Source organism: Xenopus laevis, chromosome 2L (genome assembly GCF_017654675.1).
Source record: "Xenopus laevis strain J_2021 chromosome 2L, Xenopus_laevis_v10.1, whole genome shotgun sequence".
In the NCBI taxonomy this organism is placed as follows: Eukaryota; Metazoa; Chordata; class Amphibia; order Anura; family Pipidae; genus Xenopus; species Xenopus laevis.
This window is the reverse complement of record NC_054373.1, coordinates 152042125-152154392: the sequence shown is the minus strand read 5'-3', so window position 1 is coordinate 152154392 and position 112268 is coordinate 152042125. Positions and strand designations below refer to the sequence as shown.

The 112268-nt window shown below is 39.1% G+C and overlaps 2 protein-coding genes across 2 annotated transcripts in view; both read right to left on the bottom strand.

Moving 5' to 3' along the window:
- Positions 1-9655, bottom strand: part of slc48a1.L (solute carrier family 48 (heme transporter), member 1 L homeolog) — a 16913-nt gene extending 7258 nt beyond the window's left edge. The window contains 1 exon segment of the mRNA NM_001094648.1: positions 9499-9655. Within this exon segment, the coding sequence (NP_001088117.1) occupies positions 9499-9631 (133 nt within the window). The 5' untranslated portion in view covers positions 9632-9655.
- Positions 9656-44569: 34914 nt separating this feature from the next.
- On the bottom strand, positions 44570-97350 carry LOC108708625 (twist-related protein 2). The gene is made up of 2 exons (XM_018247532.2): positions 96189-97350; positions 44570-46293 (listed from the first exon to the last, which is right to left on the bottom strand). Exon 1 carries the CDS (start codon positions 96714-96716, stop codon positions 96228-96230), a length of 489 nt encoding a protein of 162 aa, XP_018103021.1. The 5' UTR covers positions 96717-97350; the 3' UTR covers positions 44570-46293; positions 96189-96227.
- Between the last annotated feature and the right edge of the window lie 14918 nt (positions 97351-112268).

Below are 112268 nucleotides of genomic sequence, written 5' to 3'. Positions count from 1 at the left end.
CAAGGTATGTCCTCTCCCGCAGACGTTACCCCTGAGGCTAGGGAGGGCCCTTCCACGCCTGGCACCCCAACTCAGCTTGCCTCTCCTACAGACCCCACCCTAGCAGAGGTGCTGCAAATTATAACCAGCAATCACTCCACGTTGATAACAAAAGTGGATGAAATTCACACTGACTTTGCCATATTAAAGCATGACCTGCAAAAAGTGAGAGAAAGAACCAGTGAAGCGGAAAGGAGAATAGGAGATTTGGAGGATTTAACCTCTCCCATACCAAACCGCATGGATTCTCTCTCCAAACAATTAAATTTTCTTGAGACTAAAGCAGACGATTTGGAGAACCATCTCAGGAGAAATAACATACGCATATTGGGCATACCCGAGCGGGCAGAAGGAAATACCACGGAGGCATTCGTGGAAAATTGGCTTCGGTCGAAGTTTGGCGAGCGCATTTTCTCCCCAGCCTTTGCAGTGGAACGGGCCCACAGGATACCAGGTCGCCCTCCTGCACCGGGCGCCCCGCCCCGACCACTCATAGCACGATTGCTTAATTATAAAGACCGAGATGCAGCCTTAAATGCAGCACGTCTGGCAGGTGAAATACTACACGACAACAATAAGATTTCTCTGTACCCAGACTATTCTACAATTGTCAGGAAACAACGATCCCAATTTGCTGAAGCAAAACGACTGTTACGGCAGAGACAGATCCCGTATGCCATGCTTTTCCCATCGAGACTTAGGGTGTCAGACAGAGGGAAAACCCATTTCTTCAACACTCCGGAGGATACGATCGCATGGATGGAAGGAAGGCCCAGATCGCCTCCACCTCAACATCAGCATCAACCAGAAGCATGAGTATTTGCTGAGCAGCTAACTCAAGATTCAGGACGGTACCGGTAACTCCTATCCTGTCAATATCGGTGAAAAATACCTCTTTTTTTTTTTTTATTATTTTTTTTTTTTTTTTTGGGCCTCTCATGGACAATGAGCCTTCACAACGTAATGTAACTTTGAGCACAAGCGCCGTCCAATCTCGGACAGGCTGAGTAGATACTAACCTCCTTTTCTTCCTTACAGGTTGTAGTTATGGGCGTAAACTCACACAAAATTGCAGTTATATTGGGGATTGTGTGGGTAGGGTGGGTGTGCGAAGGGTTGTTGGGGAACTATTTTGTTCTTAGTTTGGAATTTTTCTTGACATGGCAGCGATATGTGTATGTAATGTGTAGGGGGGTTCTACGGAACGATATCACTATGTTTACAAAATGTCTAGGGTTAAGGTAATGTAGTGGAATGTCCGGGGGTTGGGATCTGCTATCAAACGTAAGCTGGTTTTTGATTTTGTTAGGAAGGAAAAACCCCAAATCATAATACTTTTAGAAACGCATCTTGTTGGAATGAAAACCTTAAGTCTTAAAAAACCGTGGTTAAGTCACTCCTATCACTCTACATATTCCACTTATTCGAGAGGAGTTTCCATACTTGTTTCCAGATCCTGTCCGTTTACTGCTAATTCAGTACTGACTGATCACTTTTGTAGGTTTGTGATTCTGCATGGGCTATTATATGGTCGCCTATATACTATAGCGGGAGTATATGTCCCTCCTCCCTTTGACATCGCACTCCTACAGGAGATTATGCGTAAGATTCTTACACTTCCACTGGCACCGGTACTAATAATGGGGGATTTCAATGTTGCGCCAAACCCGGAGCTTGACAGATTGACTACTTCGAAGGCCCGTCATCCCAATTTCGCCAAATGGGTTTCTACCTATGGCCTCAGTGACATTTGGCGTACCAGACACCCAGTGGCCAGACAATTCACCTGTTATTCCCCCGGGTATCAGTGTTTATCTAGAATTGACCTTGCAATGGGTACATCAGATATGACCAAATTAGTCACTTCTGCTGAGATCCTTACAAGGGGCATATCGGATCATTCTCCTCTCATTGTCAATATTATGGGGTCCTTTGACCCAAGTGATAGAGTCTGGCGCTTAAGCCCCTTCTGGGTGAAGCACACAGCTTTGAAAGAACCCATCCGAGACAGTATTGCCTCCTATCTTTCGATCAATCAGGATTCTGCGTCCACGGATGTGGTCTGGGATGCCCTGAAGGCTTATGTTAGGGGAGAATACATTAGAAACATTAAAGCTATCAATGCAACTGTAGGTGCTGAGATAAATACACTTACTCAGGAAGTACAGGCATTAGAGTCTGAATATGTAGCGAACCCCACGGACCTGACTAGGCAGTCATGGTTAGATGCACAGTTAGCTCTTAATCTTGCCCAGGCTGAGTTGACCAAAAAACATATCCTTTATCAACAAGCCAATATATTCGAGCATGGGGATAAGAATGGCAAACTCTTATCCTACCTGTCTAGGAATGAGCAAGTCTCATCTACCATCCCAGCTGTAAAAGTATCTCCGACAGAATACACCTCAGACCCTAACAGGATTAATGATGCTTTCTGTGCCTTTTATAGGGACTTATATTGCTCAAAAATTCAAAAGGGGACCCTGGAAATAGATGCATACCTACGAAACACAGAGATCCCGGTATTGGAGAACCAATACTCCCAGTCCCTAGCTGAAGATATAACGATAGATGAGGTTAAGAAAGCTATTACTTCTTTCCCAGCGAGTAAAACCCCAGGGCTAGATGGGATACCCATGGATTGGTATAAACTATATAAAGATCAAGTGGCCCCCCTTCTCACTAACTTATATAATGCTGTTCTTTTGGGCTCCCCCCTCCCACGATCCATGCAAACAACTCTAATAGTTTTGATTTTGAAGCCAGGCAAGGCTGCGCATGACTGTGCGGCATATCGGCCCATATCTCTGATAAATTCAGATGCGAAAATTTTGGCCAAGGTATTGGCTTCCCGTCTAGCTCCGTTGCTGGGTTTGATAATTTCACCTGATCAGACCGGTTTTATGCAGGGGAGGTCAACGGATGCTAATATTAGGCGTCTATACACCAATCTGGCTATTACTCATGATAATTCGGGGGAAAGGGTGATCGCTTCACTTGATAACAAGAAGGCCTTCGATTCAGTGGAGTGGCCTTATCTATGGTCCACGATGAGAAGAGTGGGCATCCCTGCAGCTTACATGCGATGGGTTCAAGCTCTATATGATAACCCCATAGCTAGAGTCAGAACGAATTTTACGATTTCACAACCTTTTTCCATTCTGAGAGGTACCCGTCAGGGTTGTCCTCTCTCCCCTTTGCTTTTCTCCCTAGCCATGGAACCTATGGCCTGTCGAATTAGAAATAATCCAAGGGTGGTTGGACTTCAACTGGGTCGAGTCACTGAAACAGTGTCCATGTATGCGGATGACACGTTGTTATATTTAGCTAACCCCGGCAGGGCGCTTGGCGCTGCACTAGACATTATTAATGGCCACACGGCTTACTCTGGCCTGAGAATAAATTGGGCGAAATCCCTTCTTTTTGCCGTTGACCCTAAACACCAAGATGTACCCGCTTTCCCTCATGGTCTGTCTTGGGCAGACTCTTTTAAATATCTAGGGATCTGGATCCACAGGGATTTAACCAAATTTGTAGACCTTAATCTGTCCCCGATTCTGCGTTACAGAGTCCAAAGTTGAAACATGGTCATCCTTACCATTATCCTTGTACGGCAGAATCTGCCTCTTCAAGATGGTTATCCTTCCAAAGTTAACTTACATATTTCGACAATCTCCCCTGAAAATCAATAAGGATGTGTTCCGTGTCTTAAGGAGCCTCGAAATCTCAATGCTATGGAACAAATCGCAACCTAGGATTGCCCTTGCTACTCTCCAACTCCCTGTTAAAAGTGGAGGGTTGGCAGCACCTAACTTATTCCTGTACTATCTGGCTGCTCAATTGGTCAACGCCTGGCGTTGGGCCTCCCCCTCCCCGCAAGATGCCACCACACAGCTGGAGGCGCAAGTAGTGGGCTCATTTGAGGACTTAAGAACCTCCTGTATAGGGGTATAACAGATGCTCCGCATATCACCTCTCTCATGAAGGCTACAGTGGGGGCTTGGCAAGTGGCTCTTAATTTTTCACCCTCCCTCCCTGCACACTGTTCTAAATTTACCCCCCTCTGGTGTAACCCTAAGCTGAAACACCTTGCTATGATCCCAGACCCCCAGTTATGGGCGAGATTTGGCATCAAGTATGTCATGGATATTCTTATTGATGGCAAATTACCCCCCCTTCCAAATTCTGAAAGATAAATTTACTTTGCCTAATGTGATGCTTTTTCGCTTTTTTCAAGTGAGACATGCCATAAGCTCGCAATTTCCGGGTGGGCAAGTGGACACCACTCCCAGGAGGCTGGAGACCTATATCCACAACCCTGAACTCCGAAAACCTTTATCAATATTCTATAATCATTTAATGTCAATAGGTAACTCTAATCTTAGAAAGATCCAACTGAAATGGCAACTAGATATACCCTCGCTAGATGATGAAAAATGGAAGGATGCTCTGGAGTCCTACTCAGATGGGATGATATGTAGTAGGGACAAACTAACCCAACTTAAATACCTCCATAGGACTTATATCACCCCTCAAAGGTTGCATAGGATGAATCCCACTTTAGCACCGGCCTGTCCCAGATGTTCTGAACTGGTGGCCAACTATTATCATATGGTGTGGACCTGTCCTGTGATACGCCTTTTTTGGCAGCAAGTGTTGCAGAACATTCACGGGAAAACGGGTTGGTTAATCCCTGTGGATCCACTAATAATCTTATTGAACAGGGTAGAGGAAGTGTCTGTTAGAAGTGCAGAATGTACTCTCCTTTCTATTTTACTAATGCTTGCAAAAAAAGCTATAGCCCTCAAATGGAAGGATTCCTCTGGCCCAACTGTCTCGTTTTGGTTGGACCTCATCAGGAAAGCAATGCCCATGTATAAACTGACGTACATGAGGAGGAACTGCCCGGAAAAATTTCATAAAATATGGGGGATCTGGCTGGATGAGGAGGAGGGATGATGATCACGGTCCTACACTAGTGCAGTTACATTGCCAGCTTAGTAGTAGTTTGGTGGCTCCTATAACCCCATCCCCCCGTACGCGGGTCTGTTACACCTGTATATCCAGCATATGTCTGTTCTTTATGTGTACCCTTCTGAAATAGGTCACGGTCTCATGTCCTGTTCATAGGTTGGACCTCACGACTACACTAGCAGTTATATGGTCTTAGATTCGCTGCTTGCAATAACAGAGATACAATTGTAGCAACAATTTTCAACATGTCAATTTTATTGTTCTTTTTGTTAACTGCTGTTGTTCCTGCATATTGATTGTAAACTCAGAAACGTATTTTAACTACCACTGTACATTCAAGCCTCTGTTATACTTTCAATAAAGCAGAATTGTTAAAAAAAAAAATACCCTGGGTTTGTGCTTTTGGCCAGAGGAAAAGAGCACCCAGCTAGTGAATTTTACTTCCCATGTTCTGAAATTATCAGGGAGTTCTTATTAACGTGATTGCCTGTAAATGAGGACTTTATCATTTTAAAAAGCTCAGTGGAAACCAATTTGATGCTTACTTAAAGGGGTCCTTCACCTTTAAAGAGACGGAAATCCCACGTCAATGGGGGGTGCCAATATACTAGGCACCCCACCAGTAAATCCAACTGCTACTTTTTTCCTTGGTCCAGTGTTCCTTTTAAGAAAAAACAAACACCAACCTGGGAAAAACAAATACATGGCCACCACCTTACCTTTCCCAAGTTTTACTCTACTGCACATGTGAGTCTAAGCCTGCCAAGGGGCAACGTGGCAGCACTGCATTACTTTTCCCCCCAAACTGATACAATTTTTTCCTAAATGGACTGGAGAAAAAACATAGGGATTGGATTCACCCAGTGAATGTGGCTTTAACTTTTTAAAATAGATGGACCTATGCTAAATAGGGATGCACCAAATCCACTATTTTGGATTCGGGTGAACCCCTGAATCCTTCGCGAAAGATTAGGCCGAATACCATAAATATGCAAATTAGGGATGGGAAGGGAAAACCATTTTTTGCTTCCTTGTTTTGTGACAAAAAGTCACACGGTTTCCCTCCCTGCCCCTAATTTGCATATGCAAATTAGGATTTGGTTCAGCCTGGCAGAAGGATTCGGCCGAATCCGATTCCTGCTGAAAAAGGCCGAATCCTAAACCGTATCCTGGATCCGGTGCATCCCTAATGCTAAATCAGCTAGGCTTCATTTATTTTCATTTTTCAATTTTATTTAGGTTCCTAAGGCCTTTAGCACACATTTGTCCACTGATCTTCTCAGATGAAGAGCACCTCAGTTGAACACACTCCTCTCCGTCTGCCGTTACTCCTTATACAAGCAAATGACAAGTGCAGTCAGAGTTTGGCTGCCACACAGTGTACGTTTCTCATTCAGTAGTAGAAGTTGTGGTGACAGGCCTTTAGTTCACCATTGTGTGCTTGTGTGTGAGGGGCCTAAACTGGCAAGTAATAATTGAATATGTTGGCAGTGATCACTTAATATTTCTATGAAATAAATACAATGGTAAAATAAAAATGAAGATAGGAGGCCTTTGCACAGCTGGACCATTACTATAGACACTTGACAACCCTGTGACAATAGAGATTGGCAATAGTGGGGAGTAGCCAAGTGACTATACAGCAATTCATGGAGCAGAACATCCTCCGTAACCTACAAAATATGAGAAAAATATGTTTGCCTGCAGCTGCTGCCGCTTGCATTAACAAACCTTGCATGCCTTGTTATAATTCTACCTCTGATGGAAAGTAAACTTAGCCGAGAGCAAGAATTGAGGTTTTTTTTTTTCCACACGACGACAAGGACTTCAAGCCTTTCATGTGCAACTGCATCTTCTGTTTGCCAATATCCTACTTCACCATTGTGACTTACGAAACAGCTCCGGCCCTGCTTTTTGTATTTATTCTGCTTGACTAATCTTTCTGTTCAAAAAAGATACCAACATCCACTCATGTCTAGTCACGAACTGATCTGTCCTCACACCTGACAGCACACACGGCCATAAACATCAAACCTGCATTTACTGTGATGGCTATTAAAGGGGCTGTTCTCCTTCCAACACCTTTTTTCAGTTCATTTGGTTTCAGATAGTTCACCAGAAATTAAGACTTTTTCCAATTACTTTCCATTTTTTATTGTTTTTCCAAAATCTAAATTTAATGTTCCTGTCTCTGGTGTTTCTCAGTAATTCAGATCGGTTACAATTTTGCAACATTTAGTTTGATACATTTCTCAGCAGCATCTGTGGAGTATCAGCAACTATTGTATCAATTCTAACAGCTGAAACCTAGGAATTCTGCTCACGTCTGCTCACGTAAAATGTATCAACTAAATGTACAGTTCAATAATAGAAAAACAGTCCCACACAGACAATAGAAAGTAATTTGAAGTCTATATTTCTGGTGAATGATCTGAAAGCAACTGAAGTGAAAAAAGTGTTGAAAGGGGTTGCTCAACTTTGAGTTAACTTTTAGTATGATGTAGACAGTGATATTCTGAGAATTTTTGCATTTGGTTTTAATTTTTTATTTGTGGTTTCATACTATTTATCATTTTATTCAGCAGCTCTCCATTTTGTAATTTTAGGGTCAGACCACACAGGGCATTTTGGGGAGATTTTGCCTCGTTTTTGCGGCGACCAATCTCTCCAAACGCCTTCCCTGACTCTGTGCCGGCTAAAATAAAAAAAAAACGCTGGTGCTAATCACACACGGTGTTTCGTTTTCCGAAGTTGCAACTTCCAGGCGACCAAATCTCCCCAAAAAGCCCAGTGTGGACTTAGCCTTAGCAGTCTGGTTGCTAGGGCCAAATTAACCTAGCAACCATGCTCTGATTTGATTAAGAGACTGGAATATAAATTGCAGAGGCCCTAAAAACATTTAAAGATTAAACCCAATGTTTGATTGTTTTTGCCACCAATAAAGATTTGTTGAACTTAGTTATCCTTTAGTACAAGGTACTGTTTTATTATTACAGAGAAAAAGTAAATGATTAACAGAACGTCTGCTTCTATAGAACATTATGGGAAATGGCAGTTCTTGTTTTGGAGCTTTCTAACACAGACATGGGATCCCTTATCCGGAAAGCTCCAAATTAAGGAAAGGCCATCTCCTAAAGATTTAATTTTATCGAAATAATCCAAATTTCTAGAAATTTTTCTCTGTAATAATAAAACAGTAGCTTGTACTGTATTTAAACTAAGATATAATTGATCCTAATTGGAAACAAAACCAGCCAACTGGGTTTAATTAATGTTTAAATGACTTACTATTAAAATTAAGATGTGAAAATCCAAATTATGGAAAGATCCCATACCTGTAATGGGTTTCCAGATAATAGATTGTATCCCTGTATTTCATACACACAACCCCTTTATTAGCCCTAACCCCATAAACGCAAAGATTTTTATTTGATGAACGACCGATTTTAGTGCCATTAAACCAATCCTTCAAATTATCTTGTGGTTAGTGGTAATCAAACAATTGTGCATCTAACGATTTTTCGCCTGACATTGGTCAGAAAATTGATCGGCCGGGTTTTTTCCATCGTCACAGTGAAATGTATCTATAGTCCAATTGTTTGCAGGGCCAAGCAGGCAGCTCCCCTAAGTTTTCCTGCCTTCAACTCGACAACATTGCTTGAAATGGATTTTTTAGTTGATGGACAAGTCGTACATTTAAAACATTGGTTTCAAGATAAGCTTGGTAACGAAAAGATCTTTTAAAAATCTATGGCCAGCTGCAGTTCACATACCAAGCACAAGGCAGAATCAGGACAACCAAGTAAAAATAACAGATAAAAAAACAAATACAAAAAGTATTGTAGAAGTGATACCTTTATTGGCTAACAATAAAAAAAAATACATTGCAAGCTTTTAGAGCACCAAGGCCCCTTCGGTCTTGGTGGTCCGAAAGCTTGCAATGTATTTTTTTTTATTGTTAGCCAATAAAGGTATCACTTCTACAATACTTTTTGTATTTGTTTGTTTTTGTATTTGTTATTTTTGCTACTGGCTAACACGGTACCACAGTTTTTGTTTTGTTGACAACCAAGTAAACAATGTCATATAGAAGAGCGGTCTTTGGAATTTTTGGGGTTCCAGTCCCCCTTTATGGTCCAACATTTGGACAGGGCCCCCAAAGTTAATGATAAAGGAAACATTGTCCCAATGGCTTATCCTACTATAGCTCCAACATGGGCAGTGGATTTGTTCCACCCTCACCTCCCCCATCCACTGCTTCAAGTCCCTACAGGGAGAGCAGCACCACAAACCTCTGTCCATTTACACCTGTAAATTAATCTTCAGCCTGTGGCTCCAGAGCTTTTTGGGCCTAAAATACCAGAATCCACTTGCAGACAGGGGGCTAATACAATGCCTTTCTTTTTTGACATAGGTAACCCAGCACGGAAATCCCCAAATATCACATAACAGAAGATACATGACATCACTACTTCGGCCCCTCACCTGATAGCCCTCCCATGGCCGCGGTCCAAGGCTGCACGAAGGCCACGTTCCATACCAGGAAGGCTGATAGGCCAAACAAGGTGCCCACCGCCGCGTAAATGATACGGATCCAAAGCTGCCTGGTGACCGCCATGAGTGAAACTTGCCAGCTGAGCCCAGACTGGAGCTGCCGACACAGCACTTACAGAGACCAACCGTAAGGGCTCATGAGATTGGTGGACTGTGCTGTCAGCTAAACTCTCAACAACCAATGGGAGCGTTGTTTACAGCGATTACCACCCAATAGGAGTAGCGTTCAGTGACAGGACGAGATCCGGTGAAATATGATTGCTGTAGAGAAGCGACAACAAGGAGAAGCACGTAGCGAGAGATATGGAATGGTAAGGTTAGGGTTTTCAGAGAAATAGCCCAGCTGTTATCATGGGCTTGCGCCAAAGAGAGGCTTGGAACACACAGAGGCTCTGACAGGACTTCAGCGTTCTGTAGCCCTAGAAACCAAAGTCACGTGATTACCCATGACCAAGAGCTATGCTCGAAACATGTAGTGGTTAATAAACAGCACAACTTTTGCAGCAGTTTTTGCGCTTAATTGAAGTTCATTACTATTTTCTTTATTCGTGATCAGCCTCGTGTTCTAGGTTACGGAAAGTGTTGCAATTAAGATGAAGCGGATGGTTAAAAGGAAGCTGAATCTATCCCAGAATTACTGTTGTTTAAGAACCAGTGGCTCCCTGGAATTCTTATAAAAGTGCATGAGAGTTCATTCAGCTTTGAATCACTTTGCTGCCACTATTGCTCAGAGAGAGATGCAGCAACAGTTAATATACCACTTGTCCTTAGTGAAATATATAGAAATATATATCATCCTTCATAAAGGCCCCAATGAGGGCCGAAACGTTGGTTACACGAGTGATGACTCAATAAACACATTTGTTTGAAGATTATTGGAGTGCTGGTCCATTTTGAATGTGCGGGTACATTTGGACTTTCTATATATATATATATATATATATAATCAAAACAACAAACAGTCCACACTCAGTGAAAAAACAAGGGTAGTTTTATTCAACGTTTCGGCTCAGCTACATGAGCTGTCTTCAGGACGTTTATATATATATATATATATATATATATATATATATATATATATATATACATACAGACAAACACACACACACAAAATACTGATATTCAAACACAAATATACAAACTCATACAAACTATAGACACAATGTACGCTTTTCCATACGCAAACATACAAAAATTTACACACAAGCAGATGTAGACACACACACACATATATATATATATTCCCAAATCCAAGGTGCACACCGTTGACTAGGTTTTTGCCCGGGTGCCAGCATTAAGGATATATATACCACAAAGCAGGATGTGGCACTCACAGGGACTTGATGCAAAAACAAAAATCTTTTTTGATTGGTGGGTTTTGTGGTTGTTTGCTGTTTTTCTCCTGACGAAGATCCCTTTGCTGTGAGTCCAATAAAGATTTTTTGTTTTGCATCAAATCCCTGTGAGTGGCCGCATCCTGCTTTGTGGTCTATATATATATATATATATATATATATATATATATATATATATATATATATATATTTTTTTTTTTACAAAGCTGGAGCACTCGTTCATGTAGAGTCAACTGCCTGGGTGCAGTAATCAAAGGTTATGTAGACCAAAAGTACTATACAAAAAACCGCACTCACAGGACTTTATACTGGTGCAAAAAAAATATTCTATTTATTTCTTACGACGTTTCGGCTTCTATTACTGAAGCCTTTCTCAAGTGGTGTGCACAGTGCAAACAACACACAATATTTAAACACAAAAATGGCGCCAAGACCTGTCCCGTGACGTCACAGCATCCTGTGGGCGTCACAGTGTGGAAGTGTATAAACATAGCATAATGAAAAACGCTTTCCTCCTATGCGGAGGTGCTGTAAGAAACTTTTCCCTGGCCATCCCCCGTCAGCATTAACTGACGGGTATCCCCTCCCACTGACAGATGTGTCCCCTAGCAGAGTTTAAAGCCCCACCTACCTACTTCCTCCCTGTCTTCTTTTTCTCTCTGCGGTGTCCTCTGCAGGAGGTATATTTTTTCTTTTGTGGCTCACCCGGTCCTTTTTAGGGCTGGAATCCAGGCGCAGTTGGCCTCTCTCCGCCTGAAGCTCCAGGTTAGCGTTCGCCTTAGCGCATTCGCTCTGGGGATCCCTCTTAGCGGCCGGGGATTACAGGTCTGTTGACTCTAACTCGCTTGGCGTTTGTTTGCCGGCGCGTACGCGCGTGCGCATGCGCGCGTTTTTCGCGCGTTTTTCGCGCGTGCGCGTTACTTCTGACGCCCGCGCCGGCGTCATCACGCTGCGCCTTTTGCCGGTTTTCGGCATCCTTGCCTTTGGCCTGGTAGTTTTTACTGTGCTTAGGCTCCTTAGGATTGCCGGCTGCCGAGAATTGTGCCGCCCCTCAGGTTATGGTGAGTCACTTTCAGGTAAGTGTTTACTTCGAAAAGAGGCATTATCTGTACTGAAAGTAAATTGTTTCTTACAGATGGAAGATTCATCTGGGAAAAAGAGGTTGGCTTCTGGATCTGAATCTGATGTTGTGATAGTCTGCAGAGTTTGCAAGAATCCCGCTGTTAAGGGGAAGAGGCTCTGCAAACAATGCATCCTCGAGTTGCTTGACAAGGACTTTGGTCAATCTGCTCCAGCTAGCAAAAAAGCAAGATCCGTAGAGCTGGATAGTCAAGCTTCCCCTTCGGGGGCTGAGTCTGCCTTATCTGATCCGTCTCCAGCGGATATCTTGTCATGGATTTCTCAAGCTGTGTCACAGGGCATTAAGGAAGCAACGGTGAATCCAGGCCCTTCAAATCCTAGACAACAAGTACCGTATGAAGAGTCTGAGGAAGAGGAAGATACGGAGGATGAATCCGATCCCTCTTTTGATGTCAAATTAATTCCAGCCTTGATCAGGGCTGTGAGGCATTCCCTTACTCTGCAGGATGAGGAGCAGACATCCACGCCCATTTTTGTCTCCAAAAAGGTGAGACAAACTTTTCCTATGCATAAGGAAGTTGAGGAGTTAGTATCAGCCGAGTGGCAGAAGGGACCAAGAAGAGTTCCGGTCGAACCTAGATTGGAGAAGTTCTACCCCTTTCCTGCTGGAGTCTCCAAGGTTTGGGACTCTCCCCCTACAGTAGATGCTCCTGTAGCACGTCTTTCTAAGAAGACGGCATTACCAATTGATGATCTCTCAACACTTAAGCATCCTATGGAGAAGAGGATGGAGACAGAGTTGAGGAAAACCTATTTGGTTGCTGGGGCAATGTTGAGGCCTTCAGTCTCGCTAATTTCAGTAATCAAGGCCATGTCTCTTTGGACAGAGTCAGTGGCTGTTGATACCAATGAGGAGACTTTAAGCGAGCAGTCTTTGCAGGTTCTGGAAGACATCAAGATGGCATGCAATTTTTGTCTCGAGGCTGCTGTGGATTTAACCAGATTGGCGGCTAGAAGTATGACTTTTTCGGTCGCAGCCCGTAGAGCCTTGTGGCTTAAAGCTTGGTTTGCGGATACTGCCTCTAAGAATGTTCTATGTAAACTTCCTTTTGAGGGGCAGATGCTCTTTGGAAAGGCTTTAGAGGAGATCATTAATAAGTCTTCAGGAGGGAAGAGCACTTTTCTCCCTCAAACTCCCAGACGTTTTAGGAACCCTCCTAGACGTCAGGATCGTTTCATGCCTAGACGTAGGGATGACTCAAGATTTTACAGACCAGGCAAGGAGTTTTTTCGTGCCAACACTTGGAGGACAGGGCAGTCCAATGTGTTCAAGGGGTTCAGACCCAAGGAAACTAGATCCCCCAAAAGGCAAGCCAAGCAACAATGATACGAGGCCTGTCCAGATTCCTGTGGGAGCAAGATTATTAAAATTTGCAGGGTCTGGGCAAAGGAGACGAAGGATGTTTGGGTAAAAGCTATTGCGACCCGAGGTTATATGATAGAGTTTCTTTGGAAACCCAGATACAATCATTTCATCCAGACTCCGGTCCCTCGGGAGGAAGACAAGAAGGTTTTTTTAAAGGAGTATATCCAGAAACGAATTCTGAAACAAGCAGTGATTCCAGTGCCCAAATCTCAACAGCGAAAAGGCTTTTATTCTCCCCTGTTCCTGGTCCAGAAAAAATCAGGCGATATGAGGCCAATCCTGGATCTCAGGAAACTAAACAAGTGCGTGAGGGTTCGCTCCTTCAAGATGGAGTCCATCTTAACCATCAAGAGGGCAGTAAGTCCTGGAGACTGGCTCATCTCAATCGATCTAAGAGACGCATATCTGCATGTGCCCGTCGCGGTAGAACATCAGTGTTTCCTCAGATTCTTTTTTCTAGGGCAGCATCTACAATTCACCTGCCTTCCGTTTGGCCTTTCCACGTCACCCAGAACATTCTCAAAGGTCTTAATAGTTGTCATTGCAAGGTTAAGGAAACAAAACATAGAGGTTTATCAATATTTGGACGACCTATTAGTTGTAGCCAGAAATCCAGAGATCCTAGAAAGACATCGAGACACAGTGATGTCAGAGCTACAGAGGTTCGGATGGTTGTTAAATCTGGAAAAGAGCCAACTTGTACCAACTCAGAGATTAGTCTATCTGGGAGCTCAGATAGATACATGTCTAGGGATGATTTCCTTGTCTCAGGAGAGGATCTTCAAGATAAAGCAAATGATGACAACGGTGGTGTTTTACACTGTCTTCCAGCAAGACAATTTATGCAGGTTTTAAGCAGTTTGACTTCAACAATTGGAGTAGTTCTTTGGGCCAGATGGAATATGAGGAAGATTCAAAGGCTATTTCTGATGCAGTGGGATCGACACAGGAAAGATTGGAACCAAATGATTTACTTTTCAGTGGAGGCAAGGAATCAGATGTTATGGTGGCTGAATGCCTCAAATCTTCGGAAAGGATTCCCTCTGCTAGATCAAAGGCCATTAAACATCTACACAGACGCATCGGGCTCCGGTTGGGGAGCACATTGCCAGCAGTGGTCAGTCCAAGGTCGTTGGGAGAAAGATCTATCTCATCTGCAGTCCAACATCCTGGAATTAAGGGCAGTCTGGAAAGCTCTACAGGCTTTCGAACCTCTACTTTGGGCAGAGGAAGTCTGCATAAGATCGGACAACGTCTCAGCAGTAGCTTATATCAGGGGTCAGGGAGGCACCAGGAGCAGGGCAATGATGAAAGAATTGAATCCCATTATGGAATTTGCCCAGTCATGTCTCTTGGGGATAACGGCAGTTCATATTCCCGGGAATCTGAATTGGAAGGCGGACTGGTTGAGCCGCAAGCAAGTAGATCCTGGAGAATGGAGCCTCAACAGCCAGGTTTTTCGGAAGATATTGGGAAGATGGGGGAGACCCGATCTGGATCTCATGGCCTCTGTGAACAATCACAAACTTCCAATCTTCTTCTCCAGAGTTCCATGCAGGGAAGCGTGGGCGACGGATGCATTTGCCCACAGTTGGAACAACCTTTGGGCTTACGTATTTCCCCCATTCGCAATGATCTTCAAGGTTTTGAAGAAGATTTTGAGGTCCCGGATCGAAGTTGTCGCAGTCCTACCGGATTGGCCGAGAAGGCCTTGGTATCCGTTGTTAAGGAGGTTGGCGGTGGACAAACCAATGAGACTCCCTTACAAACCAGACCTTCTGTTCCAGGGTCAATTTCTTCATCCTGCTCCTCAACAACTAAAGCTAGCGGCATGGAGACTCAGCTCAACAGGCTGAGGGAAGAGGGCTGTTCGGAATCCCTTATAAATACTTTGTCAAAATCTCGGAAGAATAGCACTTCTTTAAAATACGATAGGATTTGGAGTGTTTTTTTCTTCTTGGGCTACGAAGGAAGGATTCAATCCTGAAAACCCAGAGGTGATTCAAGTGTTGGAGTTCCTTCAGTTGGGTTTGGATAAGGGCCTCAGCACTAGTACCCTTAGAGTTCAGGTATCGGCACTTTCAGCAATTTTGGGAGTTCAGTTTGCCAGCAATCCTTTGATAGTTCGCTTTTTCAAGGCTGCAGTAAGAATTAGACCACCAGTTAAGGAGCTTGCTCCCTCTTGGGATTTGCCGCTTGTGCTGGAAGCTTTTTCAGTATCTCCTTTCATTCCTGAAGAGAACATATCCATGTGGGATTTAACTCTGAAGTCGGTATTTTTGGTGGCTATAGCTTCAGGTCGAAGGGTCTCCGAACTGCAAGCTCTGATGGCTAACCCTCCTTACACAGTTTTCAGTGGAGTGACACTCAGACCAAGTTTATCATTTCTGCCGAAGGTGGTGTCTGAATTTCACCTAAATGAACCGATATGTCTTCCAGCCATTGACAAAAATTCAGATCAGGAGAAGGATATTCCTGAAGTTCTGGATATAAAGAGATGTTTGGAGAGGTATCTGATCTCTACAAGACCCTTTAGGAAGTCTGAAAGCCTGTTCATTATCCCTTGTGGAGCTAACAAGGGTCAAGCGGCTTCGATTTCCACGATTCGTAGATGGATCATTACTATGATCAAGAAGGCTTACTCGCTAAAAGGGCAAGAAGTACCTGAGGGGGTCAGGCCCCATTCAACCAGAGGTATGGCGACGTCTTGGGCGGCAGAAGCAGGAGCACCTACAGATGCCATTTGCAGGGCAGCTACCTGGGCTAGTCCTAATACTTTTGTTAAACATTATCGTTTAGATGTCAGGCTAACCAAAAGAGCTGATTTTGGTCGTAAAGTTATTCAAGCAGTACTGAATTCTAAGTAAACTGTTTGATTCTCCCACCCCTTGTTTCATTGCTTGGGTATTACCCGTCAGTTAATGCTGACGGGGGATGGCCAGGGAAAGGAGGAATTCTATCATACTTACCGTGATTCCCCTTTCCTGGCCATCCCCCTAGTCAGCATTCCCTCCCGAATCTTAGAGCTTTTTACAGAGACAGGGAGGAAGTAGGTAGGTGGGGCTTTAAACTCTGCTAGGGGACACATCTGTCAGTGGGAGGGGATACCCGTCAGTTAATGCTGACTAGGGGGATGGCCAGGAAAGGGGAATCACGGTAAGTATGATAGAATTCCTCCTATTCAGTGCCTATACAATTGCCTCCAAATGTGTAAAGGAACGTGCTAATCATGGTGCTGAAAGGGACACTCTCAGTGATCCTAGTGCGCTAAAAGCCGGACATCACTTACCCCAGAGACTCGAGAGTAGCAGAGGAAAAACCGCTCGATGTCGCCTTACAGGCGAGGAGGCGCCATCCACAGACGCGGCCCGACACCCCATCCCGCCGTCAACCAGACCCGCCAGGTTTACTGCTGTGGGTATTCACCAAACTCCCGTACTGTCTCCATAATGGGATCCGCCTCCTATCCAAGGAGGAGGGTGGGGCCTTCACGCACATCTGTACGCCCTGCAGACACTGTGCAGGCTACGCCATATATTGTCTCTGCTCACCCTGCCTGTGTCGAATGGGTCAAAACTCGGGAGCCAAAGTAAAGTAGAGAATAAACCCCACTTCACCTACCCCCCATAGTATGAACGATCCTTTAGGCAGTCGGGCTCATTCGCAGTTTAGTGTTAAATTCGATACTGATCATCTGTGACCTGGGAGGGGAGCGATGGTGATGCACCCGGTCAATGGCTCTATGGGATTATTGGCTTTGTGGGGTGCCAAGCTGCTGGATGCGTCTTCCCTGCGCCAGGCCTGCTGGTCAAACTGCTACTCGTTTGATGTCTCTAGGGGGTCAAAACCTAGCAACGATGTCCTGAAGTACATGTGCTCAAAACTCTGTGAAAATAAAAACAAAGCAACATTGTAAAATCAGCTTCATTGGTCCAAATGTTACATTATGCTAATTCTTATCTCTACATATATCCACTTAGTGTGTAAAATCTCGGCAAAAATGTTTTACTAATACGCGGATCTGTTGTTAACCGTAACAGCCTCAAACCTGGGTGTTTCAAATGTGTGAACTGCTTGACTTGTGGAGGGATGTCACAGGGTACTTTTTTCACACACCCAAGAACGGGGGTAAAGTACAAAATTAAGCACAGAGTAACCTGCACGTCTGATCACATTGTATACATGGCTTGGTGCCCTTGTGGTCTGTACTATGTTGGTAAGGCCTCCACCACCTACAGGGAACGAATGAACAACCATCGCAGTGCGATTAGAAGCGCACTGTCCACTGGAAAAGCTGAACAACCTGTTCCCAGACATTGGCTTAGGATGAAACACACTGTTCCCCAGTTTAGACATATGATCATTGATCATGTGCCGGTCCCCAAAAGGGGAGGCAACAGGGATCTCCTGTTGCTACAGAGGGAGAGTATGTGGATTTTTACCTTGGACACTCTTGCCCCTAGAGGATTGAATGAGACTCTTCCCATTTCCCCCTTCTACTAGATGTGGGGAAATGGTTAATATGTTCTATAGAAACATCTCTCTGGACTTCTCAATTGCTTTGAATAGACTATGTATCAGATTTGTGGCTGTTACGGTTAACAACAGATCCGCGTATTAGTAAAACATTTTTGCCGAGATTTTACACACTAAGTGGATATATGTAGAGATAAGAATTAGCATAATGTAACATTTGGACCAATGAAGCTGATTTTACAATGTTGCTTTGTTTTTATTTTCACAGAGTTTTGAGCACATGTACTTCAGGACATCGTTGCTAGGTTTTGACCCCCTAGAGACATCAAACGAGTAGCAGTTTAACCAGCAGGCCTGGCGCAGGGAAGACGCATCCAGCAGCTTGGCACCCCACAGAGCCAATAATCCCATAGAGCCATTGACCGGGTGCATCACCATCGCTCCCCTCCCAGGTCACAGATGATCAGTATCGAATTTAACACTAAACTGCGAATGAGCCCGACTGCCTAAAGGATCGTTCATACTATGGGGGGTAGGTGAAGTGGGGTTTATTCTCTACTTTACTTTGGCTCCCGAGTTTTGACCCATTCGACACAGGCAGGGTGAGCAGAGACAATATATGGCGTAGCCTGCACAGTGTCTGCAGGGCGTACAGATGTGCGTGAAGGCGCCGCCCTCCTCCTTGGATAGGAGGCGGATCCCATTATGGAGACAGTACGGGAGTTTGGTGAATACCCACAGCAGTAAACCTGGCGGGTCTGGTTGACGGCGGGATGGGGTGTCGGGCCGCGTCTGTGGATGGCGCCTCCTCGCCTGTAAGGCGACATCGAGCGGTTTTCCTCTGCTACTCTCGAGTCTCTGGGGTAAGTGATGTCCGGCTTTTAGCGCACTAGGATCACTGAGAGTGTCCCTTTCAGCACCATGATTAGCACGTTCCTTTACACATTTGGAGGCAATTGTATAGGCACTGAATAAGTTTCTTACAGCACCTCCGCATAGGAGGAAAGCGTTTTTCATTATGCTATGTTTATACACTTCCACACTGTGACGCCCACAGGATGCTGTGACGTCACGGGACAGGTCTTGGCGCCATTTTTGTGTTTAAATATTGTGTGTTGTTTGCACTGTGCACACCACTTGAGAAAGGCTTCAGTAATAGAAGCCGAAACGTCGTAAGAAATAAATAGAATATTTTTTTTGCACCAGTATAAAGTCCTGTGAGTGCGGTTTTTTGTATAGTACTTTTGGTCTATATATATATATATATATATATATATATATATATACCTAGGGTGGTTGTTTACTCTTGTCATATTAACATTTCTTAACATAGATCCTACACGTGATGTCAAAAGCTCTTTAATACTCCCCATGGTCTTGGGCTTGGTAGAATAAGTGTGGTTTTAGGTGGATCAGGAGCTTTTTAGGGTGTAACTGGGAATGATCAGAGTGTATCAGGGCATGGCCTAATTTGTCCTGCTTTTGAGAAGTAAAAGCTAAGCAGGTATGTGCTCTTAGTGCCAGCATAAGCACTGCCAAGCTGCTACATCACCAATGTGTAAGTTTGGCATAGTTAGAAACAGTGGGCAGCATCAGTACATGCACAAAACTATACAGGCATACCTATACTAAATTAACTGTAAATCTTCAGATCATAGGTCATATATCATAGATAGGCTTTGATATTAGGTTTGTCCAAGAAATCATCCAAGTCTCTCTTAAAGGCATTGATAGCATCTGCCATCCAATGTATACATCATTCTTTGTTCTTTTGTACGAGAAGAAAAGACCCCTGCTTTCTGACTGTAATGTCCTCTAATGTACTTGTAAGGATTAATTATGTCCCCTCACAAGCACTTTTTCTTCAGAGAAAACAACACCAACCTTGACAGTCTTTCCTTATAGATGAATTGTTGCATTCCATTCTACTAGTTTAGTTGTACATCTAAGCACTCTATTCAGATCATTAATATCCTTCTTAAGGACTGGGGCCCATAGCATCATTTCTTTTTTTATCGGCAACTGCACTTTAGCAATATAGCACCTGGCAGCAGAATAAAGACCGTTGGAGAAAAATCCATATGAATGTATTAATCAACCAAATGTAGACATGTAGATTTTTCTGGTTTGGGGAGATGAAACAGTGGAGAAATTGATCCTAGGACTGATTGATTCATTTAGTAAACCCATTGCCTCGTAGCAGAGAGGAAGATGGTAAGTGCAGTTTAATTAATTAAAACTCTCCAAAACTTGGCAACAAACTGAGGTGTGCCATTGCAACTGAAAATGTCTTATCTTGGCAGTTTATTAAAAGTAACAAAGTGTGCCATCTTCAAGAATCTATCTACTTCCACAAGAATGGCTGGATTTGTGAGGGTTGATAAGTAAAATCCATGGAAATATCATAATGAGAAGTCTTCTGAAGGGCACAGACTGTACGGCAGCAAAAAAAACAACAATAGCACTGAAGCAGGTCTGTGGTTTCTTGACACCAGGGTTGCTGGTAATGGGCCAATAACAGAACTTGAGGAATCAGGCTTTTTTGAACAAATATTTTTCATGGAGGACATACAGTATTCTTTTTGCAGGACACTAGAAAACAAGCAGGAAGGATCAATTATGTATTCCAGGGGAATGATAGAGGTGGGCGAATGTCTAATTTCAGTGAAGCTAAGCCCCTGGGCAGAGAGGATGCTTTAATATGTTTGGAGCCAGGATGAATGGCATTTACAAAAGTGAACATAGAGAAGAAGAACAGTCAATGAGCCTGAAGAGTTTTCACTCTTTATACTCATCAAGAGTCATTTTGATGGTCAACAACTTTCTATTGCCAATGTCATTATTCCTCTTGGTAGGGGAGTGGAAAAATAGATATAGTTTGATCTGTGGAGAATATTCAAAAGGGGAGCCATTGTTACAGGATCCACTCTATAATAGTGCAGATGGCTGAACTCAAACAATTGGCTGACACATTTGAAATGTAAATGTTTCAGCAAAGTTAATGTGACAAAGCCCCATGGTCTTATGGACTACACCCTTAAGTACTTTAGGAGCTTAGTTTGGTATCCTGTTTTTTTCCTTTTCATCAGGTATGGTACCAATGAACTGGATGAAAGCTGATGTAATTCAATTATTTAAAATGGATAACAGTCTCAACCTGGCAATTGTGACATCTGCAGCTGGCAAGTTATTTGAAGGTTTGTTAAGGAATTACATTCAAACATATTTTTGCAGAATGACATTTTGGGGCAGATTTATTAAGGGTTGAATCGATTTTTATGGTCAAAATTGTCAAATTCAACTAGGGAATGATCCATACTCAATTCAAGTTTTTAAAAAAATTCTAATTTGATTTTCGAGATTTATCATATGCTGGCCCTTTAAAGGAGAACTAAACCCCCCACAATGTTAAGTCCACACAGCTCCCCCCTCCTTGCCTCCCCCTGCACAGAATTCTGTCCCCTCTTGAAATAGTGAGTGCACATGCAGAGTGAGCATAGCGGAGCTCATGGGTGCCATCTTCTTCTCTTCAGTAATCTTGGTGTCTTCTTCCTCCCCTTCGGCAATTTTCATCTCTTTCGGCGCATTCGCAGTTGTAGCAAACCGGAAGATTACTGCATATGCGCCATTACGCCGCTCACTTCACAAGGATTAACGAAAAGAAGATGGCGCCCATGAGCTCTGCTGTGCTCACTCTGCATATGCGGTCACTTTTTCAAAATGGGACAAAATTCTGAAAAAAATTAAATAAACACAATAGGATTAATTATATCTTAGTTTGGATAAAGTACAAGGTACTGTTTTATTATTACAGAGAAAAGGGAAATCATCTTTAAAAATGTAAATTATTTATATAAAATGAAGTCTATGGGAGACATGCTTTCCTTAATTTGGAGCTTTCTGGATAACGTGTTTCCGGATAACGGATCCCATACCTGTACTGGGATATACCCAAACCTTTACAATAGATATCTGGCCAGATGATCTAGATAAGCCAAGTCAGCAGCTAAAATCAGACTGTGTATGGACAGCTTCTTTCTTAGCCTTTTCTGCAGTGATATTACGCAATATAATACAAGATTACTGTCCCTTAATCTGTGATTGATTTTGTCTCTGTAATTGTTATTCCTAAAGTTCAGCTAAGCAGAGTCTACAACGTCCTGAGATACTGCATATGTGAATGATGTTCGAGACAATAGTAATTAATTTATATATTTTTATATTAATTTTTGAGTTTTAAAGTGCTGTGACAATTTATCTGAGCAATCTACATTTACTTAAACTACACGAGACTCTGGTTAGATAGACTAGACTGTCCCTCAGAATCTAGGCATGTAACTGCATGAGACATCATATAGGATGCTTCAACATCTTCTTTTTCTTAGGGGGGTTATTTATAAAAATCCTAATAACAAATTGCACAAGTCATGTCCTTTATCAATACATTTTGCCGAAATATTCCAGTTCGGGAAAAAAATTCAAATCTTATGAATTTTTTTGATTTTTGCCTAGAAACCATGAAATCTTCGGATTTTTGCACGAAACCCAGTGCAGATCAGGATATCTTTGGGACGTCTCCCATTGACTTCTATTCAACCTGTGAAGTTTTGAGATGCCGGATTTTCGGATTCTGACTTTTTCCATCCTTGGAGTATAATAAATCATGAAAAAAAATCAAGTTTTTTTTTTTGACTTACAAATTCGGATTTTATAGTAAAAAAAAATTGAATTCTTCGAGTTTTTGGTACTTGAACTTTAATAAATAAACCCCTTAATGTGTCATTTTATTAGATAAAATCAGGTGTTTTCTTCTTTCTATTTGTATACATTAGACAATATATTTGAGACTTATATACAACCTCGGCAGTTCTGAGATGTCAGATTTTCGCATTCAGACTTTTTCCATCCTCGGAGTATATTAAATCACGAGAAAATCAAATTTTTTTTCATTTACAAATTCAGATTTTATTAGATAAAATCATGTGTTTTCTTCTTTCTATTTGTATACATTAGACAGTGTATTTCAGAAACAGAAGTCTATCCATCTCTGTACTGTGAAGGCTGCATGCTGCATTCCCTTCCAATTGTTGTTTTGTCTTAGGTGGCAAAACTTTCATGCAGTTTTTAAAATCAGATTTTAATAAGTTGCATTATTAAATGCATTTAACTTGCAGGATTGGATGTGTCAGTGTGAGGATACTTATCAAACACTCCTTTGTAGTAGAACCACCTAAACAAATTGCTCGGAACTTGTATTTCATGGATAAATAACTAAAGTCTGAAGAGGGCAGCAGAGTCCTGCAAAATATTTTAAAAGATGCTTAAACAGGGAAGTGTGTTTAACCAAAGCAAAACTTTCTTTGAAAATAAGTAATAATTTTTAAATCAAACAGATTTATGCAACAGCACAGGTTGCATTTTTAGCATTTGGATCTCCAGGTGAACATGACCATAAATACCCATTTGACAATTAAGAATTCAAGAGAAATAGGGGCAGATTCCCTAAAGGGCGAAGTGACTAACGCTAGCGAAAATTCGCCAGTGTGAATTAATTCCGGAACTTCGCCGATTCCCTAATGGGCGCAGACGACACTTTGCTAGCGAAGGAGATAGACGCTAGGGTTGCTTCGCACTCTAACGCCAGGCGAATTTTCTCTCTGGCAAATAATTCCGCAAATTCAGTAAGATGCGGATTTTACTGAACGTTACCTCATTCATCAGACTTGCCTTCGCCAGCTCAGACCAGGCGAAGTGCATAGGACTTCCTCAATTTCTAGTGCAAAATTTTTATAAGTCCCAAAAAACGCTGACGTCTTTTCCTTTTTTGAGTGATAGCCTGCAAAGGTCCTTAAACTTTTTTTGGGTAACCGGGTTCCCACCTCCATTTTCTAACATATGGAACATAAACTATACAGTGGGCACATGTGTAGGACATTATAACAGCAACTCTATTTTATTTATTAAGGTTCCTTGGACTTGTGTAATGTAATGTATTTTCTGCAACATATACGGCCATGTAACTTTATTATTTCCCTCCGTATGCAAATTAGGCAACGCTATCGCATCTTCGATTTGATTGCCGAAGTAACGCTAGCAAAAATTTGTCAGTGTCCGGCGCCCTGGACGCAACTTCTCACTTAAGAGAATTGGCGTTGTCCTAGCGAATTTACGCCTGGCGAAGTGTTGTGATGGCTGCGAAACCGTCGATGGCGAATTTTCGCCAGTTAGGGAATTTGCCCCATATAGACAACCTGCAGCACTTTATCAGCTTTGAAAATGTGTCTCCCAGCATCCCTTTCCAGCTGCTTCAATATCTGGAGAGTTAGAGACTGAAAACCCATAATCTAAAATCAGTATTAAACTGCCGCTGTGGTTTAAAATGAAAACTAGGAACCTACTTTTTTTTTTTTATGAAAACCTCATAAAATAAACAAGCAAAATAGAGACTTCCCTCTAAATACACTGATGATGGATTTTCTTTAAATAAAAGACAAAAACGTAAACAGGAATAAATGGACCATATAAACAAATGTATCCTTTTCCTGCTCAGCTCCATGCTGTTTGTTTTCTAACATGGTCTGTAATGTAAGCGAGCAGTGAAAGTGTTAGAGTCTATTCTCTATCCCAGGATACCCGGAGCAGCAGGCTCTCAGCGTTATGAATGGGGCTATCATTTAGTTTTCAGGTTTTAACAAATGGGACAAGGCAAAATTAAGTAGGGCCCCAAGTTAGACATCCCTGCTTTATATACTGAACATAACCAAAAATATTAACTTAGTACAATATAACCAATATCCCCCCAAAAGGATGCACTATTATTGTGAATATCTATTATCTCCCATAGATACTCATGGGGTAAATTTATCAAAGAATGAATTTAGAGATCTCCACAGTCCGCAGAGTGAAATACCGCCTCTCTCCATTCATTTCTATGGGGTTTTTAAAGGCGTATTTTTCAAAGGGTGATAGTGATGTTCACCATTTGATAAATACGCCTTTAAAAATCCCATAGAAATAAATGGAGAGAGGCGGTATTCACTCTGCGGACTGTGAAGATCTCTAACTTCACTCTTTGATAAATCTACCCTTTAGAGTGAATAATATTTGCTGCCCTACATATTCATGGAACTATGGACCAAATAACAGATTTTTTTATATATATGTTTATAACTATGTTACAAGTAAGGGGACCCTGGGTAAAAGTTCACTTGAATCTGGCATAAGACTAGAACAGAGTGAGTATTAAATAGTTTATGGGTTATTTAGTAAACTCCGAAATGCAAAAATCACGAATTCGTGATTTTTTTATATAAAATCTGCCTTTTAAAAAATCACAAATTTTTCAGAATTTATTAAACCCCGAGGATGGAAAAGTCAGAATCATAAAATCTGGGATCTCAGACCTGTCGAGGTTGCATATAAGTCAATGTGAGAAGTTCCAATATTTTTTTGATGTGCGCTGGGTTTTTGGCAATACCCCAAAGTTTTCGGGTGAAATTCTGAGTTTTCGGGTGAAAAATCTGAAAAAATCCCAAAAATCTGATTTTTCACTATTTTTTTCAGATTTTTTCCCCCAAACAAAATTTTCAGGAAAGCTTAATAAATTAGCCCAAAAAACACGTGCTGAGTTTTTGTTTCAGAAAATATTGATATAAATTCGGACTTTGATAATTAACCTCCTTAGTATCATATATTATGTAAGGGCATTCCTAACATAATATATAATTTGTTCATTTTTTTAGTAAAGTAAAAATAGGAAAAAACAAACTGTCTATTAGGTTACAAGCCGCCATCAGATTTTGTTGTTTTCTGTCCTTTTCTGTTAGAGAGAATATAGAAACTGTCTGGATGATTATAATATTCGGTAACAATATATTTCCAAAATGCTGGCATGTAAATAAAGCAATATTTCTGTCATAGCACATCCCTTGTTTATGTATCATAAATGAAAACTAACTAAAAAAATGTATTTCATTCATGGGTATATGTGCATTGAGGTGAATCTCTCTGAAAATGATAATAATATATATATATATTCATGAAGTGATACTGACACTACTTTTTAAAATATGAATGTACTGTACATGTTTTTGTAAGTAATTGTTACTGATTGTTTTGCTGACTGTCCTTTCTCACTCTGTCAGAGTCTCTAATGCTATCATAGTATGTTTTGCCTTTAATTTCTCCATAATAATATAAGCTCCAGAGAAGGGCTTGCTAAATACAGAATGTTTTCTCTGTTTAAGGAATTTTGTTGTCAGGTGCTGGAACCTGGAGTGTTCTGAAAGGAGCTGGCAGACCAGCATATCTCCCAACTGTCCTATTTTTGCAGGACAGTCCCAATTTTTAATAGTTCAGCCCGCAGTCCCAGATTGTTACTGAAATGTCCCAAGTTTCTTTTTGATCTCCTGCACTGAACAGCCAGTAAAAGATACAAAGTTTCTAAAACGCAATTGGCTTTTGGTAGAGAACCCAGAATACGTGGCAGGTGCACTTAGATACTTTTGTAACCATTTAAGATCAGCAAAGAAACAATTGTAACAATTTAAGATAAGCAGGTCTCTTGGGGAAACTGTGACTTGCAGCTTAAATTCACCATCATTAGCAAAACTGTAATAACACATAAAAAACAGAAATAATAGACTTCCAAAATGAACATGGTAATTAGGATGTGTGGTCATAAAATGGGTGTGGTCAAAATGTTTGCACGTAATCTTTTACTCCCTCCTTCTATTTCCAAAATGTTACGAGGTATGCATTAGTCCAGCTCACATGTTGGAGATCGTGGTATTTGAAGTGGAAATCTTAGGAAGGTGTCTCTGAGCAGGACATAGGGTAGGAAAGCTGTCTGTCTGTGAATGGAACTGCCAGAGGGGCTGGGGGTACTGTCTGCCAGTGAAAGGGATACAGGGAGCAACTAAGATCCTGAGAGTAAAGCCAGAAGGTTAAAAAATCCTCCCAAATAATTGTCAGGTATTGTACAGAGGTGACCCCAAACCTTTGTGTGTTTTTGCTTGTAGTCCGCAAGGGGCACAGTCAGCGCCGATTCTGGGGCTGCTGCCGCTGAGTAGGCCCGGATTTGTGGAAAGGCCACCAAGGCCCGGTCCTAGGGCAGCAGGATTTTAGGGGGAAGGCATGCTGCCCAACCACACCCACATTGGTTCAAAAACACTGGGGATGTGCTGGAGATACTATCATTTTTTAAATCCACATTGCTCCAGTCCAGATGATGAAAATTTGTACCGATAAAGGGGAGGGGACAGGGGCGATGAACAGCAGTGGGCCTAGGGGCGCCCACTATGTAAATCCGGTCCTGCGCCTGAGGCAGCAGCCCAGATGCCACCCCCCTCCCCCTCCCACTCCGCACTTAAAAATCAGCATCGGAGCGGGTCAAAGGGGGGCAGCATCGCTAGTGCATTGAGCGCAATATCACTCTCTGCAATAGTGGAGCCGGATTTCCGTGTTAAAACCCAGAAGTTCGGCTCTTAAAGTAACAAGAGGCGGCTTTTTGCCACCCTTTGTAACTGGCCGATCGCTGCCGCCTGAGGCAAGGTTCTCAGGAGTGGCCCTGGGCCCAGTGTAGTGAGGGAACCCACCAGAAATGCAAAGGTAGCACCCAGAGAGGAGATTTTTTATGATTTATATTCTTATGCGGAGATAGGCCCTGTGTGTCATTAAGATGCCTTAAAACAGAAGAAAGTGTCTGTTGTGGATCACCCGATGTTACAATACATAGCACATGCAGGGGGCTGATTTTTTAAAATTAAAAATAATGTATTTTCAACGATTTTATAAAACGCCAGAAAAAAAATGCGAACTCTAATATATTCAAGCCTGATTTTTTCAAACTCAAATTTTTGAGATTTATCAAATAGAAGAAATTAAAACGGAGAGTTTCAGCTAAACACTACTGAGTTTCTGTAGAAGTCAAGGGTGTATGTGAAGCACTCAAGCCAAATTTGTATTTGTTATTTTTTTATGTTTATTAAAATAATAGAGATTATACAGGCTCATTTCATTGGAAATATCATTTTCAGTTGCAATCGACTTTATTTCCACAATAAATTGCAATCACGATTACTGTAGTCCATTCAAGTTTTTTTGATTGTAGCCATTATGTAAATCCACAGTTTAATTGCAATTTATTTTGTGAATAAATATCTGATTAGTAGTTCCATGGGACGACCAGATATTTCATGCATCCAATCAAGCAGCTCATTGCCTGATTGGTTGGATCACTCAGAGGAAGCGCTTAGAAGTGGAGCTTGTGTATTTCCAGGCCGGCCAATGACCCAGCTCCAAATCTTTTGGTCCTCTTTTCTGTTTACGGTTGATTGTTTTATGGCCCCACTCATCATAAATTTATCTGGAATTCAATTACACTGCATGAGTGGCCAGGTTTAGAATAAGAGTATTCTATTTTTTACCTAAATGGATCAAAAGAGTATAAATGCTTAGCATGCTGCCAAGAATTTCCAATCTCTTAAAGGACAAGTCAACCCAAAATAAAAACTTTGCCTAATACATAAAAACACCATTCTAAGCATCTTTGCAATATGCATTCATTACACATTTTCTATGGTTTTTGAGTTATTTGAATATTTATTGTTATTTAAAGCAGTGTTTGTCTTTCCCTTTCTATTCTCTGTCCTGATGGCTCAGACTGTTGATACAATGTAAGACAAGGCAGCTGATTAACAGACCTGTCTTTGCTGGGGAACTAAGACTTTTGCAACATTGTATAAAAAGTAACAGCCAGGCCTTAAGCAAATGCTGCTTTCAATGTTAATTGTTTTTACAAATAATTTGAAGAGCATTCAACATTTTTAACAAATGCATATTGGAAAGTTGCAGAGAATTATGTTTTCTATTATTATTATTATTATTATTATTATTATTATGCAAGATTTTATGTTGGTGTATACTTGCTCTTTAAATCTGGGGCTTATGGATATCAGCAAGATCCCCAAGTGCAAAACTGCCTTTTAATATGAGAAATCTATAAACTTGCAAGTCCTTCCTTCTAAACAAAGGAGTCTGTGTGCCTGTTATTGCCAAAGGCATCACTTCTTAACTACTCTCGGAAAAGAAGGTTATTTTAGTAAGTATAATGGTCAGTAAATAGTGTATAAATATTAGTGTGGGCCCTACTGATGCATTCTTGAAGCATTCTATGAGAGTGAGCTGCATTGATGGTTAATGTTGCTTTTATTTCCCCATATAGTTTGTAGTCCTATGGTACAGGTATGGGATCCCTTATCTGGAAACCCGTTATCCAGAAAGCACCAAAGTACAGAAAGGCTGTCTCCATTTAATCCAAATAATCCACATTTTTAAAAATGATTTCCTTTTTCTCTGTAATAATAAAACAGTACCTTGTACTTGATCCAAACTAAGATATAATTAATCCTTACTGGAAGCAAAACCAGCCTATTGGGTTTATTTAATGTTTACATGATTTTCAAGCAGACTTAAGGTATAGAGATCCAAATTATGGAAAGATCCATTATCTGGAAAATCCCAGACATTCTGGATAACAGGTGCCATACCTGTAAATGTTTGATGCAGCGGGAAATAGAAATAAATTCTAGAGTGCGTAATAACATGCACGCTGACAATATTTCTAACATTCTATGATTGTAGATTTGTCAAATCCTGGGTTTTCTTAGGGTATTATGTTTGCTTAGCACTAGGGTTAAGGGTTATGCATTCTGTAACTGGAATCTCACATTTTCCTGAATGACCAGAGTCAAAAGAAAAATATATAAATCGACAATCAATGTATATAAGTTAATATGCTCGTAGGGTCCCATTCATACTTGACTTCCACATTGTCTCCACTATAATAATTCCCTGAAAACCAATAAAGGATTCTTGTATTATCTGTCACATATTTGGACATGCTGGTATAATAAATAATAAGCATCTTTTTGACCAGATACTATAGAGAGCTTCCATTTTAATAGAATCATTCTGATTCTCATTTCAATATGGGATACCCTCTGAAATCCTCCAGTCCAAATGAGGTCATGAAACAGTAATAATAAGTAAGATCAATGTATAATTATATCAATGTAAGATAGGCATTTATGAAAAGAAGTGCAGTAAGCAAAGTGCAATTTCAAGAGCAATTGCCATGTTTTTTTTAACCACAGTGCAATGTTTTTCTTCTACACTAAACAAAAAATAAAGCTCAATTCCAACTTCCAATTTTTATGAGGCATATGTATAGATATAGAAATGTTTTCTAGGGAATATCTCAATGCCACTCTTGAAGTCCATATATTTATAAACAACAAATAGCCTCTTTAAAGCCACAAACGTGCTCACCCTTTTATCCCGATGACCTGGGTGTACATACCTCAGGTCCCACGCTTCTGGGCTCGCACACACTTTTTCAGTGCATAAAGATTTAGGGAAAAATCGCACTCACCAAAGTAGACGAGCGGCCCGAGGTCATTGCCGAAACCCGTAGCTGTAGGTGATGTTTTTCTTCCCATGGTTCTAGTATCGTTGTGGTCACCAAGGGGGAAATTAATGCAGTTGCACTTGTACTTTCCAACAAATAGTTGAAATGGTACACCATTGGGCTGAAAGTCTGGTTTGCTATGAGAGTTTGCATCCTATTCTGGGCTGTAGTCATGGCCACAGCTTGCTGTAGAAACCCTGGAGCTACAGAAAGGTTTGTAGGTGACAGTAGCTCTAGAGTTTCCCTGCATCAGTAGGTTCAACAACGATCAGTTCAGAACAGGAGGCTAGAAGAACAAGTATACGGATGTGTCTTTATTAAATAGGATTTTCCGCACAAAAGACTGTGGTGAAATTTGCCGCCACACACCTTCGCCAGAAGCTGTAAATGACCCCTACCATGTGCCACCAAAGCCTTTATATCTCAGACAAAGGTGTAGTTTGAACAATTACGCTAAATTAAATTCCTTTTTTTTTTTTAATTTAATCAAACATATTTTTGAGGTCATCACTTTTACCTTCGCCGATTTTCGATTTTACTTTTGTCCATGTCTTCTGTTGAGAATGGAAGCTATTACATAACAAGACATATTTGTGTTTGTAATAGTCTATTGTTATATTGTTGAAAGCTCTAAGGAACAGGGATTACTTGGAAATAATTCTTTCAGTGCCGTGACATGCATCTGCTTCTTTTCAGGGATAATTTCAGTGCCTTTCGAGTTCCATGACATAACACCCCACACATGTAAGTTCTCTCCCATGTCCTACCCTGCCATTATCAGTCGCAATTATACAAAACTCAACTTCTTTCGCAAGGCAGGCCCTTCCCTCTTAAGCTATGCAGTTATTGCCCCCCCATGATGTGTGCTTCATTTACTTGGCTCTGTACATGGTGACATTTAATCAGTTTCTTGCTTTTCCTCCTGTTTCCTTGCATCCAAATTTCCTCAGCAGAGCAAAATATTCATGTTGGGTTATATCAGATCACTATAGGCAGATGTAATAAAATCTAGTAACGTAATTAGCTACATTTTCATGGTATAAGCCTGACGAGTTTCAAAACCGTTTCCAAAAATCTCAAGCAGAAAGAATCTTTAAACAGCGGATTAATTCATGGAGCTCAAATGATTATGCCTGTAGTAAATCTCTATTCAAAATCATGTTTATTTTATTGTAGATGCAATATCATTAAACCTTACTACTATGCAATATTCCAGCCAATAAATGTCCTAACTGTATATTGTTGCTTACCTGAATATTGTTTGTCGAATTTTTGGGGAAACCGTTACCATACCATCTAAACAGAAAACTTGCTTATCACCCAAATGTTCAAGTCTGACACCTCTACGAATATATGTTGATGTACCAATGAGACTACAGCATTCTTTTATAGATAATTACAGTATGTGGGGGCGGTACAGTAATAAAGTAACGAAAGATAAACAAAGTGCACTTAAAATCCATCTTGAAACTTTTAAGGAAGGAAGCACTGATTACAGAGAGGCTAATTAGGACTTTAACCCTTTCTGTGTGCCACCTTCCTGCCGTAAGCGTGTGTAACATGATGTAAGATTTTAGAAGTGACTTAATTAAAAAGAGGTTTTTAATAGTGATAAATTATTCTGTCCCAGAAAAAATTCTTGAAGCGCATTGAAGTTAACGGGCCTTTTTGTTTTTACGGTGACTTTTTCAGTAACAACTGTATCCTCTGCGACTTTTTCTATCTTTTCCCACCATCTATGGGCGGTTTGTTTGTGGTGGAAATATTTGTGGCGATGGAGAAATGTGAAATTTTGCAGCAAATCCATGGCTGCCGAAAACTTTTGCTCGACTTTTGCTAGGTTAAGTTATTTCTAAGGGGGCTTTTACATTACATGGTGCAAGAGATTCGCAGGATGTTCGGGGCCTGGCGTTTTCTGTATAAGTGATCTTTCTGTAATTTGCTTTTTAAAAATCATATAAAAAATAAATAAACTCAGTAGGATTGTTTTGCCACCAATAAGGATTAATGATATTATTATTATTATTATTATTAACATGTATTTTTAAAGCGACAACATATTGTGCAGCGCTGGTATCTAAATTAGTATCAAGGTACTGTTTTATTACTACAGAGAATAAGGAAAAAATTTAATTATTTCATCACAATGGAGTCTGTGGGAGATGGTCATTGTGTAATTTGGAGCTTTCTGGATAACGGGTTACCCCATTCTTCATAATGTAGAATGAAACGTATACTGGATTAGTTTAGGAGTTTTATTTTTTGTCAACCCACTCTAGTATTCCCCCTATACTATTTCTTATTTTTGGCCAGCTAGAGGAACGCAGGCCAAATGTAAATATATATATATTTTTAAAGCTCCCAGACTATTCAGGGGATCCATATACCCATATATATGTACGGCAACATTATATCAACATAATCCAGCCCATGCACAACATAACGGCATGCTGAATAATTGCACAACACAGAATTTCATACTCACATTGGTATACACAATTATCACATTAGGAGTGTATTTTTTGGTAGGCAAACATGGCACTTCAGTAATCCTTACATTTGAAAAGCCCTAGGCCATAGCAATGCTTCTAGTATTAGACCACACCAAAGCAACTAAAAACTCAATTCTCCTTTTCTTTATAAGAGTCCAGCCCAGGCCACCAAACTCATGGCCATAATCCTTTAAAAACTAGACCACGGATTCCCAACCTATTTTACTCATGAGCCACAAAAAAAAAGATGGGGAGCAGCACAAGCATGCAAAAAGTTCCCGGGGGTGCCAATTATGGCCTGTGATTGGCTATTGGTTGTCCCTAGGTGGACTGTCAGCCTATGGGAGGCTCTGTTTGGCAGTACATCTGGTTTTCTGCAACCAAAACTTGCCTCCAAGCCTGGAATTCAAAAATAAGCTCCGCTTTGAGGTCACTGGGAGCAACATCCAAGGGGTCGGTGAGCAACATGTCCCTGAGCCACTGGTTGGGGATCACTGAACTAGACACTTAAAACCCAAATGCAGTGAAGCCATTATTTAGCCACGCAGATTGTTATAAAAGTTGCTGGTATAGAAGGAGGAAGAAGAAATGCAATGTGTACAGACTGACCTTATTACTGGGCAGGTAATTGTTCCCTTTGGAATTTGCACCGCCGGTTCATTTAAAAGCCAAGGAAAGTATGCTGATGTCTCAGGGCATAATTGTAGGGTTAAAAAATGGAAAATTCTCAGTTTTACTTGTCAGTTTGTTATGTCTTATAAATTATGACCTATTGACCAAGCATGTTTTTTTGCATCTCATAATTATGAATGAGCAGTGAGGGTTAACAGCATGGTATTCCCACCCGCAACGCCCGACTTTCTTCTTTTCCTCGACTCATTCCCTACAGGAGGGGCCTGCAAATTGTGCAACCAAAGTAACAGCAAACCAACCGGCAATTACTTCCTTCCTGAGATGAAACGCAGAGCAGCCCCTATTATTAACTTTTGCTGTGTTCAAGCCTGGTTTTGTTTATTCACAAGGGCTTGAAAAGCCTGCAGCCATCAAGACAAATCAAATGGGGGTTGAACTAAAGTTTTTCTGTCTGTAACACAGGGAAAACTCATGAAACTGCCATGGTGCTTTTCATTGTACAGAAAGCCAGTGTCTAAGGGCAAGGTTTTTATGATTCCCAGTGCTTGGAGGCACCATTGTCTGAGCAGCATGACTGGTATATATGGAAACTTAAATACACTGATCAGGTTTATTCGTGTCTAATATTTATTTGCTGTGAAATAACAATTAGATTACATCCAGCGTTGCTGAAATTACACTTTTTTAAATCTGAATTCATAAAAAGGTGTGTTATAGAGATATGCATTCTAAAACCATTCTAACCAATATTATACCAATTTTCACAGAACACTAGGAACTTGTACTGAGTAAAAATGTTATTTATCATGTTAAAAACAAAAATGTTAAACTAAAATGTTAGTCCCATCAACATCTTGAGAACGTTGGCTTGTTTTCTATTCAACCTGAAAAATTCAAGTTCGGTTTTTCACGCAGTAAAAGTTCTCAGAGTTCATCTGCTCTGCGGCTCGCCTATAGGGGTTGCTTGGTTCAATGCCTTGGGGTTGGAATTATGGGTAAAAACATGATTTGCATAAATTACTAATTGCTCTTGTAGCGCTATAATAATTTGAGTGCACCTTACTCTACTATAAGCTTCACTCCCAGTACATATGCTCCGGATGAGACCTTAAAACCTTAGGGAGTGAGCCTTCGCAGCTATGTGGAAGCAGGGTGTTGTGCAACTGTAACTGTATTCAGGGTGCAAATAATTGGGCGCCAGTGGTTCTTATCACTTAACCATTGAACAGATTTATTGAGCACAGTATACAATCCTCATTGGAGTGTACATAAATCAGAACATTTGCAGGATCATACAGTATATTGAATAGGCAATACTCACAGCACCTTTGGTCAGTATGATTTTCCTCAGAGATAGGAACAATACATGCAGCTTTGAGGAGGTACACCCAGTAGAACCTGAGGGGAATCTATCTACCCTAGGTCTGTACACTTAGTCCCTACTTCTGGGCAATTAGTACCCTGGGATCTTAATCCCACTACAATCCTCGTAGGAGCCTCAAGCTGCTCAGCTAAATAATACTGACTGTCTGTCACTCCTAGAGTGACCTATAAATGTGAGTAGCCTATTCTTACTAGACCTGACCTGTCTAGGTTCCACTCGAGCTCTGCCTCCTGCACAGGCTAGAGCCAGCACAAGATGGACACTGAAAGCATGGCTTCAGTGGCTTTTATGCTGAGCACAGTGCCATCTGCTGGTCACTGTGAGAAACAACAAGGGGCATAGCTTAGAGCAGGAAGAGCAAAAAGTACCCCTCCCAACTGTAATTTAGGACCCAGTTAGGCGTCTATAACACTGAGGGACTGCCTGCCAATAAAACTAGGGGTGGCTATTTTACACATCCCTACACTCTTATGTTTGTTAATTACCACTACAGACTTCTGCATGTGGCTTATTGGTGCTCTGTTGAAAGACCACAAGGTTCTTGACCTAACCTCATGACAGAAACCTCCTGCCTACATTGGAATGAATCTGAGGCACATACATTGCATAGAAATAGTAGTCTATAGAACATAACTCATTAAACATATGTCTAGAAACTGCAGTGCAAAGTGGTTAGCCCATTCTTTAAAGCTGATTTGGGGAATGCAACATTTCGGGGTGATCTTTCAATTTCTCTTAGCAAGAAATGCCTGATAATGCACATTATAACAAAAAGTGGACACCCCTTCTAACTGGACATTTAAGCCACCCCCATAATCCCCAACACCAGTGCCACTACATCAGTGGTCTCCAACCAGTGACTTGTAACCAATATGTTGGCATCAAAGCAAGTGCTTATTTTTCAATTCCAGCCTTGGAGGCAAGTTTTGGTTGCATAAAAACCAGGTTTACAGTCAAGCAGAGTCTCCTGTAGGCTGCCAGTCTGTATAGGGGCTACAAAATAGCCTTATTTGACACCCCCAGGAAATTTTCACATTTTAATGTGGCTCAAGGGTAAAAAAGAGTGGAGACCCCTGCACTATTTATTTTATACAAAGATATTTGTGACAACTCTATGCTTCCTTGACCTCAACTCAAGTGAACAACCTGTGGGATGAATCAGACCAACGAATCATGCCACACCTGATCCCCAATATCAGTGCTCAACCTCCTTGGTATGAATGGAAGCAAATCCCACAGGCAATGTTCCAACATCCAGTGCAGGGGTCCCCAACCTTTTTTACCTGTGAGCCACATTCAAATGTAAAAAGAGTTGGGGAGCAACACAAGCATAAAAAAGTCCCTTGGGGTGCAAAATAAGGGCTGTGATTGGCTATTTGGTAGCCCCTATGTGGACTGGTAGCCTACAGGAGTCTCTACTTTGCACTATACTCAGTTTTTATGCAATTAAAACTTGCTTCCAAGCCTGGAATTCAAAAATAAGCACCTGCTTTAAGGACCCTGAGAGCAACATCCAAGGGGTTGGAGAGCAACATGTTGCTCGCGAGCTACTGGTTGGGGACCACTGATCCAGTGAAAAGCCTTCCCAGGAGATTAGAGGGTATGATGCATTTTATCATGAACATCTGAATGTCTAAGCAAATACTTAGTGATGTTTCAGAAACTCTGTTTAGTGTTTTGGTTGCTGATCTGCCATTTTGTTTATTACAAATGAAATATATTCTAAAATTAGGACACTGTTTGATTTGGATGATGAAACAAAAGATGTGGATGTTTATTGTTACTGAATTGCTTTTCCTTCTCATCTTTGAATTATAGTGGTAAATATTATAACAGAGATTAAAAAGCCGATGGAGAGATGGTGTCAGTGCCAGGCCACCGGGATTGTTCTGGGGTAACACAGTGGAGTCTTAGCCAATGTGCCTGATGGAAAAGTACAGGTCTTCACTGATTCCCAAACTACATGATGAGTCACACTGGTTACTGCAGCCAGACAGAGCGTTCCACTCTCTTTTGTCTAATTATCATCTAAAGCAGGGGTGTTCAGCCTAAAGCTCCCAGCTTTGGAACTACATCTTCTAGGCTGAGTCATAGTCATAGACTGTATTACACTGATCTACAGTGTTGTTTCAAAGCTGATATTTTCATTTACTTTAGAATTCTCTGTAATAGTAACTGGCAAGATGAAGTTCAATTTGTATTTAGTATCATATGCTATTTTTGTCTTTTATGTATGCCTTCCCAGGAAAATCATACTTCTTCTTTTCTCCTTTCAGCTCCCCTTTGCTTACCCCTGCAAGTTCTCCCTTCTCTGTCCCCACTCGCATGACACTATAGGGTTTTTTTTTATCAAAATTCTTAGTTGTGTCATTTTAGAGTTTTTTTTTCAACCTCAACTAAACTCACATTTTTAAAAAGCTCAAATGTTTCCCTTTTTATTAAAAAATCCAAATATAAAAAGCACAGACAAAAACATGGAACAAATGTAAATACAAAAGCCTAGAAATCCTTGTTTCCATAAGAATTTACATGTAATTACAAGAAAAACAAATCCCGAAAAACTCTACATAATAAATATTTCACAACTTGCTAAGGACACCTCCCATTGACTTCTACATGACCTTGCCAGCTTTTAGATGCCAACATTTTGTATTAGACTATTGTGGTTCTTACACTTAATAAATACAGACATTTTTGTGCCTAAGAGTAATTATTTATATACATGATTTTTAGAGCTAAAAAGTTTGATTTGCGGAAAGAAAAACAATGCAAACATGAATAAATTGGCCCCTCTATGTTAACAATGTACATTTGCTATCCTCTATTTAGTTCTATTTGCGGATCTCCTTGGTTCTCCCAGCTCATGAGCTTACCATCCCCTGTTTCCTTGACTCTGTGGCTTCATCTTCATACCTTTTCCTAGCTATACATTTTCTTGACACAAGTTGAAATTCTAAACGAAATTTGGTAAACTAAAACTTTAGCAGTGGGGAGGATTGGCTAATATGGAGAGGTACATTAGGTCTTGATATATATGATATAAAAGCTATAAATCACACATACAGTAATTTTGTAGAATTGGAGAGGCAATGGATTTTTTGCAAACCTCTGTGTTTAGCATTTGGATGGCAATGAAAGCGACACCATGCTGTTTATATCCATAAATGTGACTGGGTTATAGCATTATAAATACTTTGTCTTATTACAGGGAACAGGTTTACTCAGTGAATTTACTCTTAATCTTGCTTGCTAACAAGAAACTGACCCCCTGGACTACACAACTCTCAGATAAATACAGGTTGTATTGAGGAAAGCAGAGATGATTTAGAATTTCAGATGAATATTTCTTATTAACATATCTGTAGTCAGATTGGTTTGTTTTGTGCAAAAGAAAAGTATTATCAACATATATCATCCAAATATTTTTAGGTGATCCACAGCCAAATCATCCACAAATGGTTTGGCCAAACACCAAGCTGAATTGAAACCCAAGTTTAAGTAATAAAACAGTCTTCAATCATATCAGATAATCAAAGCATTAGTGGAAATAATACTCTTGATTTGGTATGATGCCTCAGCAAGTAAAAATGTACAGATTTAGGGTTTTGCTGAAGAGTGGGCATCTGTAAATGGGGGGAAAAAAGGAAACATTAGTATAACTACTCTTGATACAAAATAAATATGTTCCCTACCGTGTGAAGAGAAGAAAAGTAAACATAAAAATTCAAGATCATTAAGAACAACAAAGCAGCAGACAGAATCATTCATTTTACATGTTTAATAGCAGAGAATGACAATACAACTTACTGTATATACAAACAGTAGATTGAAAAGGCATCAGACATTTACATTTACAGAAAGGGGGATATGGAAGGCATCAGTCCCATAATGGGTAAAAAGGGCACAGCAGAAGTATTTGGGTCTTGCCAGGGCAAAATAGCACTCACAGTTATTTTTAGCTTTTTAATTATTCCGTGCAATTTACCCATGAGGCCTTTAGGCTGTATAAACACAGTAACAAAGAACCAGCCACACAAATAGACACAGTGTTAAACTGACCTGCCAGAGAATCAGATGATCTTCCAGTGGGCCCCAACCTAAGAACAATTTCTCGTTTCCATCAAAAGTCTTACATGATCCCTACTGCATTTAGCATTTAATAGTTGTGAAAGCAGTAAGACAAAACAGAGGCGCCAAAAAGGATAAAAATAGCTAAAAGCACTTAAAAACCCAATGGGTAATTCAGAGGAGGTAGTAATGAACTTACCTCCTCCAAGCAGACACCAACGAAAGTGGTAATTTTCAATAATAGTTTATTCACAAAACGCATTTCGCAGGCATTTCCTGCTTCATCAGGCAATATGGGACGGGAACAAAAACAACAGTGTCTTTGTATAAACACGCCAGGCGCCTCTGTTTTCTTCTTCTACAGAGAGCTACATTTTATTCCTGAGTGGGGTCAGGATAATCTCCCCACCTGCCTATACAGTGGTTGCCTATCGGTAACCCTGGTTTGTGAGTATTAACTTGTTTACTCTACCATTACTCCTTGTAAAAACATATTACACTATTGGGGCTCTTGGTGTTCCTTTTTGTCTCAAGTTGTGAAAGTAGTCTGTCAATGTCAGGCTCTCTGGTGAGGCCTAGGAGACCATTTCTGAAGTTGACTTGGGATGCACTAAGTCCAGGAGTCAATTAGAGATTATGACAAAAGCCATCATTTTTGCAAAACCCACATTCAATCGATCCATAGCGTTTAGCCAAAATAACTCAGATCCCTCTTGAAAAGTGACTATAAGATCTGAAGATGATTCCGTTGTGTTGTTGTGTATAAAAATTGGTGTATGGATTTGTATTTGTATTTATCAGAACGTTTTATGCAGGATCTAGAATTCAGTTATGGATCCCTCGTCTAAAAAAATGGTATGTAAAAAGGGGTACAATACATACCACCCGCCACACATTACATGGCAATAGACTTGCTTATTACATTTAAATTTCTTAAAACTTTCTTGAGTCCCCATTTAATATCCATGGCCTAGCACATTATTTGCTGTGATGCTGTGAATTTGTAGTCACAGTCATTCATAGTTGCATTGTAGTTTTTTTTTTGTGCAGTTGGCTAGTTTTAAATGCTGGTGCTTTTACTGGGGAAAACATTTCATTGGACAGTGTTAAATGTGGCCACTATCCCTGGAAATAAAGTAGGCAGCAAGTAAGAAAGTCTTTAGCTCTGCACCAGTCAGAAGATTTTCTTTAATCCCCAAAATGCCCTGCAGAGTTTTGCTGCAGTCAGTATCAGCTATAAGACCTACTGGGGAATGTTGGAGGTGGAATTCCTCATACTTGTTGCTGATGGAAATAGTGAAAATCAACTCTCAAATCTGGCGTATGGTCAAAAGTGGAAAGCAGATGACCACTGAATGAACAATTATATTATGTAGCCTCTCACCCTGAGCCTCCCTAAAACATGAATGGCATGGTGGCTCAACTAACATCACCTGAAGATAGGTACTGATATTGCTTTCTAAAGACACAGCTTTATTGAAACCATGATCTGGGACTCTAGGTGGTTCAGATGACTGTGTATCCGTAAGAGGGAAGAAAAAAAATCAAAAGGCAAACATAGAGAATGTAAGCTTGTATATACCAGTATTTCACAAAATGGATGTGATTCTTGTAGTCCTTACTAGGACAATCTATGCATATGACTGGAATTAGATATGCCCAACATGCAGGTTCTATATTTAGTCATATTGCCCCTCAAGAAGCAGAAGATAAACTGAAGCAAGAATACTGAAGCAGGGAAACTGAAGCAAGAATACAAACAAATACCTACTTTTATACAATCCCCAACAGATGTGAAACAGAAACCTATAAAGGGTAAATACAAGTATATACAAAAGTAATCTGGTGATATGCTAACTTCCCCCCACAGAACTTGAAATCTATTTTAGCCATCTTTGATGACTATATTCTACATAGTATGATACAAGTAAGGATCCAAGACTTTTAACCATGTCTAACACACACATGCATTGTGTCTTGTTATGACTGTAGCATATAGGCACCAAACCTTCATCGCTTTTCTCTTTTAGAAACTAGAGTTGAAAGTGCCTCTTGACTGTAAGGGAACCCTGGAGCCTTGTATTTTATACCTGTGGCCAGTTAAACAGGGAGCCAATAGCGTACTTTGGGTTAGAGGCTTTGTATCCCTACTCTTTTCCTTATAGCTGGAGGATTTATGCCAAGAAATCTCAAAGCGGTGTAATGTTGTTTCTTTTTAACTCTACGTAAGTATGCCACTCACTACCACAGTATGTACCCTAATGTCTTTTTAAGCTACATTCTATATGAAGTTTCCTCTTCTAAAGTTGGTGTCAAAATTAAAGGGTGCACCTACATGTAACAATGGTTGTGCAGAAATTTTACTGGATAGATGTGTACTTAACTTTTCATCACAACATATGCCCATCGGGATACATAGGGACTGTAGTCTGGTAGATATTCTCATTTTCAGAATAGGTTTAGGGCTATGTGGATGAGATTTAGAAGAGATTAAGCACTAGGATGATGCAAATTATATCAGTTTGGTGGAGACGATTGTTATCTTACCAAAGAATTCCCTGCACTTGTGCCTTCTGAGATCCTTTTTCATTCTACAGTCTATATCTAGGGGACAGTGATGAGGTTAGAGTAGAGCTGGGAACCTGTTTGGGCAAAGGCAGTCTATTGCTTCATATATAATACTGAACAGCTGGCAATATGGAGGTGCAACATCTCTTGTACTCAAAGCCAGTGTGAGCTTTATTACTAGAGCTTCCCTTTGGTGACACATTTTCTCAAGGCCAGGCATTCGCTCAGTTCCATCATACTTCTGTATATGAAGTTTTGCTCTACTTAATTTTTACTCCATTCCTCCATTAAAATAGATCTGCAGAAAGTGCTGTTTTACAAACCTATATTTTCTTCTAAAACTTCAGCACCCCTCCCTAGTGACCATGAAGATATGGTTTTGTTGCAGTTGATGGTCAATACATAGGCTGAGATCAGGCAAATAACTCATACTATAAAGGCAAACATGCACATGGTAATTGTAGAGGAGGTTGCACTTAGAATGGCAGCATGAATTTGCAAATCCAAGTTAAAATTCAGAATCCAAGAGTTGCTGCATTTGAAATTGAATTTACATTTATAGCTTGGAACCATTCATAACAACATGAACTTTTATGTATCAATTCACTTGCCAAGATCCCTCACTCTTCCTACCTAGAACTACTGTTCTGTGGGCCTCATTGTGAGTGGGATGCAAGGCAGTGAACCAACATAGAACCCCCTAAGGCTAAGGCCACACTAGGCGATAGCGCCGCGATTTGACTCGCGGCGACTTTTCGCCGCGACTTTTAAGCCGCAATCGCTGGGGAAACTTTTGCGCTGGCGTCTATGGGGAATCGCGAAAAATCGCCAGCGTAAAAACACACGCGGCGATCTTTTCTCTACTGTCGCTCGAAATTGCCTCGCTAGGCGATTTCGAGCGACAATAGAAAAAAGATCGCCGCGATCTTTTCTCTACTGTCGCTCGAAATTGCCTCGCTAGGCGATTTCGAGCGACAATAGAAAAAAGATCGCCGCGTGTGTTTTTACGCTGGCGATTTTTCGCGATTCCCCATAGACGCCAGCGCAAAAGTTTCCCCAGCGATTGCGGCTTAAAAGTCGCGGCGAAAAGTCGCCGCGAGTCAAATCGCGGCGCTATCGCCTAGTGTGGCCTTAGCCTAAAGGTGGATGCTTAATAGCTACTATGCACTGAGCCCTAGTTTGTCTTAAACAGCTTCTTTTTTTAAATAAGGCACTGTTATAATAGGTCCCTAAACTGATTGACTTTTCAAAGAAATACTAATAGTGATATTATCAAATCGTTACCCCCTTTTATTGCAATACAATGTATAATTTTTAATTGTATTATAGGCTCAGGTTTCATTTTTGTGTACTTTTAGCAAAGCCTTCTTAACAGTCATTGTTTAATCAGTCACGGGCATCCCAAGTAGCAGCACAGTACATGTTAATGAGCCATTTAGATAAACCGTTATTAATCCTGCTTTGTGGGACACTGCCTCTGGTGCTTCGCCTTTGCCAGAAAGTTAAAATCCCATGATTATCATGATAAATGGATACGCTACATTTGCACTTTGCACTACTATCACAAGTTGTTTTCAGGCATACTGTAAGCAAAAACCTTTTGGTCTGACAGCAATATCCCTTTAAAGGGATACCAACACTTTTTCAAAATCCTTGATAATGTCATTGAGTGTAACCAGTAAACATGTGGAAGAACATTTCTTTCCAACATGACCTATTTTGGCACAGCAGCCTGAACTTCTAGGTCCAAATAACTGTAGAATCCTGGAAATGAGTTTACTGCTTACTTTTACCTAGGAAAACACACAGTAACCCAACATTTTGGCTGACAAAATTTAAGCTGCTGTAGTGACAAAAATGTCATCCTCTGGATATCAGGTTCCATTGATGACAAACCAGCCATCCCAGTGTCAGTATCTCAATAAATATCCCTCAGACTTTGGAAAACCCTTGCTCTATTCTATAGTACAAAACATATTTAACATTCATTAAATCTTAAATGCCACAGAGTTCTCTCTCCTTGGATCACCCTTGGTAAATTCTGGAAATTGATTAGTTTGTTGTAAGCTTATGGGTTTATAGTGTGAAATGCTCTGCCCTTTCAACCCATTTTGCTTCCTTTGGAATGCACTACAAAATACTATACAAGAATTAATATTCAATTTACAAAGCAAAATTCATGTTACCCTTCCAGCAATGTAAGTGTGAGCATGATTGTGATTTCATTTCCACTCTTACATTAAAGAATAAAAAGGATTTAAATAGTAGCCCATTATTGCCTCATGTTAGTTAACAACTGGTCCTTTTGGGTAGGTTTATTTAATTGTTAGTGTTCCAACATATTATTATAAGGAACATATTAGGAGTTTCACAGAGCCCTTTGTGTGTCTCTCTTACATACAATGGTCATTAGAAGAACTTTTTCCAGTTCATGAATGTTACCATGAATGTGCAAGGGGTTGCACATTTAACATATCTCAATTTCTTAATCATTAATATCACTCAAGCCATCAAATAACATACAGTAACACTAAAACTTGATAGAGAGAATCCTGCTGAATCAAGTTTACAAGCTATAAGGATGGAGAGTCATACATAAGGAAATAATGAGGATGTGTCTTTGAAGTGGTTGCTTTTTAATGTTTAAAAACGGCAGAAAATAAGGTAAGCGGCGATTGTTATTCACAAGTATGCAGCATGAAGTCCTGAGTGAGTATTGTAATGATTTGTGAGTGATGAATCCTGTAGCAATATGCCATGTTTTCTGAACTTTGCAAACTTCCCTACATATTAAAAAATGTACGCAGATCAGAGCTGTGTTCATCCCATGAGTTTAGCATTGCTGAATTGATGAATAGGGCAGCACATAGTTGAGCAAGTTAGGGAGCATTGGCAGACAAAGGCCACCATGTCCGAATGTGGTGATCCATCGTTCCTTCCATTTAATTCCCTTCCATATTTCTCCTCCCTTCCATTTCCTTCCTTTTCCTTCCTTCCCTTTCCTTCCTTCCCTTTCATTCCCTTCCATTCCTTTCCACCATTCCCATTCCTTCCTTCTACTTCCTTCTTTTTCTTCCTTCCTTCCTTCCTTCTCCTTCTTTACCTTCCATCCCCTTCCCTTTCTTTCTTGTAACAATTTGCAGGTATGACCAATGTACAATACCAGATAAATTAAATAGGGGTGGAAACTCATCTGAATTCCGCTTGTCTCTCAGGCTCAGTTTCTGCCAAATGATTTCTTTTCATTATTAATAAGTCAAACACAGTTTTACTGAAGTCATTTCAGGGTCTGTCTTTAGCATACAATGGTCATTAGAAGAACTTTTTCCAGTTCATGGCCCAGTTACGATGGGTTTGCAAATTTATGGTAAAAAAATAAAATCTAGAGTTGAGGGGAAACCTACAGGGAATTCAATTTTTTTACATCCCCAAACAAGGTTTCTAATCTGACCAATGCAGAGACTTTTCTCAATGATGTGTTGTAGATCAGAGGCCCACAGACAAGAGTTTAACAGGTAAAAGGAACTGTTTGCACCATTCATTGAGTCTAATAAAGAAGCATTATTCATTCTACGGCATTGGCAAAGACCTATATTAGCGAAGGGAATACCGTTGCGGAATTGCCAGTATGTTCTCTAGAAGTTAATTGTAAGTGAGACACATAATAAAGGGTTATAAACCCAACCTCCATCCCTTCAACCAATAAAATACACTGCATGCAATGAGTCACACCTGACAGTACTAGTCATTAAGCTCAGAATATATATTTTTTTATATTTACATCTTCCAGAAACAGTACTTAAAAGATTTTCACAGCAGAACGCCCATTCCTCCCTGTTTATCTGGGTCCAGTCAAGCTTGTCACTTGATCCATAGTCCTTGTATTCTTCTTGTGCCATGGTGCACTAATTGGTTCCCCCTAGACGTTACATCTTTGGATTTTCAGCTACCGCCACACTAACCTAATGTATTTGTTTTGCAATCCCATAACACATCTTGTGAAGAGACCTGAATTATGGATAATTCTTATATGACTAATAATCTTATATGACTAATTACATATTGGTGAGCATGACTTTGATTTCATTTTAGAGTGTTACTAAGTTTGGTTCAAAAGAAATTACTCTGCTTGTGCCATATTTAAAAGTGATGCATGAAACAGCATACCAAGAAAACGTCTGTTCCCTATAGAAGAACGTGCCATTTCATCCTGGGGTCTGACCATGCATTTTGCACTTGGCTTTGGCAACCCACTTTATGGTACTGTGATATGAAAGCAATTATATCTGAGAAAGCTGCAAATTGAGAACACATTAAAAATTAGCAGGAGAAAATGGCCAATAGGTATGCCAGCTTGTCCTACAAACAAAGTGCCTTGATTTAGAAGTGCATAGCAAATTGGAAGGGATAAGGTCATGAGAGACCAAAAAATAAGAAACAAAAATCAATCATAATCTTCGTGGTCTTCATCTTTTCTTGAATAAATAATCTCCACAGGGCTTTAGACAAATTACAGGGCTAAATATCCATGCTCTTGATGAGACTCGCACAGCTGATAAAGTCAAGACATTATTTTTGCTAAAACTTAGTTTGTGTCTTAGGAATCTTCAACTGTTTTTGTTGTCTGGGCATGGGGTGTATTCCTTCTGACAATGGTTTTAGCTTCTTATCATTGAAATAAAAAATCTTGCTTCCAGTTGGGTTAGAACATCAGACTGTGGAGCCACAAAGTTAACCATTTCTAGCAGTCCTTTTGAAATCCACTCTTGAAAAGTCTGTGGAGAGAAAATGGCACAATGTTTAGAACCACTTTTGGTACATTTTATTGAATGATTGAACTTTTATCAGGAACCAAATAAAGCCATGAATATCTTGTAAATTATATCCTTATAAACGGTGAGTTCTTATGTCACTTCTGTCACGTGACTCACTGAAACTTGTGTATTATAATAAATAAAGTACCCCAAAATATGAGGATATTAGAAGTTACCTCGGAGTTCTATGACCTGTATAAAAACATGAAACTACTCAGTAACTTATAATATCCTTATATTTTACAAGAGGGGGTACTTTATTCACTATATAAAATGCCCCTCTCAGTCCCAAGATCCTATTCCAAATGAATGTGAAACTAAAACTATTCTGGTCCCTGACTATTACAATAGGTATAATTTTGAATATTGCCCATATCTCAATTTCTTAATCATTAATACCACTCAAGCCATCAAATAACATACAGTAATACTCTAAAATGTGATAGAGAGAATCCAGCTGAAGCAAGTATACAAGCTATAAGGATGGAGAACAAGTGGTACATAAGGAAATAATGAGGATGTGTCTTTGAAGTGGTTGCTCTTTCAAGAATGTTTAAAAACTGCAGAAAATCATTCAAGCAGACGATTGTTATTCACAAGTGAAGTGCAGCATGAAGTCCTGAGTGAGTATTTTGCAATAAATTTGTAAGTGAGAAATCCTGTTGCAATCTGCCATGTTTTCTGCACTTTGCACCCTTCCCTACATATTAATTAATGGACACAGATCAGACCTGCGTTTATCCCATGAATTTGGCAGTGCTGAATTAATGAAGGTGGCAGCACATAGCTGAGCAACTTAGGGAGCACTGGCAGACACAGGCCACCATATAAGAATATTGTGATGCATTCTTCCTTCTCTTTTCTTCCCTTCCATCCCTTCCCATCGTTCTCCTCCCTTCCTTCTCCTTCCTTCCTTCTCCTTCCTAACCTTCCATCCCATTCCATCATTCACCTTCCTTCCTTCTACTTTCTTCTTTTTCTTTCCTTCTCCTTCTTTACCTTTCCTCCCCTTCCCTTTCTTTCTTGTAACAATTTGCAGGTATGACCAATGTACAATACCAGATAAATGACAGTATATAGGATAGGTTATACATTGGGCCCGTGCTTCTTACCAATAGCCATTGGAATAAACAAGTGGAAACGCATCTGAATTCTGCTTGTCTCTCAGGCTCAGTTTTCAGGCCAAATCATTTCTTTTCATTAGGAATAAGGCAAACACATTTTTACTGTAGTCATTTCCAAGTTTATTTTGAAGTGATTGATCCAAATTGTTTTCTGACATCACAAATGGGAATATAATCCTGGAGATTAGTACACATATATTTAGTCATTGTAAATAGAACAAACATGAATAACATATGCAGGGGTGCTGGATAGTCAGTCATACCCTATTGGCCTCAAAACAGTTCAAATAGCAGATGCAGAATGGAGCACAGAGAAGTGCCTCTCACTATAGCATGTTGCCTGCTCCAGCACTTGTATCTGCACCCTTGCAGATACTCCTTCCTGTTCTATTAATTATTAGTTTTACTTAAAGGACCTTACATTTTCTATAGCTGAGTATTTCTACATACATAATTTTTGGACTGTAAGAGGAAACTCATACACACACATGGTCAATACTAAATCCATATAGTTGGTGCCCTCCTAACTGCTGTGCCTCCTCACTAATCTGCTCACTTTGACATGTCATTTACATGAACGCCAATATGGCATTTACTAACTCCTCTCTAAAGACAGGCAGCCTTTAAGTAGAAGTAGTATATATTTTTATTCTTGGTCATTACATATATGAACGTAAATATAAAATGTGCTTCTAATAACGGAGCTCTTAATGGATTTCTGCTGCTAAACATGTGAATACTGTATTTATATCTTCCATTAATATTTGCAGTTCTCCTGAGAAGAGAGAGTTAATTATCGGTTCAAAGCATAAACCGGTGGGAGCGTTGACTTGTAAACACAAAAGATTTAAAGAAAAGAAATGTCTGTTTATTGCTGAGTTCCCAAAGCTATGTTCCTGACCCTTTCAAGATTTGGCTAACATTTACAGTCTTGTAATACGGCTTTGAACCATATGCTCTGTGTGTATTTAGAGCTTGTATTCCAGTCTCAGGGGATGGTGCATACTGAATTTATAGATGAAATGTATCCTACACTATTAAAATTAATTGTATATACACAAATGTTCAGAATTTGTTCCCTTGGTATCAACAGGACTTTGTTCTTGACATTAACCAAATCAATCCTAGCATTCCATAATATTGTAGTGTTAATAGACCACTTCTTGGGACCATTGGGTTCTAAGTCTACAGTTTTATTCTATATAATGCAGGTCTTATTTCCCAATTCAGTGCCTTAACATGAAAAAGCAGAGCTTTTCCTTAGGGTCCAGAATATATAATAGGGCTCATTTACTAAAGATGGTGCAAAGTCCAAAAAAATGCATGCAACATGCCCCATGGTGATCTTGTAGCTGCACCTGTGGTTGAAGTAAATGCAAAGAAGCAACAGGCTCCTGTGGAGTGACCATAACATTCATGTGTGCAATTCTGAAGCATTTAGTAGCCGATCTGTCAAAGATCAAGGCAAAAGTAATGTTTCTCCTTTACAGAACGTTACCTCTTTTGCCAGAGTTTCCTTCGCCACCTCAGACCAGGTGAACTGATAAAACAAAGCTACATCTTCCTCAATCTTATGTCAGTGACATCATATCCTGTATGCCGGAAATTCATAAAAGTTGTAAGAAACGCTGGTGTCTTTTCATTTTTTAAAGTGGGATTGCCTTCAAAAGTCCTAACTATTAAAGATTTTTGTGTTAACAATTTTTTTAACCAAGTCGAGATGCATGCCACATTTGTTTTAGGCAGGGTTGCCACCCGGCCTGTATTTTATCGGCCTAGCCGGTAAAACACCTGCCAAGGCGGGGGCCGGTATTACAAATTTACTGGCAATGTAGCTGCCGGTAAATTTGTAATACCCTTAAAGAGACCCCCTCGGTCCGCCCCCAATTCCTCTGTAAAACGTAGCTTTTGTCCTTTCCACGCCCCCTTTTGGCATCACACAGCTCTGCACCGTGGCCCGCCTCTTTTTACATCATAGATCCGCCCCTTTTGCCATCACACCTGCCCCTTTTTGTTCCCGCCCCCACCAGCCGGTAACAAAATTAGAAAAAGGTGGCAACCCTAGTTTTAGGGTGGGCTCATGTCTAGGGCATTAGAGGACCTCTTTTGCCTTTATTTTGCTTCCTTGGATATGTGTAATAATAAGTGGCCACTTCAAGCATTTTAACCAACATTTCTAATAAAGTCATATATACGACCCTTATGTACCCACTCTATTCAAATTGGCCTTAGCGTAAGATCACTAACGAATTTTCGATGGGCGAAAGAGCGCCAACAAATGCTTGCGCTGATGAATTAATGATAACGAAACTTTGCCAGCGTTCGGTTCGGAGACACAACTTCGAATTTTAGTGAATTAGCCTAGTGGTAACGGATTTGCACCTGGCGAAGTGACACGAAGTGTGGCGAAGCGGTCGCTGTAGAAACTCGCCCTTTAGTGAATATGCTCCTAAGTCTACGGAATATCACTTAAACATTAAATTAAACCCAATAAGATTGTTTTGCTTCCATGAAGAATTATTAGTTGGGATCAAGTAGAAGGTACTGTTTTGCTGTTACAGCAGAAAATAAATATTTCAACATTTTGAATTATTTGGTATGGGAGATGGCCTTCTGCTTTCTGGATAATGGGTTTCTGGATAATGGTTCCCACGTACAAGGTATAAAATGCAGCCAGACCCTGGTGCACTAAGGGGCACACTTTTGCACTTCTGTAACTTCTATACTAGCACCACTGTGTATACTATATTATATGAATAAGATGAGCTTGCGTTTGATAACCATATATTACTCTGAAAGACAAAGACTAGTAGGATTATGTCCACGTATGTATTGTGGTCATGAGTTGGTTTAGCAGAAAGAATGTCTGGTGAGAGGAACAGGCAGAAGTATTGCAGATATGTGAGTCTGAGGCACTACAGTGAGGAGTTACAGTGGGAGAGGACCAGGAATATCATTACTATTACTACAAATATTTTTATTAAGGAATCGCCAATATCTGTTATAACATATTACAAAATAAGTATAAACCATAGATCGTGTTATACCAATTATATCATATAATCAAAGAGCCAGCACTTATATATAGAAGAACATTAAAATGCAAAGGCACAACTCTGAGAGAATGATAGAAGATCATTAGAGACACTGCAAGTTTGGCAGGAATATTGGTGCATGAACTAGTTCTTTACCCATAGTATTCTCTAATCTGGTATTAGAAACCGAGTTTCCTATTTCAAAAGGAGCTCAACTCTTTTTTGCCATAATGTATAGTTAAGATGTTGCACGTAACATGGATTGAGAGGTTCATTTAGGTACATGGGACCAATAAATGGCTTTGAGAAGTCTGAATAATATTCTCCTTCAACTGTGAGTTTGCTCTCACCTCTCCTTTGTAGGACTTGGCCAGCTGAATTTGCTTAAAATGTTATAGTTTTGATCACATTATATTTTAGTTCAAAACAGATGGCACAAAAAGGAATCCATCCAAGAGGACGGAGAAACAACCCCCCTTCCTCCTCCTCTTCTTCCTAAAAGGGATTCTGGTCATAAAGAAAAAGAAGTATGGAAGTAATTGAGGTCTGAGATTAGCTCCCCTTTCATCTTCCAAAACATCCTGTCCCCAGAGATGAAATAGTGAGTGAGGTTGATGGGAGCTTCACACGCTGGAAACTGCTGAAGGTTGCTTTGCTTCTCTTTAGTAAAAGCAATACCATAGCCGCGCAAGAAAGCTTTAAATTCTGACGAGCGTTCGTGATTAAACGGGACTTGAGTTTTAATTAAAAGTTATATAGCTTTTCATGAAAGTGGCAAAACCTGTCGGCCTTGTTAAGCCTCTGCAGGGCCAGAGTAGTAGAAGTCTTGACACTTTGTTAATGGTTTTAATTAGCAGGGGTTGAGTCAAAGCCAACAGATATTCCACCAACTCTATTCAAGCTCCCCAGTGATATACTGTAAAGAGTTTCTGATAAAACCTCAACTCCCCTCAACTGTAACGTTAATGGTACTGGCCTGGGAAGCCCATCTTTCTTCAGTCTGGTTATTAGGTGGATCTTAGGGGAGTGATAACAGTGTTCTACTGAAAATAATGTACCTCTTACAATTCTCAGGGTACAGAATTAGGGTAACAGTGTCAGAATGTGTTTCAAAATGATCCCGTCAGCTGTAGAGTATACTCATATATCTAGACACTGTTGTAGGTTTTTTTTCCTTTACAGTAGTGAATACTGATTCCAAAATAGGACCTCATCCATCATGTTCAGTAGATATAACTGTCCATGGGAAATCTCTGGGTTTTATACATAAAAGGTGTGTTTAATTTTGCTGTAAAATCACATATCTATTTGTAACGCTGCTGCATTTGTGTTTCACCTCTAGTAGTGTTCAGCTGACCATAGACACAAAGGGGTATATTTATCAAAGAGTGAAGTTAATAGTGAAGTTCCGCCACTAGACTGAAATGCCGCCACTCCCCATTAATTTCTATGGGATTTTTAAAGGTGTATTCATCAAAGGGTGAACTTTCATTTTCACCCATTGATAAATCCGCCTTTCAAAATCCCATAGAAATTAATTGAGAGCTGCAGAAATTCACTCTAGTGGCGGAACTTCACTCTTTGATAAATTTACCGTATTAAAAGAAGGTTTGTATGATTTTCAGACCGTATGTGGATCGTCCCGACATTTTTTTGTATCATGTCGATCGGTTGTTTACTTGACAGGACAGGTTAGAAGAATTCTGTCAGCTAACAATAATATTTTTGCGTGTATTGCCTATCTGTCAATTTCAGTGGGCGACAGTCTCTAGTATTTGTCAGTTATAACTTTCATATGATTGCTGTAATGGCCATAACATCGTCTGACTTGTTCTTTTACTACTGTAATTAATCTGAATGGTTAGTTGCAGGTCAGAAGATTGCATGATCGAAGTACGATCGTTCGTTGGATATGATGCTGAAATCTACACGTCTATGGGCAGCTTTAGTAATGGCATTAGGGTTCATTTCTTTTGCCATGAGTCAGTTATGGCTATTGACACAACCCACTAAGGGACTTCCCATCATGTGTGATAGTAATTCCTGGGTTAATATATGTGTAATTCATCAGATCATGCATCTTGCAAGTTGAAAAGGAATACAGTATGTATACCCACTGGGAGGCCTATTTATAAAAAAAAATTAATTTGTGAATTTTTGAGTTTTTGAATGAACTCGAATCTATTAAAAAATCAGAATGTAAAAAAACTTGTCCTAATAAAACCGTAAAAAAAAAAACTTCAACGCGTCGATTTCATATTCTATTCACCATTTGCAATGGGTCTACCAGGTCTAAAAATTAAAAAAAAAACCTCAAATTTAAAGATTAAAAAAAAAAAAAATGTTTTGCACATGAATACATCCATTGACTTCTATATGAACTCAGCAGGTTTTAGAAGGAAAGAAATGCAGTGTTTCTTTTGACAGGGGACTCAGAGCAGCACTACGTTGAGGGTTTACTGGTATATTTAGGTGCACCTTTCTGATAAGGCTTACTTTCCTTCTCCTTTTTTTTATAAATATAGCCCTCTGTGTTTCCCCAGAACTGTTATAGTAGAATAGAAAAAACATCTATTAATGTTGTATCCAGTCCATTTTAATCAACAAGATCTGTTTGGATGATGCCAGTGATATCAAGATGGCAGTTAGTCCAATGTTCATTGTAGTTCATGAGAGTGGCCTTGATTAGTGGTAGGTGAATAAATTCGCCAGACACAAATTTGCGGCAAATTCCCACGTTTCAAAAAAAAAAAAAAAAATAGTCGCGTGCATAAAAATTGTCGCATGTCAAAATTATTCGTAAGCCCATTGACTTTGATGCATTTGGACCAAATAGGCACGTCAATTTTGACGCCCATTGACTTCAATGCATTTTGCAGCTTTTTTGTCGTTTCGTGAATTTTGCTGTAAATTCGGCACAGATTCGCCCATCACTAGCCTTGATGTCCCAGGTCAGTGAATGCAGAAGAAAAATGAGACTTATCTGTGTCATCCAGACTAACACTGCACTGGAAACCCATTTCATTGGAACTCAATGAATAGATTTTCTGCAGTTTTTAAACATTCTTGAAAGGGTGACCACCTTGACTTGCTTCAGCTGGATTCTCTCTATCACATTTTAGAGTGTTGCTGTATGTTATTTGATGGCTTGAGTGGTATTAATGATTAAGAAATTGAGATATGGGCAATATTCCATTGATACCTATTGTAATAGTAAGGGGCCAGAATTCATGCAAACTACTGCCTGGTTGCTTGAAAGTGTACGGGGCCCATTGGGAGATATTGCTTGCGTCGTGTGCAGGGAATACCCATCAGAAATGGTTGAGCCATGACTTCAGTCTGCTTCCTTTGCATGATCTGTGTCTTATGGGAACTACAACAAGGAACAAGCTGCTGTAAAACGGGTCAGACAGTAGTGACAGCAAGATGTCAATAACATTAGTAGAGGACAGTGGGTTGTTCCACTGGTGGGGGTAGAGGGCAGGGGCCCCGTTTGCATGTTTGTGTAGCAAAAGATCAGAAAATTGCAGCTTGGAAAAGTAAAACAAGTAAAACAATTTGGAAAAGTGCAAAATGCTGTTTAATGACAACGTGATGTCCAAGGTGAAACCCTGAAATCTGAGCTTTGTGCAACCAACATGAGAAACAATATCACCTTTGTGTACTAATATTTAACACTTTGACATTGTAATTACTTTAATGAAAACACCAAGTAAGGCGACTATTTTATCTGGGAAAACAAGGGAGGAACAAACAATTACTGGATTCGTGTGAAAATGGATAAATTTGCGAACACAGATGAGCCTATTCACACTCTCAATGTGGAACATATTAATGAAAGGCAGAAGAGTATTTTCCCCACGAGGCTTTGTAAAAATTGAATTGCTGGCTTTGAATTTTTATGAAATGAGTAATTCTGCCTTTTTTTTCCCTATGAGAATGTGTTAAAAATGGAAAATGTGTTTTTTTTTAAAGAAAGTAAATTTAGTAGAAAAAGAAAAAAAACACTATATTAAATATATAAGTATACAACTCTGAGTTCTGAGATCTGAGTCCAAAAAGTCCAGTTTGGCTATATTAACATGAATTTATATTTTAGTATTATTAGCAGCTCTTTCTTGATGAAAATCTAGATGACCAGGTTTTCTTTGTTGGGCTAACTGTCAATGCTACAAACTAACATATGTTTTGCACAGTTTAAAAGAATAAAATACAGCTGTGTTTAACACCCAATAGAGCTTGTTGGAAAATTGTCTTATACCTACAGTTTTAATATATAAAAATTATATTTTTTATTTTATTATTTATACTAATGGAACATGGAGAACTAAAGCCTAACTTAAGAAGTAGCTGGAAATGTTATACATTATATTTTAGGCTTCTGTACCAGTCCAAGTCCACCACAGCCCTTTAACAGTAAAGATGTGTGTCTCCAAAGATGCCCCAGTAGCTCCCCATCTTCTTTTCTGCTGATTCACTGCACACGCTCTGTGCTGCTGTCACTTAGGGACCCACTCACAATATACAGTACACATAGAATAGAAATGTCACAATATAAGGCTGATTAGTAATTAATACAGATAATTACTACTTGGCAGCACAGAAACCAGTGTAACTAGCATCAGAATTTAATAATCAGCCCTGTAGCATCAGCTTATATTACAGGCCAACCTCATTTTCTGCTTGATAATTGAGACAACCCCTAAGCTCAGCTTCTCAACAGCTACTCAGAGCCCACTGAGCATGTGAGTCACAGTCACTTTCCAAGATGGTGACCCCCTGTGACAAGTTTGAAGTCCTGGATCATTTCTGCTATTGACAAGCTGAAACTTAAGGCTGGTGCAAAACGTTCTGTATATAAAATATGGCATTTTTAGCCTCATTCGTTTTTAGAATTTTAGTTCTCCTTTAAGTGGTCAGGCCAAGTTTAGCAACGGTGCAAAGAGGTTTTTATTAGTTTTCCCTCCTTGTTGAACTTCCTGTATAATATAATCCTTAGTTGTTCTGCAGAAGCTGGGGCATTGGTTAAAAGAGCCCATTATAGCGTTGTTTTCAAAAATGTTTGGATACTGTGTAAAATGTAAAATAAAAAAAATGGCGTTGAATTGAAATTAGACAAATTGTTGTTGTTTCCTGAAAAAGATATGCTTGTTTTAAATTTGATGCCAGCAATACATTTCAAAAAATTTGGTACAGAAGACTGAAAAAATTGTGTAAATGCAGAAAAGAGCGAATTCCAAAGAGTCTCTTAGATTGCTCAGGGAACACTGAACGGGTAAATATTGCAACAAATGAACAATAAGATTCCTAAATATAAAACTGCAAAGAATTTAGAGATTTCATCTTCTACAGGTATGATATCCGTTATCCGAAAACCCGTTACCAGAAAGCTCCAAATTAAGGGAAGTTTCTCACCCATAGACTACATTATAATTAAATAATCGTTTTCAATGTAATAATAAAACAGTACCTTGTAATTGATACAACTAAGATATAAGTCATCTTTATTGAAGGCAAAACCAGCCTATTGGGTTTATTTATGGTTTAAATAATTTTCTAGTAGACTTAAGGTATGAAGATCCAATTATGGAAATATCCATTATCCAGAAAACCCCAGGTCCCAAGCATTCTGGATAACAGGTCCTATACCGGTATCAATAAAAGATTCAGAGAATCCAGAGAAATTTCTGTACACAAGGCTTAATGGAGAACTAAACCCTAAAAATGAATATTACTGGAAATGTCATATTTTATATACTGAATTTATTTATCCAGCATTTAGGTTCAGTATCATTATAGTAACAATGATCCAGGCCTTTAAAGTTGTCACAGGTGTTTCCCATCTTGGATTTTATCAGGAGTCTCTGCGACATTCACATGCTCAGGGGGCTTTAAACAGCTGTTGAGAAGCTAAGCTTATGGGGTCATCGCAAATCATAAAATGAGAATTGCATGTCATATGATTTGATGCTACATGGCTGATTAATAGATTTTGATGCTCATTGCGCATGTTTCTGACCTGCCATGTACCAATAATCTGAATAATTTACTAATCAGCCTTATATTGTGATATTTAAATTCTATGTGTACTATATATTGTGAGTGGGTCCCTAAGCTCAGTAAGTGACAACAGCACAGAGCATGTGCAGTGAATCAGCAGAAAAGGAGATAGGGAGCTACTGGGGCATCTTTAGAGACACAGATCTTTACTGCTAAAGGGCTGTGGTTTACTTGGGCTAGTACAGAACCCTGAAACATAAATGACAACATTTCTGCCCTACTTCTTCAGTTAAGCTTTAGTTCTCCTTTAAAGCCAATACTGGATGCCTGTGATCTTCAGCCCTCCGGCAGCGCTGCATTAAAAACAAACACAATGCTGTAGTAGAAATCATGGCATGGGCTCAGGAATAATTTAGAAAACTGATGAACACAGTCCGCCGCTGCACCCAAAATTGTGAGTTAAAACTCAATGAAAAGAAGACACCACATATATAAACATGATCCAAAACACCACTTTAAGGATGAACTTAAGTGAAAAAGTGTCCAGTGCAGTGCAGTGTCGGACTGGCCCACTGGGATACCAGGAAAACTCCCGGTGGGCCCAGGTGTCAGTGGGCCCTTCTACTCACCCAACTATTTGCCTTGTATGCTTATAAAACAGCAGTTGCCCCATTTCTATTTAAGAATAAAGAGAAGAAATGGAGGTAGAGACTGATGATAATATTTGAGGATAAGTGATTAAAAGTATAAAGAAAGGGAATGACAAAAAAATGAAACATATTTTGAAGAGTGGGCCTGGGGCCAAAGGTTTTCTGGTTGGCCCCAGGCATCCCAGTCCGACACTGGTCCTGTGGGATGATGAATCAAAAAATCTGAAATTCCTAAATTCTTTTTGGAAATCATAGGCACTGCATATTACAGGCTAAAGAGCAGAAGAGCAACCATCTAGCTTGTTCTTTAGTTCTTTAGCACTTTCATCACAAATGACCCCTAATGTATTGACCTTGTAAATAGTGATGAACGAAAAAGTTTGCCACGGTCAATTCCACTGCAATTGGCGAAAAGTGTTTACTTTCATCCTTCAAAAAAACAAAAAGACAGACGTGTGTCAAAAAACAAAAAGACGAGAGTAAAAAAAAATTGCACATAAAAAAAACCCATAGACTCCAATGCATTTCACTACAAAAAGTTGCAGCACCAAAAAAGTCTCCACATCAAAAATGTTGCACGCGAAAAAACGTTTTGCAAAATTTTTTACTGTTTCATAAATTTTCATACATTTTTTGGTGAAGTGAAATGCAACAAATTCGTTCATCACTACTTGAAAATTATCAGTTCTCTGAGATGTTGCCAAAATATGTTGCATTAATAAATATGCCCCATGAGTTTGCCACTTGCAGACGACTCCAGCTAATTGCAGATTCCGGTCGTATACATGAATATCCATAGTGTGGATGAGCCCTAAGTCTGCTGCGTGTATGGTCTAATAACTGGTGTGGGGCTCAACTGCATTTTGTCGACATAATCGTCTGACATGCTTGTTCTATGTTTCATTTTATTGGAACATACTATTTAAATGAATCAGGACAATAGTCTATGGGGATAGTGTCAGCATATTTAATATAATACTTAGGCAAGTACAGTATCTCAGCATTTACCATGCAGTTTATATCGGTGACCTCAAACAGCATTGCTCTAGTAGTTTAACGTGAAGACTACTCAGTTGAGCTGATTTACTCAGTGTGATTTTCCAGATAGCAGCAATGTCATGCCTCATAACTAGCCAGCTGAGCATCATGCCCTATTGAGTCACTTGGACAGACACATGGGGGTCTATTTATCAACAGTCTCAATTTTGAGGTTTTAGTGGTTTTTTAAACTCACAAACTCTAAGGGGCCCGTTTTTTTAAAGCTCAGATTTTTTCTGGACGAGTTTTTAAAGGGGAAAACTCACATTTTTAGAGGAAAAGAAACCTCAATTTTTAAGAAATGTATTATATCAGAAAGCTGCTAAAAATCCATATCCGAAAATACTTGAAAACCTGTCAAGGTCATGCAGAAGTCAATGGCAGATTTCCCTGAAGATGTTTCTTGACATCGTGATCTGCACTGGTTTCCGTCTGATAATTCGATAAATTCGAGTTGCCACAGCAACAATTCGAGTGAGTCGACTTTTTTAAGAATCAATTCAAAAAAGTCGTACGATTTGAACTGACGCAGGAAATTGTCTCAATGTTTTTTCGCACCGACTTTTTCAAAAAGAACTTTTGATAAATTAGTTCAATTCATGGATGGGCGTTAGGTCGACTTTGTTTTAATAACAAAATTAGATAAATTCGAGTTTGAATAAAAATCCCTCTTAATGACTCTTGAATTTTTAGAGCTTTTTTTAAAAACAAATTAGAAAACCATACGTTTTTTGAGATTTGTGGAAAAATTTGAAATTTGATTGTTAAGGGGACCATACACTGAGAGATCCACTAGTTTGGCGATGTCGCCAAACGAGCGGATCTCTCCTAGATATGCCCACCTTGCGGTGGGCAATATCGGGGCTGATTTGATCATGGGCCCTAGGGCCCAACGATCAGATCATAAAGAAGGGAAAACGGGCGGTTGGATCAACAAACAGATTCGGTCATGATCCTACGGGATTTTTAACCCTTTCGGACAGATATCGATCGGGGAAGCCCGTCGGAAGGCCCCATACACAGGCCAATCTTAAGTCTGTTGCCAGCTTTTAACAGCCCATATATGGCCAGCTTTGGTAAACGACTCCCCAAGGGGTAAATTTATCAAAGAGTAAAGTTCCGCCACTAGAGTGAAATTCCGCAGCTCACAATTCATTTCTATGGGATTTTGAAAGGCATATTTATCAATGGGTGAAAGTGAAAGTTCGCCCTTTGATAAATACGCCTTTAAAAATCCCATAGAAATGAATGTAAAGTGGCGGAATTTCACTCTAGTGGTGGAACTTCACTATTAAAGTGGACCTGTCACCCAGACACAAAAATCTGTATAATAAAAGTCCTTTTCAAATTAAACATGAAATCCAATTTCTGTTTTTTATTAAAGCATTCATAGCTGCTGTAAGCTCATTTAAAAATCTCAGCTGTCAATCAAATATGGTCTGCCCCTCCTCTATGCCCGTGGCATAGAGGCGGGGCAGACAATTACTTTCACTTTCCATTCAGCACTTCCTACATGTCACTGCTCTCCCCACATTCCCCTGTTCTCTTTATCATTTAATTGTGTAGCCAGGGCATGGGGATGGACATCGGGCCCCCAATTTTGGTGCACAAACAAGATTCTGAGATGATACAAGACTTGTCTTAATAACAGTGTCCACAAAATGGCTGCTTCCTGCTTGTTATAATTATGAATTCCCAGACTAAAGGAAACAAGATTCAAATAATTTATATAGTGTAATTAAAGTTCATTTTGCTTGACTAATGTGATAAAATAGGATTTTGAATCATTTTTTTGGGTGACGGGTCCCCTTTAACTTCACTCTTTGATAAATATACCCCTTAGTATCTTGTAGAGTGCGGTACTTGCTTATATCTGTATTGGTTCTCCTATTTGTAATTTGTTGCACACTTAACACTAGTTTCAGACATTATCAGACCTCTCTTTTGTGGTCTGATCACCCCCCCCCCATAATAAAGTTACAAATATCTGAAACCTGGTTTATATAAATTCCTGGACGAATACGATTCGAGTTTTCAAGTCGGTAAAATGTTTATGAGTTTAAGATATTGTATTTTTTTCTTAAATAACCCCCCAGTCTAATTTTTAAATTGAGGGAGTTTAAAAAAACTCACATGAATACGAAATTCGACCCTTGATAAATGTGCCTCCGTGTGTCTTCTTGCCTTTCCTTTCACAATTCTAATTTTAAAGCCAGAAATAGCTTACTTATGCAGGGGTAATTTAGGTAATGGAAAAAAATAAAAACTTTATTTTTAGATTTCCCACAAAAAAATACCCATTGTCCAAAGCTAATGCTGCCATGTAAATAATCCTTTTGTTTCCCATTTTTAATCCAAATTCATTCAGTAAAGACATGCTGTAATCCTTCTGTAAAATGCATGTTTTTATTGTGGGTTTCTAAAAGCTGCTTTATGACCGATACATGATTACTGGAAGGAGAATGGCATTCCTCACTCACTTATAAGCCCATAACAAGACCCAAACCAGTGCCGGCTATTTTATATCCTTTAACACACTCGCTTGGACAAACATAAGAAGATAACCAAAATGCAGTAAATTAAATGGCAGTTTTCCAGAGCTATAATGTAGTGCACCTCAAAATTAAGTCTTAGTATGACTTAGATAAATATACCTGCTGTATAATAAGTAGGGATTGCACTCCTGATAAACAGAGGTATGGGATCCCTTATCTGGAAGCATCTCCATTAACCAGAAAGCTCTAAATTATAGGAGGGCCATCTCCCAAAAAGACCATTTTAAGCAAATAATTGCAAATGCTTTCCTTTTTATCTGTAAAAATAAAACAGTGCCTTTTACTTGATGGTAACTATTCTATTCTATGTTTCTTCTTTAAAGTGATACTGACACTAAAAAAATACTTTTTAAAATTACCTATAGGCCTATAGGTCATGTTGATCGTTTTTTGCTAAGAGTTTTGTTTTTGTAAGTACGGTAATTGTTAGTTGAAGTTTCAAAACTTGACTGTTTTGCCATCTCAGCCTGACAGTTATGGGGTTATTTATCAAAGTCCGAATTTATCTCAATATTTTCTGGAAAAAAAACAAATCTGCACAGTTTTTTTTTGGGGCTTATTTGTCAATACACTTTCCCAAAAATGTTGTTTGCGGGAAAAATCTGGAAAAAACTCTGAAAATCTAATTTTTTTAACTTGTTTTTTTCGAATTTTTCATCCGATTTCACAATTTTTTTTGGATTTTTCACCCGAAAACTGCGAATTTTGACTGAAAACTCTGAATCTTCAGGGTATTGGCAAAAAACCCAGCGCACATCAAAAAATCATTGGGACTTCTACCATTGACTTATATAAAACCTCGACAGGTCTGAGATGCCGGATTTTCAGATTCGGACTTTTCCATCCTCGGGGTTTAGTAAACTCTGAAAAATTTGTGATTTTTTTTAAAATTCCGATTTTATGAAAAAAAATCACAAATTTTTCGTGCTTTTTGCTTTCGGAGTTTAGTAAATAACCCCCTTAGAGTTTCTAATGCTAACGGACTCCTGCTGCAGAAATATGGCAGCCCCCTCATACAGGAACATGGGACATCAGACAGGTAATGTAAAAGCATCAGGCAAATACTTTATGGCAGAATTATAAGTAGCTTTCAAAGGCAATATTATGACAGATGTAAAAAAAAGTTTAATTTCTGGTGTCAGTATCTCTTTATGGTGGTGGCAAATTGGGTGCTTTGTTGTAAGCAGAAAATCTCCTTAAAGCACCTGAAAATACTTTCACCCTGTCATGAATGTAAATATTTACTGGAAAAACATATTATTATATATATTTAATTATTTGATATATTTAATTTTATACATAATCACACAAAGTTGCCTTCCAAGGCAAGGAAAAAACACTTCCTTCAAAACCAATGTGCCATCATCTTTATTGCCATTGAAACTGCAGCCTGATTGTTAGGATGTTAGGATCATTAGGGTCCTCACAACCAGATAACAGTTAAAAGTCCAAACTTGATAGATAATGTGCAAAAATAACAATTTTCTATTGTAGCTGCAATGGATAGGAGGAAGGTTCCTCCAGTTCTTTTAATAGTTATGTTTTGCACTGGTTTCACAAAATGAAAACAACCTTGCTAGCAGCAGTCAAGGGTTCCACTTCTGGCTGCTCACATGCCACTGTGTTTCTGGAGAAGGACCACCAGGTAGTAGCTCCAGGGCTGCCTCACAATAGGTGCAGCTAAAGAATCTGCAGAATGCGTCACTCAGAACACTGGACATGATGCCAACCGAACTTGAAAAACTTTCAATGCATTTGTGTCCGAATTACAGCGAATTATGATTGAAATTGCATTCATTTTCAATCAGCTAGATTTACGATAAATACACGTATATTATCAATAGCTGCATTAAATCCACATCCTTAGTGGTTAAAAAGCAAAAGCTTAGCTCAGCATTAGGGTAAAATGAAACTTAGGGGGTTATTTATCAAGGTCTGAATTTCTCAGTATTCTAATATCCAACTCCAAGCAACTCCGAATTCCCGAATGGACCTTATTTATGAAGAAAAAAGCCGGAAACAATAGGGTCGGGCAAAACTCTGAAAACTTCTGCGCTTTCCCCGAAAACACCGAATTGTTCGGAGTTTTCTGCAAAAACTAAGATTTTTCTGAGTTTTTTGCGCCGAAACCCCGAAATCATCGGATATCGATACGGACATCAGCGAGCACACTGGGACCTTCCCCATAGACTTATACAGGACCTCGAGAGCTTTTAGATGCCGCGGTTTCTAATTCTGATTTCTGATTCGGACTTTAATAAATCTCAAAAAAATTATATATTTTTTTTGCCCGGAAAACTACGAATTATTCGAGGTTCGGAAATTCGGAGCTTGATAAGTAACCCCCTTAAAGTAACTGGAACTCGAACCTGGATGACACACATATATTTGTATGACTTCTTTACTATTCCAGTTGTGCTTTTTGCACAATAACATTTTGTTCTGGCTATACAAAAAATAATTTACTATAAAACATGTCTAAAGTGTTTCTTTAGGTCTAATAATACAGTACTCTAAAAATACACTTACACAAACATATTCAAACCCTTGACCAATTCATGTCATTTACTGAATAACAAATCTTATTGTAAAATGTTGTCCTTTGTGATATTTTAATCTCAAAGTGCTCAAAATATATATATTTTTTAATTGTGATTTATTTTGTCAGAATAAATCCTAAGGAAGAATGGAAACATTGCAAGAGAACAATGAACCCAAACACAAGGTAAAAGTAAAATCCGAGTGGCTCAAGAGCTAAAAAGCTAAATTTACTACAATGACCAAATCAAAGCCCAGATCTCAATCCAACTGAGAACTGGTGCCAATATGTTAAAATTGAGTGTGGAAATACCTTTTTTTTCCCCCAAACATTAAACAATGTCACATTAGTGAATGATTTGTTATTTGGGGAAAACAAGAGAATTGATTAAGGATCTGAAAACTTTCTTTAGGAATATGTACAATATGGTGCAAGACTGAAAATAAAATGAAACATTTCTGGAGTATCCCAGTAGTAGGTTAGTGCTTAGGTTTGGTTCCCAATGTTAAGGTAGAACCTAGACACCTCTGTACCTTATTTAATCAATTTCCACTCCTCTCCTCTCGTTTCCCATGACCACCCAGTTTCTGTCCCATAAGAACAACTAGCTTGTGATGCTGTGGTTCAGTATGAAATGGTTACGTAACCATACCAAGAAACTCAAACCTCAAATTGTGGTGGATATAAACAGAATCATTTGAAGAATGAGTTTAGATCATTGATACAAATATATATCATTCACAATTATAGTAAATGTCTCACTCTGTAGAGTCCAATTCTTGCTGAACTGCCATTCTCATCATTTTATTCATTAGCTTGGTGCTTAAATCAGTCATTATTTAGATTCCATGAAAAACCCAAAGGAATAAATATGATACATACTAAAACGTTGGTCAGTATATTCCAGGTTGGGTTTGGGAGTGCAGAAGCTTTAGAAGCTTTACAAATATAGGAACCCTTTTAAGTCCTATTGATTGGTTTATGTATTATTATGTAATTACTACTGTCTATTGTAGGGTGCTGTTTCTGTGTATAAATGACATTCATGGAGAACCATCCGGGGGCCTGACACATGTTAAAAAATGGTTACCTAACAGATATAATACTTTAGGATATGGATGTCCAATACGAATCTAAAAATATAAGGTTTCTTTATATGACCTACAAATGGAAGAAGTGTTCTTCAAACAGTGATGAGGTTGTCCTCATCAAAGCTTCAAGGTGAGTTGCTAGTGGATGTAGGATTAACCAAATTTATTGGATCTTTTTGGAAGCCGTCTCTTGGTTTGGAATATCCACCCCAAAATGATGTACTGTATGTTCACCAAAGTTGGATGAAAGACAGAAGCTTAAGATAGAAGCTAAGAAAAGGTCACTGTTATTGTCACTTCTGGTTGGTTGGTACCTGAAATCAGATACTGAAAAAGCTGCCCAGTAATGTAAAATGATTTGTTAATAGCATAGTGACATGTGCTACCATGAAGAGCATTGGTGATTGGAGGTGAGGCATGTGGATCTGGGTATCCCTTATCCCCTGCTAGAGGCATGGTGCACTTTTCCTGCTCACTGCAATTTTTATGTTTTCTGTACCCATAGGGTTCCTTCAGGTCCCTAGGCGGCTAATTTTCTAGAATTCAGATTTCTATACAACCTCTTGTTACCCCATCAGCCTATATTTAATTATATAAACAGAACCTCTGTTTCTAAATGTGATGCTGCAGGTATGTTCATGCCCCATTCATTTATTCTAAGGTGCCCAGCTCTAGAGTAATTTTTGGCCCGAACAGGGACTTCCAACCATTCTCGAAATTGATACGAATAAAAGTAGATCCAGTTATTTATTATGGATTCTGCATTATGCTTTCTGCAAATGTCTGGTAGACCGGATACTTGGATCCAGTTCAGCTGTCAATTCAGAATTATATGGTATATTGAGAAAGAGACATGGTATGTAAAGAGAGCAGAATAAACTGGTAAATGTGACAAGAGAGGCCAGTGTGATTATATCATATTATTCATTGAGGAAAAATGGGAAAGAAAAGCTGTTTGTTTGTATGGCTGGCTTACCAGGGAGCTGCTGGCACTGCATGCAAAAATGAAATGCACATATTTTTTTATACTAGATCATCATTCTTTCAAAAAGCTTAGAAATTTGGGTAGACTGTGCTTGCAAACATGAAAATCATTACTCTTATAAACAGCAGTGTTTTTGATTGTCCCAACTCAACTCATAATTTGTGGCATTGTTGCCAATAGCTCAAGTCACAAGGCACAACAGACTGCAAAATGTATAACCTCTATTTTCTGCTTTAACCAGTCTGAGGCCAAGGGAAAGTAAAACACACAGTCTAAGCCGGTGCTATAAGTACCGCAGAGTCCCACCATAGTAGTTGATTAGGACTATATTGATCTCCTGTACAGGTGCTTTTATGTAGATGCCAAGGGCTCTACTGGGGTTAAGTAATAAAAGGGTTCAAGGTTTGCTATATGTCTAGAGCAACTAATCAGTGGGTATCATTTATGGGTCAACTGTAAAGCAGTTCTTGTGGTTTTTATTCTGCAGTGTCTTGGTGTCCAGTTGATGTAATGGTCATCCTTCTCTCAAGCTGGGACACAGTAGAGATATGGATGACTGCTGCAGAGATTGGAAAAGAAGGTTTTATATGCATGTATCAGTGCTACCTTAAAGGGGATCTAAGCCCAAATCTAGCAGGTTTAGACTGCTAATACCAGGCTTTCCTCTCAACAGCTACAGTATCTCTGTAAATCAGCAACCCCAGGATTAACAGACAATACAGAAAATGCATAGACAGGGTTGCTGACCTTCAAAGAGAGCTGTCGAGCCAATCAGCAGCTGTTAGCAGTCTAAAACTTCAAAAACGGTTAATATCTCCACTAAACCACTAAAAACAAAATAGATTTATTTATTTAACCACGACTTTTGCAGGTCAGGCTTTTTGACCCCAAAAATCAAGTTACGCGCGACTTTTCTGGGACTTATTATGAGTCAAAACTGCAACAACGGCGCCGGCATCTCGTTTTTGACGCTGGCGCCCGTTTTTGACGCCAGCGCCCGTTTTTGACGCCGGCGCCCGTTTTTTCTAAAAAAATTTTTGACGCCAGCGAATTTTTGTCGCGAATTTTCGCGGGCGTTTCGCGAATTTATTCGCTGGTGGCGAAATGCGCAAATTCGCCGCAAATTCGCGCCTGCCGAATAAATTCGCCCATCACTAATCCTTACCAAAACAGTTCCCCATTGAAACAAATGCACTATGGGGAACTTACAGTTTTTCAAAGGAACACACTGTCCTAGGAACAATATTATGTTGCAGGTTGTGACTTTTCATTCTTGTTTTGCAAATTTTCTTTCTGTTTATGACCTTTATAGCGTTCCCCCCTTAGCGCCTGAATACATTGTGAGCACAGTAATGGATACACTGGCAGATATTTCTAATAAAAGGGATATGAGTCAGAAGATAGTTGCTGGTTTCTGTTGCTGCCTCTTCAAAAAAACAACATAAATGATTTTCTCTGGCAAAGCAGAAACAACGGTGCATTGTTGTACAGTATGTTCCTTGGGACTAAAGGGATAACCCTTTCTTCTCTAGACGGGTTGGTTCAGGTTTGTATAGCAGAACATTTCGGACCATCCTGGCGGTGAGAGGGTCTGACCTTTTCCCCTCCTCATTATTTTATTTCCCACAATTCCTTTAGATGCCGTTTCTGTTATAATGGAAAATGCTGGGTTTAATTGACAAGACTTTCATAGAGTAAAAAAAAAATCCTGGCACAGCCTTGTAAGTGAAAATAACTGTGCTGAACTTCAAAAGAAAGTGCCCTGGGATTTTAAATGAATGTTGGAGGGGAGGGAGAGGGTAGCAGCGAGGGAGTTGGGAGTGCAAGGCCAACAACAATTTCACATACTTTTTATTTTGTGGGAGAGGGTCTGTTTGTTTGCGCTAAAAATGTTCACCTAAAAAAGCCATTTAGACCTGAGTTTAGGGAATTACTTTTATGGGGAGGGTGACCACCAACAGCTCCACAACCAACGTGTAGTCACTTAGGTTTAATTTGTTTGCTTTTCCATATGTATATAGCTATAACCAGTGTATTGATTTCCTTACAATCAATGTAGTTCCTGAGTTTTGGGAGGTTGTGGGATGGAGACTTTAGGTCAATGAAAGGGCAGGATTTTTATAAATAGAGACATTTTTGTCTAATATCTGTAGGTTCAAAGTGCTCAGATATGTTTTAAGGGAAGGGTATGTAATGTATTTAGGACACTCTTGGTCTAATACTGTCCACGGTAAGGGGGTTATTTACTAAAATCTGAATTTATCTCATTTTTTAAATGAAAAAAAATCACAACCAAACTCCCATACCCGATTTTACCTTATTTATTATTAAAAAAAGCTTGATTTAAACGGTTTGGGTAAAATCATATGATATTTTCATGGGTTTTTCCCGAATCGCTCAATTTTTTTTTGGTTGGCTTTTCGGGCTAATTCCAGTGCAGACCATTGAAACTTCAAAATAGCATAGGGACGTCTGCCATTGGCTTATACAAAACCTCGGCAGGTCTGAGATGACAGATTTTCGTATTCAGGCTTTTTTGCTGCATCAGGCTTTAATAAATCTTTAAGTTTCTAAAAAATGTTTTGCCCCAAAAACCCTGACCACAGTTTAGTAAATAACCTCCTATATATTCCCATATTGCCATATTTTGTATAAAGCTTAGCATCCCACTAACAGGCCAAAGCTATCAGTGGTCTTCTAGTGCACTGACAACTGCAGGGCAACAGTGAGGACATCCTAAAATACTGTATGAAATTTTACCCCAAGTTGATCAACCAGCCTTCAAGAAAATGTCCCCTGTTTTCACTAATACACATGTATGGGAGCTTCCATTCATACATAAATCAGAAAAGCATAGCAACATGAGTCATATTCCTATTTGACCTCCTGAAGAGACATCAAACTAGGGATGGCCCAGTTGTTTTGGACCATAGGCAATGCCTAGGTAGTAGCCTGTATCCAAACATAGCAGCCTGGTCTACTGTCTCCATCCACAGACTCCATAAGGTCTTCTAGTGGCTTTATGAAGGCAATCTGCTTCAAGGTATTGTGAGGGTAGGGGCAAGAATGCTGAGAAGGCTGGTCGAAATGATCAATCATTGATGGTGTAAGGAGATTTTGTTTGCTAAGCATTTTAGCAGGAAGATTTTTCTGTTCAATAGAACTAACTCTGGGAGGACCATATCAACATTCTCATTTTAGTGGATTTAGAGTTTTTTAAAAAATTATGATTAAACCCCATTTTTTTTAAAATCACGAATGCCATGTAATTTATTATTAGATCCAAATATAAAAGGCACAAACCAAAAAATAAGAGATCTGAATAAAAATACGAAGACTTCTTAAATTTTAATTTTTTTTAGTTTTGTGGCAATTACTTACTTGTGGCAATTACTTACTTTTAGTTTTGCGTGCAAAAAAAATCTGTAAAACTTTTAAAATTCCAAATGGCTAAAAAAATGTCCAATAAGATCAACACAGCTCCCATTGACTTCTATAGGACATGCTTCTACTTGCCAAAGTTTTGTATTAGCGTTTTCTTGGTTTTTTACACTTTATAAACATCAAATTTTTAATTATTTAAAAAAAACACAAATTTTTAGAGTATAAAATTCGATTCGTAAAAAAAATGAAAATTCTGTTAGTAAATAGGCCCCTAATTGTATAAAAATTTGGTTTATATAAAAAATTGATTATATAAATATATACAGGTATGGGATCCGTTATCCGGAACCCGTTACCTAGAAAGCTCAGAATTACGGAATGCCCATCTCCCGTAGACTCCATTTTATCCAAATAATTCACATTTTTAAAAATGATTACCTTTTTCTCTGTAATAATAAAACAATAACTTGTACGTGAGCCAAACTAAGATATAATTTATCCTTATTGGAAGCAAAACCAGCCTATTGGGTTTATTTAATGTTTACATTATTTTCTAGTAGACTTAGGGCTCCTACTGACGAGCGGTTGAAGCTGCGCTCCCCTGCTTTCCGTTTGCGTTCAGCCGCAGGGGAGCGCAGGAATAGAGGCATTAAGCTTTTTTCAATGGGGCTGTACTCACACAGGCGCATGTAGGCGCCGAACGCAGGAAAAATGCAGCATGTTGCGTCTCAACCTGCGTTCGGCGCCTACACGCGCCTGTGTGAGTACAGCCCCATTGGAAAAAATGTAATGCGTCTATTTCTGCGCTCCCCTGCGGCTGAACGCAGAAAAACGGAACGCAGGGGAGCGCAGGGGAGCGCAGGTAAAAACATTCGTCTGTAAGAGCCCTAAGACTTGTACTGAGTTGATCAATATTGATTATTCTGTGGTGGAACATTTATTACAGCCTTAAAAGTTGATTTTTGGCTAGTAAATAAAATTCAGTTTGGGTATTGTAATACAGAATTGACATATTGATTTAACATATTATCTTAAGATTCTTATAAACTGTTGGAAGATAAATTGTTGGACATTCATTTCTGTGCTGAATAAAGATAATTCAACTGAAGAGAGGGACCCATATATATATATATATATATATATATATATATATATATATATATAAATAATGAATATAGTAAATGCTCCCAGTTACTCAGGGGCTGCTGATTATTTATACAAAAAAAAATTCTCCTTAATTGTATTAGTAGTCAGACTAAAACAAGAAGAGGATACATATGCTCTATTTTTAAGGGTATTTTTGGCAGTGTGGGGCTACATAAGAGAGTTCAGTGTACCCTGCAGAGAACATTAAAATTGGTTTCCACTGTAATACAGCCTCCTTGTAATCAGGGGAACAGCCTGTGCGGCATCAAGTTAGTAGCTTGACTGATTAGGTGACTAGCCCCAGGCAGTGCTGCACTGCTAACAGCCCATAAAGTTCTGCATATTGTTCATTGAATTCAGCAGAGCCCAATTCTGACGACTCCCTCGGTGCAGCGATGGAAAGCCCTACGCAGGTCTGTAAGGGCTCACACAGACGCATGTATGTGCCGAACGCAGGAGAAATGCAACATGCTGCGTCCCACCTGCGTTTGCCGCTTACATGCATATGTGTGAGTACAGCCCCCTTCAGAATAATTGAGTGCGTCTACTCCTGCGCTCTCCTGTGGCTGAACGGAAGAAAGCGCAACGCAGGGGAGCGCAGGCAAAAATGGTCGTGTATAAGAGCCCTAACAGCGAGGCTGGACCTGTGTCCCCACTGGTAGGGATGGGCAAATTTGACCAGTTTCATTTCGCCAAAAATTCGCTGCCGGCGAAATGTCGCAGGCGCCCATTAAAGTCTATGGGCATCAAAGAAAATTTGTCACGCTGCGCAATTTTTTTGACGCTCGTCTTTTTTTTTTTTACGCATGACGCCATACAAGTCTATGGACGTCATTTCCGTGGTGAAACAAGGCAATAAAAATTCACCCATCCCTACCCGCGGGTGCTACTGAATTACTATTAGTGGGGTTCACCTGGTGACAGCCACCCTGAACCCCCACTCTTTCTTGACCAACACAGAGCAGATTTTTATGTAAAGGAAACATTTTTAAAAATGTACATTTGTTCTCTAAAATGCAATTGATGGACATTGGGAGATGCAGTTTAACAACAACTGGAGATGCTGCATGGAGCATGAATAAAGGGACAGAAGAAGACCACATTGAACATTTCTTCTACTGATGCCTTTCAGTGTGTGTAGTAAATGCCATTAAAATAATCATATTTGCACAAAGGCGGCAAGGAAACACTTTGGGGCCGATTCATGAAGCTCGAGTGAAGGATTCGAAGTAAAAAAACTTCGAATTTCGAAGTGTTTTTTGGGCTACTTCGACCATCGAATGGGCTACTTCGACCTTCGACTACGACTACGACTACGAATCGAACGATTCGAACTAAAAATCGTTCGACTATTCGACCATTCGATAGTCGAAGTACTGCCTCTTTAAAAAAAACTTCGACCCCCTACTTCGGCAGCTAAAAGCTACCGAAGTCAATGTTAGCCTATGGGGAAGGTCCCCATAGGCTTGCCTAAGTTTTTTTGATCGAAGGATATTCCTTCGATCGTTGTATTAAAATCCTTCGAATAGTTCGATTCGAAGGATTTAATCGTTCGATCGAAGGAATAATCCTTCGATTGTTCGATCGCAGCATTTGCGCTAAATCCTCCGACTTTGATATTCGAAGTCGAAGGATTTTAGTTCCTAGTCGAATATCGAGGGTTAATTAACCCTCGATATTCGACCCTTAATACATCTGCCCCTTTGTGTCCATTTTCTCCTCAAAATCCCCTATTTGTGCCTGTTACTACATACAGGGAAGGGTCATTTACTAACAATCGAATTTCAAATCTCAAAAATTTGTGGTTTTCTCATTTTTAACAACAAAAGCTCAATTCGAGATTTATGAAGTGTAAAAACCAAAAAAAACTCCAATACGAAACTTTTCCAGGTGGTTGAGGTCCTATAAAAGTCAATGGAAGCTGCACTGATCCTAATGGACCGCTCTAAATCAATTTGGATTTTTGAAAATGAAATGCAAAACAATAACTGCATAACTGACATGCTTAGTACTTGGCAATTATTTTCCAACATTTTGTAACTATGGTTGAAGAATATTGCCAGGTGCAATCAAGTTAGTTCACTAATGTTTAAGCAAACCATAGAGTGTGATCTATTAGGATAGGACTCCACGGACGATTTCGACGTGATCCAACGCGCTGCGCAAAAACGCAGGTGTCACGTCTGGATGCGACAGAAATAAGGTAAAATATGGAAATGTTGGATGAAGTCACATCGTTCATCCGATCAACACTGCGACACCATCCAACATTACTATTACTTACATTATTTCCGTTGCATCTGACTTGACGCTTGCATTTTTGCGCAGTGCATCGCATTGAGCCGAAATCGCCCGTGGGTCCTACCCTAAGGGGCAGATTTATCAAAATGTGAGCTCACCACAAGAAAAACTCACCCGCTTTCTATTCATTCCTATGGGATTTGTAAAAGTGTACTATGTACCAGGGTCGGACTGGGCCGGCGGGACACCGGTAAAAAGCCTGGTGGGCCCCCAGCTCTAGTGGGCCCCGCTAGCTCAGATCCGCAACCTGGATTTCTTCTGTCTCAGGGCCCCACCTCTGAACCCTGAGGGCTACTGCCTCAGGGCCTCCCTTCCGACAACCTCCCGCCACTCGTGTACCCGTGTCAGCATGTGCAATGGCGCACGTAGTTTTAAGCCGCATCCAGACAGTGCGTGCGCTGACGTGCATCTGCAAGTGCGCACACAGAGAGGAGGGGGAGAGAGGAGTGTTACTGGATGGGAGGCCCAGAGGCAGCAGCCCTCAGGGTCCGCAGGGGGGGCCCAGAGACAGAAACCCCAGTGGGCCCCAGGCCCCCAGTCAGACACTGCTATCTACTATGGGTGAAAGTTAGAGTTCACCATTTGATAGATCTTATAGGAATGAATAAAAAGTGGGTGAATTGTTCCTTTGGTGACCTCTAAATAATCAAAATAAATCTGCCCTTTAATGTGGTCTGCAGATGTAATGTTGTCTACTATCAGTTTTCTCTGAAAACCACATAATCTCATAAAACAGCCCCTATGTAAAACACTACGTCATCTCAATAAACCATTATCATAAAAATATACTTTTCTTGTAATATCTACTATTGCTAACAGATAAGTTAAAGGAAAACTATACCCTCAGACAGTGTTGGACTGGGATGCCAGGGGCCCAACAGTAAACCTTAGGCTGAGGGCCCACTTTCCAAACTATTATACTTCTTCTCCTCAATTAATCTCTTTATTGTCCTTGTCTTTTTATCTACATACTATACTCTATTCTTTCATTATTAACTCTCTTTGTTCCCATAAAGAAATGGGAAATGACCATGAAATAGGCCAAATGGTCAGAAGCAAGAGGCCCACTGACACCTGAGTCCACCGGGAGTTTTCCTGGTATCCCAGTGGGACAGTCCGACACTTCCCTCAGAATGAATACTTAACCAACAGATAGTTTATATCATATTAAGTGCCCTATTAAAGAATCTTATCAAACTTGAATATAGATATCAGTAAGTATTGCTCTTTTACATCTTTAACCTTGAGCCACCATTTTGTGATATTATCTGTACTCCCTCAGAGATCACCTGACTAGAAACACTGCAGCTATAACTGTAACAGGAACAAGTGTGGCAGTAAAAGACAGAACATGTATGTGTGCCCTTGGTATGTTTATGTGCACAGTTAATCGTATGGTCACAGGGGGTGACCCTTCGGCCTTCCATGGCAATTTTCTATTTATGATTAACCAATGGCAAATGCAACTTAAAAAGTATATTATTATGAAAATGGCTTATTGAGGTGATGCAGGGTTTTTATGAGCTGTTTATCGTGATACAGTTTTAAAGAGACCTACATTGTTCGGGGGTATAGTTTTCCTTTAAAAGAGAACGAAACCCCTTATTCATAAAAACATTTATGAATAAAAAATTACTGCTCCACTGAACATGGCCCCCGTGAGCTCCGCTGCGCTGACTCTGCAACGAGGGGTAGTTATCTGCTTAGTTATCGGCTTAGGGGCAATTACTGGAGTTTACACCTAGGCTGGGAGGGAACAGGGGGGACTATAGGGGGTAGGGGTTTTTATGAATACGGGGTTTGGTTCTCCGTAAGGGACAATCAGATGATTGCTTTCAGTGTTCACCCTGCAGCTGACTGAAAAAAGATAATCACTGATTGGTTGCTATGGGTTTAGGGGCGCTTTGCCAATGAGGCTAGTTGAGGCTCTCGCCTCAGGCGGCAGCACCCCACTAGGTGTCAGGGGCGGCAAAAATGGCACTCCTGGTACTTTAAGAGCCGCATTTCCGGTTTTTAAACCAGAAATCCAGCTCTTCTGGCACAGAGAGCGCAGTTAGGCTGTCTGCGCTAGCGTATTGGCCCTCTCTTCCACCCTCGTTGACCCCCCCCTCAGGCACAAAAAAGGTAAGCGCACGGGGGAGCAACTGCTGCTGCCTCAGGTGGCGGAGGGGCCAGGATCACCCCCGTATGGGTTACTGCCCAGGTGCAAGTTTGCCAGTGTTTATAAATAAGCCCCAGTGCTCACATACAAACCAAGGGCACACATACATGCTAGGTTACATGAACCAATGAACGGACAGCGCTTTGCACACTTCTTCCTGTTACAGTAAGAGCTGCATTATTTCCTGTGAGGGGGTCTCTGAAGGAGCAAACAAACAATCAAACCACCATACCCATAATCCTATGTTTTTGCATTTGCACCAGATGAATTGATAGAAATGTAATTGCTTGTTATTCAGCAGAACAGGCAGGACAGACTCAGTGAGGCTTGGTACAACTATACAGAATTGCAAAGAGTGTGAGTACCTTTAATAAATAGTGTCAACATTTTAAAGAGACCACGCTTGCAGCTGCCTTCGTAAATGACCCACATGATCTATAGCCCACAGTTCTTAAATTAAACTATCAAGGCAATCCATACAATCCCGACAATGCTGTAAATGCAAAAAACAAGTGCGGCCTTTAACCATTGGTTGTGCGAATAGGAACACAGTTGTCAAAAGTATAAATTTGCCAAAAAAACTGATTTTGCTGACTGTGTAAATGACAAATAAAATTTAGTCTTGGCCAGTTGTCTTCAGAGAACATTCTCTTTGCAATCACTGGAAAGTACACACAGTGAAGTACAGCAGATATTAATATTTATTAAACAGTCAATTTTCTCCTTGGAATATTCTAAAGAAGAATTGGGGCCAAAAACAATTTGCAAACTCCAGGCTAGCAAATTCCATGTTCTCAGTATTTTTTTGGGTTTACTCCCATGCTGGGGTGAGACAGAAGGCTTACTCACTGCATTTAATCACAAGCAGAAAGTCACCAAAATACCTTGCAGGCCCCCGCAGTGAGTACAGGGAGGGTTCCCCCACTGAATAAGCTGCTCCAGAGGGATCCCTGTGCTTTATAGCCATAGCACAGTACACTGTCCAGATGAGCAATAGGTTACATGCATGTGCATCCAATCACATTAAGAATTCACTACTGATGTCTTGGGCACATACCTTGAGATCCAGGGTAGCCCTGGCTTTGCTCTTGTTTATGGGGCCAGGACAGACATTTATCAGCTTGCATCCTGGAGCATACCTATCATATAAGGTTACAGCTCAAGATACAAGAAAAATTCTGCTAAAACTCATAAAGGACTCATAAACCCTATGTATGTAAAGAGATATCCTGTATAGCTAACACTGCAGATTAATAAGAGGCAATGCTTCAAAGATGCTCCATTTCTGGAGTTTTCTTTTTGACATAAGGTTACCAGAACATGTAAGAAAGCAGGGATGCGTAGAGTCCCTCCAAAAAGAAAACAAAAATCTAGCGTAATTAAAAGTACAAAGGCATTTATTAGGACATAGTGGATGGAGGCCTAATGCATTTCGTGCCTATTGGGGCACTCACTCATAGGCTAATGGGCACACCACTGTAAGGGCTCTTACGGACGAGCATTTTTACCTGCACTCCCCTGCGTTCCGGTTTCATGCGCTCAGCTGCAGGGGAGCGCAGGACTAGACGCACGGAATTTTTTTCAATGTGGCTGTACTCACACAGATATAGATATATATCCATAAAAAATATTATTAAATAGATTTTTTAGTCTCTTGCATATTCAAGGTACTAAGGGAAGCTGATGTAAGCACAAATATTAGAATTTTTAACTCAAGGTGCACGTACATACATTAATGTGCTACATTGTAGTTATGGAAAACTGTTCTGATGGTGGGGAATCTCTAAAGGTTGTAATCAGACAAAGTGAATAACATACAACCAATGGCATATGTGTATAGGATCCCTGTGCTGAATGCATTTTATTCAAACACAATCAGGACAGCCCAGCAAACAAATAGTAGGCACCTCTGTATATTCAACTGGAAGAGCCCTACAGTATACCAGAAATATACTTCTCTGAAGAAGAAACAATTTGGGTGCAGAAACCAAGTAAGGTTATAAATCATGAGCATATATATGTCCCACAACAATAATAAAACCACAATATTTATCTGCTGTTTTGTCATGAGGTTATGCCATATTATCTTAGATTTAGAAATCTAATACTGGTATGGGACCTGATATCCAGAATGCTTGGAATAGTTCCAAATCAGGGATATTTCCATAATTTGGAGCATACCTAAAAAAAATCATCTAAAAATTCATTAAACCCAATAAGATTATTTGCTGCCCTTAAGAATTAATTATATCTTAGTTGGGTTCAAGCACAAGCTACTGTTTTATTATTACAGAGAAAAAGGAAGTCATTTGATAAAATATGAATCATTTGATTACAATGGATTCTACGGGAGATGGCCTTCCCGTAATTCAAAGCTTTCGGGATAAAGGGTTTCCGGATGGTGGATTCCATACCTGTACTGAGGTCAGCTTCCCATCTGGTGAAATGTTAAAACTACAGACAGACCACGTGTTGAATATACAGGTTTTAGGGAGGCCATACATTCATAGATTTGGTTGGGCAGATGGGCAAGGGGTAGTTATACTAAGCCAAAAGATTGGACCCAATTGGGGATCATTTATAAACAGTGGGCAAATGTATACGTGAGCAGTAACCAATAACAACCAATCAGTGATTAACAGCTGCAGGTTGAGCGCTGAAAACAATCATCTGATTGGTTGCCATGGCTTACTGTCCAGGTGCAAATTTTCCCACTGTTTATAAATGAGCCCCAAGTTTGCAGTTCCCTCTCACTTCTGTTTTTGACCTGTTGATTAGTGTCATTAGATGAAAGAAGTGATCCGTGCAGCTAATTCCCTCGGGTAAAATATTCCCCACAGCACTGATCTACTATGATCAAGTTACAGCAGAGCTACTGCCGAGTTCTCTCTCTAACTTACTGAACTTGATAATCATATCGATAATAATTTTTTTCCTCATTAAAGGAAAGGAAAGGAAGGGAATGAAGAGAGGGAAAAAAAGGTGTTAATAGGGGATAACTCCAGCATAACTGCATAAGGGCTCTTACTCATGAGCGTTTTTACCTGCGCTCCCCTGCGTTCCGTTTTTCGGCATTCAGCCGCAGGGGAGCGCAGGAATAGACGTATTTCATTATTTTAAATGGAGCTGTACTCACACAGGCGCGTGTAGGCGCCGAACGCAGGTTGAGACGCAACATGCTGCATTTTTCCTGCGTTCTGCGCCTACACGCGCCTGTGTGAGTACAGCCCCATTTGAAATAATGAAATGCGTCTATTCCTGCGCTCCCCTGCGGCTGAACGCCGAAAAACGGAACGAAGGGGAGCGCAGGTAAAAACGCTCATGAGTAAGAGCCCTAACTCCAGCATCATTGTAGGAACTTGCAAACAGTGTGAGCTGCCATTTACATGTGATTTAATAATGCGTGCAATACTGGTCAACTGCATGCATGTTTTCTCAGGCAATTGGTTCATAAATGCCATCATGCTGTCAGTAATGTAGTATCCAATGTTCTAGGTTCAAGTCAGTTTTGTGTGTAGGCATAATACGCTACAGGAAGAATGGTAGTAATGCCTCTTCCAGGCAGATATGAATTCCATAGTTCCCTTGTGTCTATGCTCCCTGTACTTTCACATTGGGTGCAATAGCATGAAATTTAGCAAGTAAAGGGCCTGTTGTAAAACACACATGAGAAAGCACTCTCATACTGAGTTAATTGCTCTAGAGGGTTAAAGGACAATTAAAGCTTAACTAAAGAAGTAGCTAGTAATGTTGTACATTATGTTTTGGGCTTCTGTACTAGCCCCAGGCAACCACAGCCCTTTAGCAGTAAAGATCTGTGTCTCCAAAGATGCCCCAGTAGTTCCCCATCTTCATTTCTGCTGATTCACTGCACATGTTCTTTGCTGTCAGTGCAATTAGCATCAGAATTTAATAATCAGCCCTGTAGCATCAGTGTATATTACAGGCCAACCTCATTTTCTGCTTGATAATTTGTGACGACCCCTAAGCTCAGCTTCTCAACAGCTGCTCAGAGCCCACTGAGCATGTGAGTGTCACAGACACTTTCCAAGATGGTGACCCCCTGTGACAAGTTTGAAGTCCTGGATCAATGCTGCTATGGAGAAGCAGAAACTTTAGGCTGATTCAATAAGTTCTGTATATAAAATATATACTTTTTAGCTATATTCATTTTTAGGGTTTAGTTCTCCTTTAACAGCCAGACCCCCCATGGGTAACATATACAGCTTCTGTCTATGGAGGCACCAAAATAATCTGTCAGCTGCTGCCAACAGCTTGTGTTTGCACTGAAGAACCATGTTCTAATCTACCAACAACAAAAGTAGTACAAACAACAATGGCCATAAAAGCAAATAGAAGAGAAATCATTCCCCTAGTAATAATAAACAGAACCAGAATATTAACATAGCATGTGACTTCTACAGTTCCATATACCGACAGCAGCTGATTAGTAACTTGTGTAGAGCTAGACTGCTGTATCAGATATAGAAGCAGCAACTGGGAAGACATACAGTAAAGGAGGTCGGTATTATCAGTCCATATGCTCTGTATGAGAATTTGGGCACCAAGCAAAGCCCTCCAGTTTTGATAATGTAATAAAAATCCATGGCAGTGTTGTTTCTGTATAGCGGAGGACTGCTCAGTAGGCAAAACACCTTCCCCAATCTTGTACACTTTGGAGGGATATAGGGTGGGGCTGCCTTGGCCAGAAGATCCCATGGGCAGCAACTGGACAAAACACCCAAAACCTCTCAGTGTGCCAGTGCCTTTAAAGTGTAGTATACCTAAAAATTAACCTTTAATATGATGTATAAGTAGTGATGGGCGAATTTATTCGGCAGGCGCGAATTTGCGCAATTCGCCGCCGGCAAATAAATTCGCAAAACGCCCGGGAGAATTCGCTGGTGAAAATTCGCCAGCGTCAAAAAACGGACGCCGGTGTTTTGCGAAATTTGCAGATTTTTCAGTGAGTCGAAAAGGCGCAAATTCGCCCATCACTTTGTATAAGTATTATAAGACAAATCTTAAGTTATTTACTTTTTTACTCAGGTTTAGAGTTCCAACTGCTATGTGATTGCTTAATTACCATAGCAACTAAACAACAATTTGGAAGTCTGAGTAATACAACAATAACACAAATTAACCTTCACAGTTGATCTGTATTTTTTTTTTTTTTTTTTGGAATGAGTAAACTTTATAATTAGGGATGCACTGAATCCAGGATTTAGTTTTGGATTTGGCCAGGATTCCACCTTTTTCAGCACGAGTTGGATTTGGCCTGGCCAAACCAAATCTGAATCCATAAAATCATGTGGCTTTTCATCACACAAACAAAGAAGTAAAAAGATCTTTAATCGCATGCACAACCCAGTTCCCTTTCCCTCTCGTTTTCCTAATCTACATCTGCAAAAAAAGGGTTTTCATTCTGTTCAGTATTTAGCCAAATGCCAAATCTTTCACAAAGGATTCAGGATTTGGTTGAATCCTAAAATAGTGGTTTTGGTACATCCCTAAAAATAATAAAGACCAACTGATGAAAGGGAATCATATATATAGCTCTTTTCTCCCATGGGATTCAAAGCACTTTTACAGCAAGCAAGGCAACCTTTATAGGAACACTAAGGGGAAGATTTATTAAGTGTCGAATTGAAAATTTAATTTTCAAATTTTTTTTATGGTCAAAACTGTCAAATTCGACTAGGTAGTTATCCAAACTCGATTTGAGTTTATAAAAAAAAGTCAAATTAGATTTTGAAGATTTATCATACTCTGGCCCTTTAAGAATTCTAATTTGACTATTCGCCACCTCAAACCTGCCGAATTGCTGTTTAAGTCAATGGGAGAGGTTCAGTGAGATGTTTGCAGCCTTCCTGACATTCGAGTTTGTTGCGGAGAAAAAATGCTAATCGAGTTTGATCGAATTCAATTCAAATTTGAGAGTTTTCTGGTCGTTTCAATTCATCCGAGTTGGAAAAATTAGATTTTATTAATAAAATAAATAGTCGAATTTCGAATGCATGGAAGTTTTAAAAACACACATGAATTACCTTTATTACCTAGCTAAATGTGCCTCTAAGTAGCAAGGATACCCAGAGATTTAGGGGCATATTTATCAACAGTTGAATTTCAAATTGAAAAAACTTCGAAATTCGAATTCAAAAAGATGAACCGAAATTAAGTCAAAGTTTTTTTGCGTCGAATAGGTCCGTTTTCAATCGAATAGGTCCATATTCAGGCGAATTGGAATAGTTCGAATCGACGGGATAGTGCATTAGATCGAATTTGATTCAAAGTTTTTCCCAAAAGTCCACCAATTTAGCCTCTAGGAGGTCCCCCATAGGCTAAAACAGCAATTTGTCAGGTTTAAGATGGCGAATGGTCAAAGACGAATTTTTAAAGAGACAGTACATGATAAATTTCAATAGTCGAGTTTTTAGCAAATTCAGATTTTGGACTTTTCCCTAGTCAAGCACACAAAAATAGCTCGAAATTTGAATTTTTTCAATTTTAAAATTCACCTCCACCTTTGATAAATCTGCCCCTAAGTGACTTGTCCAGGGTCACAAGGAGTTCTCTAGCATGAGATCCCACATAAAATGGTTGATCACTTAACTTCTAGGCCAGCTGCTCCTCTGGTGAGAAATGTACCATCTTTGATATAAAATGGATCATATTCATCATGTTCATATTCATCATACAAACGTGTATAGTTTTGAAAACATAGCCCCATTAAAATGTAAAAACATTAAGAAGTTGTGGGGAGCTGCAGTTCAGCAGTAGATGGTAGGCTGAGTGTAGGACATCTAGAACATGTTCCTTTCTTGCATGTCGCTGATTTGCCTATCTCTACATGAAATGATCTCAGTTTTGCACAATTCCTCGCAATCTGTCATTTTTGTACTGTATTTCCATTCATTATGGCAGTTTAATAGATTAGTGAAAATGATTATGCCGTCTCGCTTTCCCTCCCTTGGGATCTGATCTAATTTCAGGCTTCAGCGCAATCTACTGTTCAGAATTTAGCTCCAGCAGAAATCGAATGGAATTTATAAAACTGGAGTCATATGTTTGAAGCAGATAGACGTAATACATGAAAGAGCGTACACGGGGTTCACAGTAAATGAAAAGCAATGTTAATTTCTCATCTTGTTATATGATAACCCATAGGGTATCTTCCCAAAGCCATGGAAATGCATATCCACAGGATTGCCATTATGGAGCTCATCTGAAAGCAATTTAAACATTCCCAGAGTTTCACAGTCTCTAGTAAATTTCAATGTTCCGTCAGAGGTCAGACCCTTAGAAACTAGTCATTCTGCTTTGTGAAGAGATAAATAATGGTTAGCCGTTTAAAGGGAAATTGTACGTGAAAATAAACAGGACTTAAATAATTTGAGCAATTTTCAGCATTTCCTCATAACGTTATGTGAATTGCCGTGTTTTTCTTTTAAATTTGTCCCAAACAAGTTGCCAGTATTCTATCAGTGGAAGAGTCCACAAATTGTATCTCACATATTTAGAAGACATAACTGGGTAATATTTTAAGTCCATATGCAAACTAAATGTGACATTTATTAACATGCATAAATCTGAGATATTAAAACCATGAACACAGATCATGTTTATTGAACAAAATATTGATTAGTGTACAGATATGGGACCTCTTATCCATTGCTCAGGACCTGGGGTTTTACAGATCTTTCCATAATTTGGATCTTCATACCTTAAGGGGGTTATTTACTAAAATAACAAAAATTCTGAAAAATCCCGAATGCAAAAATCCTGAAAAATCACGAATGCAAAAATCCTGAAAAATTTGTGATTTTTTTTTTTAATATAAAATCAGACTTTTAAAAAATCATGAATTTTTCAGAATTTATTAAACCCTGAGGATGGAAAAGTTTGAATGGGAAAATCCGGCATCTCAGACTTGTCGAGGTTGCATTTAAGTCAATGGGAGAAGTCCCAATGATTTTTTGATGTGAGCTGGGTTTCGTGCAATTCCCAGAAGTTTTCGGGGTGAAAATTCAGGAAAAATCTTGAAATTCAGGAAAATCAGGTGAAAAAATCCTGAAAATCAGATTTTTTCCGGCAAAGCAAATTTTTGGGAGAATGTAATAATAAATAAGCATAAAAAACCGAGCGGATTTGATCAGAGTTTGTAGCAGAAAATATTGAGATAAATTCAGACATTGATAAATAACCCGCTATGGCTACTAAAAAATCATTTAAACATTAAATAAACCCAATAGGATTGTTTTGCCTTCAATAATGATTAAAGGGGAAGTAAAGTCAAAAATAGAATAATGCTTGAAATGCTGTATTTTGTATACTAAACATAAACATGAACTTACTGCACCACAAGCCTAATCAAACAAATGATTTATGCTTTCAAAGTTGGCCACATGGAGTCACCATCTTGTAACTTAGTTAAACATCTTTGCAAGACCAAGACTGTGCACATGCTCAGTGTGGTCTGGGCTTCAGTTGGGAGGTTAAGTTTAGGGATCGTTATAAATTAACAGCACAAATTAAATAATATCTGCCAAAAGCCGATACAGCAAGACTGAATAATAATCAGAATATGCAGACTGTACTGGGTCCTGTTATCATGTAATCTAATGTGGATTTTATAGTTTTTGTATTGTTTAATACAAACTTTCTCCAACTCTGCAGAACCAGTGGCTGCAGTAAAATAATCCTTCAAATATAATCCAAGTTTATCTGTTTAAATTTGGCTCCATGATCTTTGTCCCTGCAGCTGGAGTTGGAAACAGTAAAGGGGATGTAAAGCCAAAATAAAATCCAACTCTACACAGTCGCCGACTGCTTCCCAGGGAAAAAAAATAAAGCTTCTTGAGTTCTGCATGGCTGGGAAGTAAGCCGGGGGCTCCCCCTGCTGTTAATAAGTATGATTTTTCCCCTGCAGAGCAGTTAGGGACAATCTAACAATACCTATACACATTTTTAAAAATGTAAATTATTTGGATAACGTGTAGTCTATGCAAATGGCCTTCCCATAATTCGGAGCTTTCTGGATAATGTTTTTTTTTGATAATGGATCCAATACCTGTACTCAGAAACAATAAGCATTGACGTGGACTTCACTCTGAATCAAAGGATTCTTTAAGACAGAAGGTGATCAATATCCTTACTGTTAATTAAAGGCGTGAAAGAGACGTTACTAAAGTGGAAAAAAAAATAGAAGAGTTAAACTACATAAGGAGAGTTTACTCTGCATAAAAGGTGCTTGTGAGGGGACATGATTACTCTTTACAAGTGCATAAGAGGAGATGACAGATAGCAGGGAATCTTTTTTTCCCATAGAAAAGATCAAAGAACCTGAGGCCACCACTTTAGGCTTGAACAGAACTTTAATTTGAAGCAGTGTAGGTGGTTCTTCACAGTGAGGACAGTGAGGTTGTGGAATGACCTGCTGGATGATGTTGTGGTGGCTTAGATGATTTCTTGGACAAGCAGAATATCAAACGCCATTGCGATCTTAGGATATACAGTTACATTAGTATAGGTATTTAGTAGAAAAATTAGATGGATACCCTTGTTTGGCTTAATCAAATAATATTATCCTGTTAGTTCCTGCCGAGGTCTGAATGTCTGCTGGATGAAGTATAAAATAATTAATTATGAGCAAGACATGAGTCTTCATCAATTTAGATGAAAAAGATTAAAGTGCAGTGCAATAAATATCAATAGGTTAACTAGTTAAATAGATGGTGAATCAAAATAGTTAAATTAATTTACATACCTATAAACTATTATAATGTGACCATTAAATAGGATAAATTATTTAACCACCACCAACTCAAATTTGAGCATTGCACTGCACTTTAATCTTTTTCATCTAAATTAATGTATGAACGTTGGATAAACTCATGTCTATTGCTCATGAAGATAATTCATTATTTTATACTTCATCCAGCACTTTATTAAGATTTAAACACTCAATGAATGTTTTCAATTAGCTAATTATATTGATCCATTGGATTAATTGCACTGCACTTTAGCTTTAATCACTGGTAGATCAGAATCATCGTTATAAATATTTGAGATAGAGATCAATTTAATAGTATTAATTATACATATTTCTATAATAAAAGTGATCTACCGATAATTAAATTGTTGGTTACAAGCGGGGTATTTTCTTCTTAAATAAATTAGTAGAGGTATTGTTATGTAACCAGTAAAAGGGCAATATTTAGGGATAGGTTTAGGTCATTTAATAGAATATAGATTATCTGGTTACATTTTTATAAATGAGTTCCCCTTTAACTGAGAAGACAGCAAAAAGTTCTTGGATGCAGGAGAAGAACCCTGTAATTGGGACATCATATTTCCAAATGTTTATTTCTCAAGTTCTATATGCACAGGTGTGTTGCTTTTACATCTACCAATGGTAGTAGTGGAAATATGCTTTAATATGATCAAATGGGACCAAGGCTAGTAATGTATAACAACCAATCAGACTTTGCTTTCATGGTGACGATAAATGGTTGTCTATTGGCTGCTGCACTGGGGCAAATGTTATTGCAAAACCATGAAATTATGGGAATGAAGAGAATGAATGAATGAACATCAGTAGATTTCCAGTATGTACTTTAGTTACGGTTACAACTTCACCCCCTTAAGATGCAGTACATATTAAAGCCACATGTGGCATGACTACTTAGCAATTAATTTGTCTTTCTTAATGAATTGTGTATTAACAATGCAGGATGTGGATTTCATGTGTCTGATAATAGACTGGTGTGGTGACATCTCACTATGATGGGTGACGCACAAGGACACTGTATTAAAGTGTGGTAAGAAATTTTGTTTACAGGGGAAGTCTTGAAAATGTAATATACTGTAAGCTTTGTCCAATGGAAATACAAATCTTGATATATATAATCAGTTATAAATATTGTACAGTTTCTGAAATAATCAAGTTACTCCTCCTCACTATCCCCCTCTCATTAATATGTCTCTATACATGCAGCTTTGTGTAGGAGTCAATACAATGTTGAATCAATAGGGATGGATTGCCATGCGTTAAATCCTATTTTACATTTTTATTTTCACCATAGTTCCCCGGTAGGGCAAAGACACACTCTCAGATTCGGGAGATTAGTCGCCCGGCGACAAATCTCCTCTTCTTCGGAGCGACTAATCTCCCCTAACTGCATTTCCCTGCTTTCCTGCCGGCTAGAATGAAAATCGGCCCGAAGATGAGGAGATTTGTCTCGGGCGTCTAATCTCCCCAATCTCTCCGCGTGTCTCTGCCCTTGCATATATATTCACTGTATCTAATGATCTTCTGTTTTTTTAACACCCCTCTTCTGCTGTTACTGAAATATTTTCCAGGCCAAGCCAATAAATACAGATACAGTAAATAATCAGCCCTTCTAATGCATTTTATGACACTCTCTTGTTCCTCTTTCCTTTGGCACCACATTTGGTAACGGCACTTTATACCTGAATTAAAAACCCATCCAAAACTTGTACCTCCAATATTCAAAATGGAAATTCCAGAATTTTTGCTATGGCATGGCCTCCACTCCATGATGTCTGGTTATAAGGCACAGTTCTGCACTGGGTTGCTAATAGCTTTAACATTTCATAGCCATAAGGAAATAGAACCATTCTCAGTTTTTGTTCTATGGGTCAGACTCTGATGAGACTGAGGTTATTTCAATGCAAACAGGCTTCAGAATTAAATGTCTGCCTCTAACTCAGCTTGTCAGCCCATGTAATAACATCAGAGCTGCATAAATCCCATCAGAATTCTGTTATACATAAAAATACTATTGTCTACTCTCTGATGTTTCTTCTACCATATGCTTGTTGAACTTTGTATTCATCCCAGTGTTATTTCTTCCTTTCATTTCTACTATTCACGTTGGTTTGTTGCATCTAAATGAGGCATCGTGACTGGCCAAGTGCTTTTACACACAAATGCAGGCTCTAACATGATAGAAAATTCACATGTTGACTCTGTAGCTTCCAAACAGGTTTTGGGTTAGGGTAAGATTAGTTACTGTATTGTAGCGTGGCCAATTAGATTAATCTTTATAAATGTTGACAATTAATTTCCAGTCTACAGGGCAGATCCTCACTAGCTACACTTATGGGGTTATTTCATAAAATCCAAATTCATCTAATTTTTTTTTATAAAAAAAAGCTCAACCAAACTCCCTTCCATGATTTTGCCTTATTTATTATTAAACTAATTCGAATAAATCTGATTGGGGAAAAACTTGATAAAACCGAGCGAAAATCCAAATTGAACGTATTTTTCCAACTTTTTTCCTGCATTGCTCGATTTTTTCAGGTTATTGCTGAAAACTTTCGGGTTATTGGGCTAAACCTGGCTCAAACCACAATATTTTCTAATTGGGCTAGGGACATCTCCCATTGACTCATACATGACCTCGACAAGTTTGAGATTGCAGATTTTCAGATTCAGGCTTTTTGCAACATCGGGATATCATAAATCTCCAAAAATTCAAGTTTTTGCCCCAAAAAGACGGACCAGAAAACAAAATTAGTTTAAGTAAATAACCTCTTTACAGTCTTTATCACAGTGGAGCTCACAGGCTGCCAGACTGACCTTGCTCCATATGAAGATGAAGATTGTCAGATAAGCGATTAGTGGAAAGTAAGTCTGTTCACAATCAGTAAATAAAAAAAAGCCCAACAGTGGCATCAACAATGTCATCCCAGGGGCCCATGTGTAGCTACCACAGTACTGCAAGTCAACGTGTTTGATACATAACCCTCCAGCCACAGGAACTAACAAAGGCTCAAATTGGGTGAAAAAGTCCCCCATGTGACCCTAATATTGTACTTTCAAAAAGTCATTAAATGCATGCAGAGTGAGTAAAATAGGTATGTTAAAAGAAAACCAGGGTTTATATCACATAAAACAGTTCAAACAGTATACATCTGGCCTGTGGTGGCAAATAACATCTGGCTACTTTAGCATCTCCCTCTCCAAGCTGAGATCAATGGCGTTGCCCGTCAGAGAGCGCACAACTCCAGGCGCCTGCAACGTTAACAGAACCAAGCTATCCCGCAGGTCCCCATACTTTTATATTACACACAATCCTTCTTCATATCACATTCTAAATCCAAAAATGTTCACCCTGGGGACCTGTATACATTGGGCCAATTCAAAATTGCATTTTTTTTTTGCAAAGTCAGTTGTTTGGACCCAATAAAAGTAATGTGTTGCTTTCCTTAGCACCAGCTAAAGAATTGCAATGATATTTGTGATAGAAAAATATTCTGAATAATAACCGGAAGGTGTTAAACACACATTGATAAGATGAACTTCTCATATAACCCCCTTGCTTAGTTTTATTGATATTTGTATCTCAGTTTGGGGATGTAGTTCAAGCAGCATATCTCCCAGTTTCAGCCAAACTGCAGAAAGAGGACAGTGCTAAAGTTAAGTTAGTATTCTTCAGTCAATCATTAATTATACCCAAAAAGATTGTTTTGTCCCAATAAGGATAAATGATATCTTAGCTGGGATCAAGTACAAGCTACTGTTTTATTATTACAGAGAAAACCGGAATATATTTGATTTTTTGAATCAATTAAAATGGAGTCCGTGGGTGATGACCTTCTTATAATTGGGAACTTTTTGGATAACAGGTTTCTGGATGATGAATCCCTTTCCGGTTGCCAGCCAAACAACAATATAGGCCTATTTCACAGAAAGCATTTACAGAACTGTAGTCATCTCCTAATCTTTAATTATTACGCATCTTTCACACTGAGTATCATGAATATATACAGAACATACACAAAGATATAAGGTGTATGGTCTAGAATGCTTGGAACCTGAGGTTTTCCAGATAAGTAATATATCCATATTGTGGAACATCATGCCTTCAGGCTACAATAAGGGGCAGATTTATCAAGGGTCGAATTTCGAGGGTTAAAAAACACTCGAATTCGACCCTTGAAGTAAAATCCTTCGAATACGAATACTAAGTATATTGCCAAACAGAAACTCCCGAAGGCTGCCAGTCCACATAGGGGCTAACAATAGCCAGTCACAGCCCTTATTTGGAACCACCCAGGAACATTTTTCATGCTTGTGTTGCTCCCCAACTCTTTTTACATCTGAATGTTGCTCATGGGTGAAAAAGGTTGGGGACCCCTGCTATAGACTAAGGCTAATGACACACACAGTTGATTTCAGGTGTTTTCCTTCCAACATTTTTTGGCACATGGAAAATGCCCAAATTAGTCCCCTTCCACCTCCCATAGAGTTCATGGGCAAGCGGCTGAAAGTGCCAGCACTGGTGACTGACAAGCGATTGCGTGATTTCAAAGCACAACTGGCTGACAAGTGTGGCATTTGTATTTCACCACTATAAGAAGAGAAAGATCTTAGGCAGAAGCAGAAAGCCATATATTCAACACGTGTGCAGTTGGCCTTTTATTTTCCTGCCTGTGTAGTGAATGATGTTCATTACTTTGTCCCTATTCCAGATTGCATTGCCTGACATATAGAAGGAAGAGATGATGGATTCCGCATCAAGAGCTTACATATACATCATTTTATTGGAATTATTCCACTAACTTGCTTTCTTTTTGATCTGCAGGGAAGCATGGCAACATCACAAAGGATAAAATATGCTTTAGAAATACAATGGGTTTTCATGTTATATTTGAATATGGATTTTCTCTGTTTATATATAAAGTGAGGCACCTTTGGGTAACAGGCCCTTATACATTTCAGCCTCAAGTAGCAAGTACCTCAAGTACCTCAAGTACCATCAAGTAGCAAACAGACTGATGGTGCAAGGTGTAGAATCAAACTTGCATGTGACTTTCCTAATAAATATTAGTATTTAGTGGATTTGGGATCTGTTTATGTTATACAGATCCCAGACTGCATTAAAACCAAAGATATAGGTTAGAAAAGTTTCACGTAGTGGATTTATGAAAAGGCCAGTGGAAGAGGGTTTTTTTTTTTTACTGTTTAAGGAGAACTGTGATGATCATAAGACCCCCTCGCTCTGACAACCAATTGCCATTCTGCTGAACAGGAAAGGGTTGCCCAATGGCACTCCCTTTGAAACGTATGAGACGTATGTGACATGACCTGCCCTCAAGAACTTTCAGTATTGCAGTTTCCAGGTACCTGCTACAACAATTATACAGCTGACAGTTAGAGAGGAGGAAGGCTGCTTTAAAAATGTGAGTTTTCACTTTCGCTCAACAGAGTGGCATTGAGTCTGTATCATTTGGAAATGTTGAAGGGAGCCTCTGCCATTACTCTTCGAAGCAACAAGAGAATGTCTATCTAAGAGATAAATGATAGAGAAATAACATGTAGCAGTAAAATGGTTTTGGAAGTATTTATAGAGAGTTCAGGAAAGAATGTTCTTTTCTTCCCTTGGCAAACATGCCCCTAAGTGTGTATCTGTTTGCTCCACCTCTTCTCACTCTTTGTACAACCAACAACTTCAATTAACTCCAGCTCTATCAGCATAATCTTTCACAGAGCAAATGTCATGTAAACTGAAAACTTTAATTTGAGATTTAAAGGTTTTGTTGGGTTATTTCACTTCCCAAATTTCTGCATCAGGCAACTTATTGTACATTACAAATGTATACATCCATATAATACTTTTTTTCCAGTCTGAATTTTCTTTTTGATGTTTGTTTACCAATCAAATGAAAAGTTAAGTTTTTTATGAAACATTCACTAGTTGATGGTGACTCTACCGCAGGGATAAAACAACATTGCATCAATGTCCAACGTTTCGGTCCGTGTTACAGAAATAAATGAGAATTTTTACATGGCAGTGCCAGTTCTCTTGAATACCAGGTTATATATACCCTAACCGTGCATCCAAAAAAATCCAAATTTTTAAAATGATTCCCTTTATCTCTGTAGTAATAAAACAATACCTTGTACTTGATTCTGACTAAGATATAATTACGGTAAATCTTACTGGAAGGAAAACCTGCTTATTGGGGTTATTTAATATTTACATGATTTTCTAGTAGACTTAAGGCATGAAGATCCGAATTACAGAAAGATCCATTATCTGGAAAACCCCAGGTCCGGAGCATTCTGGATAACGGGACAAATTTAAAATAGAATACTCTCACAGAGTGACATACATTTTAATAATTAATCAATAATGCATTTAATAATCATTAATAGTTGAAGGATCAATAATTATTTAAAATAGAAATGTGTTATTTATAGAAATAGCTTTTAAAAAGTGAAGGTTACAAATAAAAAATATGAAAACAATAATTATTATCATAATTTATTCAGGCATTAGGAACTTGTACATAAATGCCCCAATACTTACAAACACTTGCGATATATATATATAATATAATAAAAATAGCAGGTCTGATTTTACCAGAAGCTGCTGTACCCTAACATATTATCTCATTTAACCATTTCACTGCAGGAACTGTTACCATGTTATATTTTGGGGTTGTTGCTCACTATTTTGGGCTAAAGAGACTGTGTAGCCGGCAGCATATTTATAACAAAAATGGCCTTACTAATCACAACACAATTATTGAAGTATATTTTTTCTACGATGGGCACAATATTTTCTAATATATGCCTTCATATTCCCATGAACACTGCAATGGGTTTTTCGGGAGCTGGATATAGAAAGAGCAAGTGGCTTTCCCAAGGTTCTGTCTCAAAGGGGAAAGCAGGTTCCTCTCTATGAGAATTCTGTGTCTTCAGCAGCCCAGCTCCACTATTTATATTTTATTTATACTGTATATATATATAGGAAGTGCATTGAACTTATTAAGCTCTATGGGCTGATACGTCTGCTGTAAATATTCACCTAGGGATCCTCTGTTAAGCTGAACATGAACATTTGCTCAATATCATCCTCTATACTGACAGTTTATGAAATAATCCTATATATCTGCTGATAGACAATTTGCCTCAAGGTTCCCGATTCTCTCTCTTTTTTGATGAATACCTAAAGGAAGATTTATGTTCGCTTTAACTTCCCATTTCGTTTAATAGTGGGGTCTAATAAGAAACTGAGACGCAGAGCTCTCTGCAGTACAATATATTGTGTTTCCTGAGGGGAAATGGGAATCCTTGACATGTTTTACTCTACAAATCATAACTAATAGCATTAGAATTCACATTGCAGTGTAGTAATGGGGTTGTCATACATGCTCCCCAAGTTGGAAAGAACGACAGCTCCCAGAACCTTCACCCAGGCAACTATTCTGTCTGTGTATGTAACAACTGGCACACAACTGGTTTATATCCACAACAAACCTTACATGTATCAAATGAAAATCTGTTTTATTATGTTTATATAGTAAATCGGCAAACTAAAATCTCTACCAATGATCATGGTTAATGTACCGTAGTTGGACACATTCTATAGCGCATCGTTTAGTAACTGGCCTTATTATAAAACCGATAGAACAATATTGTTTTTTCAAAGCGATTGTATGTTTAAACTTTATTTTAGTCTACTTCAGTAAAACCTATATCAGCCCTCCTCAACACTATTGGCTTAATAGTTACATTTGATATTTGTATTTGTGTTAAAGTGTTAAAACATGTCATGGGAAGGATCAGGGATTCCTCTAATAATGTAAATTGCTGATAGAGGACTTCCTGCATTTCAATGAAATTATCGTTGCAGAACTTCTAAGCTGCATTTTATAGAAACATCCCTGATTTGTCAAATGACCTGCTGAAGTCAAGTTATGTTTGTTTATTGATACTTTGGACCCCAAACTGCAAAGATATGGCAAAAAAAAGTTGTTCAGGGATGTTCAAAGCTGTTCAGAGTTCTCTGTGGTTTTTACTATAAATAACATGAATGTATGGAAATAATATGTGTAATTTAATGGGAGTGCAGCTCCGTCATTGAAGATATATATAAAGAGCCTACACAGCTTAATTTTGACCTTACATCCATGAGTAGAACTGACTGCGGACACTTTATGGAAATATATATATATATTTTTAAATCAAATAAATGTATTTTTTTTAAAAATATTTTTTATTTCTAAAACAGTAATTTGTACACGATTCCAACAAAGATATAATTAATCCTTACTGGAGGCAATGCGATTGGGGTATACTGTTTCTTTAGTAGAGAAGTTATGGTGATCCAATTTATGGAAAGAACCCAATCTGGAATACCCTAAGTCTTAAGTATTCTGGATAATGGGTCCCATACCTATAGATATAACTATTTATTTTTGTGTGCGTGTGTACAGGTTTTTCTTTGGCTGAGATGAAATCCCTATTCATGAGCTTCTACCATGGATTACAGCAGATAAAATATAATTTCTTAAAGAAATAAATACACATGTAATAAAAGTCAATGTAATGTGTAACAACACAAGGAAATCTATGCAGGAAAGTATTTAATATTGGTGGTTTTAGCCCTTGCGTGAAAAAAGGAACAGCACCGCTGAGATCACTGTAAATTCTTTATCCGATTTACACAAATATTCATGATTATTTATTCTGAAAAGCTTCCACTATTTTTCTTCTATTAATATCAAAATAATAGAACATTTTCACAGTAGCATTAGAGGTATGTTGAAATGGGGGCTTCAGGATCCAAAGAGATGTATACAGAATTGTGGCTAGAGGGGTGCAGGGGAAGAACGAATGAGTGCTGTGATCCTAAATATACAGCTTGTTCTCAGCTATGCCCCACGCAGAGACCCTGTGGCTGAGACCTGCGCTCATATACAAAGTCAAAATAACTGGCAGCTTTGTGAGAAGGGAAGCCTGCTGCTCATTGGTTTCCGATTTGCTAAAGGTCCCTACAGGAGCAGAAAGGTCAAGTGCTAATTAAACAAACATGATCTTGACATTTGTCTCTGTAAATGGACGTGTCTAATAAAACGTCTTCCCCCATGGAGAGCTCAAACTAATATATAAAGTTCATTATGTCCTACTACTGCTAACATAATACACTCTGACACTTTATATACAGGATGACAACAATTGGACTAATAAACTGCTTCCCTATTTCCATAATCTCGATGGAAGGAAAATGAGATTTAGCAATGCAAAGGGAAGTAACAATGAAGTTGTAATAAGTCGACGAGCAAGTCCTCTACTGGGGATTTACAGATTTCACTTATGCTCCTATATGTGGATTTATGATGAAACAGTGGATGTAAATGACCACACCAAGGTAAAATCGTTTTCCTAGAAATTAGCATTTTTTTGGAATTAATTCACTTATTAAGCTGATCAGAGGAATACAGCAGCTATTTTGCTGTTCTTCTCACCAAGAAATTTGCATGTGACCCTTAACCAGGCACCACTGTATTTTCCACAGATCGAAGGAAACAATTTTGGTTTTGGTTAAATTGCATTTAGATTAAAGAAAACAAAAAGGAGATGTAGAAAATGGTGACAGTCAATAAATAATAAACAATTTCGGTCCTTCATTAATATGTCCAACCTTCAGTTATTGTATTCTGTGAGTTGTAGTTCAAAAACCGATGTAAAGCTGTAGGTTGGGTATGCCTACACTAACATCACACCGGGTTAATGTACTATCATGTCATGGCATGTACTGTACTGTAAATTACCCATACAGTCTAAAGCAGTATAGACTATGTGCTTCAGTTTATATACAGGTAAGTAGAAGTGAGAGGTGGCTGCACTGAAAATGAGGAACAAGGAACCCAATGAATAAGAACATTGGGATTCAATTAGTAAGTCAATTGATTTTCTCTCAGGGACCTTTTGGTTTGATTTTTTGTTACCTTGGGCAACTCACTTAATCTCCCTTTGCCTCAAGCGACTTCAATTGTAATGTCTCTGGCATAAAAAGTCCAGGGCAAAACGGGCAATTGCCTTGTTACTCCATCTGCAAAAACATTTGATTTTTTTTTTTTTAAATATCTACAAATACTAATTGCACAAATCTGCCTCAAAGCCAGCAGAAAACAAGTCTTATCAAGGAGATGAAATAACCTATAGGAAATGATTGACAGGTCGTCATTTACCTTGAAAAAGATTTGTGTATGGATTCCTCTAATCCTGACAACATCGCTTTCTGTACTTTTAGTTACTATGGCCAATATTTATTTAGCGATGCCTGGAACAATTTTTGGATTAATGCAGATTATTCCAATTATTTATATGGGACATGTTCCTGGAACAGTTGAGCACCAATCACTTTGCTCCAGAATTGCTCCACTGTACAGTGAGTGCAAAACATGGAATGTTAGTACTGAATGGAATAGTTGGCTTTGTGCAAAATGGGTCAGGGAAATGGAACAATCATTTTATAAATACATAAATAGGAATTTCACTTTAATGATCTTTCATTATGATGTATCAAACAGAATCTGCAACTGAGCGTCATGGTATTACTATATAGTTGGCTAATTAGGCATTTCAGTTGCGTTATGGCTATGCGATTGGATTTTCTAGAAATTCATTTGCTTTCAAGTTAGCGGGTCACTGACCATAGCAGTGGTATAGCAAGTCGGGGTTGGAGGGGAATGAGCAAATAGGAGAGTTGTAGAATTGCAGAATTGTTTCTGATGCTAAATGAGGGTTTTAGGTTATTCTACCTGGATTGGTGTCAGCATTAGGGTTAAAGGCTGTGAAGCTCCTGGACACTGGGATTGGCCGAGGGGCTCAAAAAAAATAAGAGTCCAGCTCCGGTGAGGTGCATTCACAGGCCACTGTGTACCATGTTGAGCAGTTTATATGCTGACATCAGCCAGTATAGAGTTACCTTCTGAAGTGTGTTAAGCTCATTTATTGTTGTAGGTCCCAGTTCTTATGGGAATAAATTAGTAAAGCCTGTAAGGCTGCTCAGGGTAATGGCGAAAACACAGTGTCTCTGGTTCCTGTACAGCGAGCATAATAAGGAATGAAAAGTGAAAATATGCCCTAGGCCGACCATGCTTTCCTGTTACATAATATCCACTGTGAGCAAATGAGATTTCATACTAGTCAGTAGCCGCCTCACATGTATTGGATACAAGTGGCACAGAACCAGCGCTCTGATGCCATACATTAGTCCATGGCTTGCTTTTGCTTTGGAGAATCAATGAAAGGAATTTCATGTATTTCTCTAACACAGGTGTATTAAATATTTCCTATTGAATGCAGATCTCTTTTGATATATTATAGATATTTACATGTAAAACACTGCCACTGTTGCCCGATATTGTAGAATAGTAGGTGCTGACAGCGACATGAAGGTGTAGATGGTTTGTGTCCCACAGAAGGAAGCCATTATCTAATTAAAGCCTCACATCTGGATGGCATAAGGAAGATTTGTTTATGGGAGGGATGGCAGGTCCTGATGCTCCTGCTGCTGGGAACTACAACTCCCAACATCCACCAACAGCCCTCTGACTACTTAAGGGTGTAGGAAGCTGTATCTCTCAAAAACACTAGGCCACGGGTCCAGATCTATGTGAAATTAAGTGTATTTGAGAAACTGAATTCTAATTTCTTTGGCTATGTAGGACAATATTGGTCTTTTTTAACATTTACTTAAAAACCAAATTCTCACGCCTATAATTATTATAACAAGAGCTTAAATGATTTTCCTTCATTCCTCTCCTAAATATTTCCTGCATATTTTTTACTGCAGAGAGACATTCGTAAACACTAACAAAGCCATGATAATGTCCAAGACTTGTGTACATCTGTGTGTGTGTGTGTGTGTGTCTACAGCCAGAAATACTGAGCATCCAGAATGAAGCAGAATTCTTCAGCAATTGGATATGGGAAGAATCGGAGATGTGTTATTTATGTTGACTCCACAGAAAAGCTTGGAAATCTTTCCCAAGAAGTGTGGCAGTTTTCCCCACATACCTTCTGAAATGGCAGTCAGGAGGGGCACAGGCTGAGGCATCAGTGAGTGGCTGACATGGACCATGCACCTTCCATTCTCCAGACAGAAAAGGCATAGCTGAGCCTTTCATGAGCAAGGTAGTTGCAACTGGCAATCTTGTGGTCCAACTCATCGCTCTGCAAGACCTGGTACAGGAAATCAATATAACGTGAAGCCAGCTTTAAGGTCTGTATCTTGCTGAGTTTATCAGATGGCAACGTAGGGATGATCTTCCTCAGCTCTGCAAACGCATCGTTCAGGGACTGGGTACGTTGCCGCTCCCTCACATTGGCAATGATTCTCTGAGTGTGTACATCCTCAAAGGGTTCTATATGAGGGCTCCTCTTACTGCGCTTGCAAGGAGGTGAAACTGGCACTCTACCCTCACTTAATTTGCCCACCAGAGGTGTACGCTTGCGTATAGCCTTACTCTGTTGGCGTTCAGCCTCTTCCTCGCTAGTTACCATGCTGTCTTCAGGGGAATCAGGGCATGCTCCTTCTTCTTTCATCTTACTTGGACTGGTCCTTATTTGATGATGCCCAAATGCAAACCACCCCCAGGTGCCTGTAAGTTAATGATGATATTTTATATATTCCAACCTACTGTTAGAAATAAGATGCAGTCCAAGCAAGGCAAACAAAATGGAAGGCAAAGTGGGAATGCCAGCACAATAAGCAGAATAAGTTGCACCTCCCAGCAGCATCAAACAGAGTGTGCGCTTCTGAACTCAGCAGCCTTCCTGAATAATGTTCCAATCCTTCCTCCTTTTCTTTCACTCCTCATTTTGGGTTGTTAAGGAGGGAACTCAAGTCAAATTGGCCTGGTGCTTCTTCTGATTGGGTCACCCAGGCCGATGAAGTAGAGAGGAGGGGTCCATAACATATCTCCCTCCTTCTTAATTCCAACTAGCCCTTTCTTCTCCCCCTCCTTCTTTCCTTCCCTTCAGTCAAAACCAATCCATCATGAAAAGGTAGTATAAACGTTGCTGGACATTATGGGTTCCAGATTTAAGCCCTGCAGGCACAGATGCATAGTGAACAGAAGACTGAAGCAGACTGCCCATCAAGGGAGAAGTAACAAAGAGGCGGCATCAGACCCCTTAGGCGCCACTGAGGGGGGTACAGGGGGCTTTACCAAAAGATCATTTTTACCTTCTTAACTGAACATATAACGGTGCCGGCCAATCAGGCCATTTCTTCATAATTCAAAACTTGGTTACCATCAACAAATGTTGCCGCTAGGCAAAATGAAATCGGTAAGGATGACATTAGCCTATGGTGACAGCATTTGTTTGGTGTTTTATTGCCTGGAAGTAACATGATAAAAATATATTGCTGTAGAAGCGTTTAACAGAGCTCCAATACAGGTGCAAGTCAGGGGATTGAGAAATGACTTCTCTTGTTTACTAAGGAGGCCAGGCTAGCTTTGCATTCTTCTTCTGTCCCCAATTCCCCCGACTGCCATTAATTGTTGTTGTTGCAGAAGCTTGGTCAGACAGATGCAGCCGTACTCATACACAAATGATGCTAATTCAGGAAACTGAATCATCTTGTCTAAACAGGAGAGTAAGTGCTCGGATTTAAAGCAGGAAGGCTATAACGTAACAGTCGGGTTTGCTGCTGAGCACTCATAGCCCATGCGTCGCATAAAATAGTTGTTTAAATTTTAAAAAAACAGGTGGATGATGACCTTTAGTTTTAATGGAGAACCCAGGACTGCCCAGGGCAAAATACCCCCCACATTATTTTTAATTCAAACTGCATTTTTATCTAAGCTATGTTGCAGGGCAACCCTTTTTGAAATAGAAAATAACAAAAGTGGTATAAAGGTGATGCCTTTATTGGCTAACTAATATAATCCTAGCAAGCTTTCAGAACATTTTAGTTCCTTTTTCAAGCTATTATAACTTTACCTACAACAGCCAAATGAACTGGAGTTGTTGGTAGTAATAATAGTAGTACAGGTATGAGACCTGTTATCCAGAATGCTTGGGACCTGGGGTTTTCCAGATAACTGATCTTTACATGCTTGGGATCTTCATACCTTAAGGGCTTTAGCACACGGGCAGATTCGGGGAGAAGTCTCCTGGCAACTAATCGCTTCTTCTACCCGAACTGCCTTCCCCCTGCATTCTGAATGACAAAATGATAAATCTCCTGCGGCAATGCACTCAAGGAGCTTCAATTTCCGAAGTCGTCCGAAGTTGTCTCACTAGGAAACTTCGGGCAACTTCGGAAATCGAAGCGCCGCGAGTGCATTTCCACAGGCGATTTTTCATTTTAGCAGACGGAAGGCAGGGGGAAGGCAGTTTGGGTATATTGTCCCCCCGAAGAAGAGGCGATTAGTTGCCAGGCAACTAAATCTCCCCGAATCTGCCCGTGTGCTAAAGCCCTAAGTCCACTAGAAAATCATGTAAATAAACCCAATGGGCTGGTTTTGCTTCCAGTAAGGATTAATTATACCTTAGTTGGGATCAAATACAAGCTACTGTTTTATTATTACAGAGAACTAGGAAATCAGTTTTAAATATGTGGATTATTTGGATAAAATGGAGTCTATGGGAGACAGCCTTTCTGTAGCTCAGAGCTTTCTGGATAATGGAACCTATCCTTGTAATAATAAAATAACAGGTTGGGTGATTGTGATATACTCATTGCCCCTTTCCAGAAAATAAATAAATTGATGGGCACAATCACTTTCCAGTACACAAAATGCTTCTCAGTGGGACCCAAGGCAGTTGTTCCCCTTCTTTTACTATAGTAAAGGCTTATATAAAAACCCACATGAAATCTATTAGATGTTTACAATGTTTTAAATCTGGGATGCCCAACTTGTAGACCTCCATGCACTCTAGAATTAAAGATGTGAACCACTACACTTACCAACCTCCCAAACTAGGTAAATAGAAAGAGGGATAAAAAGATTATTGCAGCAACATATTTTGACCACGTCTATTGTATGTAAATACCACATCCATTTTACATTTGGCAGGCCATTGAAAGTTTAAACACAGTTCTGGGGGTTTTAGGGTCAGGTTTTATGTGTTTGCTAATGAAGGCAAATTGTCCTTTAAGATGCAAGTCTCATTTCTCCCAAGAGACCTGCTTATCTTAAATTGTTACAAATGTATCTAAATGCAGCTGCCATGTATTCTGGGCTCTCTGCAAAAAAAAAAAACAAACGCTTATTTAATTAAGTTTTCAAAACTTTCTGGTTGTTTAGTGCAGGAGATCAAAGAGAAACTCAGGACATTTCAGTAACAAACTGGGACTGCAAGTTGAGCTGTCAAAATTGGGACTGTCCTGTGAAAAACGGGACAGTTGGGAGGTTTGAAGTTACAAGACCAGCCATACTGTATGTATTTCTGTAGGGCCAGTGTAGGAGGAATGTATATCCTTGCTGTATCAGCCATGCTTCTCTAACATGGAAATCACAACATAATGTGGGCACCATGTAGAATTAACATACAGGTATGGGATCTGTTATCCGGAAACCCATTATCCAGAAAGCTTTGAGTTACACAAAGGCCGTCTCCCATAGACTCCATTTATGCAAATAATCCACAGTTTTAAAAAGTATTTCCTTTTTCACTGTAATAATAAAACAGTACCTTGTACTTGAACCAAACTAAGCAATTAATCCATATTGGAAGTTTATTTAATGTTTACATGATTTTCTAGTAGACTTCAGGTATGAAGATCCAAATTATGGAAGATCCATTATCCAGGAAAACCCAGGTCCTGAGCATTCTGGATAACAGGTCCCATACCTGTACTAATACTATACTCATTTTGCCAGTGTTACCATTAGGGGTGTACTGAAACCAAAATTGTTGTATTTGATTAAATCCTAAATCCACAACAGATTTGGGCAAATATGGATCCACATCCAAATATTAATGGTCAATTCAAATTTTAGCACAACTGCAACATCTGTCAATAGCGCCTGGTTTTCTTAACTTGTGCAGCACTTTAAAATCATGGGCATTAAGGGTCCTGTTTTTGGAGCATTGAGGTAGGAGCCTTTTTTAGGGATCTTACACACAGGCATTTTTTGCTGCGCTGGAGTAAACACAATCAATTATTGTCCAGGGAGCTGTACTCCTGTATAATAAAACATTACCATGCACTCGATCCAAACTAAGATATAATTAATCCTTATTTGAGGCCAAACATTACTGTTTGGTTTAATTAATTTTTTTAGTATACTTAAGGTTTGGAGATCCTAATTACGGAAAAGACTGGAACCCCCACTCTGGATAACAGGTCCCATACCTCTAATAGAATTCTGGCAGGTCTAAACCCACAAAAAATGCTTTTTGGGGAAAGTCCATATTAAAGTTGTTTCTAAAGAGAGCAAAGATGCACGAGAATGACGAATTTTTCTAGATATTATGAAAAATCAATAATAATTGGCAAATTTTGACCGATGTTGCTACATTAACGTTTCTAAGGGCTCTTACACACGGACGTTTTCTCCTGTGCTCCTCTGCGTTTCGCTTTCTTCCGTTCAGCTGCAGGGGAGCGCAGGAGAAGACACACTCAATTATTGTGAAGGGGGCTGTACTCACACAGACGCATGTATGCGCTGAACGCAGGTGGAATGAAATATGCTGCATCCCACCTACGTTTGCTGCTTACATGCGTCTGTGTGAGTACAGCCCCCTTCACAATAATTGAGTGTGTCTTCTCTTGCGCTCCCCTGCAGCTGAACGGAAGAAAGCGAAACGCAGGGGAGCACAGGAGCCATATACATTCACATTTGGTTCAGCTGAGCACCAGGAAAACGGAATATTGCAGTTCCAACAAATCCCAGATTGAACACTGAATTGTGGATTTGGTGCCTCGCTTAGCCATTATTTATGAGCACCCCTTGTCCCATTGTTCCCTAAATTAATGGGTGCAACTTCTATGGTTCCAGGATTCTCTATGTGTTCCACTACATTCCATTAGCTGGCACCTTCATTTCTCAATCCTCCTCATTTTACTTCAGCAACAAGTAAATAGAATTCCTTCCAAACGTCTTTCTCTTTATATAAAAACCAAGTTAAAGGGTGCTGGGAGTTTTATCTATTTATTCATCTATTTATTTATCCAGCGAAGGAAATGGTTTATTCCAGTAATAAATCTGTATCCAATCAGCCACGGAAGCGAAGGCGGCAGAATTAAACACAAACTATACAGCTCCTCCGCACTCATCTACTTGCTCACATCAGAAATATTCACTGGGGGAAATTCACAAGCGCTGTTTGCAAAAAATATGTGCAAGAATGAAGAGGGGGACACTCCCAAACAGATTCCTAAAGTGGAGTAAAAACTGGCACTAGAGGGTTAAAATATTGCAGATAATTTCATACACTATTCATTTTCTTTTACAAAAGTTCTTTAATGCCACTCAAACACCTTTGTGCATATTTAACACAATTAACACCAGAAATGACACTCTGAATCCAAATGTTATTCTTCTGAACTGACACAACAAAGAGACGCCAATTTCTTTTACTTGTAGTTTTTAACCACCTGTTTCTATTAGATCCAGGTCTGTGAAGTGTCTACTAATTAAAGAGCGTTCTATGACAAAGAGACACATTTTATCTTGAGTCCGTCATATAAAGCGACACTTTTATCGTGAATTTCAAAGGTCAGAGTTGGATAAATTATGAGAAGTTGGAGCTTTCCTATCATTTTTATAAGATCTTTTTTTTACTAGTGTTAAATCACAGAATTCTGCAATATGACATATAATGACCATTAATTTAGCAGCTCCAGCTTTTGGTCATAAAAAAAATCAGCTTGACATTGTGGGCAAAATTGTATGGAACTAAAATGGATGTAAATTTGGCTTTACAAGGTTTTCTGGCAAAAACACTTTACAACAGTTTTATTCCACACTGTTTTATGGATCTCTCCCACTATATTACACCTGTGCTACGAGCAGCAAACATATCAAAAGGGACACTGTTGTTTAAGATAAAATATTGTAAAGTATAGTCATTTCAAAATTAATGGTTTACTTTAATTTCCAAAAATAAAGAAGTGAAGTTACCTGGTTCCTATTCCTTCCTTCCATTACAGAAATTGTATTCTCTTTCAGTGCAACAGTTTGCTTCACAGCTCAGGTTCTAGCTACAGGTATGGGACCTGTTATCCAGAATGCTTTGGACCTGGGGCTTTCCAGATAACAGATCTTTCCATAATTTGGATCTTCATACCTTAAGGGCTCTTACACATGAGCGTTTTTACCTGCGCTCCCCTGCGTTCCGTTTTTCGGCGTTCAGCCGCAGGGGAGCGCAGGAATAGACGCATTTAATTATTTCAAATGGGGCTGTACTCACACAGGCGCATGTAGGCACCGAACGCAGGAAAAATGCAGCATGTTGCGTCTCAACCTGCGTTCGGCGCCTACATGCGCCTGTGTGAGTACAGCCCCATTTGAAATAATTAAATGCGTCTATTCCTGCGCTCCCCTGCGGCTGAACGCCAAAAAACGGAACGCAGGGGAGCGCAGGTAAAAACGCTCATGTGTAAGAGCCCTAAGTCTACTATAAAATCATGTAAACATTAAATAAACCCAATAGGCTGGTTTTGCCACCAATAGGGATTAATTATATCTTAGTTTGGATCAAGTACAAGCTACTGTTTTATTATTACAGAGAAAAAGGAAATCATTTTTAAAAATCTGGATTATTTGGATAAAATTGAGTCATGGGGTGACAGCCTTTCTGTAATTCGCAACTTTCTAGCTAACGGGTTTCCAGAGAATGGATCCAATACCTGTGCCTTTATAACATAACAGTGATTGAGATAAAATTGAGCTAAAATAACTAAGATAAATGAACAGCAAGGAAGCAACTTTACTGCAATTGTATAATATTTAATACAGGTATGGGACCTGTTATTCAAAATGCTCAGGACCTGGGGTTTTCTGGATAAGGAATCTTTTAATAATTTGGATTTCCATGCCTTAAATCTACAAAAAACTCATTTAAACATTAAATAAACCAGATAGGTTGGTTTTGCCTCCAATAAAGATTCATTATTTCTTAGTTGGGATAAAGAACAATGTGCTGTTTTATTATTAGAGAGAAAAGGAAATCAAATTTGAATTATTTATTTGATATACAGTCTATGGGAGATGGCCTTCTCGTAATTCAGAGCTTTCTGTTTAACAGGTTTCCCGATAATGGATCCCATACCTTTATGAGTTAATTTTATAAAACTGTATATATATATTACAGAATAAATAGATGTATATATTCTATAGGGGATTGTGAAGGGGTTTAATAATTGTGTCACCAGCAATGAGAGAAGGCACAAGAACTCACCAAATTAGTTGCTGTTCCACAATAAGTTCCAGCATCTTTCCATAGGATTTTGAGAGTTACAGTTACAGGAGCAAGTAGTAAAAGTGACCAGATTGTCCAAAAAAATGGCAAATTAAATATCAAAACTGGGACCTTTTATCTAGAATGCTCAGGACTCAGTTCTTTTGGATAAGGGATCTTTCCATAATTTGGATCTCACAATCTACAAAACATAATTTTAACATTAATGAAACCCAGTAGGATTACTTTGCCTCCAGTAAGGATTCATTTTAGCTTACTTGGGAGCAAGTACAGGGTAGTGTTTTATTATTACAGCGGATAAAGGTAATTATTTTGCAGAACGTGAACTGTTTGATTTAAATGGAATGGGAGACGTCCTTTCCGTAATTTTGAGCTTTCTGGATAGTGGGTTTCTGGATAACAGATTCTATACCTGTACTACCAGATAACAGATTCTATATCTGTACTACTATTCATAGTGACAAAGGTGAAATTTGGGGACACAAAATATTTGAAGTATTTGACATGCTCTACGCATTGCAGGAATGGGATAGTCCCATGTGTGACAGGGAATAAGCACAATACAAACGCAGTCGCTAGGCAGAATTGCAGTTTTTATAACCCATGCCCCCCACTACCGGCGTAGCTGATTATTCACTTTCATAGACATATAAAGTCTAATTTGCATCCAGCTCAGACCTTCTGACCTGAGTCTCCCTCTCGGTCGCCTTAACCCGTTCATTGCCCAGGTGGTGGAAAAAGGCAAATTAATCTAAAACTATATTTATACCAATACCTATAAACTGTCAGATTATGGGGAGGATAAATTCGATCAATGGAGAAGCTTTCCACAATAATGGTTTCATTGCCGTCATTACCATCATTGTAAAGAGAAGCCGTAGCCCTGCAAAGGGAAGCGGGTGGCCACATAGGGGTTAATCAGGGGAATGTGCCTGCTACCAGGGGAAGGGTTAAAGCATCACACTGCTCTGAATGAGACTCAACTGGTGCATATGTGAGCAATTAGCACCATATTCCTGCTAAATAAGATACAGCTGTGTCATGACCGGCGCATTATCTTTGATGTCCTTTGGTCTGCCATATGTTTTAACCTTTTCACTGCTAAATGCGTGCCATTATTAACTATCTGAGGTCCAGAGAGATTCTGAAATCCCGCACAGCAATTAACATATGAGAGCAATCAAGCATGTGTCATTTTTGTTATTGTATGACTGATAACATTAATCGTTGGCCTCATTTATTAGAAAACCAGCCATTTTTATAGGATCAATAGTACAGCCCTTCATAAATTGCCCAGGGGAGAATATACAGTATAGATATATATATATATGTATATGTGTGGTGTGTAAAAAGAACAGCTTTGAAATATACAAAATTTTGCCATGCTGTAAAAACACTATTGTATGTAAATGTGTAGCCACGTGTAAAATTTTGATGTAAGAAGAGGATTTAGCTTACATTTTTCGGTATAAAATACTGTACATATTTTATAAAAATGCCCAGTGAAAGGGGCTGATAAACAAAGCTCAATAATGTACAGTAAGTAACCAGACCGTTACCTGATCAATTGGAAAAATAGGAATATTTCTACAAAATGCAGTTTGCAGGGTTGAACCAGTTGCATTTAATGTTCTGTTCCCCTTATTGTCCCCACCAGTAAACTTCATTGAATCAATGGCACAGCTAGGGCATTTATTCCCTTTAAATGAGGTTTTCCATGCTCTTGACTGCAGTGCTTACAGCTCGAATCATAAACCTCTATTAACTCAAGGCTATAATTGACAGGTAGGGGGATTCACTAAAATGGAGTAAACTGTAATGGAGTAAGAAATATTATTATTATTATTATAATTATTAATAATAATAATACACATTATTATTTATTAAAAGAACATCACAAACTGCATTTTGTGAAGCCAGGTATAGGACTTATTATCTAGAATGTTTGGGACCTGGGATTTTCTAGGTAAGGGTTTTTTTCTGTAATTTGGATCTCCATACATTTAGAGAATTATTTAATAAAATATGAATTGATATCATATTTTATTTCAAAAAACGATGACCAAACTTCCATGCCCAGTTTTAGCTTATTTATTAACGAAAAAAACTTGATTCAATCAGATCACGGAAAAAAATAAAATAAAAAGCTGATTCGTTAACATTTTTCATTGTTCCGACTTGCTCGAAATTTCTAGGCTTTTTTTTGCCAAATTGCTAGAATTTTATGAGTTTTTGCACAGACCACCAAAACTTCAAATAGATATAGTGTAGGTGCCTCTCCCTTATACAGAACCTCGACAGGTCTGAGATGGCGGATTTTCCAATTCAGGCTTTTTGCAGCATTGGGGTATAATAAATCTTTGAAAAATGTGAGGGTTTTTTTTCCTCTAAAAATGTGAGAATTTTTCGAGATTTTAACATTCGGATAAATAACTTCCTAAGTCTACTTAACCTGAATTGTTAACATTTTTCAGGCTTATTTTTACGACTTGCTTGAAATTTTCAGGCCTTTTTTTTTTTTTTTACAAATAGCTAGAATTTTATGAATTTTTGCCCGAAAACCCGAAAAAGTTGGATTTTCCGGCTAAACCCAGCACAGACCATGAAAACTTCAAATAGATATAGTGTAGGTGTCTCTCCCTTATACAGAACCTCAACAGGTCTGAGATGGCAGATTTTCCAATTCAGGCTTTTTGCAGCATTGGGGTATAATAAATCTTTGAAAAATTTGAGGTTTTTTTTTTCCTCTAAAAATGTGAGAATTTTTCGAGATTTTAACATTTGGATTTTAGTAAATAAGTCTACTTAAAATGAATTTAAACCTAAAACTTTAAACCTTAATTTAACACTTAATAAACCCAATAGGATTGTTTTGCTTCCAATAAGGATTAAATATATTTTAATTGGGATCAAGTACAAGGTACTGTTTTATTATTACAGAGAAAATTCAAATAAATTTTAAAAATTTGAATTATTTTATTAAAATGGGGTCTGTGAGAGATGGCCTTCCCTTAATTTGGATCTGTCTAGATACTGAGTTTCCAGATAATGGATCTCATATTTCTACAGTGATTTTGTATACTTTGGAGTGAAATTGTTGTTCTAGAATGCCGCTTGGACATACCGGTTTCACTCTAAAATTTATTTACCCACACCAATATGGGATTTAGCCTCTAAATGCAAAATAAACGATACTAGATAGCCAGGGCCATTCAGGTAAAGTTAAAAAGCAATATTTATTATCACCATGGCATGGTGATAATAAATATTGCTTTTTAACTTTACCTGAATGGCCCTGGCTATCTAGTATCGTTTATTTTGCATTTAGAGGCTAAGTCCCATATTGGTGTGGGTAAATATGTCAGTATAAAGCAAATGTGGACACCTCTTTAATGTAGGTTACAATTTGGCTACCATTAATTGCATGCACCTTGCTTTGTTTAAACGGATATTTCACTCTAAAATTTTTACACCAGTTTGAAGTATTTTAATGTTATTAACAACATTTATCTAGAGTTTATAATGTGAAATTCAGAAAGGTGGAGTTAAACGAGTGAAATTACTTCACGACTAAGGATGAGCTAATTCTTAATCCTGCTAAAGGTTAGCTGAAAGATTTGTGTTTCCACGAATCTGCGATAGAATTTTGCCATACAGTTTGGTTCACCTGAAAAAAAAATTGCCTTCATTTTTGCACTGGCAAAAAAATGCAAGAAAAACCAAACACGTACGTCAAAAAGTGTAAAGCAATTTCCTAGTTTTTACTTCATCTTTCTGAATATGACGTTATTAACACAATGCACAATGGGGGTCATTTATCAACACTGGGCAAATTTGCAGTAACCCATGGCAACCAATCAAATTGCTGCATTCGTTGTTATACTTGCAGCTGGCTTTAAAAAGCTAATCACTGATTGGTTGCTATAGGTAACTGCCCATGGGCAAATTTGCCCAGTGTTGATAAATAAGCCCCAATGTCTTTAATAATGCCAAAACACGTACACCAACTTCAGCTCTGAAACCTTTGTCTGGGGTGATCTGGTGCTCCCCAGTCAGTGGTTTGGGGGAAAGACAAATTAACGAAAAAACAGACAAAACTGTCATACTCATGAAATTGAGGATTTTTGTGAATCTGGTGTTCTGAAGTTGAAGGGCTCTTACACACACACACATTTATTTGAGCATCTGACAAACTATAAACCCCCCAAACAATGTAGGTCTCTATAAAAAATATATTGCATAAAACAGCTCATATGTAAAACCCTTCTACATGTAAATAAACCATGTAAATAAACCATTTTCATAATAATAAACTTTTTTAGTGTTATGTGCCATTGGGTAATCATAAATATAAAATTGCCATTTTACAATGGGCCACCCTCTGGAATTAAATGATTTGTGGAGCATACAAATAAACCAAAGCGACACACATACAGTACATGTTAGGTCACAGAAGCCAATAATAATGTTTTTAATTGAGCCCCAGTGCTGTGCTCACATACACACTGAGGGCACACATACATGCTAGGTTACATGAGCCAATGAATGGACAATGCTTCCCACGCTTCTTCCTGTACAGTTAGAGCTGCATTACTTCTGGTCAGGTGATCTCTGAGGCAGCACACAGACCATAACAAAATGGCGGCTCAATGTAAGGATGTAAAAGGACAATATTTACTGATCTATATACAGTACTTCCATTTGATAAGATTCTTTCATAGGCCATTTAATATGATATAAACCATCTGCTGGTTAAGTATTGATTCTGTTTTCCTTTAAAAATCATTTCTTTTTACTTTTTTGGTTGCACGTCTCTGCAGTTTGTTACATAAACTACTCAATGGCTCTAGCAACTGTGTATTTATACCGGGACTGCTTATAAAGATAGAAATCAATATTAAGTACTAATGTACCATAATATGCTCCTTCTTGTTTCCCTTTCCAGTTAGATGGCATTTTATGTTTTGCTTTAGAGGATAACAATTAGTGGATCCTCCCTACAGGCTATAGATTTTTGGATTGTAAATTTAGAACTAACGGAAGAATTAGTCATCAGAACAAAATAACAGATTATATCCCCTCTTTTCTCTCTCTCTGCAGCCCAAAGAAATGAGATAACCTTTGTTATGTTAATTAAAACATATGATGTGGGGCTTGCTCTCAGAATCCATAGTCAGCATCTCGTCTCCAAATTAGTGTTATCCAGCTAATGGGCTATAAAATACATGAATCATTGTCTGTGATGTCATGTTATCACTCCGTGGCAACACAAAATGACAGCTTGTGGTGTCCGATGTCACTGTAATCTTGAAAGGCAACCTCAGCCTGTTCATAAGGTTTCCATCTAGAATGTTCACTGCATGCAGCTTTTTCTCTTCCCTCCAGGGAGAAACCTCTCAACAACCAATCCTTCACAATCTTACCAGCAGCTTTCATGCAACCCATCCTCCCAGAGAGGCCATTTTCTTGACTTTCAAGGGGAAGCAAAAGCCACAGGGAGAAAAAACTTTAACAACGCTCACTAGCAAGGGTGCAAATGAAGCAATTAGTTCTGAAGAACTGCCACAAAACATGAGAATATCGTGAAAGTGTTAACTATGATAGATACTTCTGGGATAGTATGGGTGTTAGTTGGGGGAAAGAGAACTTCCATTTCAGAGAGTTTAATTTAAGGTAGAGTTGTGACATTAAGTAGAGATAGCAGAAAGGCAGGAGGAGAACCGAGTTAAGAGCTCTGGGCTGAGATCAGGAGAGGAGGAAGGAAGTATAGAGAGTGAATAATAAGAGTCCCAGGACAGAGCTTGAGGAACCCCAACAGAAAGAGGTAGAAGAGAAGATGCTACTCCATTGTAGGACACAGTAAAGGAACGATTAGTAAGGTAAGAAGAGAACCAGGAGAGAGCTGTGTTACAAAGGCCAAGTGAATGAAAGGATTGGAGGAGGAGAGGATGAGCCACAGTGTCAAATGCAGTCGAGAGATCAAGAAGTATTAGTAGTGAGATAGTGAGAAGTGGTTGTTGGCTTTTGCTATTAAAAGGTCATTAGTTAGTTGGGTTAGGGCAGTTTCAGTGGAGTGTTGTTAACTAAAGACAGATTGTAGGGGGTCCAACAGGTTATTGTCAGAGAGTAATGATGTTAGTCAGTTATAGACTAGGCACTCAAGTAGTTTAGAGATGAAAGGTAGCAGAGAGATAGGTCAGAGGTTATTGAGATTGGAGGGATCAAGAGAGGGCTGTTTTCAGAATGGGGGTGACAAGTGCATGTTTTAGTTGAGAAGGAAAGATTCCAGTTTAGATTAAATAGATGAGCTAAGGAAGCCTTTCTTTAAACTATCCAATATATGTACTTTCTAATGCAGAGCATCACATGTATCAAGTGCTACCATAACTCCTAAATGTACATTTTCCCCACATAGATGGGCATGAGTATTGAATGCAAAAATAGATCAAGGTGTATTTGTTTCACTGTTCAGTCTTTGTTGGTACAGAATCTCTTAGATAAATAGAACCATTTGATACTATTGAGCCCATGCTCAAACTAGAATGCACATCAGCTGTCAAAACAAATGATTGTAAGCATGAACACTAACACTTGTGGGGTTGATTTTGAAGTCTATATTACCACCCCCCCCCCCATTTTTAAGTTTAATTATATGGAAATCAAACATATTTGTTTCAGTTAAATGTATTTATCCAGAAAATGTATTTATCCAGAAAATTATCCAGTTCATGTACTTCTTTTTAAAATTGTATGTGACTAAATTGTGTTGGAATCACATATAACCACAAGGCCCACTCTGTTGTACAAATCATCTAATTTTCATTGATCTCTATGGCACCACATGGAAATCATACATAAAAGCACTGCGGGCTGGGAGAGAGAGAGGCCCTGGACCTTGCAATGAAAGGAAAACAAAGAATATTAAAAAAAAAAACAGAAAAGATGGACATCAGAAGGAAAGAATGGGACAGGAAAGGGAAGGAGAAGGGTAGAACATAAAATAATGAAAAAGATATGAATTTGGCAGCATTGCTAGTTCAATGGGGTTAAATGAATTTCTAATTTGATGAGAATGTATGATGCAGTCAGATCCTGTCTGTAGTATGTTCTATAAATGAAGCCTAAAATAAATGAAACCCATAGGAATGCTATATTAATCATGGCAGTCCATAACACTGATAGAGATGTCGCGAACTGTTCGCCGGCGAACTTGTTCGCGCGAACATCGGGTGTTCGCGCTCGCCGGAAGTTCGCGAACGTCGCGCGACGTTCGCCATTTTGGGTTCGCCATTGTTGGCGCTTTTTTTTGCCCTCTCACCCCAGACCAGCAGGTACATGGCAGCCAATCAGGAAGCTCTCCCCTGGACCACTCCCCTTCCCTATAAAAACCGAAGCCCTGCAGTGTTTTTTCACTCTGCCTGTGTGTGCTGAAGAGATAGTGTAGGGAGAGAGCTGCTGCCTGTTAGTGATTTCAGGGACAGTTGAAAGTTTGCTGGCTAGTAATCGTTTTGATACTGCTCTGTTATTGGAGGGACAGAAGTCTGCAGGGGTTTGAGGGACATTTTAGCTTAGGTAGCTTTGCTGGCTAGTAATCTACCTTCTACTGCAGTGCTCTGTATGTAGCTGCAGTGGGCAGCTGTCCTGCTTCTGATCTCATCTGCTGACTGCTGCAATAACAGTAGTCCTTGTAAGGACTGCTTTTATTTATTTTTTTGTTGTTTTACTACTACTACTACTACTACTATAAGAGCCCAGTGCTATTAGTCTAGCAGTGTTGGGGAGTGGGACTGGTGTGCTAATCTGCTGCTCCTAGTAGTTCAGCAGCACCAACTTTAATTTTTTTTTTTAATATTCATTTTTTTTTATTTTACTTTTTTTTATTTTACTACCGCTGTAGTAGTGTATAAGTTGACCTTTAGGCATTATTTGCCCTGTAGGCATTATTTGCACAGTGTTTTCTTCAACCCGCCATCTAGCTGTGTGACCTTGTTCACATTCTGTCTAAATATCCATAATATTACCGTCTCCAGAAAAAACACCGGAGTGACTTTTTTCAAGCAGCCATAATATATTTTACGTAATCCGTATCCACCGCTGTAGTAGTGTATACGTTGACCTTGTAGGCATTATTTGCACACTGTTTTCTTCAACCCGCCATCTAGCTGTGTGACCTTGTTCACATTCTGTCTAAATATCCATAATATTACCGTCTCCAGAAAAAACACCGGAGTGACTTTTTTCAAGCAGCCATAATATATTTTACGTAATCCGTATCCACCGCTGTAGTAGTGTATACGTTGACCTTGTAGGCATTATTTGCACACTGTTTTCTTCAACCCGCCATCTAGCTGTGTGACCTTGTTCACATCCTGTCTAAATATCCATAATATTACCGTCTCCAGAAAAAACACCGGAGTGACTTTTTTCAAGCAGCCATAATATATTTTACGTAATCCGTATCCACCGCTGTAGTAGTGTATACGTTGACCTTGTAGGCATTATTTGCACACTGTTTTCTTCAACCCGCCATCTAGCTGTGTGACCTTGTTCACATTCTGTCTAAATATCCATAATATTACCGTCTCCAGAAAAAACACCGGAGTGACTTTTTTCAAGCAGCCATAATATATTTTACGTAATCCGTATCCACCGCTGTAGTAGTGTATACGTTGACCTTGTAGGCATTATTTGCACACTGTTTTCTTCAACCTGCCA

What these genes read in the sequence shown, in the direction of transcription:
- LOC108708625 (XM_018247532.2), bottom strand. Translation starts at nt 96,716, where the DNA reads ATGAAAGAAGAAGGAGCATGCCCTGATTCCCCTGAAGACAGCATGGTA.